The sequence below is a fragment of the Cannabis sativa genome, chromosome 3 (assembly GCF_029168945.1).
Source record: "Cannabis sativa cultivar Pink pepper isolate KNU-18-1 chromosome 3, ASM2916894v1, whole genome shotgun sequence".
Classification (NCBI taxonomy): Eukaryota; Viridiplantae; Streptophyta; class Magnoliopsida; order Rosales; family Cannabaceae; genus Cannabis; species Cannabis sativa.
In genome coordinates this window covers 5,689,823-5,799,966 of record NC_083603.1, presented here as the reverse complement: position 1 = coordinate 5,799,966, position 110,144 = coordinate 5,689,823, and the positions used below count along the sequence as shown (strand labels likewise).

Genomic DNA, 110,144 nt, shown 5'->3' with positions numbered 1-110,144 from the left:
ACAATTTCTAACACGAACAAATACAAAAAATATAATCAGTTTTGTCATGATATTTCTAGATCAGATTATTATTAAGTTTTATTTTGACAAAAAATCAATTCAGGTTCTATTTATACAATTTAAGAAAATTATAAGGTTCATTTCGTCATTTAACAAATTAAAGGGTCTAATTAGTAACTTTTGCAAAACACAGATTTTAAAATCGTATTTACCCTTAATATAAAGATACATGCATTGTTATTAGAGATTAGTAATTGTCTAACACTTTTTAGACATGTCGTCTTACGATCATTGGTTAGCGATATTACATTAAATTAGAGTATTACTATTAGGTATCAGTAATATTTAATATTTTTTAAAAATATCTTTTGTGATTGGCTAATAATACTCCTTAAACATTATTACATTAAATTATATAAATGTTAGAGTGTACCAAACACAACTATTAATATTTCTTTTAAGCAAATATATATAAAGAAAGAAAAGAATCCTACAAAATAAAGGATGTATACTTTTCTTTTCATTTCATTTTTGTTTTGTTTTAATTTATTCTTGAAAAAATAAAAAGTAGAGATTCTAATTCTAAAGCAAGTCATTAACACGTTAATTAAGGCTTTTTATTCTATGAGCATAGCAATCGGCGGCCATTATGCTTGTGCTCCATACTCACAAAGTGAGGATAATCACCCTATATTATGCGAAGAGCTTTGTTATTAGCTAACTAATGGTGCCCGATACTTTCTATGAATGATACTTTATAATTCATAATTATAATAATATTTTTTAAAAATTATTTTATTAAGTTATATAAGATTACCCGATACTTAATTACACTAATAACAATATGACATCGAGAAAAGTACTAAGCACATGTAATATTTTTTAGCAATTCTCTTATGTAAAATAAAACTTCCAATAAAAGTTAATTGTTTAGCCAAATATATACTAAGTCAAAATATGAGTCACTATATAAACAAAGCAATTTATATAAGACCAAATTATCTTAAAAATTTAGAATAATTATCTTTTTTACCCCTTGTACTTATGACACTATACTATTATGCCCCTTAATCTATTCAGCTTGTTACAAATAGTCCTTGTATAATTTTATATGCATACATTTAGTCATTCTGTTTATTTTGTTTAAAAATACTGTTTGTATTGATGATGTGGTATTATAACAAAGGATAGAGTAGTAATTTCATCTCTTTTTAGAGGGAAAATTGACTATGAGGTGGCATAATAATTGACAATGAAAGATGATTAAAAAATAATTTCATAACCTTTTAAAAAAATTTGATAAAAATAATTTTATTAAAATAATTCCAATCGTTTTTTAGCAGTTCAAATTAGAAAAAGGTGTAAAATTAGGATTCTACAGTATTTGAAGAGATGGATATCACTAGAAAGAACATGAGATTTTTGGAAAATTAAGGTAATGATATTCTATTTTTTGGGATGTTATTTTTCATTTTTTTTTTTCCTGTGATTGTAATTTTTATGACTTGTAATTTATTTTCCTAATGGTATATAATTTTCAACTACTATCTATGTATAATGTCACATTATTAATTTAACAGTCAACTTTAGTCAATTTTAACAGAATTAGATAAAAGGATTATACTATTCCAACTGATATATTTTAGGGGGTATTTTTAACTACGCTTATAAATTAAGGGGCATCATAGTATAGTGTCATAAGTACAGGGACTAAAAAAGCTAATTATTCAAAAATTTATACCAAATAACTTAAGACCACAACTTCAAGAGGCATTCGATGTAAGCAACCAATTAGATCAAAACTGCTACTTAAAAGTAAATAGATATAGAAAAGTAAATTAGCATACTAAACAATGATAATGTTGTGAATTTTAAAACTAAAAATAAAACACACTTATTATTATAATAAAAAACTTATTTTTTTTTTTCACTCAGTATATCACTATTGTATTGAAACTAATTTTTTATATTTTTATGACACTTTATTTAGAGAATTCATGTAAATTAGAGAAGCACATTTTTTTTTTAATTTTTAAATTTGACCATTTATTTATTTGAATTAATCATTGAAAATTATCTTGCAACATAAAAGCTATGATGCACTACTATATATAATAATATATTTATATGTATATTAATTTTCTAAAAATTATTTAAAATTATAACAAAAATAACTCTTGACATTAAAAAATTAATTATTATTTTCATCACATATACAATCTTAATTTATTTATGGAAGTCATAAAAATACCATAATCACTTAAACCATATTAAGAAAATCATGCATGCATGAACTCTTATATATATCAATAGTTGTAGTGGAATTAACTATTCTTTTAAAAATGAAAAAATTATAAATAAAAATTTGAAGTGCGATCGATTTTACTTGAAATTAATGAGCATTTTTTTACTACTTAATAAATGATTTTATTTAAATTTGCATCTCACCAACTATTTATGCATATGTATTTTTTTTTTTTTTTTTTTGGTTAAAGAACAAGCATTAATAATAATAATAATAATAATAATAATAATAAAATATAAGCCTATTGTGTCATATTTATCGGGCCAACTCACGTGTCAACAATGTGCAAATTGTCAGAAGGAGAGGACCCCTAGTCCCTAGACCTAACATTTTGGAAAAAAAACTCATATTTTTTCTTTATTATTATATTATTTTATTTTTATTTTTTAATATTTATTTATAAAATTATTAGTTAATTAGAATTTTATCTTCAATTTTTATATATATTAAATTATATTCTTAAATTTTTTTCGTTAAAAATTTTCTTAAATGATTAAGATTGTTAAATTTAAAATTTTTGTCTAATTTTATTCAATTTTATTAATTTAGTGATTGTTCATGTACCAAATTATACTATTCAGACTTTGATATCTGTTAAATCACGTTTTTTAAACTTTGACATGTATCAAATTATGCTCCCTAAATTTTAATTAATGTTAAACTTTCTTTACTAAAATTAGACAAAAGTCTTTAAATTTAAAAATATCAATAATTTATGAAAAAAAAATTAACAGTCTTAAAAATTCAAGAAAATTTAAGATACATATTAAAATTTAAGAGTTAAAAATTCTAATTAGTTTAATTTAACCAAGAGTTTGGATGAAGAGCTGTTATAAGCATTGACGACAACAAAAACCCAGGTTTCTATATAAACATATAGTCTAAGTAAGAGTAAGACATTATAATTAAAAAAGAAAAACAAAAGTTAATAGTGGATTGACATGATAATATTACATATTAATTATTTTGTTTTAGTAACGTTGTCACGTGCATGGTGATATAAAATTATTATTTGTTATAAGATCAAGAAAAAAGAGACAATTATGTATAGCTCAACTTGTAATTATTGTTATTATTATTATTATTATTATTATTATTATTATTATTTATTTATTTATTTATTTTATAAATTGAACTTGAAATATTGGTTAGGGTTCTCTGCGTACTGCATGTGAAGGTATGCAAATATGAGTGGGATTCCATTATATGAGTTTTCCACTTTAAAAAAAAAAAAAAAAAAACTAAAAAGCAATGACATTAATTATTAATCAACCTTAAACATAATTTTATTTTATTTTTTGAAATAGGAACATAAAATAAATTCAAATAATCGAGTCTTTATTTCAATATTTTTTTTAATGTATTTTCATACACACTTTGAATTTATTTTCATTATTGTTTTAAATTTAATTTTCTATATTATTATTTAATAAATCACTAAAATTTGTTTAGTATAACAAAAAATTATTTATTATTATAAATTGTATTTAATTAGTTACAACTTATTATATTTTTAGTCGTAAATTCTAATAATATTTTCTTAACCAGAATTTTTTTCGTGATGATGAGTAAAAAATTTTATGTTGAATGTCAAACAAATAAATTCTCAAGTTGATTGTTTTTTTATAAGATCAGCCGAAATTTGTAATTAATTAATAATTTGAATCATAAAAATTTGTGGTTGGGATTTATTTCAACATTTTTTGGGAGAGAGAATTACCAAAATTTATGCCAGAATTAATGCATGCTTTTCTATGATCAGAAGATCAGACAAGAAATTATCAAAAGTAGAACAGTAAATATATATATTATATATATATATAAGTGACCCTTCGAAAGGTACAAATTAAACACAAAGAAAGTCTTTTGTTTGGATGCTGAGAAAATATATATTTAAAAAGTTTATCTTTAATTTGTATTGGCTGGACCACTGGAAACAGAGTCACGTGAGAAAATTTTGATGGTGCTGTAATCGAAATTAGATAAGATCGATTATTCATCACTTTATTTATCATGTTTCAATTTTAGCACCAATCATTGACTTTAACTTTCAATATAACATAATACCTTAATTAAGTTGTGACTTATTATAATACGAGTGGTTTAATTTCTTTCTTTTTTTCTTTTTTTTTTAAAAAATAATTACAATAAATTTTACTTTAGTTATAATAAAACTTGTAATTAAAAATAAAAAAATTATAATTAATTATAAATTATTATTTTTATGTTGTAATTAAAAATAAATTAGTATCAACTGTATCTAAATACTATATTTTAATTACAAATAATTTTTTGTTGAAATTAAAAATTATATTTACTTAAAAAAAATTATATTGTAACTAAAAAATTATCCGTAAATATAATTATTTTTTATATTGTAGTAAGATTATATATCACAAAAACTACCGTATATAATCTCAACTATATTATAAAAATATATATAGTTGAGATTTATATTTATATAAATGTCAACATTTTCTTTTTATAGAAATAGCTTAGATTTAGATATATATGTATCTACTAGTAGAACGCTACGTGCGAGACACGTATACTAAATTTTATGCTAGGTGTATCTTGCTTTATTTAAAAATAATACAATAAATAATTGAAGAAAAAATATTATTAATTATTGTTTGAGATTATTAATATGTATATTCAATTAATGTAAATAATGTTGTTAATAATTAAAACTAAATACTGAATACAATATATGAATGTTAATAATCTAATTGCAGTTTGTTTTAAGTTAATCCAAAATTAAACCAAAAATCAATGTTCAAAAAATAAAGCATACAATTTAAATTTGAGTTAAATAAAAAAAGATATTAAAATTTAATCTCTAAATTGTTGATAGGTGAAGATAACACATGTGTAAAAGTTGTAAAAAAGAAAAATAAGGATACTCTTAATGGTTGGGTTTTAATTTTCTTTTGCGAGACAACAGTGTAATATTTGTATTTTGCACTTTTCATTCTAGCTAAATCTGCTCGACAAAGTTGAAATTCCGTATTTTAATATTCCCAGTTTGATTATTTAATTAAATGATTAATTAAATGCGGAATAATAAAACCGTATGCGAAAACAGTTTTACGTAGTTACAGAATGCAACTCTGTAACTCCAGAGAAACCCAGAAAAACAAACAGTGCATAAAAGTAAAAACACACAAGATTTTTGTACGTGGTTTCAACAATCCTTTCAGATTGTTACTAGTCCACGGGGCCACGCCCAGAGATAAGATTCATTAGATCGGTATCAAAAATACAAAGTAATTGACTTGCATAAATAGACTCCCTCTTATTGTATGCCGCAAGCTTGATGTATTCCACCTACTAACCGAATCTTGATAAAACTCCAAGTGCTCGAACTCCCTTCGATCACCTTGAAGAGTGCTTGAATCCTCCCGATTCAAGGCTTAAAGGCTATCTCCCGAAAGCCTATACAACCATCTCCTGAAGGTTGTGTGCTTGTATCCTCCTGATGCAAGACTTCAAAAGCAATCTCCCGAAAGCTTGTAAATACCTTCTCCCGAAGGTGCACTGATGTTCTTCTTCGTTGTAGACTTGAATACAGACTCAAGACAATACAAACAACAAATAAACAGAGTAAGAGTAGAACAAGTCTTCTCTACAAATCAAAGACACTCCTTCCTTATGATATGAAAGTGAATAAAAGAGTTAACATAACAAAGACACTCTTTCCTTAAGATATGAATATAATTCTGAGTGTATGAAAGAGATGCAAAACCTAGCTACTATAAGATGTATTTATAATGAATATACATCTCATAGACAGCTTACATTCGGTCTGAACAAGACCTCAACCCACTAGAAACTTCCCTAAAATAATTCTTCAATCAGTCCAGGAATTTCCGTTTCTGTACCTACAGAATCGTGGGCAGTAACTACAACTGTGACAGTCAGTAGTCCCGTGATCCGTAAGGGGAAATACCGGGTAAGCTGTGCAATCCCACACCGCCTGGGGAAGGTCAAGTGGGATGATTCTGAGACTGTGTAGGTATGGGACTACACAGTTGAAGAGAGCTTAAATGGATTGATTGGTACTACCTATGTCAACAAGGTGCATCTTGTTTTTCGGTAGCCCATCACGAAAGAACTCCACAGTTAAGCGTGCTTGACCTGGGAGCAATTTCAAGGATGGGTGACCTCCTGGGAAGTTTTCCCAGGATGCGTGTGAGTGAGGACAAAGCACGCTGAAAACACTCGTGTTGGTCTGTAGGGTCAGTCATCAGTCCATGAAGCAGCCAGAGTGCCGTACTCGTGTATAAGAGCCATTAGTCCGTGGGTGTAAGGGCCCAATGGAGGCTTGAAGCGGGGACGTTACAAATGGTATCAGAGCCTTGACCCGGCGGAAGTGTGGTCGACGAGGACGTCGGACCCGTAAGGGGGTGATTGTGACGATCGGTAGTCCCGTGATCCGTAAGGGGAAATACCGGGTAAGCTGTGCAATCCCACACCGCCTGGGGAAGGTCAAGTGGGATGATTCTGAGACTGTGTAGGTATGGGACTACACAGTTGAAGAGAGCTTAAATGGATTGATTGGTACTACCTATGTCAACAAGGTGCATCTTGTTTTTCGGTAGCCCATCACGAAAGAACTCCACAGTTAAGCGTGCTTGACCTGGGAGCAATTTCAAGGATGGGTGACCTCCTGGGAAGTTTTCCCAGGATGCGTGTGAGTGAGGACAAAGCACGCTGAAAACACTCGTGTTGGTCTGTAGGGTCAGTCATCAGTCCATGAAGCAGCCAGAGTGCCGTACTCGTGTATAAGAGCCATTAGTCCGTGGGTGTAAGGGCCCAATGGAGGCTTGAAGCGGGGACGTTACAACAACTTTCCTTTTATAGAAAAGGAAAGTTTAGCTCCGGTTTTCTCTTCAAGAAACCTGATCTTAGAAAATGGGAAACTCAACACAAGATCAGAATAACAGCTGGTTAGCAAAGAATCAATGTGTAATCAAAACTTACCATATTTACCTCAATTTCCATAAATAGGAAAGCTAGTCAACTTTCCTTCCAAGTTTAGATATACACAAATAGGGAAACCATATCATTATATGCCAGCCGAAATATACAAAGAATAATAAAATATTTTTGTCAATTAAATATGCCAAAAATGGAATTAACAAAAGTTATTATTTTTCATGTAAGATGATAAGATATAGTGTAAATAATTAATTTAATAAATAAAATCTACTTATGATACTATGATACTTAAGTACATTTATTTTATTTATTTAAAACTATATCTATGAAATTCATCAAGCCTGAATTGGTGGCAGGGAGTATTGATGAAATAGAGAAAGAGGAAGAAGAATCGTAACAGATGAATTGTTGTCATAGAAGAAAATAATCGCAATGTTCTATTTTTATATTAGTAAATAAAAAAAATACACAAAATAATACTTACAATTTAGAAAACAAATGATCTTTTCTAATGGGTAACTTTTGGTCACCTATAATAGATTAGAAGGAGAGTCTCATGTGTTTAGTAATTAGTTTATTTTTAAATTTTGTTTTAAATCAAGATATTTTTAATTAGTATATTTTTAAAAAGTGACATGAATTTCTCATAAATTATTTTATTTTTAATAATAAATCATTTTATTTTTAATATAAATAAAAAGTCACCCATAAATTTTTCATAAACCAAGAATTCTGTTATATAATTACACTTTATATAGAACAGATAGATATATTTACTATTTGACAGATGATTTTGGTCTTTAAATTATTTAAATTGAAAAAAAGTTAAATAAATTAAACAAAAAATTATATTATAATAAGTTCCGTTATAATAATAGTAAGGTTAATTAGTAATTTTCCCCTTTGAATTTTGACATTTAGTAAATCGTGTCCCCTAAACTTTTTTTGCCATTAAAAATTCTCCTGAACTATTGAGATTGTTAAATTTAAGGACTTTTGTCTAATTTCATTCAATTTTACTGTTTCAGTGATTGTTTATATATGTACTAAACTATGCTCCCCAGATTTTGATATCTACCAAATCATACCCCTCAAACTTTGATATATACTAAATCATGCCCCTTGAACTTTCATCCGTGTTAGAATTTTTTTACTAAAATTAGACAAAAGTCCTTAAATTTAACAATCTCAAGTTCGGGGTGAATTTTTAACGGCCAAAAAAGTTCAGGGGGCACGATTTAGTACATGTCAAAGTTTAAGGGGAAAAATTACTAATTAGCTTAATAGTAATAATAAAAGCTTTAATGGGTGTGCATAAATCATCCAATCCAATGACAACCGATCGATCTAATTACAACCGACCGCTAAACATCGGATATCCAATTGTGATCGGATCGGATTGAATGTTATTTTTGAATATCCAATTGGATCGGATCAGATGTTGGATGAGGTGTCCAAAAATCCAATACATCCAACATCCAATCGAACAAATTAGTATTTTTATTTAGTTTGTATGAGTAATTAGATTTTACATATATGTATATATAAAAATTAACATCAAAATTTTACTCTTTTTTTTTTTAGATTGGATGGATCCAATCCGATCTAAAAAATACTAGGTCTAAAATATTAAATAAATCTAAATTAAACTAATAAATATATATGAAATACATCCAACGGATAGCTAGAACCCATCCAATCCAACATCCATTAGATGTTGGATCGATTGGATGATTGAAATTAATTGGATCAGATCAGATGCTAAAATCTAACATCTAATATATAATTGAATCTGGATAGCCCTAAAAATATTGGATGTGATCTAATGAACACCCCTAAGCTTTATACACTTATTAATTAACTGTAATTTTTTTTAAAAAATACTTATTAATTATGTATATTTTTTAAAACAAAACTTATTAATTATGTATATTTTTTAAAACTAAACTTATTAATTATATTTTATTAAACAAATTAAACACTTTTTAGTGACTGAAAATTTGAAATAAGAAAAAAATTAGTAATCTATATCCAAATTCATATTTATATATACATATACATGTATGTATATAATCTATATATATATGCAAATAATTAATAGATCAATTTATTATATTTTATTACAATTCCAGCCAAATTTAGTACTCTCATCTCATATCAAACTAAGTAATAATTCACAAGTTCGATTTTTGTGTAATGTTTTATCCCAAACAATTTTTTTTTTAATTGCAATATCTTTATATATTAAAAGTGCCTATCTAACGGCATTTCTTGGTTTAACATTCTTGGTTTAACAGAATATACTTAAAAATAAAAGAATATTCTGTTAAATTTAACGATTAGGTTTGATCTCCCGTTAAAAAATAAACCCAATAATTAAACCAAAAAATTAAACAATCTTTTAAATAAACAATCTTTTAAATATTAATAATCCCTTTTTAAATTAAAAAAATCATCTTAACCACATATCTCTCTAACAAACCTGTCTTGGGAAAATATTAAAGATAATATAAAAGATAATATAATTTTTGGGCTTGGGCTTAAAAAAATAATAATAAAAAAAGATGAAATGGGCTGTAATTAGTATTTACCTTATATGTTTGTGCTTATTTTTAGTTTTATTTTTAATTTTACCACCAAGAGGAGAAGGTTGAAAAATATTAGAATATGAAAATATTATTGGTACTTATTAGTAATTTGCAAAGAATGTGAAAGTCTATAAATATATAGTTGTGTAGCTATTATTAGATATGAAATGAGATAATAGAACTTTTTTCAATTAGAAGATTAATGTACATTTTACTATTAATAACATACATTATTATAACACAACTATGTTTTACTTACTAAATATACTGACACATATTTTATTTTTATAAAACAAATCGTTCAAATAATTATATTATTTTAATTATTAATTAAAATAAAAAACTAAAATATTAAATAAAACTAACACTACGTGGCTTGGCACGTAACAATCACCTAGTATTTATATATATATATATATATATAAACAGAAAGCTAGCTATAGCTCCTAATTAGTATTTAGAATATACTAATTAAAATAATTAATAAAAATTAGAATTATATCTGCAAAGATTCTCGTTATAAACAGTTTGCTCATAAAATAATAATAATAATAATAATAATAACACTGAATTAATCAAGGTTGGTGACTTAATTATTAATTTTGTTTTGTATTAAGCCAAAGAATTGAAATTAAAAATACCCAAAGAACATTGACCCTTCAACTAATTCTATAATCATTTATATTCTCTTATGTTTTGGATGACGCAATGAACTATGTCATCTTATACTTCTTATAATAATAATATGATTCCCTTAAATATATATATATATATATATACACATATTTATAATTACATTGTACGTATTTTAATGATTGAAATAAGAGGTGTGTAACAAATTTTACAAATAAGTGTTAATTACAATAATTTTTTTCAATTTTTTATTTGTAACAGTTACAATATTATTTCTGTAAACTTTAAAAAATTCTAAATAGTTTATAGTATCGAAATAAGGTTTTTGATATTCTAATTTACCAAATGTATTTAAAAAACTTTAAATTTATTTTCGACACGGTAAACTATTTAAAAAATTTTAAAAATTTACAAGAATGGTGTTATAACTATAACGAATACCTTTATAAAAAAAAATATTCTAACATGTACTTTTATAAAAAAATTTATTTTCGATACTGTAAACTATTTAAAAAAATTTAAAAATTTACAAGAATGGTATTATAACTATAACGAATACCTTTATAAAAAAAATATTCTAACATGTATTTTTGAACATAAAAATTGATTTAAAAATTATAATAGAAAATTAAAATAACACTCTTCAATTTTACAAATCGTTCAAACTAAATTGAAACAGTGAAAATACAAAAGATAAATCAAATAATTCAAGAAAATACAAACTATTTAATAATTATTTTGGGTGGCTATTGAATATCATTGATTTATAATTTTTTTTTTTAAAAAAATATATATAATATAATATATGTTTGATGGTTAAATTAATTTTTTATGTTTTCTAAAAAAAATTAATTGTGTGTTTTGAAATTTTGACTTTCTAGATATATATATTTTACTATATTGACGTTGAATTTTAATTTGTTTTTTTAAGCATGAATGATTGATCATTATTTTGATGTCTTTATATACTTATGTTGATGTTGAAAAATGGTAAATACCAACTCACCAGATTGATAAGATGAATAGTAAATTTAAGTAAAAAAATGAAAGACATACACCTAATTTGAAATAGTTCATTTTTCATGACGCGACGGTAAATAGAGTGCTACGTCTACTTTGAGTTTTCATTTTTCACGAGATGGTAATTACAAAAAAATACTAAGTGTTTAAGATCTAGTTTCTAGAGTGAGAAACTAAATAGATGCTTTGACTTTGTGGGTAATTTTCCAAATGTAAAAAATGAGTAAGGAAGCTCTCCTTTTATAGGTGAAGCAGGCCCACAAAAATAGAAGAAAAATAAAAATTAGATGTTTTTGACCATAGATGATGATATAACGATAAAAAATAACTTTTGATGGTGATAGTCACTTTTCAGAGCCCGACGGGACCCGTTAGGTAATTCGAAACTTATTTTTGTAATTCCCTTGGAGTGAAATTTGAGGTCGATAGCTTCAAAATTGCGATTGAAGTGTGAAACATGACTTAATAGAGCATTGAATTAGCTTTGAATTGCGTCAATCAAGTCAATATTGAGTGAGTTATGATTATTTTACTGAAGGCAGTTCAAGAACCAACACTAGGTTGACATCCAGGGCCCATGTTGACATCCTAGTGCCCAAGTTGACATATGTTGTGAAAAATTCAACACGCAAGTATATGTATCATTTACGAGTAATAAGCTCACAAGAGTGAGGTCGATCCCACCAAGACTGTAGTTAGTTACCAAATAATTAAATTTCTAATTCTATTTGGTAATAATAAAAATACGAAAAGATGATTAGTTTCTGCTAAAAAGAAAACAAAGAAAATAAATATTAAGGTGAAATTAACAATGATTAAAGTTTAGGGTAATTAATTTCATGTGATAACGGATTTACTAAAAAAAATTTATATTAGGGCATATAAATCTCAATCTATATGCAAATTTTCTACTCTCGTGATAAATTTAAACACATAGGAGACATTAAGCATAACAATTTTAATTGCTACACAAACTATATTAGGTACTCTCGTCCTATATCGAAATCTTGTTAGGCTAAAATTAGTCTAAGATTCGGGTCATATTTCGGTTAGTTTTCACTCTTTGTTTCTAGTTTTAGGGCTATCTTACGCTTGATTCTTTTGTTTCAGGTCCTCGGGCATTTAAAGAAAGTATGTACAAGAATTGAGGAAAAATGGTGAAAGAATCGAGAAGAAAAACCAAGATTGGCGTCGCTGCCTGTTCCCGTCGCGACGGGGAATTTGCCAGTCGCGACGGGAACTGGCAGAAAGTTTCAAGAAATTCGAAGTTGAACTCCCGTCGCGACGGGGGCTTTGCCAGTCGCGACGGGGACCCAGTGACGGGATTTTTGGGCAGTTTCGTAATTTCACGAATTTTAAAGATGAGAATTGGTTTAAATAGAGGGAGTTCGTGAAAATTAGGGGGGATTCAGAATTAGAACCCTAGAAACAAAGAAGGATGCTAGAAGAACGGCTTGTGGTGACCCGGATCAATTGCTTCAACTAGTTCTTTCTCTTCTCTTTAATTTTTCTATGCTATTTTCTGTTTCAATGTTAATTATGGATTTGATTATGGATGTTTTGAACTAAACTCCTATTTAGGGAGAATGATGAATGTTGTTTAAGTTTTTCCTAGTTAATGGATAATTGCCATTCCTCCATCTTGATTGTGAGTACTATTCATATTTGTGTTTAATTTCCATGTGCAAGATTGATCACCTTTTACATGTTTTATGATCTCAATTCGAAATCTGAAAAGTGAGAATTGAGAATGCTAAAATTGGATAGTTTAGGTTTTGATGTGAAACGAAAGTATTTACATAGCCTTTGTGACATTTAGATTATTGCTTAATGCTGATTTCATGTTAGTTTAATTAAGAGATTAATTAGAGAGCATGAGATTTAGAACCTAGAAGATCTGAAAAGAGCTAGGTTAATTCATAATCTGTCATTCACTTCAAGAGAAGGATAGCATTTAAACATTAACATTGGTAACTTAACAACAGGATTCGTCTCCCTATTTTCTTATCTTGATTAATCGTCCTTTGTTATTTTTAATTTTCTGAATTGTCTTAGTTAATTCATAAAAAGTATTCTTTTACCAGATAGAATCAATAGTATAATTTAGTAGTAATTAGTCCAATTCCCTGTGGTTCGACCTCACCTGTGTGAGTTTACTACTTGATTGCGTATACTTGCGTAGTGATCATAATGTTCGTAACAAGTTTTTGGCGCCGTTGCCGGGGAATTGTTTAAAGATTAATATTACATAAAATTATACTAACTTCTACTTTGGTTAATTCTTTTGCTTATTTCCAATTTGTTTCTTTTAGATTAAAGTTTGTAATATTATTAAAAAGTAATTTTTTTTTTTCTAATTTGGTTTTTCTTTTTAGTTTTAGTATTAATTTTGTTGTTTCAATTTTTTTTTTTAATCTTTTTAGTACTAATTTAGTTTTATTTTTTAATTTTACTAATGTTTTACTTATGAGTTTGAACTGCAAGATAAATCCAGATGCTATATCTTGATGATTTTGTCCAACAACACAATGAACCATTCTATTCTGCTTGGAGGAGATTTAAAGAGCTTGGAGAGAGATGTTATCCCACTTTCTCAAGTGGATGTTTTACATGGCTCTTGTATAATGGACTTAACGATGAAACAAGAAGCTGGGTTGATTATGGAGCAGAGGCAACGGGAGCGCCTTTATTAATGAGAGGCTATGACGTAATAAATCTGTTGAATGATATGGCAGATTTTGATTACGATTGGCATTGGAATCCATCACTTCAGGGTTGGAGTCACCAATACCCACCTTATTGCCCAAATTCATCCCAACAAACAGAAAAAGAGGAGCAACTACTATCACTTCTACAATCACTTCCAGGAGAGATTAATCGCTTAACTGACATGGTGAGATCTTTATGTGATAATTTAATGACTCATGATTCAGAATGTAATAACTCCAATGATGAAAGTTATGAGAGTTGTTGGTACAATGAAGAAGGGTCATTATTTGAATACAAGGAAGATAATGAGCCTATAGTTGAAGATCAAGATCCTTGTGAAAAGGAAATCATTGAATATGAAATCATAAGTGAGGGTATGGATAGCCAAGTGAAGAGTGAGCAACAAGAAGAAGGGTTGTTAGATGAAAGTGTTGAAACTGTGACATTGGAGGATGAGGAAGAACATGACATCATTGATTCAACTGCATCAATGATATTGACAAACAAACCACCAATGGATCCATATATTTCATCAACACCATATTATATCCTCTACGAGCTTCGAAAGGCTTCTCCCCAAGCTCATCATCGAAAGTCTTGTGTTGTTGGTGTGGTTTTTGGTTCAAACTCATTACATGCCAAGCTTGAGGGCATTTTTAAAAACAACTTTCAAGTTGTCCAACATGATGCTTATTACGGGCGTCAACCGCTTGTTGATGTGGATTCAGGTAAGTTTCCTTTTCTTTTCTTTTTTAATGTCACATTGGGGACAATGTCATATTTAGTTTGGGGGGAGAGACTTAAAATTTTTAAATTCTGCATTTTAATTATCTGTTTTAGTTTTTTTGTTTTAGTTAAGGAATGGCAATAAGCTAGAAGATAATTGGGTGCTGTTGATTAGTGTGATGTGATCTGAAATTGTAAAATAACTGTGTGCTTGATTCTGTTAACTCTTTGGATTAGTTTGGATGCTTAGAAACCTGTGTTTATCTGCAAATACTCAATCTGTGAAAATTGATATAATTGTTTTACGATGGTTTGTGGTAAGATTGACAGGATAGCTTAGAACTTGCATGTTTATTCTTTTGAGACGAAATCCTTGATAGTGTTCAATTGGAATATGACTTAGGCATTTGTTGGATAGTTTGAGCCTTTCAAGCCTACCGTAATAATGTGTATCCTTAGTTAACCTTTTGAGCTTAAACCCGTTATGTTTTTCACCCATCGATTTGAAAAATTGCAACCACGCTATTAATTTTTCTTCATCATGTTATCCATGATATCATAAGCTACATAATTAGTTTGGGGGAGGAGAAACATTTAGTGTGAGGAAATAGTGAGAGGGAGAAAAACTTGTAAGATTGAGAAGAGCAAAAAAAAAAAATTGTGTAATTCAATGTCACTGAAAACAAATGGAATATGATGAAAAAAAACACAATAAAAAGTAAAAATATGTGTGAAAAAAAAAAAGAAAAAATTTCAGTGATGTTGAAAAATAATAGAGATATCTTCTATCAATCTTGGTAAATTCAGGGAATATTATGAGATCTTAGAAAAAGAAAACTAAGAAGCTTGTGGGTTCTGTTTGTGTGCTTATGATATCTTGAGCCAAAATTGTCTTTTGCCTATCCCTGAATATCTGAGCCATACTACCTAAAGCCTTGAAAAGACCTAATGATTCCAAAGAATACCGTCAACATTAGTGGAGAAAGGTAAGCATGCAAGCTTATGAGTTATCGGGCTGTGGAACTGTTGGAAAGAGTAAAACTTTTATAACAATGTTTCACATATGGATAAATTTTGTGGTTATACATAGTGTTATGAATTGAGCATCTGAGTTAATTGTTAGAGTTATTAGGGTCGAAATTCTAGTTTATGCAAGGAAGAAAGCAGAGCATGAGTCAGCAGTGTAGTGATTTTCTGATAGCGTAGTTAGTTTTTTTTATCTTACTCGAGGGCGAGTAAGAATCTAGTTTGGGGGAATTTGTTAGGCTAAAATTAGTCTAAGATTCGGGTCATATTTCGGTTAGTTTTCACTCTTTGTTTCTAGTTTTAGGGCTATCTTACGCTTGATTCTTTTGTTTCAGGTCCTCGGGCATTTAAAGAAAGTATGTACAAGAATTGAGGAAAAATGGTGAAAGAATCGAGAAGAAAAACCAAGATTGGCGTCGCTGCCTGTTCCCGTCGCGATGGGGAATTTGCCAGTCGCGACGGGAACTGGCAGAAAGTTTCAAGAAATTCGAAGTTGAACTCCCGTCGCGACGGGGGCTTTGCCAGTCGCGACGGGGACCCAGTGACGGGATTTTTGGGCAGTTTCGTAATTTCACGAATTTTAAAGATGAGAATTGGTTTAAATAGAGGGAGTTCGTGAAAATTAGGGGGGATTCAGAATTAGAACCCTAGAAACAAAGAAGGATGCTAGAAGAACGGCTTGTGGTGACCCGGATCAATTGCTTCAACTAGTTCTTTCTCTTCTCTTTAATTTTTCTATGCTATTTTCTGTTTCAATGTTAATTATGGATTTGATTATGGATGTTTTGAACTAAACTCCTATTTAGGGAGAATGATGAATGTTGTTTAAGTTTTTCCTAGTTAATGGATAATTGCCATTCCTCCATCTTGATTGTGAATACTATTCATATTTGTGTTTAATTTCCATGTGCAAGATTGATCACCTTTTACATGTTTTATGATCTCAATTCGAAATCTGAAAAGTGAGAATTGAGAATGCTAAAATTGGATAGTCTAGGTTTTGATGTGAAACGAAAGTATTTACATAGCCTTTGTGACATTTAGATTATTGCTTAATGCTGATTTCATGTTAGTTTAATTAAGAGATTAATTAGAGAGCATGAGATTTAGAACCTAGAAGATCTGAAAAGAGCTAGGTTAATTCATAATCTGTCATTCACTTCAAGAGAAGGATAGCATTTAAACATTAACATTGGTAACTTAACAACAGGATTCGTCTCCCTATTTTCTTATCTTGATTAATCGTCCTTTGTTATTTTTAATTTTCTGAATTGTCTTAGTTAATTCATAAAAAGTATTCTTTTACCAGATAGAATCAATAGTATAATTTAGTAGTAATTAGTCCAATTTCCTGTGGTTCGACCTCACCTGTGTGAGTTTACTACTTGATTGCGTATACTTGCGTAGTGATCATAATGTTCGTAACAAATCTGTATCTATTTCACTATAGCAATAATCAATACTCACTTCTTAGATTTCGTATTAATATCATAAATAATTAATTGATGGTCAGGTAAGTAAAGAAATTAAGCATAAATTAAATAGATGCACATAAAAAATTGAAGAAAAATTAAATCACATTAAAATCAGAATAAAATGTCAAACAATCTCTATTAACACCCTAAATAAAAAAGTCTAGCTACTCATCATAATTGAAAACATCTGATAACAATTAACTAAGAACAAAGAAAAAGAGTATAAGAAAAGAACTCGTTGAAAAAATATCGATAATAGTCTCCAGAGCCTCTTTCTGCCTCCAATTTTTGTACTCCTTAATTGCCTGGTGAAAAGTGTTGAAAAGGGGTCCTTTATATAGCTAAACAAAGAAAAACCCTAATTTTCTCGTAGTTTAAAAGAGACAGACTGAGACACTACCTTGTAGTGTCGAGGCGCTTAAAACTCGATTTTTAGCAGCGAGCTTCCTGGTGCAATGACTAAATATTTTGGCCATAACTCTTTCAATATTGCTTGAAATTGGATGATTCAAGATCATTTGAAAAATTGAAAGAGATATTTAGAACTTTTATACACAATATTTTTCCTCAAAATGAACACATCATAGTTGAAAATTAGATTAAAGCTTCAGACTTGATTTTCAATCACAAATGGAGCGTGTTGAGCCTCCAAAACATAGAATATTTCATTATTTATATCCTAAAACTCCAAATTCTATGATAATTCATCATATTCATCTCATTTAACACGTTTCTTCTTATTTTCAATTCACATTATGAATTTTACTATTTAAACCTAAAACAAATAGAAAACAAGCGTAATTATGCACAAAATAAATATAATCAATTGAAACATACCTCTAAAACACTTTATAAATGTACCTAAAACTAACCTATCAACATATGACGTCATCATAGACACTGGGTAAGTGCAAAATTGTCTAAAGAATGTAATTTAAGATGCCTAAGTGATATTTTAACATCACTTAGACTACTTCTATGTTCTAGCAAAGCTTGTCACCAATTCTCGGAGATGTTGCTGTTCTGCGAAAATGAGAGACATGAATCTCTTTATTTTTGAGTGAGTTTCCCATGTTAGAAATGAGAAATGCAAAGATTTGAATTTGACTTCTCCGACTTCATAGATATTAGTTATTGTGAAAAACTAGATGGACAATGAAAACAGAATCAGAATTGGATAAGCAGGACCCAGCGCAGTAAGGCCATTTGTCAACTTGAGCGCTGGGCACCCCATTTTTGAGTTCGCGAGTTGTTGTTTTGATACTTCCAAAGTTCTTAAACTTGAGGACAAGGTCTCCTACCCTATTTTTGACCATTTCAAATTCAATGATCGAATTAGATTTGACATTTGAGAAATTGAAAGCAGCACACCAGGTTGATTGTCAACCTGGGCGCTAAGCCCAACACCTAGTCAACCTGGGTGCTCGTCCCTATTTCAAGGGGCTCAAGTTTATAGTTTTCTCCCCGCGTTTGCTTGAATCTTCATTATTTGTGATGACAGAAAATTCCCAGAATACTTTTTTGAGAACTTGATTGGAAATGGCTCAAGTTGACAATATGTCAACCTGGGCGTTGGGTCCCATTTCTGTCCCTTCGTAAGTTCCATTTAGTCCCCAAAAATAGTTGAATCTTAATCTTTCCTGAAAACAAAGAAGATATGTCAACCTGGGGGTTGGGCCTTACTTTTGGCACCCATGAAGTGTTGTTCTTCCCCGAAAGTGCCTATCTCCCCATTTTTGATGAAGACGAAGATAATGCAAAATTCGAATTGTCAATCTAATACTTGGAAGGCGCCTAGATTGGCAAATTATCAACTTGGGCGATGGGGTGCCGGAGCACCGGGTGCTCAAAAATAAACTTACTCTGAATATGATTTTGATGCCTCAAACATGTTAGTGGTATGTCTAGTTGTCCCAATGCAAATTTTGACCCATTTACACTAAGACGGTCCCAGAAACTGAAACCCTAGTTGGGAATGTCAACTTGGGCGCTGGGTGAAACCCTAGGTGCCGAGGTTGGCTTCTGGGGTGTAAGTTCATGTAATTTCAACTCTTGGGACCTGGATATGATTGCTCCATATCTTCATGGTTCAAAATACTAAAAGATAGTGAGTTGGATTTGAATTATTGAAATCTGAACTTCCATTCTGGAGTTCCCGAAGTCAACCTAGGCGTAGGGCTAGGGACCCCTCTCAGGCCGACTTGCTATGATTCGAGACTACTCAACTCTGAAATGTTATCTTTCTTGCCACATGTCAAACATTGATGTCCACGTTATTAAGGTTACTTTTGGTGTAAACAACTTATTTTTTTTCTTATTAAAAGCTTTCATGAGTTACTTTCTGGTAAAGTTGACAAATAAGGCAGTGTAAAATAGTGTTGTAAATATGGGTCAGATTTTTTGACACAACACAAAATCAGTATGAGAGGCATGAGCACGATTCGACACAAAAAAAAAACTATGTGCTTAGGCACAACACGATACGGTGTTGCAAATTGACACGACACGACTTGAAAAATATGAATTTAGGCATGATATGACACGATAAATCCGAATGCACGACACATTAAAAAGTATGATAATTTAATAATAATAATAATAATAATAATAATAATAATAATAATAATAATAATAATGATATATTTATTTATCAATTGCATTATTGAATAAATATTTAAGTTGGTAGTAGTATTCAAATTCTAATAATTATCAGTTATATGATTGTGTCTAAAAACATGTACAAGTAATTAAAACTACAAAATACACATATATTTTAGTAATTAACTTGTCAATTGTAAAAGAAATGCAAAATTATGGAACTTAAATTAGAGCTTATTTTAGAAAATAGTCTCGTCTATTTTTTTTTTTTAAAAAAAAAATAAGCCAACCCAAATAAAGTACAACATGAATCTGAACACGACACAAATTATTGAGCTTGTGGGCCATACCGAGCTTAACCTGTAAAATTATTGACACATCATAATATGACACGACATGACCTATATTTTTTGAAAAATACTAAAAGGCACCTATAAGATTGTTATTGGTGTAACTCAATACCGGGTTCCAATTATTTTACTTTAATAAATATTATAAAAAATTGATAACCAATTATAAAGCGATACTTCATCGTAATGTTAGACACTATAAGTATCTCATAGCAATGTTCATATTTTTTTTATGGCATTATCCATATTATTTTCTTATAAACTAACATGACACGACTCATTTTTGAAAACCAAAAAGTATAAATCGAGCTAACTTAGTAAACAAGTATTTAAACTAATTATGGTGTGAAACTAGTAGCTTATGAGGCATGAAGTAACACAATACTAAACTTAATTAATTAATGAAGTTAAACATCATTGTCAACTTTTTATAATAATAACATTATCAATGCCACACATTTCTTACTTTCAATGGATGCCATTTTCAAACCATTTCTCTTTGGCATTGTTGTAGTAATCTAATAGAACTATATATTTTTTTAAGTGATGTAAATATATTATAATTAAGAAAAATGAAAAGAAAAGAAAACCAACCATATGCTATGTTTGACTATTTTGTTTTGAGACCACTGACCAGCCAGCGAGTCTCCAACCCTTCCTTCAGTGAACAATAATTTATCACTTTATTAGAACATTTGATTTGTTTGGTGGAGAATTATTTTTTTATTTATTTTTTATTTGGAATAAGTCCCTTCTACATAAAAAAAAAATCGAGTTCTCTAAATTGCTAAATAAAATAATTAATAAATTGTGGTTAAAATACCTAAAATTTTCAAAATGTTATTTATTTATACACTTATTTTTTTTATGGTAAATATGATCAATGTCTTCAAAGTGTTGCCTTTTGCATTATTATATTGATTTTTTTTAGTACTTATGCCACATATTTTTAACTTGTTACATTTTTTTAAAACAATGAATAAATTATTAAATTAATAAACTGATGTCATACAACTTAATAGTACTAAATAATATTTCAAAGATAATATGAAAACAAATTTAACTAAATAAATTGTTCATTTATTCGAAGAGTGTGTCCAATAAATCAATGTGCAACCATATGATCATTCGATTCAACGAACATAAATTATGAATACTCTTAAAAATATGGATAATAAACTTGCTGCTGCAAAACAATTAACATTGATTCAATTGAAAAGTAATATCTCTTTAAAAGAGCAAACATAATTTGATAAATTATATATGTTTCATCAATCCAACGCTATCATAAGTGATATAAAATGCGCTTACATCACCATAAAGTAACCTATAAAAGAAAATATGAATGAAACATACCATCCATTATTTTAGAGGGCCCGTTTGGGACAATTTTTGAAAAAGTTAAAAGTTACTTTTTGAAAAAGCTGTGATAAAAATGCGTTTAGTAAGCAGTCAAAAAATAGTTTTTTGAAAAACTTTTGGAGAAACTACAGCTAAAAGCTAAAGCTGCTCCAACTCAACTTTTAAAAAAAACTATTTTGATTAAAAGACTATAATAATTTTTTTTTACTAAAATCACATTTACTTATTTATTATATATTAAAAAATTAAAATATTTAAAATAAATTAATTATAATAAAATAAATAATTATTAAATCTCTTATTTTTTTAAAAAAATAATAATTTATATTTTATTTAATATTAATAAACAATATCAACTTAAAATTTTTCTTATATACTTGAGTTTCTAATTTTTTTTAAGATTTAATAAAACATAACATAAAAATATTACAAATTATTTTTATCAAATGCATATAAATTTATATTTGAAAAAAAAAATGAAAAATGTAGAATATAAAATATTATATAAAATAAATTTTTACATATTTGAGATTATAATAAAATAGATTATAACATTATCATTATCATTATAATAGATCTTAACAAACTAACAGTACTTAATTTTTATAATTTACCAAACACTCAATTCAACTTTTTTCTACCGTTCTGCTACAGCTGCTCAGCACAGCTACAGTTGCTTTTTCCCACAACACAGCTGTGCCAAACTAACCATGTATAAAAGTATAATATTTTTCTGAAAAACCGACTATATTTTGCGAAAACAAAAGGCTATAAAAGTATAATACTTTAAAAATATAAAGTAGTGTCATATTTTTTAAATATTAAGTATTTTAGTCACAATTTACTCTAAAACAAAAGATAATAAATTTCATCTACAATATGAGTTCTTACTAAGATTACAACATAGAGGGGCCACATATTTTTTTTTAATAAAGATTATATGAATATATCTATAAAAAATTATATTTGTTAATTTTAGAAGGATCAATATATATTTTAACAGAAAATTAGAAGAACATGGCCACCCTCGCCACTATGGAGCAACTCCAATGATAGCATTCTCTTTTATTGCTTTGTTAATCCCGCTAATATTTTTAAATCGATCAACAAAATAAGCAACGATGCCCAAAATAAAAAATCTAAATTAACTACCTTACATATGGTGTAAGCAATATTTAGACAAGACAACCCTATTAGAGTTACTCTTAGCTCTGTCATTTGTTCTTAATAGTTAATTAATTTAAAAGTGCATTTTTCGTGTTTATCTTCCTTGCTATAACTGGCTTAAAACTTTAGGTGTGGCCTAACTCCTCCCAACTCTACATTAATTTTCATTGTAATAATCTATCAGAAAAATGGTTAAGCTATTATTATAATTAAGTAGGGGAAGGAGAAAAAGCATGGTTATCATTTCTATTGTTCGGTATATTATTTATTATAGTCTTAATTTAGAAAAAAAAAAAACACAATAACAATAAAAAATTACAAAAATACAGTTTGTATAGAAATTTTAATATTTTTACAATTTTTTAGATTTATTTACATAAAATATAGTTTTTTCTATGTATCTTTATGTTGTACTTTTGTTATTGATTTTTTGTTATTTATATGTTATTTTTTTTATGTTGTTTTCTTGTATTTATATAAAATACTGTAAAAATGTAAAAAAGAAAAACTTTAAACGTAAAAATATAAAAATTAGTATTTTATGTAATTATTTCTTTATTGTATTGCAAATAAGAGAAAATCATTTTTCTATACCTATGTTGTGTATTAGAAAAAAATAAAAACAAAATAATGAAAAAGAAATTAAACTACGAATAATATTGCTAATGTAAAGTTTTTGCTTTAATTTTTGTTGACAAGTTCTCGACCACACCTTTCTTTGGAACAAGCACTTCTAGAGAAGAAGAAAAAAACTCTCTTTTAAGAGATCTTACAAATAAGTGATGGTATTCCAAACTGTCTTGGATATCACTCACAAAGTTAAAAGTATGGTACCCTGAGTTGATTTGGATTTAAAAAAAAATTAATTTTTCGAACCCTTATTATAAGAATACATGATTCTTTTAAAATTCTTAGAAATATATTTATTTTTATTAAAAGATATTTTTTTTATTTGAATCCTTCAGATCAGTAGGCCCTAAGTATAAGCCTAACCCGCTTTAACCTAAAGCTAGCCTGACCCTGGTCATAAGTAGATACAAAAGTAAACAAAAATACAAAATAAAGGTGAAATAAAGAACATAGTGCTAAATAATGTTATTACACATGGCGTGGTTCTTTTTACCGAATTGTCATGAATTTTTTTAAGTAAGGATTAATATGTATATGGAAGCCTAAAAAATTGAGAATATGTGAAACAAAAGTACTTTTTTTTTTTATTTTTTTGAAAATAAAACAAAAAATACAATTTTTTTTCCTTAAAAATAAGGGGATCACGTGTTGTAGATTCTTTCCCTATTCCTTTGGTTGTTCCGACAATCTCAAAAATCACGTGTTACTTATAGAGGTCTTATATCTCAGTCTGCCTTAATTGGGTCATCGGTAGTCACCTCAAGGATTCTCATCACACAGATAATACCACCTACAGTAAGGACCAAACTTTTTTTTTAATCTCTTTCAAGAAGAGTTGTGGTGAGTTTCAAACTCTTGACCCAAACAAGATGCCCGTAAATGTAATCTCTACCACTACACCACACAACACTTGATAAAACAAAAATACAATTGATCACTCTATTTCTATTTTTTTTTAGTTTGTTTGTTTGTTTATTTTTTTTTTTTTTAAAAAAAAAGCGTTCATATATAAATCAATAATAATTAAACATTTCGGTCATTACAAAATATGTTTTTTTTTTTTTTAGAATAGACAAAAAAGGCAAACGACCAAACAGGTTTTGGTTTGTTTGTTGAACAATATCAATTTATCACATCTCTCTGTTTTTTTTTTTTTTTAAAAAAAAAAAAAAAAATCAAATCTCTCATATTTGTAGTGGACTAGATATATCAAGGGTTTATTTTATAAATATGGCTTTTTTGTAAGTGGTTTAGAAATATATGGAGAAATAAAGAAATTTTATAAAAACTGGAAAAATGAATAAAAAATTTAAAATATGGAAATAACTAATTAGTATATATAATCTCTCTCAACTAATGATTTGGAAAGTTGAGAACCCCATTTTTTAGAACCCCCATTTTTTCTAGTGTTTTGCTTAAGCCAAGATTTTTTTTTTTTAGCAACAATCAAATTATTTTTTATTGAGTAATAGTCTAATTTTTTGTTTGACACCCAATAACAAATTTCTAAAGTTTTTTTTATAACTTTTAATATTCTACACAAATATTTATGAAGTTTTGTCATTGATCTTAACTTTTTTTTTTTTTTTAAAATTTGGATTTTAAGTTTGCTAGTGCCACACATAATGAAATAACATATATATATATATTTAGCTATTTACCCTAATTAATATGAAGAAAAAAAAAAGAATGTTAATTTTCAATATATAAAGATTAAAAAAAAAAAAAAGTAACCTAATAGTCATATAAGTGATACTTTTTAACACCATATAATTAATTTGGAACCATAAAAAAAGCAATAACAAAAAAAAAAAACGTAGTAAAAAAAAGTAAAAAAAAAAAAATTATCCTGATACTTTTTCGACACTATAGAAGTAACTATAAAAGTAACCTAGAACAATTAATAAAGATAATGATAAAAGGAACCTACTTATTTTAACATTATTAAAGTAACCTAAATAATTACATGCATAACAAATAGTAACCTAGTACTTTTAAATGCCATAAAAATTAACATATGCTAGAGACAACATCACAAAGTAACCCGATATATTTTTAATACCACTACCATTACACATGTAGTCTATTGGCAATATCAAAAAGTAACATAATATTTTTTTAATTCCACTACCATTACACATGCAACTTATTGGCAACATCAAAAAGTAACTCGATGATTCTAAAGTAACCTGGTACCTAGAATATTGAATTTAGTTGTGTGCTACATTTTGACTGATTTTAATGCAAACATAACATTTTTTTTCCTTTTTATCTTTTATTATATTTTTGAAAGTAACTCGGTACTTGAAATATTAAATTTTCTTGTTATTCTATATATTTTTTACACATGCAACCTATTAATAACATCAAAAAGTAACCTGATATTTTCTAAAGTAACTTGGTACCTGGAATATTGAATTTTGTTAGTAACATAATTTTTTATATTTTGTCTTTTATTTTGCTTTATAGAGTAATTTGATACCTAAAATATGAAATTTTGTTGATGTGTTACATTTCTTACACATATGTAATCTATTCGCAACATCAAAAAGTAACCCAATATTTTTTAAAATAATTCGATACCTGAAATATTAAATTTGGTTGATGTGTTATATTTCTTACACATGTAACCTATTGACAAATCAAAAGTAACCTGATGTTTGCTAAAGTAACCTGGAACCTGAAATATTAAATTAGGTTTAGTTTGTTATATTTTGACTGGTTTTAATGCAAAAGTAACATGTTTTTTTGTTTTTGTCTTTTTGTCTTTTATCCTGCTTTCTAAAGTAACTTGGTACTTGAGAATTTAAATAAAATATCATTGCATTCCTTTATAAAATATAATATCAAAATGTTAATTTATATTCAAATAAATAAAAAAAAATACTTTGTAATAATTAAGTTAAAAATAAAATAAACCTTCTACATATATTAATAAATAGATTTTTTAAAGAAAAAATAAAATAGAAATTTAAGTTAAGAAAGAATGATTATGTAGAGTTAAAATAAATAAAATAATTATAATATAAAAATAATATAAATGTATATATATATTAATGATTTGCTTTAAAAAATATTAGAAATCTCTAAACATAAGTTAATAAAATAAAAATGTGGCTTTATTTAATAAAAACTTAAAAATATGGAAATATTTTTCCATACAACTAACTTAAATTGTAAAAAAGCCATAAGTTAAGTAAATCTCTAATTTTTCCATATCTATGAAATTTAAGGAAAAAATGCCATATTCTACATAATTTCCTCATATATCAAAGGCCGACGATTTGTTGAGTCCAACCCTTTTTTGGGCCTTGGACCGAATTTAGGGATTTAAAGCCCAATTGAAGAAAGGGCATCCATTGCATTTATTCATGTGAAAATTACATGTGGCATTTTTGCCATTTCTGTTTTAGATCCTATTTCTTAAAATTATTGATTATCATACTAGTTTTTATTTTCTTACTCCTTTTCAGAATATGATAAAGAAAGAGATAAATTGAAAGAATATCTCTTTTTTTATATTCATCAATCAAAAATAGTTTCATATTATATTTTAATAAAATATACCTATTTTTGTGAGTAGATTGTCCCATATATTCTCACCCTCCACTTAAGTCTAGCATATAATTTATATTAACTTAAGAGGTATAATGGAGACATCATCTATAAAAATAGGTATATCTTAAAGAATATAAAAATAAAGGTAAAAATTAAAATAAGTAAAATAAAGTGGATATACAATATAACTTCCTAAAATAGAAATTAATGTGCCGTGGTAACATGTTACCACTATTATTTTTCTTTTAGTAACCAATTACTACTGATAAATTAATCTTTATTTTTAACATGTGGTTCATAAATTGTTATCACCTTTTAAATATCCCAAATTAATATAAATAAAATGATCTATTGTAGTATCAATTTATGATTAGTGAAAATTAAATATGGTTTTTATACAATTTGTGAAAAAATATGGCTCTTTTCCAAAAATTTATTTTGTGAAAAAATTTAAAAAAGAAGTTATAGGAAAAACACCCTAATATAAGCGGTTACCCTAATTGGGTATACCCTAAACTTTTTTCCTATATATTTTTTTTTAACTTTTTTTGAATGTTTTCTAAAAAAAACATACATTTTTGTAAACTTTGCAAAAAAGAAATAAAATCATAAAATTTAAAATTCCCCTTATAATTATCAAATATCAATGAGGTGATTTTTGGTTAGCTCTTTAATTTGTAATAGCTACAACTATGTAACCCTTAATTTAACATGATAATTAATTATTTCTTACAAACTTTAATTCTTAAAATTGTTGAATGCATAGAGGCAATAATTTTATGTGGTTTTCATGTTTACATTAAAATTTTTATTTATCAATGCCTAACTATAGACTATATATATTCTTGAATAATTAGTATTTTTTTTTTCGGAATGTTTTACACTATTAAATTATGTTTTCTATAATATACTACTAGTTAATAATACCTCTCGAAATATAATTTTTACAATAATATAGTCATTCCATCATATTTTATTTAATTTTATCGTGAAACGAATAATAGTGTAAATGGTATTTAATAATTAGAAAACTAAAAATAAAAATTATTATATAAAAGAAAAAATCTTTTATTCTATTATTTATTAATATAAAAAGATGAAGGGTATTTAATTGAAATTTTTACATGAAAAATCTATTTTAGACACTTTATTACAAAATTACCCTCACACGCCTATTACTACATTTCTACTTACAAAGTTATTTTTATTACACATTTACCACTTACTCATCATACCATGCATACACGTGTGCTCTCCCCATGCATCATCAATCAAATCATACTCTCTTCCCTCTCTTTTTTCATTTTCTTTTCATTTCATTTTCGATTCTTCATTTCTGTTTTCTAAGTTCATTTGAATTCAAGTAACCTCCATTAACCACCCATAATTTATCACGTTTTTCCCTCTTCTTTTTGGTTCATCCACGAATTTTCAACTTCCTCTTAGCCCACGATTTAGCAACTGTTTTTCCCTCTCTGTTTCAGTTTTTTTCAATCTTATTTATAGGATGGCAATCACTCGTTCATCTTCATCCCCTTCTCCAGTTCTCAAACAGAAATCAAAAATGGGCAAGAAATCGTTGGCCAACAAATCCAAGGGTAAACGCCCAATCATTGATGATTTTGATTCTGATTTTGAAGCTCCAATGCCCAAGCGTGTGAGACCCCATTCTTCGAAGAAAACGAAGCTCAACTTGGAGGAGCACACGGTTCCAGAAATTTCTGGGAAAAAATTTCAAAAATCTATTACACATGCTGAAGATCGGACTCAGGTTGGTTTTTAGTTTTATTTTCGTTTTCCCCTTTCCTTCATTTATACTTTACCCAGATTTTGGCGTTTTCATGTTCATTATGCTTTGTGTAATTATAGGGTTTCATTTGCGCATTTTGTTTCATGTTTTTAAATTTTTTAGTTATTTATTGTTGGTTTTGATCATTTCATTTGATTCTGGTCTGGGTGTTGTTCTTTAATTTGGTTTTGTTTTCTTTATTTTCAGTGTTTTTTTGTGCTTACAGGTTATGTGTTTTGTTTTCGTTTTTAGTGTTTTCAATCAGTCGTCTGTAGTTTCTTTGCAGTTTTTTAATAGTTTGTTAATGGTATGTTTTGATGTGTTTTCGATTTTCATTAGGTTTAGTTGTTTGCTGTTATATTTTAGATTTCAAAACGATTTTCAAATCTTTGCTCTATATTTTTCTATAGTTGTATATGTTTTGTAGTTTGTTTGTTGTTTTAATATAGTTTTATTGTTCTTTTTATACTGCATTTTTCGATTTCCTTTAGGGTTAGTTGTTTACTGTTTTTTTTATGTTTCCAAACGATTTCAGGTCTTTACTGTTTTCTTCTGTGTAGTTGTTTGTCATTGATAGTTTGTTTTTAGTTTGTTTGTAGTTGTATTACAGTTTTCATACTGTTTTAGTCAGGATTTATAATTTAATTTGGCCTTTTCCGTTATGTTGCAGGTTTGGGACTGTAAATTTAGTCCTTCTGATTTTTACAGATCTAAGTGTGTATGCACCAGTGTTTATTCCGTGATAGATAATATTAAGAACACTTTATCTGTTAATTTGCTTTCTTTGTTTCGTCAAACTCAGTTTGGGCATTTTCTGGATATGCCTGAGTTTGTTTTTCATCCGCAAGTCGTACATAGTTTATTACTAAGGGAAGTTTTACAGCCCAATCCTAAAGAATTTTGGGCTAAGGTTGCTGGCCGTTGCATACGGTTTAGTGCCGAAGAATTTTACCTGATTTCTGGTTTAGATTGTTTCGGTGATTGCAACAAGTTGTTGTTTTCACAGGAAACAAATCAATTGGTAGAAACATGTTTCCGTGGTGTAAAAACTATTGACCACAAAGCCATCGAGGATGCTTTTTTGGGTAGTCGGTGGGGTTTGGATGAGTCTATTGGTTTGAAAATGGCTGTTTTGTATTTCATTCAGTGTTTTCTTCTTAGCAATACTCCTGACAAAGAAGTGGTTAGGTTTGTTCTAGATGTAGTTGATAGCGGTCGGTGGGATGAGTATTGTTGGGGTAGGGAATCATTTGAATTGACAATTGACTCATTCAAAGGTAGGATCGAGCATGGGATCATTATGAAAAATAGAAAGGCAGAGAAGGGAGGCCAATATGATGGCTGGTATAGGGCATTGGGATGTCCTTGGGTTTTCACGGTTTGGTTTTATGAATGCTGTCCTGCAATGGTGAACTCTTTCTGTAAGAGAGTTTCATCTTCTATTCCCAGGATTCTGAACTGGAGCAACACCATCGTCACCAAAAATCCAACCCTTCGAGACTTGAAGGGCAAGATTTTTGATTTACCTTTGGAGAAGGTAATTTACAGTTTCTTTACTGTTTTTTTACTGTTTCTTTTCAGTTTTATTTATGTTGTTATTTTTTGGTTTTTCCAATTGTTTTAATTTTTTTTCATATTATGTTTGATTATGCTGTTCAGTTGAAGATAAAAAACATGCGGCCTACTGATGAAGAGAGGCAGCAACTTCAACTTGACGGTTTATTTCTCGATGAATCTATTGATGAACGTGGTGTAGCGAAGCAATCCTTCGAGGGTGGGTCATCTTCAAAGAAGTCTGATTCAGCAGATATTGATTGGATGAAATCTAAGCTGGAGATGCTCATTTCGAATCAATCATCATTGGCCGAGGACTTCATTTTATTGAGGTGTTTTGTTGATTTTAATTTCAAATCCGTAATGACTGTAATTAAGGATATCCAAGAGAAGGTTAATGCCATTCATCGTCGTCCTTCTGATGAGGTATTTATTCTTATTTTATTGTTTAGGTTTTTTTATATTTTTTTTTGTATAGTTTCTTTACTGTTTTATTTAAGTTTCATTTATGTTGGTTGATACAGGGAAAGTCATCGGATGAATTAGTAACTCAAGATTCTGATGATGATGATGATGATGATGATGATGATGATGATGATGATGATGATGATGATGATGCCGAGGATGATGAGAAGCAATTGCCTGATCCAGAAAATATCGATTCCGACTCCGACGATGGTGGTGAGTTGGTTAAAGTTGGTGGGGATGCTGATGATGCTGACAAGGTCATTACTTCGTTCCTTCTGCTGATGTGAATCCATCTGAGGATGTTGGAGTGAGTGATAAAAATGTTAAGGATGTTGAGAAGCCGAAGGGCGATGAGTCTCGATTGAAGGGGGACGATTTCTTTGATGGTTTGAGCCAGCTTGAAATAGATGATGATCAAGTTGTGTTGGCTGGCTTGGAGGCTGTTGCTAAAATCCATGTAAGTTTACTTTTAATTGTTTTCAAAAAAACTAGGTTTCTTTTTGGTTGCTCATTAGTTTCTAGTATGTTTTGCAACTGTTTTAATGCATTCTTTATTTTTTAGGTCCCCGCACCCAATCCAGATGTTGTTGGTGAAAAGTCAGATGCCCTTCATACTGATGAAGAAACTGAGGATACTGTCTCTGATACACCTCTGTTGGATAAGAGGAAGCGTGCTCCGGCCTTGAAATGTCCATTTGTTGATTTCGGGTCTGCTGATGTCGGGAGCACTCCAATGGAGCTTATGTCCTCAGGTTCTCAATCAGCTAGGGATGATAGGGATTTCAAAATGGTGACTTATGTGAAGGGCCTTTATGCTCTTAATGATGCTTTTGCTGATCCCGTATCTACCGAGATTGAGGCAAAATTTGACGCTTGGATTGGTGAAGGATTGCTTAAACATCCTAGGTGACTGTTTTTATTAAATCTGTTTTTGTATTATTTTTTTTTTCAGTTTTATTCCTGTTTTAATGCTATTTTTTTGCTGTTTTTTGTTGTTGTAGGCATTATAATTGTTATGAAGACGGCGCAAAGAAATTTACCCCGGGTTTTAGGCTAGGTGTTGATTATGTTGAGGATAAAACTTGGTTTTACCATTTGGCCACATGCGACATGTTTATGAACGACTCGGTAAAGTTTCCAATATATATTGTACTTATGGTAGTTTGTTTTCAGTTGCTTTATAAATGTTTTTTAGTTTTGATACTGCATTTCAGTTTTATTACAGTTGTTCAACCTTTTCATTTGTGTTTCTGTGTTGTTTTTTTTCTCAGCATATGAACCCCATATTCTATTACCTTCGAAAAAAAGGTAAGTATTCTTCCGCTGTGACGTTGAATTTCGCAACTACTGATTGTCTTTTTGATGATTCCATCCAAGCATTGTACCTCAAATTTAACAAGGCCAAGTCAATGAAGACTAAGATGTCACACATTCACGCTGCCCACCCAATTGCGCATTACATCCGAGGTATGCGCATTCCCTGTTCCAAGCCTTGGTATGAAGCCGATCATGTGCTTTTCATCATCAATTTAAGAAGGGAAAGTCATTGGGTTTTTGGGCGTCTTGACTTGAACGAAGGGACATTGTTTCTGTACAATTCTTTGAGGACCGCGAAGATGAATGCCGCAGCTAGGAATGCAATGAAGGCTTATTCCGTGATGCTGCCTTTGTTTTTCGATTTACTTGGGTTCTGGAAGAATAGAGCACAAGCTCCTGCCTCAGTTTCTGACCCTACAGCTCCATTCAGAATCGTGGAGCTTAGTGGTCTTGCGTCTCAGCAGAAGAAGTGAGTGTTTCTTTTAAGTTTATTTTATGTTGTTTTTTAGTTTCTAAACTGTTTACTTTTTCTCTATGGTTTTTAATAGTGATTGCGGGGCATATGTTGCTGCCTTTGCTGAATTCTTTATCCACGGAAAGGATGTCCCTGCATACTTTGACATCGAAGTTTATCGTACCCGACTTGCTTCACTTTTCTTCTCGTACGGACAAAGGAAAATTGACGAAAGTATTGACAGCGAGGATGAGAAGCAAACCAAGTCTTCTAAGGCATCTAAATTGAAGAAATAGGATCTTTTAATTTGGTGGCTCTTTTCTGTTATTTGTTGAATCTATTTCCAGACAATTTTTAGTGTTGTTGTTTTAATGTAGGTATTATATTTGATTTTATACTATGTACCTGGTTTAAAACTTTTAGGATATTTGACATTTACTCCTTATAATATCTTTATTGTATAGGTTTGTATTTCCCAAAGTTGTTTGTTTTTTTTAATTGTTCAAGTTCTTATATACGGTCGCACAACTATGGAGAAACTATTAACCAACTGAATACAAACTATGTTTTCATTTTTCCTAAATTGTGCTATGAATGTATTTTTATTCTTCGTATTCCATTAATCCTTTTCCCTTTATTCAAGTTATGTTTTATCAATTATTGACTGTTCGCCTTTAAAACTCGTAAAGAAGAAGTCATTCCGTACTAAATATTTTACAAAGGGTCGCAATCGTAACAAAACGGTTTTGAAACTATTAAAAAATCGTTTCAAATTTCATAAAAATGAAATCCCATGTATTTAGAACATCACGAGATCAACTGTTTGAATTTGCACACAAAATTAAACAATTCAAATATTTCATATGTATCTATTTTATTGCTTGATTGTTGCATGTCTTTCGATTGTGTCCGTGTTGTCCACATTTGCCGCACCTGTTATGTTTTTTTGTATCCCATTCGGATAAAAACCTTCGTTTCCTTGGTCTTCCGCATCTTATTTTTCGGTTTGGTGGCGTAACAATGATATCTTTTATGTTTTGTGGCACATCCCAAGTTGTGTGATTGTGTACCGGATATGTTGAGCCGCTGTATGTTTCAAGCCATGTTCGCGTGGTGTAATAACCCGAACGTAGTTGTAAACATTCAAGTTCATCTCTTTTATAACGCAAGCGCATGAGCACACGGTAACTCATCAAGTTGGAATCGTTGCAACCGCATGTTTTCTCCTTCGGGTTGATGACCCATGATCCGGTTAGTTCAATGACTTCGAACATGGTCTCGTTTATTGGTTTTACTGCGGATTAAGTGTAAAGCTCGTTAATATGTATAACAACGAAAAACAAACTATAAAGAAACTATAATGCAACTAAAATATTAAACATGTCATTACATTTTCTCGTCAATGATTCCACAAAGTTGTCGACTAATTTCTTTTCGCCGTAGGTGTTAAAAATGTTGTTGTTTTCTGTGCTTTTTTCCTGTTTGTGTATGTCCATTGTTGAATCAATGCTCTCAATGACTCCATCAGTGTTGTGATTGGTAGCTCTCTAGCTGCCAAGTTTGTCGCATTTAGAGATTCAAAGAATGTTTGAAGTCATAGTTGAATACCCGTTGTTTTTGCGGTGGTATCTTGACCATTTGTGGTATCCAACTTGTTGTAAATATGGTCTTACACGGATGTCCAAGCTGTCCAACTCGCTCATATGGTATTCAAATTTCCTCTCTGTGTATGCTTCGTTGCGGCGAAGAATGGTTTATCCAGGCTTGCTTGCATTCTTCTTGAAGGTTGCTTTTAGGTTGCTTAACGGTGGTATACACAATAGCAATGTGTGATTTCGGAAATACTTGACAAGTCGCCTTACTTATGCTCTCATGTCTATCCGAGATCAAGCAATCGTTCCTCTCTAATCCCATATGTTTCTCTCACTTTTGTGAAAAACCATTGCCATGAGTTGTTGTTTTACGAATCCACAACGAGAAAAAGCTAGTGGAAAAATGTGCCCATTTGCATCCCGTGTACAAGCGAGAGAGCGGTGTACCTCCATATGTTGATTTAAGGAAAGTTCCGTCAACAACTATTATAGGTTTGCATTTCTTCCATCCTTTTATTGATGCATCCAGTGCGACAAACAAGTACTTGAAGCTGTTGTCATCCTCTGTTTCCATGTGCACTATTGTTCCGGGATTAGTTTTTTGCAACATGCAAAAAACCGGGCAGCAACCTGTATGATTCGTTGGCTTTTCCTCGTAATTCTTCTTGCGCGTGCTCTTTGCTTCTCAATGCTTTCATGTAGTTCATTCTGACCCCATACTTGTGTTTCATTTCTCCTCTGATGTCTTGTGGCGTTTGAGTTGTTTTTATGTTGGTGAACTGTGGCTTGATGTAGTTTCCAATCAATTTCGTTGTAGCTTGTCTCTTGTCGGCAAATCTGATGTTTAGATCACAAGTGTGTATCATCTTTCTGTCGTACTTTCGAATGATGAATGACTTTGTTGGCCGTTTCGGATGCCGTTAGTGCCCACTTGCATTTTGGATCCAAACAACAAATCTTGTATGTTCTTGCACATGATTTTTTAACTCTGAATTGGAAGTTGTTCCTAATTGCATAGAAACCAAGCACACTCTGCAGTGTTTCTTTGTCTTTGTATATTTGTGCTTCTTATATTTCTGGATGATGCGGATCTGTGATTAGCAGTTCGTCATAATCTGTGATTTCTGGTTCCTTTTTTCTGTTGTTTTCCAGTTGCTCAACCATTTCCTCTGCCACAAGTTTTGCATAGTCCATGAAGTCAAAACTTTCTTCCCCAAATTCCGCATCGTTGCTTCAATTATATGTTGTTGATTTGTTGAGTCTTCTGTTGTTGCTGCATTGTATTCGATTGGTTGGAAGGCGCTTCTATGTGTAATTAATGAATTGTCATTTCCAAAGAATGATACATCGATGGTTGTTGTTGGGTTGTTGATGACATTCACACACATTGGGTATGTTGTGAAGTCGGGGTCTTTCAGTTTGAGTTGTATGTAGAAATGCAGGCTTTGATCATCCTTTATCCTCAATGGTTGGTATCCTTCCTTCACTTGATATTTCAGTTGCAAAACAGTGTTTTCTTGGTTGCACTCTAGGGCATCTTTGAGTTTCTGTTGCAAATCTTCATAGTTACAATTGGCAGAAATGTAGTGTCCACTGGCTTCATAATTTTCATAATTCATTCGATCATCGAATTGTCCATTGTAGAAGACTAGGAATGGAATGTCTTTCCTTTCCTGTGTTTTTGCAATGGTTATTAGTCCGAGCCAACGAATTTTAAAACTTGTTTGATTATGTTATGAAATAGAGTACAAACTTAATTCTATCTCTGTTCCTTTGTTCAAGCATTGTATTTCCTGTCCTGATTCCTGATTTTGCCATTTTTTGGTTGTTAATAAACTACAAAGAAACGAGAATAAAACTATTAAGAAACTTCATTTAAATTTTGGGAAACTAACCATTTCTCAAACTGTTCTGTCCTCTATCTTTTCCACAATAAATTCCTGCAAAAAACGTAATGAAACTATTATTAAATGATTATGCAACTGTAAACCAACTGAAAAACCACAATTATATCCCCAAAATTACATAGTTCTTACTCATTGTCATTTTTCATCATGTTTATTCGAATCAGATCGATTTACAACTATTATAAAACTAATTTGCTACCATTAACATAAATCTTACCTTGTATATATGCTAGCTCTTGGTACTTGTCATATAACACTTCTTCATGATTTCTAAACCATTTTCAAACGATAATGCAACTGTAACCCAACGCAAAAAAAATTAAAAAAAGTTATTAGTATCCCTTGGTTCCTTAATCAGAATCAGTTCTTGTTTATTGGTTTTACCATATGAATTTCCTGTTGCACACCATTGAATCAACCAGAATGCAACTAAAAATGCCATGTATCATTGTTGAAAAAAAATTTCAGTTCATACCTTTTTTTTTTGGATTTGAGGGGGAGCTCCAGATCTGTTCAATACAGATTTACATTGCTTCAATCTGAATTTTCGACGCTCGTTTGAGTGATATTGCACTATAAAAACCGAAATCAAATGTTGAATTTCAGTTTCTCCACGGTTGTCCTGCTCTTTTTTTTTTAAAAAAATTTATGTTTAGATCGTTGGATTTGATCGTTTCCTATTGAAATTCGACGGGATTTACAGTTGTTTTACGTTCGATCTGGTTTCATTCTGGTTGCGTGGCCGACTGCATCGATGGAGCTTCATTCTTCCTCTCCGTTTGTGACGTGCGGCTGAAGGTAAGGGCAAGTGGTATTTTTGTAATATTTTCCTTTTGGGCTGTACAAATGTTCATTGGGCCGGCCCACAGTATTGTTGTAATATTTTTCCCTTTTTAGAATATTCCTGTTTTTTTCCCTATCAATTATTATTCACCATTTTACTTATTTTATAATAAAATTGAATAAAATGTGATGAAAAGACTATGTTATTATAAAAGTTATATTTTAAGTAGTATTATTAATAAATCGTATAATTTAAAGGTAACAACTTAATAGTATAAAAGATTTAGGGTAAAAATATTAATTGTTCTATATTTTTCTTAAAGATAACTATAGACTATATAAAGTCAAAACAATATACTAAAATTTCCTTTGCATTGTTTAAAGCACCAATAATACCTTTTTTCCATCAATGGGTGATAACTTTTAAGCTTATATATGTAGAAAAAGTATACTTATAGGGATGCCATTTATTGTAATTATTTTAGTTAATTTCTATGTTTATACAATGTTAGTTTTGTTTGTGTAGTTTTTAAGAGCTGATGGTCATGAAGATGATGATTTTATTGATAGAATTGTAGAAAGAGTGTATGTTGTTGATGTTGATGTTGAAATTTCAAATAAAAAATTCATCAGCCATAGTTTCATTTTTTAAGGTTAGGATATTATATTGTATATAATAGAAATAAGTTGAGAACTATTATTTTTTATTATAATTTAACTAAATATAATTACAAAATAATTTTAATTGATAAATATTTTCTTTAATTTATAATCAAAGTATTAAATATAATCTCACATAATTTATTAAAATTAAAATTCCTAATACACATAATATAAATATAACTTATCAAATTAAGTATAAATTAAAGAGTAGTAATTAAAAAATTAAAATAAAAAATAAAAAAAATAAATATACAATGTAATTTCTTGAAATATGTGAAACAAAAATAAAAACACGTGGTGCATGTTTGGCATCATAACTAAAAAATAGTTTTTTGTTTTTAAAAATAGAAAATTGTTTTTTGAAAACAAATTGGCTTGTTTGGCCTTGTTTTTTAAAAACAGTTTTCAGAAAATAAAGTTACAAAAAACAAGAATTTTGAAAACAACAAAATGTTGTTTTCTGTTTTAAAAACCAATTCACTTTTAGTCAATATTGCTTTTAAAAAACACTAACCAAACATGACTTGTTTTTAAAAACTTCAAAAACTATTTTTTGTTCTCATTTCTAAAAACAATTTTTTGAAAACAAAAAATAGAAAATAATACCAAACATGCTCTTGATCTCTCGTCTTTGAGAAATATCAAAGGCATTTTATAACGAAATTTCTTGAGAAAATTACATTGTATATCCACTTTATTTTACTTGTTTTAATTTTTACCTTCATTTTCATATTTTTTTAGATATAGCCACTTTTATGGATGATGTTCCCATAAACCTCTTAGGTTATATAAATTATATGCTACACTTAAGTAGAGAGTGAGGGTATATTAGGCAATCCACTTAAAAAAGTGGGTATATTTTAATAAAAAAAAATATGAAGGTATTTTTGATTAATAGATACAAAAAAGAGTTATTTTTCAACTTATCCCAAATTTCTTTCCCCTTTTATTGGGCTTTGTAGCAAGTAAGGGCTTCAAAGCCCAATTCAAAAAAGAAAACACAATTGCATTGATTTCAAAGAAAAAAAAAGAAGGAAATTACATAAAGTAATTAATGCGATTTTTTTTCTTCTAAATATTCTTCTTTTCGTTTGTTGTTTTACACTTTTATAGAAATATGTTGTCGGAGAAATTTTGACAACACTAAAAGAAACTCAATCTCTAGGCTACGAAATAGACAAAGGTTAATAGAAAATAAAAGAGACAATAGAATTATAGTGATTCACTTAGAGCTGAGTCTGCTTAGTCAATATTTGGTAATATTTTTTTAGTTTAATTTATTAGATTTGGATCACTTCTTTATATAAAAAGTAATTGCCCATTGGGATTACACACCGGTCAATTAGGACCATTATTATAATAATTACATAATTTAATGAATAAAAAATGTTTAAAGTATAACAGTACAATTTTGTCTGTTCTTACTTTAATAACAGCAATGTGTGCGACTTATTAAGTCGCATTTTGTCCATTCATATTCCAACATGCAGGCCTACAGGCTCTGTGGTATTGTACTCGCATAATAGTCCTTCAGGCTTGATTTAGTTAGATGTCTGTGGTCGTCTTTGATTGCATATTTGGACATCACTTGTGTTGACAACTTAGAACATGTGAGTTCTTAGCGAGTTATCAAACACATTAATCTTTTGGACCAAACCTAAGTAAACAAGCTAACTTCTCTCGATCTTGTTTCTTTTAACCATGCTGGGCATAGTATTAGACCACTATCTCGGTCGCATATTCTTGCAAGGTAAATTATGCGAGGTTGATTCTATGAGAACTATACTATTGACACGTCATCATTTTTTTTTTTTTTTGGAAAAATAGGTACAGGTCATCATTTTCACGTGTTGCCAACTTACGCTAGGGAGGAAAGCCTCAATCGCATATCTCAAAATGCTTCTTTAAGTGTCCTAGCATTGCGTTTTTAGCATATCTCAAAATATATTTTTTACAGTATCGTAGTCCTTCCATCAAATTTTATTGTGAAATAAATGAAGTGGTGGATTATAGTTGATAAATGAATGCAAATTATTTACCATTCATCTTTCTTATATGTTAATGAATAATGGAATAAAATATTTTTTATATAATAATATATATTTATATTTTTAGTTTTTTAATCATAAAAATAAAAAGGATGAAAGCTATTTAATTTGTATTAATTTTATCAATTATTATGCATTATTACGTCACTCATTTTACAATAAAATTAAATAAAATATGATAAAAAAATTACACTATTATAAACTTTATATTTCAAAGAATATTATTAACCAATTATTATTATATATGAGACAAAACTTAGTTGTATAAAAATTTCAGAGATAAAAATACTAATTATTCTCAGAAATAAATACAAGCTACTTTACCATGTTTATGGTTTCCACACTATTCTTCTAACTTATTATGATTTGTATTTAATTATAATATTCACTACTTTATAAAAAGAAGTGAAAAAAAATATTATTTCAGAATCAATAACATTTATGAGTTTCCATGTTCTATTTTGAATTATTATATAGGTCTAATAAAAAGCCAACTTCAATCACACATATGGAACAACTTTATTTGATTTTTTGATGTGAAGAGCAATAGATTTAGATTAGATTGATTACCATGAAGAATATGTTCTCTTTCTGACAAATTTTATACCAAGGCTTGTGGTGTATATTGAGATGAGATACCAACCTTCAAACCATTTTGCATCTTAAAATGTGATAACCTAATGGACCTTTTCATTAGTTTTGTTGATTATAATTGATAAAATTATATTATTTACTATTGAAAAAATTAAAAAATATATATAAATATTTTTATACACTAAAATATTAGTTTTATCTCTATTAAGTGACGATGAGAATACCATGCAATAATGGTTGTTTGTTAACTAATCATGTAGTGGCCAAAAATGTTAACCTCAATCTATATATCTCCTTTTCTTTCTAGTCTCTTTTTATCTTTATGAGTTTTTCTCTACAAACTTTCCATGGAGAAAATATTGTGGAGAAAGATGAAATCAAATACAAAATTGAGTTCTTTTTATTTTGAGGGGATTTATATTATTAACTAATTGATCTAGTTCTAACTTACTTTAAAAATCTTTCTTAAAATTTTGGGTTTTTGAAATAAAATTGTTGACTTCCTAATCATGCAAATTTTGTTATTTATTAAAACTCATATTGTCAAAATGTGAAAGTCTATAAATTGTTAAAATAGAATAATTAGTATAGATATAGAGACTTAATAATATGCTGAAAAACAAAAGTTGGGATTTCAGACTTAAATTTGGGTTTTTATTTTTTATTTATCAAATCTAAATATGATAATGACCTTAGTTGAGTGACAATTATTTATTACTTAAAATGAATGATTACCTAACATGATAATTATTTATGATGGAAAAAATTCAATAAAAAAATTATAAATAATTATAATTATTTAGTTGGGATTTTCTTATAAATTATTTCCATTCAAAGTGCCAAAAAAAATAGATTTTTTTATTTTTAAATTTTGTATGGGGTAATCTTAGATTCTTTAATGGTAAATTTGTTATGCTATCCTTTAAATTTTGGATTTTGGTTTAAAAATTTTAGATAATTAAGGGAAGGATAAAGTATAACACTAATGGCTCTATTATGAAACTTTTATTTGGATTTTTCTAAAATTATCATCTATCATAAGCAAATACAAGGTAACTTGCTTAAAAAGAAAGAAAAAAAAAGATTAATAAGAAAACACAAATAAAAGTTAATTATTTATTCCTATTATATATTTTGCTTATTCTATTATATGCACCATAAATGCTAATCATAAATCATATCTATGTTTGATTTTTTTTGTTTCCTTATTGGAAAATATAACTGAAAATATAGAAATGAGTTAGTTACTATAACAATTCTTCCACGTGTAATTTCCTATTTTTTTACTATTTTTTTTTTGTATGAAGTGTAATGGGGAAGGGAATTACTACTTAAAAGATTAAAATGGAGAATAGTTTGCTGCAATTCACAACCTTGGATCCCAGGCCTCTCGAATTTTAAACCCCTGGTGTTTTTTGGGAATGATCCTAATATCAAAGTTGCTGAATTTATCACTGATATGAGACAATGGGATGTTCAAAAACTCCAAGTTCACTTTGTCAACCTGATGTGGATAGAGTTCTTTCAATACCATTGAGTTTGTTTCCTTGTGATGATATTCTTTCATGGCATTACACTACATCAAGGTTTTATACGGTTAAGAGTGGTTATAAATTGGCCTCGGAAGAACTAGATTCCTCTCTACCAAGCAGCTCTCATACATATGAAACATGGTGGCAGTCCTTCTGGGCTTTAAAATTACCATCTAAAATTTAAATTTTTGCTTGGCGTGCTTTCCATGAAGCTTTACCTGTTGCTGCAACTTTGCATCATCGACACATTTCAACATCTCCCCAATGTCCTCTATGTCAGCTGAGTTTGGAGACCATTAACCATGCACTTTTCTGGTGTACTCGTGCTAAACAAGTCTGGAAAAATTGGGATCCAGTGATCAATTGGCAATTGTCTAAGTCCTGCTCTTTCTCTAATTTTTTAATCTATGTCTCCTCTCAACTTCAGACTGATAAGGTTGAACTCTTCATTACGGAAAGGAATGCAAAAACACATGCTAAAACTCCAAAGACTACTTCGCGTATCCTGCAATTTGCTAGCAACTACTTATCAGATTACAAACAACCTCAGACCAGCAATTTTAAAACCCACCAACGTGTCTCTGAATGTTCAAACTCTCAGGATACTGCTGCTGCAAGCTGTTCACACTCTCAGACTTTTGCTGCAGCAAATAATTCAAATGCATAGGTTTCAGCAACTTTGCAGCATCGTTTGGTGCCTCCAAGTAAACCTAAATGGCTAGCTCCACCATCGGGTAGACTCAAATTGAATACAGATGCTGCTGTCAATGTTTTTTCTAGTGTGTTTGGCCTTGGTGCTCTCCTTCGTAACTCCAGTAGTGATGTTATTGCTGCAATGGCTAAACCAATGAAAGGGTGTGTTAAACCATAAGAAATGGAAGCAATAGTTGTGGCTTGGAGTCTCAAATTGCTGGTGTCTCTCAGACTTATTGTTGATTTAATTGAGATTGATTCATTAATGGTTGTTAATGGATTAAAGTCTCAAACTAAAGGTCTATCAGCATTTTATACTGTACTTAACGATGTTACTTTTCTGTTATCCAATTTCCCACGAGCACAGATCTCTCATGTTTATAGATCTGCTAATAACGAAGCCCACTTGTTGGCTAAGTTTGCTCTTACGATGGATTTTAGATTGTACAGTATTTGGTTAGAGAGATTTTCGCCTCTTTTTTTGACTGTTATGTAATTTAGTTTTCCGATTAATATAATAGTCTTTTCTCAAAAAAATAAAAATAAAACATACATAATAATATGGAGAATTTTCAAAAATATATAAAAATTAAAAAATACAGAATATTATAAAAATATATACAAACAAACAAATTTTATTTTTTTGTAAAAAAACTCTTATAAATTTGTAACAAATTTTTATAATTTTATAAATATATAAAATAATATTTACAAAAATTAAATATAATATATTTATAATAATTTTTTTCTGCTGTAAAAACCAATTTGTTTTCCTCATAAATTGTACAAAATATAATTTTCCCACCCATATCTATTTTCACCAAATTTTTTTTATCTTTATCCCATGGCTTTGAGATTATTTTTTTTTTTTTTTGAAGATAATGGCTTTGAGATGTTAATTATTAATTACACAATAATCAATTGTAATAAATTGTCATTAATAATAGGAAAAGAGAAATGCTAAGAAGCATTTTTAGTTTCTAAGGCCTATTGTATTGAGAAATTTAAAAGGGAATCAGTGGTGTCTAGCACATTCTTATGTGTCAACATTGCTATTGCTCCAACTAAGTATTGGGTCCCATATAATTTATTATAATAACTTTTAGGGAGTATCGTCAGCTAATCGTAACGCAACATGTCGAAAAAGTGCTAGGCACCACTAATACCTAATAACAATGCTCCTATTGTATTATTAGTCCATGTATATGAGATTTGTTATTTAAATTGTATTGATGACAATATATGATCCTTTATAGTAATGCTTATAAAAATATTTATATGACTATGATTATTCTAAGCGTAATTATTCTAAATTGTTTTGATATATTCCTTATTTGTTTCAACATCAATAATTTTTTAGTTAGATTTGTTTTCATAATTGTGTATGTTATATTCCATTTATAAATTTTTAGAAATTTCTTGATCCTTTATAGTTTATAGTATTGAAAATAGTATTTAAATAGTTACTTACTATTAAGAAAAAATAATCATATAAGCAATATATTTTAAACTTATTTTCGGTATTGTAAAACTATTTAATTTTTTAAAAAAAATTACTAGTAGTCTTTTTTATTTTTGAATGGTACGAGTAGTCTTAAATATGCATGATCTAATTAAATTTTTAGACCAGATTAGTCTATATATATACTAAAACGATCCTTTAGGGAGTGGAGTGTAAAAACAATTACTCAAAAAGTTATGGAAAGACACCTATTATTTGAAAAAAAAAAATGGGTTAATTTCACAAATGCACAAAAACAACAAAATACAGTTTCATGGAATTTTGAACATTTTTATAATTTTATTTACATAAAATACGGTATTTTTATGTTGAAATTTTGTTCATTTGTTGTTAATTTTTTGTTATATGTATGTTATTTTTTGTTGTTATTTTGATGTTATTTTGATGTTACTTTTATGTTGTTTTCTTGTTGATTTTATGTTGTTTTCATGGTATTTTTTGGAAAACTGTAAAAATATAAAAAAACATTCTTTGAACGTAAAAATGTAAATATTTTACAAAAAATGGTGGCTTATGTAATTATTCCAAAAAAAATTATGTTAAATTATTATTTTTTAATATATATATATTTTATACTTTTCAATAATATTGGATCATGTTTCCATAATAATTATTTTATTTAAAATTAATCTATATATTTTTCTATTTTTTTTATTTTTTTTTGAATTATTTTTTTAATTTTTTTAATAATATTGTAATTTTGATATCATGCCCTATAGCTTAGTCTTTGAGATTGTTAATATGACCTAAGAGGTGAGGAATAGATTTGTACCACGTGATTCTCTTTTTTAGTTATAAAAAAAAAATAAATAAGAATATTGTAATTTTTTGTAGAAAAAAATATAGGAGGAGAATTTTTTTTTTTTTTTGAAAATTAGTGTTCATTCAACAAAAGAAGATTAGACCTCATGATCATTACAAATAGGGGTGGGCATCATCCAATCCAATCCAATTGAACCGAACCGATCCAATCCAATCCAATTACAAAAAGTTGGATATCCAATTACAATTGGATTGGATTGGATGCTAAAAGTTGGATTCTAATTGGATTGGATCGGTTATTGGATGCCAATCTCAAAATCCAATTAAAAATCGATCCAATCCAATTACATTTATATATATTAAAAAATTATTTATATAATAAAAAATATTGAAAAATATAATAAATATTTATTAGATTTTTATTAGATTTTTTTTGTATGTTGAATTTGTAACACTTGATTGTTTAGTGTATTTATTTTCATGATGTTTTGTTCTATTTTATTATTTAAAAATATTATTATTTTAATTATTTAAAACTTTTAGCTACAATACACTTGTAAGAATAGTATATTTATGAAGTATTAAACTTAAATAAAAAGTGATACTTAGTTTTTTACGTATTTTTCTTTATATTTTAAGCTAATATTGAAATTTAGGTGTGTAATTGGATATCCAATTAAAAAACCGATCCAATCCAATTAGTAATTGGATTGGATTGGATTGGATTCTGAGGTCTAATTGGATTGGATCGGATGATGATTTTCCAAATCTAATTACTAATTGGATTGGATCAGATGAGGAAAAAAAGGTTGGATTGGATCGGATGCCCACCCCTAATTACAAATAATAATATATAGAATAGTTAACACATCTACTATACCAGTTAAATTTTGAGCATAAATTCACTTAGCTGAACTGCATTATTGCAAAAACTAAGAATAAAAATAAAATTACAACTCAAAAAATACTTAGGGAGACTATTACAATTCAATACATAATTATCAATACTCCAATTCCGTAAGAGGAGAAAATTAATACAATACAAATTAAACCTAAGGTGATAGAAATTTTTATCCGTACCAAATTATGCACTTTAAAGTTTTTAAGTTATTAAAAATTTATCTCAGAACTTTTGTAAAAAAAAAAAGAAGAAAATTGTCTCAGAACTATTGAGATAGTTAGAATAAATGACTTTTGTCTAATTTTACTAACTAAAGTTTAACATAAATGAAAGTTCAGGTGACACAATTTAGTAAATATCAACATTTGAGGACACAACTTAATACTTAGACAATCACCCCCACACTAGTAAAATTGAACATAATTGGAAAAAAAAAACTCTCAAATCTAACAATATCAATAAGAATTTTTTTTTTTCACAACCTAAAAGTTTCAAGGGATATCATTTTGAGTAAGGGTGTTCATAAAATACCCAATACAATTCAATCGGCACAATCTAATTCTAGCCGCAAAGTGCGATTGAATTAGATCGGTTACTTTTACATATTAATCAATATTCAATTTGCACAAGTACAGATTTTAAATTTTTCAATCAACATCCCATCCGCAGATATTCATATATATATATTTAAAAAAAATTTTATATATACATTAATATTTTAATATAAAAAATAATAATTTAAAAATACAATAAATTTGATATAAATATATTTTTAAAATTTAAATATTTATTCTATTTTTATTTATAAGAAAAATATAATCTAAAATAAAATTAATTATTTCTTTATATACATACACTTATTTTTTCTTTCTTTCAATTTATTAATTCTGTTATATTTATTTTAATTTGTTGTTGAAGACATAAAATAACAATATAAAATAAATTCATTATTAAAAAATAAACCAATCTAAACGAATTACATTGAATCCAAAATTTAAAATAAATAATGCTGATTAGATTAAATGGAAATTATTTTATATATTATTTTTTTTATTTTTTTTTTTTTTTTTACAGTTTGAGTTACTCGATTAGTTTCTATGTGAGTTACTATGCGAATTTGGATTACGATTTAAGAATATGTGAACTTTTATAAAAATAAAAAAAAAATTACTTTAAAGTGTAAAAATAAAAAAACATGAACACACCTAATAATGCGACAGAAATATTTAGGGTAAATACTATTTTAGATCCTGTATTTTGCAAAAGTTACTAATTGGACCTTTTGTTTTTAAAATGACAAAGTGGACTTGTTAAATGGTAAAAATAGGACCCTGAACTCAATTTTCAATAATTTAATTTTTAATATAATCAACTTTAAGACAATTTCTAACTCAAATAAATACAGAAAATATAACTAGTTTTGTCATAACATCTTTCGATCAGATTATTATTAAGTTTTATTGTGATAAAAAATTAATTTAGGGTCTTATTTATACAATTTTAAAAAATACAAGATCTATTTTGTAATTTAATAAAGGAGAGAGTCTAATTGATAATTTTTATAAAACACAAAGTCCAAAATAATATTTACCGAAATATTTATGGGAGGTGGGAGTAGAAGAAAGCCTATATCCAAACAAACACAAGTAAAGCACAAAACCTCCGTGACTTTCCTACCGAGTCAGAAAAAGAGAGAGAGAGTTTGTCTATAAATACCCCTTTCCTTCTCATACTCTGTTATTACATTTACTTTCATTCTTCTCTCTCTTCTCAAAACCCCAAACCAAAATCCCCAAAAGAAGAAGAAGAAGAAGAAAGATTATTCTTCCCAATACAATTTTCTCGACAAAATTTGTTATATTATTGTTTTCTTTTCTGCCAAACACTCTTGAAAGTTTACTTTTTTGGGGGAAAAGAAAAAAAAATGTCTGATGCGTTTTGCTCCGATTGCAAGCGCCAGACAGAGGTGGTTTTCGACCACTCGGCTGGGGACACCGTTTGTTCAGAGTGTGGACTTGTTCTTGAATCTCACTCCATTGATGAAACCTCTGAGTGGCGTACTTTCGCTAATGAGTCGGGAGATAACGACCCTGTACGTGTTGGTGGACCCACGAACCCTCTTCTTGCTGATGGTGGGTTGTCTACTGTGATCGCTAAGCCTAACGGCGCTAGCGGTGAGTTCTTGTCTTCTTCTCTTGGTCGGTGGCAGAATCGTGGGTCTAATCCGGATCGGGGTTTGATCCTTGCGTTTAAGACCATTGCTACCATGTCTGATAGGTAAGAGGGCGGCGGCGGAGGTGTGTGTGTGGTTTTTGAACAGAAAATATTACAAAAGTTAAAAATTTGAAATTGGAATGGTTTGGTTTGGTGTTAAAAGTTAGGTTTTGAATTGTGTTTGTGCGAAGGGTGAAAGGCGGTGGAAATCTTGGAATTGGATTTTGGGTTTTCTTTTTTATGATTTGAGTTTGGATCGGATATGTGGGGTTTCATTGTTTAGCAGGTTTATTAGAACAGAAGATTGTCTAGTCCAATGCGTATTGACATATCGATAGCTGAGAATTTGAATGATTTTCTAATATGCTTAAATTGAATGAATAAGGTCATTTGAGGTATAATCATAAAGTATCCAACACTTCTTAGTTAGCCCTGGCAGAGACATCTGAGTGTTGCAAATTGGAAGAACAATAGGGAATGAATTCTGTCATTTTGTTATTTTGTTTTGCTGTTTAGCCCGTGTAATGGATTTTGAAATTCTAGTGCAGTGTAGTGCTGTAGCAAATGTGAGTCATGTGGTGGTTTGGATTTTGGTAAGTTTCTTATGCTATTTTTGCACTTGTGTTTGTTATGTATGGCAGTGGTGAGAAATTTTGGGACAGTTAGTTAATATTTTAGAAGTTGAGACTTGGGAGCTAGTTGTAGTGATGTTTGTCTTAGGCTTTAACACATTGCATTTATTTTTCTTTTACATACAATGAACATTAGAAGTGTACCATTTAGTCTACTGAGGTTCTTCAAACTAGTTGAGTGAATTCTTAGTGCCAGTTTGAATTAGTTATGAACTCTAGAATTGGATTTTGTTAAGTTTCTTATGCTACAATTTGCATTTGTGCTCGTTAGGTGTGAAGATGCTGGGGGAAATTTTCTAGATTTTTAATTTCTTTTTTGTTGAATGGTCGGACTTTGGAGCTAGTTGCAGCATCATTTTTCTTGGGTTTTAAACCATCAAATTTATTTTTCCTTTCCACTCTTTATTACCTTATGGTGATTCCATTTGACTTGGGTTCTTCAAATAATTTGAGTAAATTTTCGGCGGTAGTTTGAATTGGTTTAGAAGTTTAGAATTGGGTTGTTCGAGTATGAATTTCAGCAATACCAAACCAATTTACTGGAGTTGATGCCATGCTGTTCTTTTTCTTTAATTCAGCTAAGAAAGAAACGGGTCTAGTGTGCTTGAAAATAATAAGGACAATATATTTGAAAACACCATTTTATTATCCTTATTATTATTATTTTTGGGTAGCATTACATAGTTGCTTATGAAATGTATTATTCACATGTTTATATACATGGCATATGTCGTATAGGTTTCTGTTTCATCGATGTTTTATAGCATGCACAACACAAAGAAACTGATGTATTAACACTTCTTGCAGGTTGGGCCTTGTAGCAACCATCAAGGTATGCTATTTGCTTTGGTCTTTGTTACATATGCAACTATATGGAGGATTACATTGTTCGTGCATCTACATACATGCTTTCAGATAATATGTAGTACATCTAAATTCTAATTTTGTGCTGTTCTGCTTGTATCAGAAGCATTGTAATCTTTTATGTGTATGGTATTCATGATTTAAACAACATTCTATAGTCATGTGTTTGATAGGAAGGTAAGGCCATAGCCAAACCTTGTTTTGCATTTGTAGACCATTCATTGGTATTTTTTATACTTGGATATAAAACAATGTTGAAGGATTTTGTAGTAGTAACTAATATATGCTGTATTAATATGAAAATGTGACAAATTGTCATTTATTAACTGTCTGCACAGTTTGCATATATTGATCAATAATAGTTGAGTTGAATTGTACTTTTTTGTTGCTGTTGTTGTTGTTGAATCTCTTAATCCTCCATATGATTTTATTGTTCTGTTCCTTTATTTAATTTTGTAGGATCGAGCTAATGAGATTTATAAGAGAGTCGAGGATCAAAAATCCAGCAGGGGAAGAAATCAGGATGCATTGTTGGCGGCTTGCCTATACATCGCCTGTCGACAAGAAGACAAACCACGAACTGTAAAGGGTACAGCTTATGATTCTTTTAACATCTGGATGCTTCCTTAAAAAAATCTATGCTTTGTCTATGAGCTTCGCTGAACGTGTGGATTTCGAATAGAAATTTGCTCTGTTGCCAATGGAGCAACAAAGAAGGAAATTGGCCGAGCAAAAGAATACATTGTGAAACAGCTGGGATTGGAGAAGGGTCAGACAGTGGAGATGGGTACAATACATGCTGGGGACTTCATGGTAAGAATTTTATTTAAATTTCTTTCCAAAGTTTAGAATAGGTAAGCAATCTTTTTGTGCCTTCAAAAAAAAAAAAAAAGAAGAAAAAAGTGGGGTTTGTACTCTGTGTATAGTAAACATATCTTATATACTATTTCAGTTTTCATTTCCAATTCTTGCACTGACACAATAAATTGTAACGATAATGTTCAGAGGCGATTCTGCTCCAATCTTGGTATGAACAATCAAGCTGTTAAAGCTGCCCAAGAAGCTGTCCAGAAGTCAGAAGAATTTGATATAAGGTGAAAGAAATGTAGACTCGTGCATTTGAAATATTGTGCATGACATGTAGATTGTTAAATTCTCTTGCTTAGCAGGTTACTATGAATGAAGCTTGCACTTTTTGTTGCTCCCAAGAGTTAATGAACTATGCGAAGTATTTGATATTCTGAGTTTTTGTACTATATCATGAGTGTGACCTTTTTTTCTCATCCCCAATTTGCAGGAGGAGCCCTATATCTATTGCAGCAGCTGTTATCTACATCATAACTCAGCTCTCAGATGATAAGAAGCCTCTTAAAGGTTCAAATATCCTCTCACTCTTGTTAATCAAAATTAAAAATGGATCGAATTCTCTTGTACTGATTTAAATCTTTGAAAGATGGGTTGTCATGAATCATTTGATAGTTTCTGTTTCAAGTGATTACATGGTTAAAATGTGATATAAACTATCTTGGGTAGTTCTTAGTTTTCTCAATATATTGTTCTTGCAACTAAAGGGAACTCGGGTGCCATAACAAACATATTGTTGCAAGCAACTGCCTAGCAAATTTATGCATTTGATTTGAGAAATGTGCATGCAGATATCTCTGTTGCTACCGGGGTGGCCGAAGGAACAATCAGAAATTCGTACAAAGATCTGTACCCTCATGTATCGAAGATTATACCGAACTGGTATGCCAAGGAAGAGGATCTCAAGAACCTCTGCAGCCCTTGAATGATGTAATAAATAGCTCAAAGAAGACGCGGGAAATATACAGATGACTCTGAATAGTTTTTGAGAGTTGAACTGTTTTTGATTGTAGTGAAACGTTCAACATACAGTGGCGAAATATTTTTATCTTACTGTTTTTTTTTCATAGTAATTTTACAGCTGAAAATTTTATTATCTGCTTAAAACTAGCAACAATAATTCAATATATTTCTATTTTTTTATTTGATGCACCAAATTTTATATGACTGCATATGCTTTTCACTTCTCTAAAAACCATCTTCTGTACACTTTTGATAGATTAGATTGCTTGTATGAAGAGCACTTAAAGTCATCACTTTCACTTGTGATATTTACATGTAGCCTGTTTATGTTGAAACTTTCAACTCTCCAACTGTCTTGATAGACATTCTAATTTTAGTAAAAGTTAGATATTCTATATCATATTTTGCTAATTAAATTAGATCCAATAATAATCAAATATGGCTCCAAATTTTAGGAAGACAAAACTCAAGTGTCATAATTTTGGAGCCAAAAAGTTTTTTTTTTTTTTTTGAGTTATATCGTGTTATTTGTTCTTATAGAATTGGTTTTATTTTAATTATAACTAGTTTGAGTTATTTTGTATTATTTATTTTATTTATTATGTTACAGAACCAGTTATATTTTAATTATAATTGGTTTGAGTTATTTTGTATTATTTTCGTTATGTTATAGAACTGATTCTATTTTTATTTATATATGAGACATATACTTCTGGTAATTTTTTCAGTGATTTTTTTCGGTGATGGTAATTTTTTCAGCGACTTCCGTCGACAGTGACTTTTTCAATAACTTTTTCGACGACACTAACTTATTTATTATTTATTTATGCCATAAAAAAAATAAACTCTAATAATTTTTCCAATATATTATGTAATTTCTACTTTTAAAAATGATATGAAAGACTGTTGTATTTTCAATTTGTTTTTCTATTTTATGTTTAATGTAAAGTGTGGTTCATACAAAATAAAAATGGGCTTTACATAAGTTCAAGCTTTTTCCAAATTAAAAAAAAAAAGCCCAACAACACAATTTCCCACATGAACAATAGGATAAGTTGAAAAATACCATTTTTATTAATCAATTAATCAAATTTACCTCTAATTTTATATTTAATTAAAACATACCTCTTTTTATATGCATTATACTCAAAATACCCTGACATAAGAGAGTCACATAGAAAGTATCTTGAAGTGACAGGGGCAAAATTAGTACAATATTTAAAAAAAGAGGTAAAAATGATAAGACTTTAAAAAAAAAAAGGTAAAAATAAAAAAAGACAATATAAAAAAGGTATAGAGTGTAATTTCCTCTCAACAATAAAATGGTCATAGAGTGTTAAATTAGGATCACAAGGCACCTGTCACCCTACATTTTTTTTTTTTTTTAATTGTGTAGAGTAGGGAACATTTCATTGAAATAATAATTGGAGAGCACAAGCCCGACGTTATTTTACGATTGTCTTTGGGCAAGCTACTTTGAGTAAAGAAATTCGTTCCACTAAATTTGGCACTATTATATTAGGGAAATTTACATAGTATATTAATTTTTGCCATTTTTTTACAAAAATACTGCCAGGCGGTATTTTTTATTTTTTTACTCTGTTTTTTTATAAGTTTCATACTGCTGTATACTGTGTTAAGTTTTCACTGGTATTCTACCGGTGGTTTTTAGTTGTTCTACTGTTGTTTTGAGTTATTCTGTTTGTGTTCTACTCGTGTTAAAAACACAGTATTTTTGAAAAATTTTCTGTGTGACAGTATTTTTGTAAAATTAATCTAAATTCCAGTATTTTTGTAAATTTTCCTTATATTAAGAATATTAGAAATGTTTTGTCCTCTCAGGACCGACCTTGAGTTGAAATGGGCCTGAGGAAAAAACTAATTTTGGGCCCTTATAATAAAAATAAATGATATTTTTAAAAATTATTATAAAAATATATATATTTTAAAAATTACTTTTTTATTTAGGTCCCTGAAATGGGTAGGCCCTAGAAACGTGCCTAACCCACCTTAGCCTAGACCTGTGTCCTCTTTCTCTAATATTTCCCTTTTTCATTATAAGAAATCCTTCAATGGATTAGCCCATTCTTTTACTCTATACATTGTTCTTTTTTTAGATAATGCTAAAATTTCGTGACCGAGTCTCCTCTTGGTCTTTAGTTTTGAATTTTGTATTGATCTTTTGATCTGCTGACTTTGTGCCTTTTAATAGAAATTAATATTCCTTTATTTCAAAAAAATAATAATAATTAGATAATGCAAAAATAATGAAACTATGATAATGATAATATTAAATGTACGCACAACTAATATTAAAAGATTATGGAATAATGATAATTCGGGGAAATTAGAAGATAAACTATGATTTTTATTTTTTTAATTGTGTAGAGTAAGGTTAGTGAAACTTATTGGACAACTAGTTAATTTTTTGAGATGTTCAAACAACTCCTATAAAGAAAGGCTTTCTATGAAGATTTGAAGAAAGATAAGATTTCTCTAATCATTCTTTTAAGGAATAATTACATAAAGCACTATTTTTGTAAAATAATTATATTTTTACGTTCAAAGAATGTTTTTTTTTTTTTTTTACATTTTTACTGTTTTTCAAAAAATAACACGAAAACAACATAAAATCAACAAGAAAATAATATAAAAATAATATCAAAATAACAACAAAAAATAACATATAGATAACAAAAAATGAACAACAAATTAACAAGATTACAACATAAAAAACCGTATCTTCTGTAAATAAAATCAAAAAAATCGTAAAAATGTTTAAAATTCTGTGAAACTGTATTTTTGTTGTTTTTTTTTTATTGTTTTTGTGCATTTGTGAAATTATCCCTTCTTTTAATCGTTTGTCACGTTGCCTTTTTTTTTTTTCTCCAAATCATTTTTTTAATTATTATTTTTCATTATTCTAATTGATGAAAATGTTTGAAGATATAATATAGGAATGAATAAGTAGATAATGTTATATTATTTTATATATCATATAATATTCAAATTAAATAATTTAGTTTGACAAATAATATTTATCAAATTATGTGAATGATGATCTAAAATGATTTATAAATTTTTAATATTAATGATCACAAAGTTTATAACTTGTATTCATTATCGTTTCTTTAAAAATTAGTAAATTAAGTTACTAAATGTAATTAAATGTGATTAAATGGTAGTTATGAAAATATAGTTGTTGATGATTTATTTTTAGGGTTAATTTCACAAAGCACAAAAACAACAAAAAAACAACAAAAATACGGTTTCACAGAATTTTAAATATTTTTACGATTTTTTTGATTTTATTTATATAAAATACGGTCTTTTTATGTTGAAATTTTGTTCATTTGTTGTTAATTTTTTGTTATATGTATGTTATTTTTTGTTGTTATTTTGATGATATTTCATGTTACTTTTATGTTGTTTTCTTGTTGATTTTATGTTGTTTTCGTGTTATTTTTTGAAAAACCGTAAAAATATAAAAAAACATTCTTTGAACGTAAAAATGTAATTATTTTATAAAAAATGGTGCCTTATGTAATTATTCCCTATTTTTACCAATTTATAATAAGCTGTATAAATGATATAAAGTCAATGTGAAATTTTTTGAATTGTTTTGAGTTATTTTGCAAAATGCTGAAAAATAGAAGAACTGGTTGCTAGTTACTAATTTTAAGTATTTTTTTACTACAGGCGACATGTCATTTGACTAACTTTCAACATACACTTTTGAATATTTTGTGAACGTTTTGCTCGGCTCTAACAACTCTCATCACTTCTAAATCAACCATTAAGTTCATAAACGCTCAATTTAATATTAGTAACAGTAAAAAATTTTATTGTGGTCATTCATGTTCAAAAATAAGAGTAAAAACTCTATAAATAGAGGGCATGATTATCTATTTGTGTGTGACTAATTAATTTGAAACACACTAGTTACAACATTGAAACATAGAAACCTTGCGGTTTGCGAGGTTATGGTCATCCTTAGACATTTAGCTAAGCTTATGAGATTTGAAAAATTCTTAGAAGTATTTTTAAAGTTTTTCTAAGATCGCGTTCGGAATGCCAAGAGGGAAGTAGAATTAAGTGTAATTGAAGGTAATTATACAATTTTGAGTATTTGTCAGAGCACATAATTACACTTGTAGGAAATTTACTCTTTTAACCTACACACAATAGAAACAAATCAAGTTTTCTCCAAGGTCAAAATCGACCTTTCACCACTGAGTCAAAGCTCAGTTGACTCCTTTGATTTATGAGTTAAACGACAGAAGCAAACCAAAACGCCAAGTCGTTTGAACTCCACCCCAAATTAACCCTTCGAATCCTCTAGAACCAAACACATGCTCAGAACTCACAAACAAAACTCGAAGACTGCTTCTCAACCCAGAAATCCAATAAATCCCTTCCCAGATCAAAAATAACCCCTAGATCTATACACAAACAGAGATAAAATTGTAAGAGCAAAGAAAAATAGAGAGATTGCACTAGGATTTTATAAAGGTTCCAAATATTGCTGGGTACATCCTCTTCGAGCTCGCCTTAAAAAATAGCCCATTCCACTATAAGATCTTCAAGATCAAAGATTTACAAAGCAAGATTCCAAATCACAGGTACGATTGGTAATCTATTTTTATTTCAGTATTTATTTCTCTCTCTCTCTGAATATTTACTAACTCCTTCTTCTTCCTTTCTCTGTGTATATCTCCTTCTTGGGTTGGATCTCCGAGCCCTAAGCCTAGAGTCCAAGACTTAACCACTGTAAGTCTCTTCCTCTCCAATTTCTTTCTGATCTGTGTTTGAAGTTAAGTATATATGTTTATATAGCCTTAGGGTAGATTGAGATAGCTGAGAGTTAGTTGCAACAGTTTTAACAAACTTTGCAACTTACTACTGGTTCTGACACAGTAGGTTGTTAGAGGCCAAAGGCCACTTGTAGGTATTATACTTTGTAATTCTTGTTGTTGCTTATCTGGACAATATAAGAATATTTTAATTATGGAAATAAATTTTTTATTTAAGGAAATAAATAAATAATTGATTTTCTGATAAATGAATATTTTATATTCATTGAATCTGGACAAAATAAATTATGTAATATTCTATATATGGTTAGATTTCTATATTCATTACCTGATTTGATTTCCTGAATTAATTGTCAAAATATTCTGACAATTAATGTGGCGCAGATACTGATAGAGTATCTCACCTATAAATATAAGGTCTCGGTCCCTGAGCTTCTCACTCATTCTGAATTCATTCAGTAAATTCCATCTAAAGAGAGTTGAGAGAGCGAGGAAGCCCGAACTCCAATACCGAAGCTATCGCAGGGATTAAAGCTCAAAGATCAATGACTGGAGGTATATCGATCTTTCATTGTATATATAATATCGATATGTTTATAGTTTTTCTGCATTACATATCGTTTATATATATGCTATATTTCATATACTATATTATAGTCTAACAGGCAGTGCATGGAGAAATTTATTTTAATAACACTGTATGTAACGTTTGTGTAATTGGAGGAAATTGAGGTCTCAATTACACTGTCAAATTCTCATACTCCCATGAGAATTGGGTGTAATTGTACTTTGTAATTACTAAAAACTTTCAATTTTAAATACATATTAATTAACTATTAAAAAATATTATTTCTTGTGTAATTATTAACTATTTTGCTAAACAAAGCATTAAGAATTCATAAATAATTACCATCTTATATTTTAAAATAGAGTGTAATTACTAGAGTCAATCCTCTAATAATTACACTCCCTAGCTATTAGGGTTTAAGTGTCCATGTATATATATCTAAAAGCAAAAATGTCCTATGATTTCGATTATTTGCAAATAACCGAAGCCATAATTTTTTTTTTTTTTATGTATATATTTATTTTAGTCTGATGGACGACATGGATATAGAGATCGATAGTGTGATTTGGCTGAGAGCACAAATATGAAAATAACAATCCAAAATGATATTAACTCAAAGAAAATGGAACTTAACCAAACAACATTTTTTGATATTAACACAAATCACCACAGTTCTGAAAAATGATACATATATACTGTAGAGAGAGTGTGTAATCGATTCAGCCAAGAGAACCACCTGCAAACAAGAAAAAAATTAGTAAGGACGAAAAAAATAAACTTTGGACCTAGAAATGGCTCACCGACGGTGACGGTGGTTTGGGGCCGTCGGTGGTGGCCTTCGATGTTGGGGTTGGAGCTAAAAATGATGAGAGAGAGAGAGAATCATTTTGTTAAGTGAAAAAGAGAGGTAGAGAGTTGAGAATAATATATATTAGGGCTAGGGTTTCATTAGGGTTATAAGCCAAAGCCCATTTAATAATGCGCGTACCCTACGATTTCAGTTATTTGGGCACGCGCAAATGCAATACCCTATAACTTTAAATAACCGAAGTCATAGGATACACATTGTACCCTATGATATCGATTTTTTCCAAGTTATAGAGTATTTTTTTTTTTATTATAAGAGACGCCTATGCCTTGACTTATTTTTTTATTGCTGAAAAATTTCGAAGCTAAAGTCTAATGTGTGCTAGTTCTCTTAGATTTATTTTTATTTGTATTCCTCCGTATTTCCTCAAGTCATGATGTATACATATATTTTTGCAACTGTTCACGAACTTAATTATGATATACGTATACTTTCATTTCATATCTTTTGCTTTGATTCGTTACAATTATATATTGACAATTTTATATGAATATATATATATATATATATATATATAACGATCCAAGCACTACTATTAATTTATATGTGAAAAAGTGGGTGAAAATTACGTCCCCAAAATGACCAAGAATTTAGAATTTTATTACAAAGAAAGAACAAAAAAAAGGAATTTTAGATTATTTTATTCTTTCGGTTCTCACTGTTCAATTGTATCATACTATTATCTTTCATGTAACAATCACACTTAAATTTTACTAAGCTATGAATATTTGTTACTTATAATACACTTAAATTTTACCCTAATAATTTTTTTTATTTTTTTTTTATTTTGGCCCCCAAGTGTAGGCCCTAAGCACGAGCCTAGTCCGCCTATGCCTAGAGCCGGCCCTGCACATATATATATATAAATATATTTATATATATGTATGTATAAAGGTAAAGAAAGAGGAGAAAGAAGATGTATAGGAGTGGGGCGGTTGACGTACAAATTATGAGTACTATATATATATGCATGGTTATGGGAGGTGACGAACGATGGCCATGACTTTTTTTAGGCTTATAAGTAATTTGTTTTCTAAATTTATGTTCCAATCATACAGTAATTGAATTTAATAATATGATCCAAAATAATGTAAAATATATATAATAAATCAATACATGATCCCATTCTCATTCCCATATATATATAATTATATAATTAGGTGATCCACCTTATCTTTAGTCAAGTATTGGACTATATGTATCTGTATATGTACTTTAATTAGGATCAAAATGTCCATGTTTATATATATATTATAAATTATATACTTGTATACGTCTCTCTCTCTCTATATATATATTTATATATATATTTATATATGTATGTGTCTGCCGCACCTAGACATTTTTGATAATTTATATCATTTATATATATTATAGAATATTTTGTTGACATTCCCTTATTTTTTTTCTTTCTCTGTTATCTATATTCATCTTTCTTTCTATATATGAATATTTCTTTGAATTTTTTTGAGCTTCATGTGATCATGTGCCTTAACATAAAAGAAATATATATATATATATATATTTATATATTTATTGGTACAAAATAAGGTCAACAATAATCACATGGGGTTATTACAAACAAATATTGCTCGAAACAGGGAAAACCTGAGGCTTAGACAACAGCAAAACATAACCCTGAATATATATGTATATATATATATAATATATAAATTGATTATTTGAGAATTAATTATCAATATAATATAAATTGTACATTATTATTTGTAGATTCAGACCCTTTTATGTTTTAATAGAAACACCAGGAAACACTGATATTAATTATTTGCAGCCTTATCTTATAAATGTTCATCTCTTTTGTTATTATAGTTGACAAAAAACCATATTTACTTGGCCATTTAATCGACAACATGCAGGAAATTATGCTTGTATATTTATATATATATATACATGTATACTATATATGTTGTTTGTCATGTGATTATTTTCCAGAAGTAACAATGCTATTATTGTCTTATTGAATCTCAACAGAATACTTAATAAATTAAACAACTTATTATAATAACTAATATTTAATAATATATTTTTATTTTGACTTGATATATACGAAAATTTAATAAATTGATTTTTGATGTAAATATGAAAAAAGGATGTACTTTAATTTGGTACATAATATATATACGAATCATATATTGTCATTCTTTTAGGGTGGTATATATATTGTTATTGATACAATATAAAAGATAATTAATAATAATTTTCATATATTTACCATTTAAAAAAGTTTCATATATTCTAAATTACATTAATTAAATATATATAATACTCAATATTTATATTTTCTTGAGCATTTCAGAGAAAGTTAGTTCTAAACTTAATTAGAAGTTACTGAGTCTAGAGCCGAAAGAAAAATATTCTTTTTAAAAATATATAAAAATATATTTTTAATAATTCTGAAAAAAACTATAGATCCTTACAACAAGGCTTAATAATTTATTTTTTTCATAAGGTCTGATAACTCATAAGTTTATATATACTAGTATATAATAGTAGGTTACCCTCATAAGTTTAATTATTTTTTTTTTTTCAAAAATTATAATTTAGATATATTTAAAACTATCAAAATTAGAATTCAATTAACATCACTACAAAATTTTTTACTTTTAATCACAACAAAACTTGTGACTAAAAGTGATGAAAAAGTTGTGACTAATTATTAATCATCATTTCTATGTTGTGACTAAAAGATTCGTAACTAAATGTATTAGTCACAAAAATTATAATTTGTTGTGACTAAATGTATTTTTAGTCACCATACTTGTTGTGATTAAAACTAAATTAGTGACAACTTTTATCTAAATACTATGTTTTAGTGATCACAAGTAATATTTTATTGTGACTAAAAGTCACAATATAATTTAGTCACAAAATTATTATGTTGTGACTAAAAAGTTATCAGTAAAAGTATCAATTTTTTGTAGTGCATGTACTTTTTAAGATATTTGAGTTTTTTATTCAAAAAAGATATTTGAGTTTTCATTTTGCTAATATATATATTTAAACTTATTATAAATTAATAGGAGAACCTCCTCCAAGAAAGTGTTAAAAAGATAGTGTATTGCTATATATTATAAGCACATTTAAGAAAAAAATACTATTCTAATGGTATTTTAAAAAATATAAAATTTGACATGTGCTAAATAAGTCTGGGTCGGTCAAAAATGTTGTGGCTTTAGCAAGAACTAATCTTGAACAGTGGCTATTTGCTCAAGAGAAAAACTTTTCACCCTTGTCTTTCTCGGTTGGGAATGATGAAGGGGATGAGCAATGGTGTGCCCCTCATGTTGATTATTATAAGATTAATGTTGATGCTGCAACCTTTAGTGACAAACACAGATTCGGCTTTGGTTGGGTTCTTCGTGATGCTAAAGGCTTTGTCATTCAAGCTAGATCGGGTTCAAGGTATGGGGATGTGGAGCCGGGTTTCGCCGAGGCTCTTGGATTGAAGGAGGTTCTTAGTTGGATAAAGATCTCAAACTTCTCTAATGTTACGGTGGAAACGGACAGTCTTGTCACGGTCCAAGCTCTTCGGAGTTCAGTGATTATGGCCTCTCCGTTTGGTAATTGCATTGAGGAGTGCAAAGGTCTTCTTTCTAGTTTGAACAATGTTAATTTTCGTTTTGTTAAACGATCTGCTAACCGTGTTGCTCATGCTCTCGCTCGAGAATCATGGTTATACGCTGATCGTAGTTATTCGGGTAATTCTATCCCGAGTAACATTCTTGATGTAATCGTGCTTGAAATGATTTAATAAAATTCATCTTTTATTCAAAAAAAAAAAAAAAAATTGTACTAAATTTAGTATAAGATTTTACCCAATTAATGTTATTTTTTATTTACTATACAATATCACCAATTATTATGATTTATTAACTTTTAGAAAATTTTAAATTCTTTATTTACCATATTGTTATTATTTAAGCAACAATTTGTGTATCCTCAATATAATTGTATTAAATGACCATATAACAATTTTTTTCTTTACCATTTTTTGTATTGAAGCACAATTATCACTACAAAAACATGACAACTTTTAGTGATAATTTTTAGTTACAATAAATTTTTTGTAACTAAATGTGACTTTTAGTCACAACAAAAAGTTACTCGTGACTAAAACATAATATTCAAATACAAGTTGTCACTAATTTAGTTTTAATCACAATAAATTTTGTGACTAAAAAATACATCTAGTTACAACAAACTGTAATTTTTATGACTAATATATTTAGCCACGAATCTTTCAATAACAACATAAGAATGATGATTCATAATAAATCTAACTTTTTTATTTTTAATCACAAATAATTTTATCGTAATTAAAAATAATTTTTTTTTTTATAGTATATAAATAATGGGCTAAATATAACACTTAATACAAATTTTAAATCTTTCATGGTAGTTATGTAAAAATACAATATGTGACATAAAGATATAGTAGGGTTATAATTAACTTTTATCTTATATGTGCTAAAAGTAAAAAAACTTCCCATAGCAGTTTTAATTAACTTTAATTTGAATTAATCCTAGCTAGCTACCGTTACTACTGAAGTTAATTATTAATTTTGGTAGCAAAGTCATGTCGATCGACCCAGCCTATAATATAATGTCTTTATGTTAATTATGTCATGGAATAGAATAGTAGTGTTCATGGGCATGGCACACACCACACACCACGTGCATGGTGTTGGATCTTCTCCAATTAATACTATACATTTCTATTATATATATACACGAGTATTGTTATTGAGTATTAGCGGTATTTAGTACTTTTTAGATGTATTGTTTTGCGATTATAGTTAGCGATATTCCTTAAAATTATTATATACATTAAATTATATGGAATCCGATACTTACTTACACTACAATAATATTAACAAGGAAGAGGGGTATATATTAGACACCAATAATATTCTTTAACATTCTCAATATATATATTTGCAAAATATTATATACTTAATTATAACAATGTTTAATTTTTAAACAGTATAAGTCATATTATATTCAAATTAATATATATCTATATAACTAGTTAAAAAATAGTGTCATCTAATATTTTAGTGCATATTGTATAATTTATGTGCACATGTAGTATGTTATTGATTAATTTATTATATATTATGTTAAGTATTGAAAATCTTCAACTCATGATTCTACATATATAATATATAAAATAAGTTGAGAATTAATCTTCTTGTTCTCCAGTTCAATTTCCAAAACAAATTGTTCGGTATTTGTATAATTATTTATTGAATTCATTTTAATTTAATAATTACTAACAAGTGATTCTACAATGCACCCCTTAAAAAGAATGTACGGATGCACTCTTGACTTGTTTCGGCATCCAAAATAATTTTTTAATCTAATTTTTTTTCATATTCATGTACGTTATAGTTATTTAAGATAACTTACACAATTTTGAGAAATTTAGAATTATTTACAATATATAGAAAACAATGTTCAAACAGTCTATTTACACGCGTATAAAATAAAATAGTCACGCGTGCAACACACTATTTGAACGTATTTTTTGGCGTGTTAAACTTTTCTAAATTTTTTAAAATTTTGCCGGATGTCTTAAATAACTATAACGTACATGACCATGAGAAAAAATTTAACTAAAAATTATTTCGGGTGCTAAAATAGATAAGGATACTTCAATATATATCCATTTTAAAAGAATGCATTGTAAAATTTCCAATTGCTTTAAATATATTATTAACCATATTCATAAGACAATAACTTCTAAATTAAGAAAATAGTAGAAACAGAATTATATGGTGTGTTTATTACTTATGGAATTAGTGAAATATGTGGGTCCCACGTTAATTTGGGATTGAGGAATGGGATTATTGGCTAAGTTGGTGGGATTGCTACTCACATTCTTTTAAAATTATGAAATGTAATTTTTACTATTTTTTAATTAAAAAATATTCAAATAAAATTTTAATAAAAGATATTTTTTAAACTTAAAATAATCTACTCCGATTCTAAAGTAATATCAATAAGAGAATACCGCTTATTCTGATTCTAATTCCTACAAGTCAAGTAAATAACTTATTCTGATTTCAATTAATCGATTAAGGGTCAGGCTTGGCCTTGGACATAAGCGGGCTAAGCTTGTGCTTAAGGCCCACCTAGCTCAGGAGCCACCGATTTTGGATTGCCGCTTTATTAATCACGTGTGATTTTATCACCGCATAAAAAAAAAAAATACTATATTTTTTCTCTAAATAAGGATTCAAATATATATATTTTTTTTGGTATGATACACTAAATTTCAAAACCTGTTCTATGAAGAGTGAATCTATTCAGTTTCAGTTAATGTTTTACTAAGTCGAATTAAAGATAACAAATAAAAAATCGTTTCGATGATATTGATAAACTCTATTGGATTTAGAGATATTGACGGCTAAACCACCTGAAGTTTACAGTTTGTAACACTTAACCACAAAAACTAAATTTTTGGCGGCTAAACTACCTAAACCCTGGTTCCGTTTTTCTCTGCACACCTCCGTCCAAAAATCGCAGTTAAGTACCACGGTGGACTGTCCACGTGTACACACTTGTACACGTGGCAAATTTTTAGTGGTCCACGTAATTATACTAAAAATAATTAAAAAAAAAACAATTTATAAAAATTTTAAAAAAATCTTTTTTTTTCTTTTTTGTTTTTCTCTTTTTCTTTTTTTTTTTCTTTCTATTTCTCTTTCTCTTTCTTCTCGATCCCCTAACCCTTCTTCTTCTTCTTCTTCTTCTTCTTCTTCTTCTTCTTCTAGCCATGGCCGGCCTTCTAGCAATACAAACACCTGGAAGACCAGAAGAGTGAGCGTAACCCTCAGCCGCAAAGATACCACCCTGCTCGTGTCGAGAGAGGACATTTTGAATGCTGCTGGACCTGGTCAGAGCTTGGTGGATCTCCATGGAAGCACCACCTGGGTAAGCGAAGACGTCTGTAACACCTTCGCGCTCGAAGGCTTCGACGAGGACATCTGCGCCTTTTCGTGTCTCGTCAGGACCAAATCGGGAGACGAAGGTGTCGGTGTCGGAGGAAATGGTGGTGGGGGTTGGGGTTGTTACGGCAGAGGAGGAGGCTAGCAGAGGAAGAGGAGGGCTAGGGTTTCGGTTGGGGGATTTGGTCTTGCACGCAGCAAAAGAAGAAGAAGAAGAAGAAAAGAAAAAAAAAAAAGAAAAGAAAATATTTTATTTTTTTTTATAATTTATAGTAATTTTAATTTTTTTTTTGATTTTTTAATTTTTTTAAATATTTATAATTATTTTTTAAAACTAATATTACGTGGACCACTAAAAATTTGCCACGTTTACAAGTGTGTACACGTGGACAGTCCACCGTGGCACTTAAATGTGATTTTTGGACGGAGGTGTGCAGAGCAAAACGGAACCAGGGTTTAGGTAGTTTAGCCGCCAAAAATTTAGTTTTTGTGGTTAAGTGTTACAAACTGTAAAGTTCAAGTGATTTAGCCGCCAATATCCCATTAAATTTATAAAGATATATATATATATTATTTTAATAATATTTATAACAGAATAAAAAAAAAAGCATATATATACACATGCATGTATATAATATGCGTGTTTGTACACCAATCAAAGTTTAGATAGATAGATACAAGCGTTTCTATGCATATATCTCATTTAATTAACTCATCACATATCATCCTCTTAGTTCAAAAATATTTGACTCTATTAAAGACCTAAATTATTTATTTATTAGGATTTCAGTCGTTTTCTTCAACCATAAACATACGTTATATGTATATATTACAGAAAATCTTGGTAATTAAATTATACATATATATGAAATTAACAGGTAGTGACATTCTTGTTTCTATAGTCACTAATATTATATGTATTTTTTTAGTATATTTTTACTTTTTCAGTACATATATGAACTGTATTTTGTTTTTCTTACGACACATAATTATTTTGATTTTTATATATACAGACGTATAAGATATGTTGTTTAATTAATCTTATGGGTATTCTAAATTATATATAATTTTTGGAAAATTTGTGCCAACTTCGTATAACTATATATGAATCAAAATTATCAGACATAATTAATTATTGAGCATTGCTATTAGCTACTAGTGGTGTCTAGCACCTTTGCGACATGTCGCGTTGCGATTGGCTAGCGATATTCCCTAAAATCTATTATATTAAATTATATGGGACCCGATACTTATTTAGACCAATAGCGATATTGACACATATGAAGGTGCTAGACACCACTAGTACCCTTTAACATTTCTCTTAATGATTAGTAAAGTTATTAGATCTACAGGCGATTGGGAGAAAATTATTATGAATAAATTAATTTTGGGGAGAAGCAAGTTATAAATAAATGAACACCACTGGTTAGCGATATTTTTTACAATTTATTTTTTTAATTTATATGACACCCGCTATTTAATTAGGAAAATTTGATTTTCTATACTTAAAATACCTTAATATTTTATTCTTAAACCAATACATTTCAAACTAATAAAAATATGACACTTTTATCTAAAACCCAAAAATACCCCTCTCATAACTCAACCCCATCTCTCTCTCTCTCTGCTCGTCAACAACCCAAACTGAACCACAACCCAAACCCCCCCTCACCACCGTCCACAACCCAAACCCCACCTCACCACCGCCCACAATGCCGGCCCCTCACCACCGTCCACAATGCTGGCCCCCTCCCAAACCAAAACCGATCTCCCACCGCCGGCCCCCTTTTTTTTTGTCATTTTTTTGTGTGATATATGTTTTGGAGTATTGATAGGTATTGACTTTAGGGTTATAATGTACAATGTATGTGTTTATGTGTGCACTGTGAGTTTTGTTAGATTTAGGTTCGATTTTAGGTTCAGATGTGGGATTTGGGAAAATTGCAGTTTGGGGAGACGATGGCCCGATGGGGGGGGGGGGGGTCCGATGCTTGCGAGTTGGGAAAAAAATTGGGTTGGGGTCCGATGGGGAGGTCCGATGGGGTCCGACGGGTCTGATGGGGGGTCTGATTGGGCCCGATGGGGGGGGGGGGTCCGATGCATATGCGGGTTGGGAAAAAATTGGGTTGAGTTATGAGAGGGGTATTTTTGGGTTTGAGATAAAAGTGTCATATATTTTTTAATTTGAAATGTATTGGTTTAAGAATAAAATATTAAGTTTTTTTAAGTATAGAAAATCAATTTTTCCTTTAATTATACTAATAGTAGTATGATAAAAAAGATACTTAACACTAATAATACTCTTCAGCAATTGTCTAAATAAATATATATAATTTTTTTTTTTTAAAAAAAATATTTAATATATATAAAAATTTGTACATTTTTTGGGGAGAGCTGTAGCCTGTAGCCTCATATTCTACAAGTGCCTTTGTTATTAGAGCTAACTTAACCTAACAAAATTGACTTATTAAGTGAGATTTACCATTGAAAATTGCTATTGGGTACTAGTGATATTTATCACTTTCTAGACATATCACTTTACAATTAATAAGCGATACTTCTTAAAAATTATTATATTAAATTATATAAGACCTGATACTTAATTGCGCTAATAGTAATATTGACAAGTAAGGGGGTGCTAGACACCACTCACTATAAAAAAAAGATATTTTTTAGTCACAACGTAAAAATAACAATTTATAATTAGTCACAAATTTTTTATTACTAATAGTAAATTTTTTTATAGTAATTGATGTATTTTAACATTTTTCTTTGCCATTATTTTATTAAGTGATTAGGTATATATCACCAATGGAGGACTCTAATAATAATGTTAAAAATAACCAATATTATATTGGCCTATATATAGTGAAAATATAATTAGATTTAGAGAGAATTTTGTATGTGAAAAAAATTGTATTAAAGTTTTTTGTTAAAGAGGTTGTGTGGTTGAAGCAAGTTGAAGGCGTAACATGTTTGTCTTGCATGCTTCATTTCATTGGATGTTTTCCTTATTTAGCTATGTCACATTTATAACCGTCGCAGCTTTCTTAACAAATAATCAAACTACTCTTCCTCTCTTTCTATAGGGTGATTCTAGCACCTCTATAAAAGAGATGTACTGATACACCCTTAACTTGTTTTGGCATCCAGAAAAATTTTTTAGTCTTATTTTTTTTCATATTCATGTAAGTTATATCTATTTAAGATATCCTACAAAATTTTGAGAAATTCGGAATAATTTACAATATAGAAAATAATGTTCAAACAGTCTATTTTACACGCGTATAAAATAAAATAATCACGCGTGCAACGCACTGTTTGAACGCAATTTTCGGCGTGTTAAACTTTTTCGAATTTCTTAAAATTTTGCAGGATATCTTAAATAACTATAACGTACATGACTATGAGAAAAAATTTGACGAAAAAATTATTTCAGATGCTAAAACAGATAGGGATGTATCAATATACCCATTTTAAGGGGGTGCATTATAGAATTTTCCCTCTCTATATACCATAGAAAAATTCTACAATACATCTCCTTAAAATGGATGTACTGATGCAACCCCTAACTATTTCGGTATCTATAAGAATGTTTTAGTCTAAATTTTTTCATAGTCGTGTACGTTATAGTTATTTAAGAAATTCTGCAAAATTTTAAGAAATTCGGAAAAATTTAACATGTCAAAAACAGTGTTCAAAGAGTTTGTTGCACGGGTGACTTTTTTATTTTATACGCGTGTAAAATAGACGGTTTAAACATTTATTTTTATATTGTAAATTATTCCAAATTTCTCAAAATTTTGTAAGATATCTTAAATAATTATAACGCACACGACTATGAAAAAATTTAGACTAAAAAATTCTTATAGATACTGAAACATTTAGGGGTTGTATCAGTACACCTATTTTAATGGGGTGTATTGTAAAAGCACCCTATACCATATATATATATAAAAATGGGAAATTCTATAATGCACCCCCTTAAAAGGGGTATATCAATACATCTCTATCTGTTTTAGTATCCGAAATAATTTTTTAGTCAAATTTTTTTTCATGGTCATGTAAATTATGGTTATTTAAGACATCCTGCAAAATTTTAAGAAATTCGGAAAAGTTTAACACGCTGAAAATTGTATTCAAGCAGTGTGTTGTACGCATGACTATTTTATTTTAAACGCGTGTAAAATAGACTGTTTGAACATTGTTTTCTATACGGTAAATTATTCCGAATTTCTCAAAAATTTGTAGGATATCTTAAATAGCTATAACGTACATGGATATGAAAAAAATTAGACTAAATTTTTTTTTAGATGCCGAAACAAGTAGAGGGTGCATCAGTACATTTTTTTTAAGGGGCTTTTTAAGGGGGTACATTATTGTAGAATCACCCTATAAAAATAATTATAGTAGCATGCATGTGTCTTTTATTTGATACAAAATTCATTTTAAGCAACCTCTCTCAAGTGGAGAAAACCCAATTGCTTAGGCAAATTCACCAATTTTCCGATTAGTGCGTATGAATTATTGCCGTAATATATGTATTTAATTAAATAATTGTAAAGCCTATATTGCATGTCATTACATTTCAACTATATATATATATATACTTCTAAAGGATGACCACTATTACAACATGGTTTTATATGGATTTTTTGTATTTTCCAATCAAATAATTAATGTATATATACATATATATTTGACTCCGACCGTTACGTACTGATCACCCCAACCTAGCTACGGACAGTACTCCTCTACTTTTTCCTATTTCTACTATATATAATAATCCAATAAATATAAAATTAATATAGTAGCTAGAAATTAGAATAATCAAAGCTTAAATCAGCATATATATAGATAGAAATATATCTTAAATTCAAAAACCATAGTAATTTATACATGATTATTTTTAATAAATGAAAATTTTACTAAAATTACTCCTTGAATTGTATAATTTATTTTACCTGTAATCAAGATGCGAAATTTTAGTTTAATTAATTAACAAATAATTTCACTATTATATATTTATTTAGATTACGTGAGGTAAATAGAAACATGACAAATTAATTAAGAATAAAAATAATATATAGTTAATAATAAGGTATAGACCGTTGATTTAATTTCATTCTCACCTGAAAAATACTATATATATAAATAGATTTTGCAGTAGTACCTAATTTGAGGAATGTTCATAGCAATTTTAGGCGCAATTTCACGCATCAAATTAACATTCACGTTCTTATATATAGCTAAAAAAATAAAATAAAAATAACATATTATTCATTACCAAAAAGTACCTATTACTAATTAATATATGATAACAGAAAATATTAGCTCTTTATATATGGAATAAAAACAGACAAAAAAGATGTTTCTTTTTTTACAATAAAATTTTCCTTTGTATATATTTATAAGATTGTATGATTTATTTATTTTTGTCAAATTTCGTATTTTTAAATATGATGCTATTATTTTTTATAAAATAAAAAAGATTTCAAATAAGCTTCCAATAAAAAATAGGATAGAATTATTCAGGATAATTTAACTTTTCTTAGTACAAAGTATTTGTAAATTATAATGTTCAATGTCGTAATGCGTATCCAAAATATAACATCGAAATGAGAAAAAGTTGCAACTAACTAAAACCGCAAAGCTAAGTATATAATGTACGTATTCAAAAGCAAATCTACTCAATAGATTATTTTCGTAAAGGAAATAATAATAATAATAATAATAATAATAATAATAATAATAATAATATAATAATTAATATTAAAAATAAATAGGATTTGTCTCTTGAATTATGACTACTGAAGAGTTTTGCTTCAGATGTAAAAATTTAACTTAAATTATAAAAATAGTTCCAAATAACACTCCATTGATATTTTGCTCATTTTTTTAAATAATATATGTTGATGTTAATATGATTTAGTTTAAGAGTCTAGAAAAAAAAGTAAATGTATGAATAATAATCTAATAATAAATTATGATAATATATATATATATATATACAAGTTTATAGTTAATACTTGTATTTTTAATATAATAAACTGAATTTCAAATAGCTAGCTTAAAGTTGTTAATATAGAGATTATTGTAATTAAAATAAATTATATTAACTAATGATCACATAAACAAATTATTTTAAAAAATGAGCAGAATATAACTAACCAAAGGAGACACTTGCAAAGATTTCTATATTTCAGAATAAATTTTTAGAACAAAAAAAAATAGAAAGAGTAAAAGTACTCTACCTCATAGTTCAAAAAAATATATATATATTATTTATTCTAATATTAATATTAAAAGTATTATTAAATTAAAGAAAATGAAGTTCGGCGCGGGACGGGGGTTTTGCTTGTATTTTCTGCATTAGTTTTTCTTTTTTCTCAATCTTTTAATATTTAATTTCATTAAAATATTTCCCTATCCAAAAAAAATATAATTATTTTATTTTTATAAAAAAAATTACATTAAATAATTATTATATCTCTACGACTACTAAGAGAGCACCTTTCTAAATCTATAAATACAGCTTCAAAACCGTCCAACTTCCTCACCACCATTTCCACACCTCTATACCACTTTCTACTACTTCAAAATCTCTCTCCAACCTCAGAAAAAAAAAGCTAAATTATTTATCATAATATTATGGCTAAATCAATCTTTATAATCATGATTATAATGGTTTTATTGGGTTGTATCATTTCTAGTAGTGAAGGTGGTCCAACAACAACCACATACAATGTGGTGAGTTTTGGAGCCGTGGGAGATGGTAAAACCGATTCGACCAAAGCCTTTTTGGGCGCTTGGTCGAAAGCGTGCGGCTCGGGTAACCGAGCCGTCATTTACGTGCCTCAAGGGAGATTTTTTGTGAAGAGTGTGAATTTTAATGGGAATAATTGCAAGAACAATGCTATTTCTTTTCAAATTGTGGGAACACTTGTGGCTCCATCTGATTATAGAATTATTGGAAATTCTGGGAATTGGATTATATTTGAGGATGTTAATGGAGTCAGCTTTAATGGTGGTGTTCTTGATGGTCAAGGTACTGGGCTTTGGAATTGTAAAAACTCTGGCAACAATTGCCCTATCGGAGCCACCGTAAGTACTTTTTTTTTTCCTCTTTTGTTTTTGTTTTTGTGATATAACTGGCGGGGTATTTATGTCATTTTACAATATATGGCTTACACTATAATATTAAAAAAAATCAACTAATTAAAATGAAGTTTTTTGAAATTTACTCTTAATATTTGTTTTGTTAATTTCTTAATTTTTTGACAACTTTTTTCTAATTTGAATAATTTTTTTCTTCATAATATTTTAAATTTATGTATTGTTTTAGAATGTAAAAATAAAGGAGCAAGATCAGAAAATAAGAATAAATTAAAAAAAATATATATATATATTTTTCTTTGCTATATTTAATTCGAGGAAGAACAATAGATGATGGGTCACATGTGGTAACATGCATGCATGTAATTAGGACTAGTAATAGTATCATGTATATAAATATAGGTGCTCTTTTTATCGTATAAGAGGAGAAATAAAATAATAAAATTGGTTTTTTTTTATGGGAAAATGTTATTTGGTATTATATTAATAATAATAAAATTAATGAGAAAAATAATAATGTAACTGATGATATTGGGGTTCTGAGCTGAATGGATCAGGAATCATTTCTTCTGTTGAATTATACGTTTTATTTTTCAATTGTGTCAGCTAAAGAAACCGTGAATTTAAGGAAAAGAGAAAATATATATTTATTTGCTATGTTAAAAATATATATAGGATTTGAAGAGTTTAGAGACTACTGTGCATTATATCATAAAATAAATTAAATAATAATAACATATAATATGTATTAAAGTCAAATAGAAAGTGATTTTCAGATTATTATAAATGATTAATCCCTACTTGATCGATCGAAACTCCTTATCATAGAAGTCAATGCTGAATATATAAAATAATATGAATTAAGAGGTGCACATGATATATATATAATCATGGTTAATTATAGAGAATTAATTTGTTTTTAAGGACATTAGTGATATCTAATGCTATTTATTTGTTCATCTCTTACAAAATTTAATTGTGAAATTCGATTATTAATTATGGGTTAATTTCACAAATGCACAAAAACAACAAAAATACGGTTTTAAATATTTTTACGATTTTTTTTTATTTTATTTATATAAAATATGTTTTTTTATGCTTAAATTTTGTTCATTTATTGTTATTTTTTTGTTATATGTAAGTTATATTTTGTTGTTTTTTTGATGTTACTTTTATGTTGTTTTCTTGTTGATTGTATGTTTTTTTCATGTTATTTTTTAGAAAGTCGTAAAAATATATAAAAAAAAAAAACAAATATTTTACAAAAAAAAAGTGACTTATGAGCCGCTAATAAAAAAAACAATACTTGAATTTTTTTCATATATATTTTAGTTTTAATTTAATAAAATATCTACTAATTTTTTTAAGTTTTCAGCGTTACATATTTTCTAATAAGTTTTTTTTTTTTTTTTTTTTGTATGTACAGACATTGCAATTTTCAAACTCGAAGAATATAAAAATAGCAGGAGTAACATCTTTAAACAGCCAAATGTTCCACATAGTAATACACAGTTGCAACAACGTTAAAATCCAAGGCGTAAAAGTAACAGCCTCAGCAACAAGTCCCAACACAGACGGAATCCACGTCCAACAATCCTCCGCCGTTACAATCCTAAACTCCAAAATCGGAACCGGAGACGATTGCATCTCAATCGGCCCAGGAACCACAAATCTCTGGATCGAAAACATCTCCTGCGGACCAGGCCACGGTATTAGCATAGGCAGCTTAGGAAAAGAGCTAAAAGAGCCAGGTGTACAAAACGTTACTGTCAAAACGGTGTCGTTTAAACAAACCCAAAATGGGCTTAGAATCAAATCTTGGGGAAGGCCCAGTAACGGTTTTGCTAAAGATATTTTGTTCCAACATGCTGTTATGGTTAATGTTGAGAATCCAATTTTGATTGACCAAAATTACTGCCCGGATCAGAAGGGCTGCCCCGGTCAGGTCTCTGGGGTTGAGATTAGTAATGTGAGTTATCAAGATGTGCATGGGAGTTCTGCTACTGAAGTTGCTGTTAATTTTGATTGTAGCTCTAAAAATCCTTGTAGTGGAATTAAGCTTCAAGATGTTAAACTTACTTATAATAATAATAAAGCTGCTGTGGCGTCGTGTGCACACGCGGATGGGAGCGCGTATGGATTGGTTCAGCCTTCTAGTTGTTTGTTGTAGGTTCAAGTTATGTATTACTAGTTACTAGTTAGTAACTAGTTACTAGTTACTACTAGCTAAGCTAGTTTTGTTTGTTATAGGACTTTTTCTTTGTGTGTGTAATTGGAAAAAATAGAAGAAGAAAAAGGGTGATTAAGAATTATTACATTACTTGTAATCCTAGCTAGTTAGTACTTAACTAGTAATCTGGCTAAAATTTTTAATATATTATATAAAATAATTTTATTAAATAATATTAATTAACTAATAATTAGTATATATATAACTGTAATTTCTTACTTTTGCTTGGTGTGCTTTGCAGGGATTAATTTCAATTGTGTTATGAAATATATTATATTTGAATTTGAATAATTAAGAAATGACTTATAAGGACAGGTTACTTGTTTTACAAAAGGTTACTTGAACTATACTATTTTTTATTTAACCCCATAAACTGATTTTGTAACGGAAAAAAAAAGTACTTTCATTTCTGTTATATTATTTACCTTTTTTGCTCAAAAACCTCAATTAAAACTTAGAACCTAGAACCTTAATGTATACATGGCCTTGCAATTGTTAGAACTTAGAACCTTTATGTTGGGAGTTGTTTTGTAATGATTAATTTCAATTTTTTTTTTTTAAATATTATTTGAATTTGAAAAATTAAGCATTTTTTTTTTTGGAAATGACTTGTATGAAGTTAGAAAATAGGATAAATACTATTTTGGATATTGTGTTTTGTAAAAGATATTAATTGGATTTTTATTTTGTTAAATGATAAAATGAACTCTGTATTTTCCAAAATGGTACAAATAGGATTTTGAATTGATTTTTTGTCAAAATAAAACTTAATAATAATCTGATCTAAATGTGTTATGACAAATCCGTTTACATTTTTTGCATCTCTTCGTGTTAGAAATTGTCTTCAAGTTGATTATATTAAAAAAAAATAATAATAAAAAATTAAGCTCAGGGTCATATTTTTACTATTTTGAAAAATACAAAGCCCATTTTATTATTTAAAACAGAGAGTCTAATCGGTAACTTTTATAAAATACATGATCCAAAATAGTATTTACCCTAAAAAATATATTTATGAGGACAGGTTACTTGTTTTACAAAATATGTTACTATGATTTTGTGAAAAACCTGTTTTATATATTTCTTACACATTTCAGTTTACTGCATATTTTTATGATGGAAATAAATAAGTTGATATTACAGAAAATTTAAGATTCTCTAATTTCGTATAGTAAGGTAATGCTATATTGGTCCTGGCACTTAAAAAATTCATGACAAAGTCATAATTTTCATCATCGAAAATATGAGAAAATCTCAATAAATTTGAAACCCTGGTGATTTTATTTTTTATTCTTTTTTTTTTTTAAAGAAATGTAATTAAATAGATGTAAACAAATTAGGTCTCTTCGCTGTTATAAACAATTGTTATTGAATTGAAAAAGTTTTGACAAAACACAAAAAATATCTTTGTTTATTTTTTAATTTTATTTATTTAATGAATTAATTTTTTTTATAATTTATCTTTAAGAAAAACAATAATTATTAAACTAAGAACAACAAAACCAACCAAAACTTAATAAAAATAATATTTTCAACGTAAACAAGAATACACTACTTTATTAATACACTACCAAAATAATAACAATCAAAAAAGAATACCCTACTTTATTAATTTTTAACTTTATTTTTTTATATAAATTAATTAATTATAAACTATCAATTTTAAGTAAAATAACTATCAACAAACTAAATTAACTCAACATTAAAATCAAAATAAAAAAGGGTAAAGAACTTATAAATAAGTTAAAATAAAAAAAAAAAAAAACAAGAGAGGGATAGAATGCAATGAATGTACATATTAAATGAAATTAAATAGATAAAAGAAAATGTCTAGACAGGCGTGAAAAAATGTGATCAGTAGAGATGCCCAGGCTATTGCTCAATGCTTGGGCATGAAAAGAATGTCCTACTTGGGCCTCCCTCTGTTTAGATCGCTGAAGCGCACGAACAATACCCAACATTTGGTTGACCGAGTTCTAAAAAGGGTGCAAGGATGAAAATCCAAACTTCTGTCTAGTGTCGGGAGAGCTTGCCTTATCAAGTCAGTTGGTTCCTCAATTTCAAACTATGTTGCATCCTCCGACGTGATTCCCACCGCGACTGCCAATAAAATTGATAGACTCTTGAGAGACTTGGTGGGGTGATACCGATCAAAGAAGAAGGATAAACACGATTGCTTGGGAGATTCTTTGCAAACCAAAAGTATCAGGAGGTTTAGGCTTTAGAACTTCTGACGCTACTAACAAAGCCTTCCTTATAAAGTGGGCATGGAAGATTCTGACTAATAGTGACTGTCTCTGGCGCAACATCATGGAGTCTAAGTATATCTCTAATCAACAATTCTTGGATGTTGAGGCTAAATCCTTGGACTCTCTTTTATGGAAGGCAATTCTTAAGGCCCGAGTTCATCTCTCCAGGGGTCTTTGCCAAGGATTGGAGATGGGAGTGCTACCTCCATTTGGTTTGACCCTTGGGTTCTGGGAGTGAACCCCCTACCTACTTCTCGGGTGGAGGATGCGGGTGGTGTTAGTTTGGTTAGCAACTTTATCAACAATAACCAATGGGATGAGGACCTCATCAATCATTGGTTTCATGCAGTAGATGCTAGGAGAATCATCAATATTACCCTACCGGATAGGCCTGTCATTGACTCTTGGCTTTGGATGCCAGAATCCAATGGTTGTTTCTCTATCAAGTCGGCCTACAGGGTGATAAAGAACTTGAACTCATCTAATGACGGAGATAGTAAATGGAGAACTATTTGGGGTGCTAAGATACATGATAGGCTTAAAATGCTCTGGTGGAAAATTCTCTCAGATGACCTATTAACTAAAGGAAAACTGAGGCCTATTCTTTCACTAATTGATACAAGTTGTCATTTGTGTTGTTCTGCGATTGAATACTCCTTTTACCTTTTTTGGGATTGTCCTTTTGCTAGTCTGGTTTGGCTTCAACTGGCATGTTAGAATCGAAGAGCTCAACATTCACAGCTGGGAAAATTGGATGACTTGGTTTGCTACTAAGTCACATAGGCCTCCAAATATCAATTATCATCTCTTTCTTGGAGGGGCGACAGTCATTTTTCAGAACATCTGGAGAGTTTGAAATGCACTCAACTCTAGACTGTTGGAGCTCTTGGAGATTCACTCTATAGCAATTGGAACGATTAGTGATTGGCTACCCCCCCCCCCCCCCGCCCCCGCCCCACAGCTGGGTGGATTACTTGCAACACTGATATTGCAATTGGAAATAACCAGTCGGCAGGAGCGACTATTTTTAGAGATCACAATAGCCAGTGCGAAGGTATCTATACTTTCAGGATCAAACATTGTGATCCGCTGGCAGGGGAAGTTGCGACTCTGTGTGTGTGAGGGGACAATTGAGGCTGTTAGACAAGGCTACAAAAATGTCATATTCCAAAGTGACTCCTCTAACGCTATTGAAGTTCTGCTCAAGAGACCACAAGATATCAAGTTGCAACATTTTAACATTCAGGAGCTTGTTTGCAAGTTCCATCACTCCATGGCTTCTCTTAACATTTGGGAAGCTTGTTGGATTCCTAGATCCTGCAATCGTGTAGCCCATTCTGTGGCCCAAGGGGGGAACTGCTGTAAGGCTTTTGGCCATTTCGATTCTCCCTCTGCTTTTGGTTCCTCGCATTCGCTGATTGCAGATGACCATAACCTCTCATCACTTAGTTAGTGGTCCCCGGGTGCTTTATTTTTTTTTTTGTCTCTAATTTTAGGCTTTGTTTACTTTAGTTGGCGTTTTTGTTCTGTTGTTTGGTTTGGTCTTTGTTTTCTCCCTGGTGTGGAGTTTGTTTGCCCTGCTGGGTTTCTTTGTTTGCTCTTCCGAAGCCTTTAATCAAAAAAAAAAAAAAAAAATAGATAAAAAAATAATAATATATAATTGAATAATACTAATAAAGAAACAAAATTTGATTATTTCTAAAAATATTTATATATAAATTGTTTATTAAAATGTAATTATGTTTTATATATATATATATATAATGTAATATTTATCATTTATAAAAATTAAAGCATATGTAATTATACCGATATTAAATTTTCACACATATTATAATTTATAAGAAATAAAATATATAGTTCTCTAAATAATTTCTAATATTACAAAAATATGTATTTTTTTTTTTTGAAAGTAATCTAGTTGTAAGGATATTTTTTTTGGTTGAATATATAAATATATAATTTTTATATTGTTTGATTAAATTTTCACACATATTATAAAATATAAACTACAAAAAAAAATATTTTTAATCACAATAAAATTTGTGACTAAAAATTAAAAAAAATTGTAATTAATTATAAATTATTATTCTATATCGTGACTAAAATATCCGTCACAAAAATCATAATTTATTATGGATAAGCATATTTTTAGTAAGAATATTTATTATGACTAAAATTAAATTAGTAACAAGTTGTATTTAAAATACTATATATAATTTAGTCACAATTATATTAGGGAAAAAAACAGAAACATAAAAAAAAAAAAACGAAAAAAAAATTACAAAAATACTATGGGCCGGCCCATTAAACATTTATACAGTCCACATACAAATATTTACAAAAATACCACATGTACTAAGCCTTCAGCAGTACAGAGCGAACGTTGAAGATGAAAATACCGCGATCGTTTCAAAACCGCAAAACAACCAAAATGAAACCAAAACGAGAAAAATACAACCATTAATTCTGGCGAAATCAACTGGAAAAGAAGACCTGCAATGATCTAAACAGAAAATGACAAAAAAAATCAGAAAAACTGTGAAGAAACTGAAATTACACATTTGTTTTCTGTTTTATTCGATCAGAACAACTCCTCCTAATATCGAAATCCAAATTCATGAAATGTAGATCTGTAACAAACAGATCTGGAGCTCCCATGCACTGAATCCAAAACAATATGCTGTGAATTTTTTTTTTTAAAAAAATCTAATGAATAATAGATCTACGTTATATACAGTTGTATTTTGATTGATTACTGGTTTCCAATATCGAATATATTTTTTTTAAAACACAATAAGAAGAGCAAATTTGAATTAAGGTACAACCAGTTACGTATAAGTCTGTTTATTTTTGTTTTGGTTGCCTTATAGTTGCATTATCGTTTTATGATAGTTTATATATTATGCAGGAATTTAATTTGACGGGGACTCAGAAATAGTAGTTATACATAGTAAGTTTTGTGCAAATAGTCGCGTATTAGTTTTATAATGAAATAACATATGCAAGTAGCAAAACTATAATAAAACTACAAAACAACTGTATACAAACTAAAATACAGGAAAAACTCTTTGAACATCAACATCCATGATAAATCTCATTGTTACCCATTGATGATATAAAAATGGACAGGAAACAACTAGACAAAACACATATTAAAAAAAAAAATACATACAGAAGGTGTTTACACTATTAAAAAACTATGAAAAAACTATTACAAAATGAGAAATAATCAAATGAAGAAACTTAAATGAAAAACAATAAAACATCTCGAAAACAAAAACAGAAAAAAAAAAAACAACAAAATAAAACAGAAATTAAGACTAAACAAACAAAAATGAAAAACTCATAAAAAGAACAAATAAATTAAACTAAAAAAATAGAAGCCCTAAAAAACCAAACAAAACTAAAAGAAATGTTAAAATGAAAAACCTAAAATAGTAAAATCGATAAACACAAAACACACTAATGTCAAATACGAAAAAAATTTCAAAAAGGGGGGAAACGGAAAAGAAACCGAAAACAAACCTGAGATCGAAGACCAGCTCCATCTTAATCATTTTTTGAGCATTATCTTGATGAATTTTTTCCTGGGCAGCAACCTTTGAATTTTTTTAGGAGGAGCTCGCTCACGTTTCGACAGTTGAGAAGCAAAATCGGAGTCATCGTCTTATTCATATTAGCTACAGATTTCAACCCCATTTTAGAACTTTTTTTTGGCAAAGGGGGAGAAGAAGAGGTCAGCTATGGAGATTTTATTTAAAAAAAAAAATTGAAAAGAAATTGAAAATAATAAAAAAAAAAAGGAAGAAGAGAAAAAGATAAGTGAATGATGTAAGGTGTGATTGATATAAGTCATTAATCAATGGCGTGGCTGCATGCATGGAATTGATGTGTAAGTGGTATAATTGTAATAAAAGAAAGAGGAAAGGTAAAAATAATGATGTAAATCTATATGGGTTTTTTTGTAATAAATTGAGTAAATTGAATTTTTGATGTAAAAATAAAATTATAATTAAACATTAAAGCAATATATATATATTTTGAAAATGAATCTAGTTGTAAGGATATTTTTGTTTGCTGAATATATTTTTTTGTTTTTTTATTAATATTTTTGGTGAATATTTGAGTTGTGTATTATAGATAGGGAAATTTCAATTTTTGACCCTAATAATACAACCTATATCAAAATTTATACCCCTTTATAATTTGTACAAATTTAGTCCATTAATTACATGAACTTCCCATTTTACCCTTTTTTTTTTTTTAAAAAAAAAAAAAAAGCTAAAATCTGAAAGTGGTATTTCTCTCTCTCTCTCTCTTCCCTCTTCCCTCTCTCTCGTGCACCACTCTCTCTCTCTAGGAAAAAATTGAAAAATTTATGAAAAAATTTCCCTCTATCCGTCCCACTCTCTTTATTTGCTGTTGCATGGTTGTTTTCTCGGTGGGTGTTGGTGGAAAACCGAAGCACAATACAACATCACTCAAGAATCTTACACCATTATAATGGGTAAGTTGTATTTTAAGCATTTTGTTTGACTTTATGTAGTTTAAAATTGTTATACGTGTGTTTATTGTTGGAACTGCTGTTTTTTGGTCTGAAATTGTTGAGATCCGCATCTGGTTTTCAGTCGATTTCTGGGTTTTCCAGTGTTATCGATGATATGTCGATGATATGTCGATGGTTTGTTGATGATTACAAAGGAAAGGTCAGTGACGACCATTATCGACGTTATGTCGACATGATGTCGACATGTTGTCGACATCATGCAACCAACTTGGGATTAACTATTTGTCGACATTTTGTCGACATGTTTGTCGACAGAATGTCGACAACAAGCATTTTTGTTTTTTTTAAGAAGTTGTCGATATTTTGTCGACATGATGTCGACAAAATATCGATGCAATGGAAAAATACCGTGGATAAAACATAAACATAAACATAACATTAACAGAAAATAAAGTTCATTAAAAATAACATAAAAAAACATAAAAAAAAAAAAAACAGAAAATAAAAGTTCATAAAAAAAAAAAACAAACATTAAATAAAACTCACCACAAACCATAACATAAGAAATTATTTTTTTTTTAAATTCTTTGGCTTGTGGGTGAGCCTTGCAATACTTGCATAATGTTCCAGGCTTCACCGGTTTACCGTTGAAGATGCCCAGTTTGCAACGACGGCATCCTTCGGGAACCTGTGGTGGAGCCGGCCATACACCAGTTTTGCAAAATTCTCTTTCAAGTTGCATGAACCTGAACTCGTTACCATTTCGTTCTCTTTCGAAAGCTCGAGCGGCGTCCAAAACTTTCTGCATTGCAGGAGTAACTATGCCAACATCAGGCTCCTGCTTCAGCTCTTCAGGAGTTAGGATGGGGAATTTGCCGTTCTTTCTTGGGGCCATATTTCAAACTTAAGAGAATAAGAGAAATTTTTAAGAGTAAGAGATAGGTAGAATACAAGAGCACTTATGAATAAGATTTCCCTTTGCTTTTATAGAGCAGTAAAAATGTTGGGAATGTATGAAAATTTAATGGTCATTAAATGCGTAACTGTACAGGGAAAACGCATGAAATGGCGTATTTGTCGACAGAATGTCGATACTATGTCGACATCTTATCGACAACATGCCAATTTAGTGTCACTGCTAACACATTTGTCGACGACATGTCGACTTCATGTCGATATGTTGTCGATAGGACACGTGTCTGACATGCAACGTTTCAGTTGGGAAGGGTTGTTGGGAACGTATGTAAAATTTATTAACATTAAATGTGCAACCGTTTTTAATTGTCGATTGAATGTCGATGGTATGTCGATAGTATGTCGATGACGAGCATGGTTGTTGTTGTTGTCGATTGTATGTCGATAATATGTCGACACAATGTCGACAATCAGTGCCCTAATTTCTGATGTTGTGCTTCTCGACATTATGTCTATTGATATCGATGGGATGTCGATTTTTATTTTTTTTTGGTGTTTTTTCCTTTACTCACCTTGTTTTTTTGGTTTGCAATTGCAGGAGACAAAGTGTTCCTTGTTGTATCGTACGATGGTGTTTGGTTATGTGAGAATTATAATTGGATCTACAAAGCAAATAGCAGCTTGACGTTGACAGTTACAACCGAGACAACCCTGCAAGAACTGCGACAAATTTTATATGAAGAGTTGGAAGTTGATCCGGTAGCGTATGATTTAAAGTTGGAGATTTGTTCCTTGTACATGAAGGGAAAAATGGTTGCGCCAGAGGTTATTAAGAGAGAACGCCAACTGAGAACGTTTTTAGAGATGAGGGCAACAATGTCAAATACAGAGTTTATGCCATTATTCGTGACCAAGGTGAGAAAAGTTGGGAATTCGGAGCCTACGCCGCCTACTAATCCTCTCCCTCGGAGTGTGGTAGGGTCTTGCGTTCCCGAAACAGATGTTGGGATTGGTGTGAATGAGGAGGTTCCGGCCAATTTAGAGGTTCCGACCAATTTTGATGTTCCGACCAATGTAGGGCAAGAACAAGAAGCGACAGGATTTCATCAGTTTGAAGAGTTCGATACACCCTTCTACAATAATGATCCTATTGTAGATTTGAATATGGACGATGAGCATGATTTAGCAGTCGATGAACCCGTAGCGGGACCATTGTTGAGGTTAGAGTGTGTACCGAGTAACCAAGGTACACAGCGAGAACGACAACCTCGTAGTGAAAATCGCACTACACCTGGAACTAGCAGTAGTCGACTAGGCAGAACTGAAGAACATGCTCGTCATGCAACGTTCTCAACGTTCTCCTCTTTCGAAGTTTGTACCAAGTTCAAAGCTCCCATGTGGACAAAGGAAGATATAATGGAAAATCATGAGCTAACTACTTGTTTACAAAGTAAGGAAGCAGGGGTGATAGAGCTTGGTAATTTTTATGAAAACAAGGAAGAACTGAGACAAGTTGTGGGTAGGTTTGCCCTTAATAACAATTTCGAGTGGATGGTGAAGAAGTCATCCCCTGATGTGTTGTACGTTACATGCAAGGCTCCAAATTGTAAATGGAGATTGAGGGGGAGGAAGAAGATGCATTCTGACAACTTTGAGGTCACTGTATTTCACAATGAACACACATGTAACTTGAATGCGAGACGTTCAGATCACCGTCAAGCGACCATGGGTAGTTGGCCACCTTATTAAGGGGAAGTACACCCAAGACGGAACTAAGTACAAGGCTAAAGACATACGAGAGGGACATGTTTGACAACTACGGTATCGCATGAGTTATGTGAAGGCGTGGAGGTGCAGGGAGATGAGACTTACGTATGCTAGGGGTACGCCTGAGTTTTCATACATGAAGCTTCCTGGGTACTTGTACATGCTGGAACAGAAGAATCCAGGTACCATTACTGACTTGTACTTAGAGGATGAGCGGTTCAAGTACTGTTTTATATCACTCGGTGCATGTAGAAGGGGCTTTTCTTTTTGTCGTCCTGTTTTGAGTATCGATGGCACCTTCTTGAAGACGAAGTACGGCGGTATAATGTTAGTTGCTGTGGCATACGATGCGAACAACCAATTGTTGCCGGTTGCTTATGGTATCGTTGACAAGTGAGAATAACGACTCCGGACGTATTTCTTACGAAGTTGAGGGTAGCAATTGGCGTGGTTGAGAACTTAGTGTTTGTGTCGTATAGGCATCAAAGCATTGATCATGCCGTTGAACTCGTTTTTCCCGAAGTTCCACCGTGCATGCTATCACCACATTGTTATGAACGTGAACGCCAAATTCAAGACTCGATGCTTTTCACAACCAAATATATAATGTTGCTTACGCATGGTCGAAGATCGAATGCGATAGAGAGTTCGAGAAGCTTAGAAAGATGAATCCGGCCATTGCCGCATATGTGGAGAGTATAGGGTTTGAGAAGTGGGCTCACCCTTATTGTTTGGGCGATAGATTCAACATCATGACGAGCAACGCCGCCGAAAGCTTCAACGGTGTCACGAAGAGTTCGGGAAATATCCAATAACTACTTTGGTTGAATTTATCGAGTTCACACTCCAATCGTGGTTCGCCGATCGCCTCGAAAATGCCGACAAATGTGCCACCCCTTTGGCCACGCTCTTCGAAAAAAACTTGGCAAAAATTCATGAAAATGCAAGGTACAGGCGCGTCCAACGAAATGGAGCCAATTTGTATAACGTTGGTAGGGGACCTAACGGTGAAAGAGGTGGTGATGTGAATCTAGTTGAAAAAACATGCACCGCGGCGTGTTCACGTTATTGAAACTCCCTTGCCTTCATGCATGTGCCGCGGCATTGAAAACGAACACAAGTGTGTACACGCTTTGCTCACCTTATTATTCAAAAGAAACGTGGAGGAAGATTTACGATGATACCATCAATCTCGCTGGTGACGAGGATGATTGGGTTCTCCGAACACATCAAGAATATGAAAGTTGGGGTACCCGTGGAAAAGAAGCCTGTAGGTCGTCCAAGAAAAAGCAATGCTGGAAGAAGACGGGAGAACCGTTTCCCGTCTGGTGATAAAAAAGGTTCTGTACCACGAAACTGCAGCCGCTGTGGTGCTTCAGGCCACAACAGAGCAACATGCAAAGCCCGCATCTGAGGCGTCTTGTACGTATTCGTTGGGAAATTTGATATATTGTAATGATGCATATTTTGTCATAGTTATTTTTGTTGAGGTTGAATATTTTTCAAATATTTTAATTATTTTTAGGTTTAATAGTTATTTTTGTTGAATAATGTTGATATTTTATATTTGAAACCACGTATAATTATCAAAATTTGAACGAAAAGAAAATCTATATATACATAACTGTAATGTTAATTACACAAAATATACAATGTCCCAATAATTACACATATAATCGCTCGACATTTTGGTAAAATAAATCGACACACCACCGTTGACGAAACATGGCTATCCTGGCCCGGCGTCACATCGGTCAATCCACGCTGCATCATGAGATGCTCCACATACTCAATGCAATACACGCCACAATCACCACTAAATGCAAAATAAAATGTAAAGTCAGTCTAACGTAAAACATATTTTAATACTATAGTACTTTTTTATCGCTATGTACCTGGTTGCTGACTTCGGAACTAAGTCGTGAGTGGCTCGAGTCGCGTGCATTTTTGGAAGCACCGTGATGTCACCGTTAGCTAACGCCATGATCTGGTTGTTATGTGGAAATTCCCGGTTGCAAGGATTAACGAGGGCAGCAGCTTCGCCCAAACCTTCATGATGGGTTCCATGGCGGTCCAATGACGTACGCCGGAATCACGCCGTAGACATTAATTTTCCACGGCTCTATGTCGACTTCAATCGTGACCCGGTGTCTTGCCGTGGGAAGGTGCGTAACGAAGTAAATAAACTCGTTACCCCTCCATCTCTCAAAGACTTGGGACTGTAATTACAGAGAACAACGAAACAATTAACAAACCATAATAATCTTCCCAAACAATTAACATTTAAAATCTTACTAAAACAATACCTTATGAAACCCTGTGCAGTAGTCCAGGATATATTCCTCCCATTTAAAGTTTTTCCTCGGACCCTTGTGGCTCGTCCATGCACTGCTGATCATGGCGGTCACGAATGTGGAGAGAATGATACCCTTCTGAGGAAATGTCAGTGGATAGTCGGTGCGTCGCCTCCTCGGCATATGCATTGCCGCATCTATATGCCGCATATAAACGGAAATGTCGATTACACAAAAAAATATATTAATTGCACATAAAGTTGTAAAGTGAAGTAATATTATAAAATACTTTACTTACGTCATCTGTAAGCCATTCCTTTGGTGTGAGCATTATCCAAAAGAATCCTGGACCGTAATCACCACTTCTCAAATCCCGAAGTCGGTGGTTCGGAATGAGTCCAACACACCACTTTCGGAAAGTGGTTAACAATTTCTCATCCGTGGCTCCGGGGATCAAAAGTCGAAGATGGCCTATGTCTCCTCTTCATCTCCGTATAGTCACCGAACCATACAGGAGGCTTTCTCTTCCTCTTCCGACTCTTAACCACTGCAGGTTGTGCCTCTATGGACAGAATCTCACCCTGCGACTCGGTGTCATGTACATGGATAAGAGGTTGTGCCTCGATCGGAGTCGCTGGAGCTCCCTCATAAGGATCGTAATCGTCGGGGAAGACCTCATCCTCTTCTACCGGGGGTGAAGCGGTGGTGGTGGGGTAGATGGATCCGCTGGGGCCTCCGTGCCGAAGCCGTCGTTGGCGGACGATTCAACATGACCAATATGTGTCCGAGCCGCTCCATAATTACGTTCGACCACCCTTCACTCTACATGGCCGGTCTCGTATGCCTTCTTCACTCGACATGAGCAAAGCATACGTACCCCGAGTGTCACCCTCGATCCTATCCAACCGAGCCACTAAATCGGTGTACTCGGCACCCCGAACGCCCGATGCGGATGGTGCACCGGGCCGAGGTTCGAACCGGTGTCCGAAAAAATATATATCAAAAAAATACGGTAAGCATACGATATACCCTCCACTATATAAAAAAAATAATAAAAAATAAAGACATAAAAAAAAGTTCCAGAAATTGGTACCTGAGTGTCTCTTTACTGAGTGTCTGGGATCTGAGTCTCTGGTACCTGACTACCTGCCTCACCTCTCGTGTCATCCACAACATCATCAACCAGTGTTCTCCACACCATCGTAAGATATTGTCCTCACAAATGCCTCCTCCTCTCGTCCGTGGAAGTAGCCCCTTCACCACTTCCAGTATTCGTTTATGGTTTAACAAATATCAAAATAAAACCATTTAGCATTTATTACAAGCATTTATGTTAAATAATTATTCGTAACATAAGTGAAAATCATACCCGTCTAGAAAATAATGCGCCGACGTCTTTCTTCCCAATATCGCCTTTGCTCGTCCCGCCTAAGCATCCCGGGGAACTCGAATCCCGTGGTTCGTGCCATACCTCTTGCCAACCTCCAAAATGGCCTCGTACGCCCAATATTGGACCTGCAGTGCGAAGCCATATGCTGTGTATTTGCACTCGTGCTGAACATCCGAACTCAGCTTCTTCTCGTAGTTGGCCTTCTGTTTCAACATGTCTTTCTGAAGCGAGTGCATGAGTCTGGCGAATGAGTGCTTCCCCCAAGGAATCCGGAAGAAGAACTCGAGGTCTTCCACATATCTAAGTATGTGAGGCGTGATCAGCGCGTTGGCCTCGCGGCCCAGAAGCACTGACTCCACAAACAAGCACAAGCCGAGCTTGTACAAGTCTTCCGGTTCTCGGCGGTTGTGAACCGAAGTTGGAGTGCTTCTGTCTTCACACTATCAGACCGGTTGAAATATTTGTTGATCAATCGGTCTGACCCCGAGCGCGCGACCTGCGCAGCCTTCTCCTCTTCTGTTGGCCCCGAGGAGAAGTCCAAACCCGTAATGAGTGCAAACTCCAAAGACCCCGAATCGGACCTCCTTCCGACCAACATAAAACCTCATCCTCAACTCCTCCTGAGCATCCACTTTCATTTTGTGGAGCATCAGCTGGTGAAATAACACCGAGGAGAATGTCAGTGGTACGGCATTCCAGAAGCTCCCGAAACGGCTTTCCTTCGCCGTGTTATTAAGGTTGAACTCCTCAAACCGAGCTTTAATTTTTGCAAAAATTCCAGTGCCCCTATATGTGACGCGGCCAGTGAAATGCTCGGGTGCTGGAATAATGAGTCTGGGAGCCATCTGAAAAAACAAAAAAACAAATAAATAAAGCTGCTAAAAAAATTTAAAATGGTCGACATAACATCGACATCATGTCGATATTCAGTCGACATTATCTAACAGTAAGCACACAAAAATTTCAAAACAAACATGTCGACATTATGTCGACATACCCTCGACATTATGTCGACATTATCAAAAGCAGACAAAATACTTTCATGTCGACAAAATGTCGACATCCTGTCGACATTCAGTCGACAATTCAAACAAATAACAATTACACAATATATCGACATACTGTCGACATACAGTCGACATTCAGTCGACAATACAACCTAACAATCAACATGTTCATTTAATCGACATACCATCGACATACTGTCGACAAGTCGTCGACAATATAGGGCAGAAATACTCTTAAAATACCAGTCGACATCCTATCGACATACAAGCGATATCCTATCGACATACAAATTACAGTAACATTCAAACAGACACTCAATCTATCGACATCCTATCGACAACCTATCGACATGTCATCGACAACCCTGTAATTTACACAGATTTCATTAAAACACTACAATCTACAACCTAAAGATCACAAATGCTACACAAAATCCACTAATCTCAACAACATGCAATAATTGGCATCCAAATCTATGAAAAATGTATTTTTTTTCTCAAAACATAAACATTACCTTTTAATGATCACGGGTGGTGGTGGCGACGGGTACTGCTCGTGGTGGCGAAGGCCTCTGTTCGGTGTCGACGATCACGGGTGGTGGTGGTGGCGACGTTTTGTGGTCCGTGGTGGTTCGTGTTGGTTCGTGGTGGTCACCGGGTCGTGGTGGTGGTCCGTGGTGGTTCGTGGTTGGGTCGGGGTCGTGGGTGGATGGCCGGAGTGGGTCGGGGACGTGGGTGGATGGCCGGAGTGGGTCGTGATGTTGGGTCGATGTCGAAGAGGGATAGGGAACGACAGAGAGAGAGATGGAACGACAGAGAGAGAGAGAGAGAGAGAGAGAGAGAGAGAGAGAGAGAGAGAGAGTGAAAGAGAGGGAAAGACGGAAAGAGAGTGTGAATAGGAAAATTAAATTTGAGGGGTATTTTGGGTACAAATGAGTAATAGTGGAATTAATTTGTATAAATTAGTGGAGGGTATATATTTTGAAATGGGGTATTTTATTAGGGTCAAAAATTGAAATTTCCCTATAGATATGGACAATAAGGGCATATGTAGTAGAGGGGTTTGACACGTGTGAACTATGATAATTGTTCTATCTAACCACAAAAACAATTCATAACCTAACCACAAAAGTACAAAGAAAACATTAGGGGCTTTACTTTAACAGGTTTCATTTCACAACACAATGTACACACGTGACCTCTATACACGTGGACCAATCACAACAATTAGTGGCTTGACTACACGATGTACACACGTGATGTCAAAACGCACTTACCAATTTAAAACAATTATTTGTTAGTAGGCGTAAAACAACACCAACATCATCATGTGTAAAGGTCACCAAATAATAATATTATAAATTTATAATAATATGAAAAGTGAAGAAAAAATCATATCACAATCCCAACTCCAACCCACACAATTGTTATATTGTTATTTGTGTAATTAAATATTAATTGTTATAACTTAAGAAAATAATTTTTAATAAATATCATTAATTACATATAGAGTACCATTTATAAAAAATATTAAACACAATACCAATAGCAATGCTCCACATTAATATATGTTATAATTATAAAAAAAATTATTATTTTCAGTTAGTTACAACATAAATTTTTTGTAATAATTGTGACTTTTAGTTACAATAAAATTTATTAGTAACTAAAATATAGTATTTAAATATAAATTGTTATAATAAATTGTAATTTTTGTGACTAATATATTTAGTTAAAGATCTTTTAGTCAAAATATAAAATGATAATTTATAATTAATCACAACTGTTTTATTATATTTTATTGTGACTAAATTTAAAATTTTTTATAATGTATTTTTTCTTCTCTTCCAATTACAGCAACATTTTCCAAATAGTCAAAGTAGTCAACAATATGTTTATATTAGTGTTAATAAATGCTATTCAAACTTCTGTTATATATATGTGTCTTATGGTTTATATATGAGTAGCTTTCATATATGTACACACGATAAAGCTAATTAATAATGTAGGGCGATTATATATTTCGTTTTATAAAAAGAATCCAATATATTATAATTATTTAATACTACTTATAAAATTTTAATAAAATTTAGATTATTTTTAATATTTTATAGTATTAAAAATAAAATTTAAATAATTATGTATATATATATAAAAAAAATTATTCGAATAACACAATATTTGAACTCTATTTTCGATATTTGTAAATTATTATTCAAAATTTTTCTAAAAAATTTATCAATAATTTTAAATAACTATACACAATCATATAAATAAATTAAATTAAGAAGCTAAATCTCCAAACATATAAAAAGTATATCAGAACAATTTTTTTAAAAGAGTAGATTAATTTCTCTAATAATATACATTAAATTATGGATAACGATTTGTAATATTTAAATATTTGTTTACAAATTTGAAAACATTAATTCTAATTTTCTAAACTTGTTGTAAAAAAAAATGTATTTTTACGGATAGAATATAAGAAATCTATCAATTATTCCTGTATTCTATCAACAAATCTATATACTTTAATAAATTTTGTAGTTTTTAATTTTTTTTCAACATCTAATCTAATTTAATTTAATTATAATGATCTAAATATATAATATTTAATTATATAATTGGATTGAATTTGCTTAATGTTTATAAGTTAATATTAAAAAATCGATCCATAATCTAATTACTAATTGGATTTGAGTTATTAAAATTTAAGTGTATTAAATTGGATGATCATTTTCAAAATCGAAAACCTTTAGAATTGGATTGGATCATTAGATGGTAAGAGAAATTAATTAAAGGGGCAATTCCATAAATATAGAAATAAAACTAGTTTAGATAAATATGATAAGAAAATTTAATAAAAAAAAAATGATACTTAAAATAAAAACTTAATATATATGTGATTAAATTACCATAAAAATATTAAAATTCTCTTCATATATATATTTTTTTAAAAAAATAAAACAATTGAAACTACAATGATCGCCGGAGTTGTTACTAGTGCCGGAAAAGGCACCGCAGTTTGCTGTCGGCATTGGAAAAATTGCCAGAGTTGCTGCCGGTGCTGGAAAAGTCGCTGAAGTTACTGCAGGCACCGGAAAAGTCATTGAAATTGGCATTATCACCAGAAAAATCACCGAAAAAATACCAAGAAACTGAAGAAACCAGTTTCATAGTAATTTTTCTAGTTTGTTGATGAATAAACCAATTTCTTCGTGATTTTTCCAGTGACAATGTCAATTTCGACGAATTTTTGGAGTTTGCTGTCGGTACCGGAAAAGTTACCGAAATAGCTGCAAGTGTCGAAAAAGTCGTCGAAGTTGCTGCCTACGCCTAAAAATCGCCAGAATTGGTATTGTCGTCGGAAAAATTACTGGAAAAATTTCTTGATGAAGAAACTAATTTCTTGGTATTTTTCCGGCGACTATGCTAATTCTGATGAATTTTCTAAAATTTGTTGTCGGCGCCGGAAAAATTACCGAAGTAGTTGCCAGTATTAGAAAGGTCGTCAGAATTGGCATTGTCACTAGAAAAATTACCAAGAAAGTGGTTTCTTCATCAAGAAACCAGTTTCTTGGTAATTTTTTTAGTAATTTTTCTAGTAACAATGCCAATTTTGACGAATTTTTCGGCGTCGGCAGCAACTCCGACAACTTTTTTAGCACCGACAACTACTCCGGTGATTTTTCGGCACCGGCAGCAAACTCTAGTGACTTTTCCAGTACCAGTGACAAATAAAACTACCTAAATAAATAAAAACATTAAATAAGGGATTTGAAAACCTAATTTACGTATATATGGTATATCAAATACCATAAAAAAACTTAAAAATAAAATAATACCATATAAATTGGTAAAACTTAAAAGTGACATATTTTACATAAGAACTTTTAAAATCTCATAGTAAGTGTAATTTCCTCTTAATTAAAACTATAAGATTTGTAGTTATAATTATTTGGAGATATTTAATATCAAATTGTATAAGATTATACCGTAGAAAAAAATTGGCCAATAGCCACACAATTGAGCTTATTGGTTGGCACAGTTTTTTCTAAAGAATTTTATTTGCACCTAAAAATTTATAAACACACCATATTATAATAATTTTTATTTTATATAAAATATATATTTTTAATTATATTTTTTTTCTTCCAATTTATATTTTTAAAAAATATACCTATAAAAAAAATTGTATTTTAAATATTATAACAAAAAAATTAAAAATAAAAATTATATTTCACTCGCTTTATTCAATGTGAACATTCAAGATGTGGGATTCCGCTATTTTTTAGAAAAGAAACCATTTAATTACTAATATAGTAATTAGTTACTATTTTATCTAAATCTTAATTAGTTAACATTCATTGAAGAAATTTGTTAAGTGAATTATATTATATTAGGTATACGCTATTATATTTATAGGATAATTAATTAGCTTTCAAAATAATAAAATATATATATATATATAATAATTCCTATAGTAAAGTTGTAGCTTGTTATATTTTATGGAAACTCATTATTAGGTTAGAAAATAATTTTTAAGGTTACTTAAATGTACGTACTTTAAATCATAAGCTACTATAATATAACTTAAAAATAACTAATTAATTACTAAAATGTATACAAATAAATTTTGAAGGTAATCAAAATGTATCTTAAATTATATAATATAAAAATAAAGTTTTTTTTTATATAAGTGTAACTAATTGATTTTTTATCAACACGAAAATTTACTTTTGAAAATGAAAGATTTTTTTAAAAAAAATGTCAGGTTTAGTTAACGTGGTACGTCAATGATAGTAGTATCGTAATTATTCTAAATTAGATAAAAAAAAAATATATATTATTGTAAACTAAGAAAAACATAACCAAATTATGCCAACTTATTTAGGTATTCTTGGTGGTGTGAATGAGTTAGGTGCTTTTCTTCTAGTAATCTAATTTGGTTTTTAAATTTTAAAATAAAAAATTATACCATTCATGCTAGTAAATACCTACCAATATTTATAAATTTAAAATATCTTATTGGTGGTATTCAATGTTTGTAAAACTATATTTTCTTTAATTTTATCAGTACACACTCTGTTTTAAATTTTTTAAAGTAATATTTAAAAGTAACTGATACTACATGTTTTCTAATAATTTATAATTTGAGTCTTATATATGTTCTGTTTAAGACAATAATAACATGTAGTAACAAAATTAAAATAAAATTACAGTTTTATAAATATTGAGTATTTAATTATGCGCTAAAAATTAAATATTAAATATATATTAATATAAATAAAATTTAAAAGATTAATATAATATATTTTATATTATATAATGATATCAAAAGAAAATATCAACTCATCATTTAAATATATAATTCCCTACTCTAAGGTGATAAATAATTTTGGTCTTATCATGATCCCATGCTAGAACTAAAAAAGGTAGATACATACATATCATATCCATTCATTCTGTTTGGAAGACGGCAAGAGAGGAAGAAGATAATACCTATTTCCAATTATAGACACAATACAACTCATCTCTTCTATACTCTTATTGGATTTGATTTGATTTCGATGTGCCTTTTATTTCAAATTGATAGTTATATAGATATATAATTAATAAATAATAATTTTAGAATATAATATACACTAAAGAATGTTTTGGTAGATTAATAACGATGGTATTTGTTATAGTTATTTAAGATTATTTTTAAAATTTTATAAAATTTCAAATAGTTTAATATACTAAAATAACGTTCAAATATTTTGTTATATGCGTTACTTTTTTTTTTATACACATGATAAATAATTATTTAAATTTTATTTTCGGCATTTCACTGTAAAAAATCTTACTTTTAGTCACAACAAAATTTGTGAGAAAAAATTGTTACTAATTATAAATGATCATTCCCATGTTGTTACTAGGTCCGTGGCTAAATGTATTAGTCACAAAAATTACAATTTGTTGTAACTAAATGTATTTTTAGTCACAATACTTGTTGTGCCTAAAATTAAATTAGTGACAACTTGTATCTAATTACTATGTTTTAGTCACAAGTAACATTTTGTTGTGACTAAAAGTCACATTTCGTCATAAAAAAATTATATTGTGACTAAGAAGTTGTCACCAAGAGTAGCATTTTTTTGTAGTGTTTTTATCCCAATTTAAGTAGAATGACGTAGCGTTATTTTGAGTGACACGTGGAGAGCATTCTGAGGTTTGGATGGAACATACTTTTCTTGATATTACATCCAAGAGGTTTCAAGCTTAAAAACTGATTGTCTGAAAGGTAGTAAGAAGCTTTTGGGCAGAACCAAAGCGTGACTGTCCGAGCATGTTCTCACCATTCAGCAATGTAAAATGTTTCAAGCAGGACAACACGATTGAAACGTATCTTCAAGGATATTTTTTTTTTATAAATACGTGTCCTCATTTATAGTTCAATCAAATTCATAATTTAGTGAGATTGACACGCATCAGAAGAGAGATTGTAATGTTTGTATTTAAAAACTTGCTACAACAAAATTAATCTTATCATATTATAATTATATAACTATATAGTTCGGGATCTCGAGTTTAAAACAAAATTGAAAATTACCCTCCAGATTGCACTGTCGCGATATGTACAACCCTTGTCAAGCTCAAACTCACTGCTCCTCCAACGTAGCCTTCCCCTTACCTACACATGGTAGCAAACTGATGAGTCAACAGACTCAGTAAGATATGCATGAGATATATAACATTAATGATGTACCGACTTTATGCTTAAGTCGTCCTGAGCTCATTAATCAAGCCCACCAAATGGTTAAGAACGTTCTTATGCACTAAAGCACCGATTCTGTGCTCGTGTTGGTAGGACCGACCACTGTACCATATACACTAGAGTACCAACTTCGTACTCGTGTTGGTAGGGCCAATTGTACTCTCGTGAGTTACCGAGTGTTGTACCACATGCACTAGAGTACCAATTCTGTACTCATGTCGGTAACACCGTAACTACTCTAAAATCCTACACTGTACTAACACCCTTAAACTACATCATTACTAGTGTTAGTAGTCCAAACAAATAATAACATACATTCATTCACATATATATGCTTTATGCTATCTTACCTCGTTTCCGTGCTCAGGTGTGTCGGTCAGCCTGAGTGGAATTGCAGCTCGACGTTTCACAGGGCCCTAAATCACATCATTGTAATTTTGGTGAGAGACACGCTAAAACACTTCTCGGGGACTTTAAGATCAACTAGAAATAACCTTATCAATAAAAGACATGACCATACCCTAAAATCAACAATTTGGGGGAAAACTAGGGTTCCTAGAAAAACCCCGACCGGAAAACTGGTTTTCCAATCGGTTAACTGGTTTACTGGTGTAACACCCTAACTACCTTAGGCGTATTACGTGATTTTTAAACGTACTGTGCAGCTCGTTGCTAATCAACGAGGTTTATGGAAAAACGTGATTAATTAAAATTTTGCTTTTTAATTAAACTTATAAAACCATATTACAAAAGACTCGGGATCCCGATTATAAAAATATTTACAAAAAGTTTAACTGTTTAACTGTTACATAAAAATAAGGGTCGTCTAACGACCAGTTACAAAATCAGCCTTGCTGTCCCGAGGATTGTACGCTCCAGGCCTAACCGCCCCGACATGTACAATCTCATAAGCTCGCTCATGGTCCATCAGCTATAGCCTTGCCTTTACCTACACATGAATGTAAACTGTGAGTCGACAGACTCAGTAAGAAAAGCATAATAATATCATACATAATTCTAACTGCCGTGTCCAACACGATACTGAGTCCCGCTACTGCCATGTCCAACATGGTACTGAGCCACTACTGCCATGTCCAACATGGTACTGAGTTTTGAACGTTCATAGGGACGGTACTATTGACAAGTATTCTCCTGATCGGTCGAACCGGTCATACTCATTCTTGGTCATACTCCGGCTACTGTACCGACGGGATAGGTCAATAGCACGGAACCACCAACCAAATGTCGGCTGATCGGTCGAGCCGGTCATACTCATTCTTGGTCATACTCCGGCTGTACCGACGTGACAGGGTTGGATGGTTCGAAGCCTATATACATAACTAATGTAATCTAGCAGGCTTCCTACATGCACGCTAAACATGTAATCTACATATGCATCTTGTTATACTAATCTTACCCGGATTCCGATTTCGTGTGGTCCAACCCGACCGGAACTGAAGCTGAGCGGCGGATTACTGGCTCCTAAACCATAAAAATCACAACGCTATAAGTGACACGCTAAATCACTTCCCGGGGACTAAAACTAGGAACTAAAAGTTTCCCTATCGATAAAAAGCATGGCAATACCCCCTAAAACATAAAAACGAGGAAAACTAGGGTTTCTGAAAATTCCCCAACCGGTAGACCGGTTGCCCAACCGGAATTCCGGTTCTGGGAATTACTGGACACCCATCCGGAATTCGGTTACTGGCCGGAATTCCGGTTCCTCGCAGGAATTTTTCAAAAATTCCTTACTCAACCAAATCAAACCCAATTGGTTCCAAACCTTCCAGACCTGCTTTAAATACCCCAAAGAACAAATCTAAGGCATCAAACAAACCCAGAATTCACAGATACACAACTTGCCATTAAAGCTCAAGCTTTGAGTTCTAAACTCAAACTTGAGCAATTCCCACAATCATGCATTCGAACAAGCTAGAACCTACTAAATCATGCATAAATAAGCCTCTGAAATCAAGTAAAATCATACACAACAACCCAGCTACAGATTCACAATATTTTCACCAAAATCACATATTTAAGCTTAAAAAATCTCAAAGCTTTGAACAACACAACTAGCATGCATTCCAACCTAACTAAACATAAATAATCCAACATTTTGAACATAAAAACAACAATCACAAGCAGTAGCAACAACATCCAAATTAACATGCATTTACTCATATTTTTCATCAAAAACTCAAGAAATTAAGGAAAGGAGAGGATGAGCTAACCTAGCTTGCAAAGGATCTTAGGATGAGATGAATCAACAAGTAAAAATCAAAGGAGAAAAACCCACTCCTTGCTGCTCAATGCTTGGCCGAAAATGGAAGGGAGAGAAAGAGAGAGTTTCTTTTTTCAAAGTTTCTATTTTCAACACTTAGTCTAATTTTTGTAAAAATGGGGAATAAATCAAAGCCATTTATCTCATTTATTTCAGCCAAATAACAATTAAAATAAACATTTAATTTCCAAATAAAAAGTCACTAAAAGACAAAAGTCATTGGGGCAAAAAGACCATTTTGCCCCTCCACCATAAAATCACATAAATCATACTAAAGGGGTATTTTTTGGGAAATTCTAAATTCCCGGCCATTCCCGACATTCCCAATGTCTAAAACCCGTCCCCAAACTACTCACATACTAAGTTGTGATTTCTACTGAGCCAAACGCCGAGTTCCAAATACCGGGCACCGGAAATGCAAAATATGAAAAACTACTGATGACATAATCATGCATTTCTGAATTCCATAAATAACAGTAATAAATTATTTAAATAGCTATAAATAATTTCATAATTAAACATAAACAAATGCTAATTTCCAAATTAACTAAGCGGGCTTTACAACTGGGTTTCCAGAGGGAAAATCGGTTTACCGGTTTCTCAAGTCCCACAAAAAACCGATTTTGTGCAGAAAAACCCAAAAATCGACCCCTTAACACAAATCAACCTCAAACTCAACCATACTATCCAGAATACCTTTATATACTATAATAAACCTATCTCCAACAAAAGAAATCAATAAACGGCTCAAGAATTAAAAACACCATTAGAGCTCAAAGCTTAAGCTCTCAAACTCTAACTTCACCCACAAATCACCAAACCAAGTCAAATTAGTTTAGAATAACCTAAACAATCACAACCTAACCTTAGAATTCGAAATCAAACCACCCCAAATCATACAACAACTTAAATCCCCAAATCAACCTCAAACTCCAATTTAAACTATTAGGCATTTAAAAGGGTTAAAGACAAGAATGCAATACCTTGAACCAAAGCTCTCAATTCCTTCAAGAATCCACAAAAATAAGCAAAGGAACAATCAAACCCTAGTTTCCTTCTAGCACAATCGAGAGAGAGAAAGAGAATTGAAGAAAGAGAAATGTTTCTCCCCAACTAAACCATATATTCTCTTTTCTTTATTTCTTAATTTAATTAAAATAAAATTCTTTTTTTAAAAAAATAAATACCTATATAAAAACAACTTAAATTAACTTAAAAAATAATAATTAAAATTAATAATTAATAATTTTTTTAATTATTAATATCATTTTTTTAAAATAAATATATTATTAAGTATTATTATAATATGTATAAAATTTTAATTTCATACAAGCAGTCTTATAGTAAGAGTATACACCTACATTATAATAACTACAAGATCTAAAATTAATGGTAAAAAAAGTTTTCTACCAGTAGAGAACTTTTGCTAGGTCCTATATAGGGAAATTTACATAGTATACTGACTTTTTACATTTTTTTTACAAAAATACTGTTAGGCGGTATTTTTTTTTTTTTACATTTTTACTGTGTATTTTTATAAGTTTCATACTTCAGTATACTGTGTTTATTTTTTTAGTTTGTTTTAGTGTTGTTTTACAGTTTTTTTTTCCATAATTTTTTTTTAAACGTCGATTTCACTGTTCTTGCTCCATCTTGCTGGAATTAATGATTAAGTTTTGGGTGTTCTCGTGGTGCTGTAGTGGTTCTATCCGTGAGGGTGGGAGATGGAGGCTATAAAATACATTTTTTCTTCCTTCTCTATGGTTATTTTTTTATTTTAGTTCTCCTAAACATACATTTGACAAGCTCACTAGAAAAAAAAAGTTTTGAGGTGTGTGGTTCCTTTATGTTTTTCTAAGTGGTTATACCAGCTTATTATTTTACATTTATTTTTGTGTTGTTTTAATAATTTTTTTGTTTTGATTTTTTAAGATTGGGCTTGCAAATATAACTGTTATTGCATTGAGTATTGAGACTGTGAAGAATATTTCTTAGTTTTTTTTAATCATGTTTTCATTTCTTTTGTTTGACTTGTTTTAGTATTGTTTTACAGTTATTTTACGGTTGTTTTGCCATGATTATTTATTTGACACCACAAAAAAATAGGCCTATCTCGGTGGGCCCGGCCCTCTATTTTTGTTCTATCTTGACGGGCGCAGCCCACTGTGAATAATGCCGACATTGAGAAAGGGTCATTCTCGACCGGTTAGGCCCGTCAAGATAGATAGGCAATCTCGGCGGGCCTAACCCCCCAAAATAGGTGAGCGATCTCGGCAGGCTAAGCCCCTTGTGATAGGTCATTTTTTTATTAAAAAAAATTATAGAAATTAAAATTTACTTATTGCTGCCAATGTTATACATCTATGCTTTCACCCAAATTTTAGACCATAATAATCACTGATATAAAGCAAAAATAATTTTTTACACAAGTATCAATAAATAATTATAACAAAATAATTTCACCAAAGGTTTTCCCTTGAGTTGAATGATTATTCCAATCAAGAAAATTTCAACAATTATACTGACATAGAAACAAAGCTAAATATCTATATATATACATCAATAAATTTTTATTAATCATAAATAAAAAAAATTAATCTAAACAACTCAATTTAAAAAATGAAATCAATAAAAATATCCTTATAATGACATTGAAAGTTCTTGCCTTTGATATGAAAAGTCACCATCCTAGAAGAAAAAAAAAATACCAAATAAGAAAACTAAAAAGAAAAAGAACTTTTATACCATTTAGATGAAGAGAAGAAAGACTATCCTATAATTTATATGAGCACAATATTTTTTAATTTATGATGTTCAAGGCTCAGCAACGTCCCTAACTTCGGTGTCATCTCAAGAGAAGCTTCTTCCCCAACAACGCCGTATGTTGTTCGCCTGAAAAGAATACAAAAGAAGAAGAAAAATAAGAAAACGATATTCACACACAGAGAGAGAGAGAGATGGACTAATCCCCTACCGTTCACGATGTCGAGCTCTTAGGCTTCCATTAGCACCGCCACTGCACGTGAAAAAAAGAAGAAGAACAAGATGGAGGGCTCCATCACTCATGAGACCTCTATTGCCTGCTGGTGCGAGAGAGAAGATGAGAGAAAGAGAAATAAGGTGCGGCTGAGAAGTTAAAGTTGATTAGGGTTTTCATTTTTTATTTGTCAGTCTTTGGGCCAATCTTGACGGGCCCAGCTTGGACCAGTGAGATTGGGTACACGGTTGTACCCAATCTCGGTGGTCCAAGTTGGGCTCGTCGAGATAGGGTCCAAAATTTATGATTTTTTTCAAAAAAACATATATTATTGTGATAAATTATGGCAATTTTTAAGAGCCCACCGAGATAGAGACCGATCTCGACGTACACACGTGGGCCTGCCGAGATTGGTTTGTCGAAATTGTTCATTTTTCTTGTAGTGTGAGGTCGAATTCACTTTTTTTTTTTTTTCTCAATCTCACCGAAATTAATATTTGTTTTTTCGATTGTTCTAGTGTTCCTGTGGTGGTTCTGTCCATATGTGTGAAAGATGGAGACCTCTTTTTTTTTTTTTTGTTTACAGTATAAAAGAAAAAAAATTGGTCAAGACAGTATAAAAGTAATTTCTGCCGTGTGACATTATTTTTATAAAAATTAGACCAAAAATTAGTATTTGTATAAGTTTCCTTATATATATGTAGGGATATGATTTTGTCCTGTGATGTACTTTCACGGAATGTATTATGTGGTACATTAGATGGGTCTCAGGGTACATTAAATGAGTATCAGGATACGTTTCTACTTTTTAACCCTAATTATTCCTAGATCAATCTCAGCCGTCAGATCAAATAACTCCCTCATTTGACAGCTGTCGTACATCACGAATTACAATCTATGAAAGTACAATGACAGAACAAAATCAATCCTGTATGAGAAAATTCTTTGTCCCTTAGTTTGCATAGCTTAGTCACATAATCACACATTCATACCTAATCTTCGTTTGGTGTGGTGGCTGAGTTTGGAGCACTACACACATTCATATCATCTCATCTTTATCCTATTCCTCCTTAATTGGCTAACTTATTAGGCTGTGTTTGGCTCATATATAGAAACAATCATAAAATTATAGATCACTATTGTACTTTCGGCTTATACTATATATGTATTACTATACTTTCATTTCCAATGTATTATTTTTTTTAATATATTTGTTTTCATTCTTTTGTATCTTTTGATAATACTAGCAATCAAATTTATAATTGCACCATATATTTAAAGATACATGGAATGGAATAAAAATCTATACATTTCTAGTTAAGTTACACGTCTTTTCCTTTCTAATCACTCAAAATTAATTTCACTAATTCACTATCTCATATATGTCTTTTTTTTTGGTAAGATCTCATATAAGTTTATTCAATATTGACACATGAGATGTAAATATTATACTATAATATTTCCACAAAATTCAAATTGTGATATATTTACACAATTTTTAGCACTATATGTAGTATGTACCAATGTAAAATTATAAAAGTTGATGCAACACTTAACTTTTATTAATATTTTATTAAAAGTATGTAAAAACTAATAATTTCTCTTTATATTTATTCCTGATAGCAAAAGATAATGATAAATTAAGTAAAAAAAAATTTCATTTAATGATGATAGCTAATTAAAGATAACATAAAAGTAAATGAAAAATTATAGTATTTAGAATGAAACAAAATATGTATGATGTTATATTGTTTGATACAATTTTTAGGGGTACCTATATATATATATATATATATATATATATATATATATTAGAGTGTCATAAATATAGTGTATTGTCATTTTTGACACTTTTGCTACAATGGTTTTCTAATGATAATTAAAATGTGTATTAAATTTAACACAAAATATAACTTCAACTAAATTTTTTACATAATATATATTTTACAAAATTTGCTACTAAATACTGCATTTTACAATTTTTAACTTTTATTTATTTATTTAATAATTTATATATATTTTTAATAAAAATTAGTACCTTTAATCACCTTCAATTGGCACAAAATACATTGGAAGATATGTGCAATTTATAAAGAATAAATTACACTCACATGTTAGTCCTAGTTTAAATGGAATGTGATTTGTTTAAAAGGTTATATCATGTTATTGTGTTTAATGCTTAGGTATATTTTTTTGTCAAAAATTTTACATAGCAATTTAAGTACAACAAAATAACTACATAAAAAATTTTGCCACTAATTTTTTTACATAAAGAACATAGTTAAATATTGTTAACACAGTTTTTTATCAACAGATTTAAGAAGATTGTATAAAATAAAAAAATTACGGTGAACTGATTTGGCTAAATAAAATTGTAATAAATAAAAAAAGACACTAGGAATTTTTAGTAGTCCATCACCCATGTCGCGATGATAATGAGGCTATATCTACTTTATTGTTATTATTCGATTCCAGCACGCCGGAATTATGTTCTCAATAGTACTGTGTGGATAATAGTACAAAAAGAAATTTTTAGGCAAAATCTATATTGAAGCTTATGAATAAAAGGCTCTTGGGAGACCAATACTATAAACTTGATAATAATAGTGGTGGTAATGTTCTTGAGAATAATACATCAATGAGAGCAAGAATTGAGAATGATCTCTTATTCTTGCTAACTATGTATGTCAATGATGATTGGTGTCGTACTAATAGGAATAACTCAAGGAAAAGATGAAGAGAGAAGGTGAAGAGAGAAGGTACCAAGGATGATGTGTTCTAAGTAGTCGTATTGTCCCCCTCAAATCCTAGTTTATCATTGTCTTTATATAGACTTAGAGTTTGTTAGTGATCCCCAACAAGTCGGGGTATTTCACTTTAAATCCCATATTTTTCTCTAAAATAATGAATAAAAAGATGAATAAAGATCTGTAAAATATCTCTTATTCTTAAGCAAATATCCTACTGTCATTGGGATTGTCATCAAAATTGGTTATTTTCTTTGTCTTGAACTTGCTTATGTGGTATTGTGCTTTGGGAATGGCAAGATTAGAGAGAGATGACCATGGGATGGCATACTAGGATAAGGCATATAGAGAGTCACAAGTGTTGTGTCACAACTCTCCTAACATCCCATTGTGGCTCACACTTAGTAAAACAAATTAAATCTTAAAGTAAAGTGTGCAAGCCTATCTTACAATTTGATTTTAAGCCCAATAACTTCAGAATTGTACTATGACCATGAGACACACTTAAATTTGTCTTGAAAATATCTTTCTCTTGATGGTAAGAACTCATCAATGAAATAACAAAAGACTTAAAAATGATATATAAAGATCTTGATAGAAAAATACTTGAAATAAAAATCTCACTACTTGATCTCTAGAAATATTATTGTATTATTTACCCAATAAAGAGTCCCCTTTACAATGAGTTTAATGACCCTATTTATAGTGAGCCCTTGACACTTTACAACTTCACCAGATCTCAAAACCATAGAATGTTAAGTCATTTTCACCACTTATCTCAGGTGGCGTGATGTGTCTGACATCCTAAGTTACACTAAAATTGCCTCTTTTATTCGTACTTCGGATGAAATGAACTTTATCTCCATTATCCATACTCATTGTACTATTGCTATCTCACCTGCAATTTCCTTGCTTAGATGACCCTAATTTCGATCTCTTCTACTCACTTTTATATTTGTGAGGTTATGTTCACGCTGAAGGTGGTAATATCGAGTTTAAGCGCTCATACCATGTGTGTGAGGAGGGAAAAGGAGGTCAAAGGTAGTGTAAGATACCGGGCGCGCGGGGAGCAGGCAAGCGCGTAGAGCTCCCCTTAGTCTGTGCAGCTCCTCTTGGTAAACTTTTGAGCATAACATTAATGACTCTAAATATTACACTTAGTAATTTTGGGGGGTCAACATTTGCCCCTAGCCTATAAGAATTTTTTCAAGTATTCTTGTAGACTAAGTTTGGTGAGCTTCATCTTTACGAGTTAATTTTTCTTCTCTTCTCCTGTTCGCTACCCTTCACAATGAGAGTAGGCTTTATGATTTATCTCTGCCCCTTTTGAGGTTTGTGTTCATTGCAATTAAGGGAGTGTTAGCTCGCTGAGCTTCCTTAACCTCTTATGGATTACTAGCTGGGTATAAGGGAGCTTATGGCTCCTTAGGCCGCGCTCGACCTTTTGATAAATTTAAGACCATATCGGGAGAACTTGTGGCCTTATAAGAAGCTCTCAACTCCTTACATTGTATCTGTGGTACTTCGAGTGCATTTTAGAGAGGCGTCCCTCTCAGATTCGTATTCGATTCCTCTTTTCCTTTTAATATTTTAAGGGAGATGATGCATCTGTGAACTGATTTGACCTTTTGCTTTCGATATTTTTAAGGGAGATGATGGTTTCGTTAACTGACTCGACATTTTGTTTTTGATCTTTTAAGGGAGATGATGATTTCGTAAACCGACCAGACCTTTTGTTTTTGATATTTTAACCCTGTACATGCTTTATGGCTAACTTCAAAGAGCATCCTCCTCATCATTGTGTGTGCTCTTTCTTGTAGAACTACCTTCAGGCTTTCACTCTCTTCGTGGACCGTTAGGGGTAGTCGATCCCTATAGTCAGAAGAGTTTTTTTTTTTTTTTTTTTTTTTTTTTTTGCTTAGGCAATTTCAATTGACAAGTATAACAAGCAAGTTAGGAAAATATGTGGAGAGTGATGAATGCCATATGTAAAGTGAAAATATTCCATTGATAAGGCAAATATACGATCACCTGAATACACATGTTATGTTCAGAGATCAACTTAAGTGCCTCCTATAATTTAGTGAAGTGTATCATAGGTATACTTGCCACTGCTATGAGCGCTTTCTCACATAGTGGAACTTCACTTTGAGGAGTATCTTAGATGTTTGATTTTTATTGGTGGTAGATAGGAGGTTTTACTTGAATGTGCCAGCTTGCAAGTGTTGGGAATATCATCTAATAGACCCTATAGGGATCAGATGAGCTCCCCGATGAACATTCACTAGTACCTCCTATTAAGACTATATTTCCTTCCTCCATACAGATGTATTTCTTCACTCATTCATAGAAGTCGTCTAAGCCATCCAATTCTCTTTTAAGCATATTTCTCCACAACCCGCCCCAAGGTGTACCCCTGCAGCTATGGAAAATTTGAGGTCATCCTTGGATATTTTCCCTACTTTGGTAACCTCTGTGTTGAAGCGCTGGATGTAGCTTCGCAAACTTTCTTCTCTTCCTTGCTTCACATTGGTGATACTTGTGACATGCATACTATTATCACATGCGGTCTGATGTTGCTGGAGGAATTTGTTTGAAAGTTATTTCCAAGACATGATCGTCCCCTAGATCTAACTGTTTGAACTATTTATACACGACTCCTTTCAATGTGATCACAAAATATTGACACCTTTCCTTACATGACATCTTCTTCATTTTTATTAGCTCATTAAATGCGCCAAGAGGGTACTTTGGGTCAGTGGTACCGTCATATGGTGTCGTATGTGGCTCCTTGAAGTTCAGTGGCAATGGATCCATTTGAACCTCCCTCGAGAGAGGGGATTCTTCATCAAAATCCTCATTATCATTCAAGTCTCTACGCGTGGCTATGGCCATCTTCTGGCGCAGGTCTTACATTTCTGTCTCCAGCTCCTTCATCCTTTCACTCATCCTCTCTCGAGGGTTATTGAGAGGAACTTGGGTCTTGTGTATGGTTTGCATTGGGCCTTGCTCTTTGGGGGGAGTCACATGCGAGGTGTCTCTGTTGGATATATTTTACCAGGATGTAGATTTACTAACAAGTATGTTTCATTAACATCCTAATATGAATTCTAAAACAATGAAATAAACACATAAGAGTTTAAGAAAACCTTACATTGGGTGCAGCGGAATATAATGACTCATTCCGTTCAGATCTCTAGCCCTTGATTCCTTTTTGTAGCAGAGCATCACCAAGATCTGAACCTGGATCTCTTTCTCTCCTTCCTTTGATGCTGATTCTCCTTCTTGTTGATTGGAAACTCCTACAGTCTTACACACTATGATTGAGATACCACTTGATGTGTGTGGGCACTCACTCATTCACTCAAGGTTCGAAAAATTGAAGAGGAAAAGAGAAGAAGAAGTGTCGGCTAGGGTAAATAGAAAGAGGCTCAGTTTTCATCTGACAAAGTTGACAAAAGTTAAGTGTGAATGAGAGCCATCACTATCTATTTATAGGTAACCACCTAGGTTTAAGTTAGAATTATTTGGCATTAAAATAATGAAAAAAATAAATGATAAAAGCCTACAATAGTGGCCGGTCTGAGCTTTGGATAATGGGCCTCACTTATGCAATTTTGTTGTTTTATTATTTCTGCATCTCATTTTCTCAAAAACGCCAATTTTCAAATTCAACCATTTAAATGCCAATTCTAATTATTTCATAGCTAAATAATATTGTCATTTAATATATTTATTAATTAGGCTTATAAAGTCTCTTAATTAATAAATAAACCTAGAATCTCTTTTCTTTACAATTTTGCCCTTGCTTAGTGAAAATTCATAAACTAGACATAGTCTAACTTTAGAATTATAATTGATTAATCAAAATCAATTAACTGAGTCTTACAAGCAGTATAGTCTCAACTAGTATGGGGACCATGGGTCTATATATCCGAGCTTCTAATAAGCAGATCAAGAATTTATATCTTAAATTCACTGACTTATTAATTCTTCGTTGAATCAACGCATAGAACTTAGAATTGCACTCTCAGTATAAAGAACGCTCTATATGTTCCACGATATAGATACGTCATTAGTTATCCATTGTTATAATCCTAATTTGATCAATGATCCTCTATATAGATGATCTACACTGTAAAAGGATTAGATTACCGTAACACACTACAATGTATTATATCTTTAAAACACTTAACCCTGTATAAATGATATTTCAGCTAAGTGAAATGAGTACTCCATCATTTATTTTCGTTTGGTCAAGCTCGAAGGACGTCATCCTTTACTTTCTATTTGTCAGATAGAAGCTATAGATTCCATATTTATGTTAGCGCTCCCACTCAATTGCACTATCATGTTCCCAAAATGTACGTATCACCCTGACCCAAAAGTAGGCTTAACTAACAAATCAAAGAACATGTATAATACTCTTGAGATAGAACCTAAACATATTAGGATTAAGATCATTTGATCTAGGATCAACGGGTGATATTGAATTGAATAGATATTACGGTAAATTTAATATATCTAATCAAAGTTCAATATCGGTCCCTTTCGATGTATACTCCATACATCCGATGCTGGTAAACTTTGCCAATGCCCTAGAAAGGACATAACACTTATCCAAGGTGTAAGAATACCTATCGCTGATTATACCATGTCAGTCTAAATCCAGTGAACTGACAAATCAGAGAATAAACTTTCGAACATATAATTAAGATTATATTCCACTGTTTTGACAACACTATAATCATTAACAAATTCATATGTTCTGGACTTAAATAGAATTCATACATTATATACATATAATCATGAAATAAATCATGTGAACCATGCAACATAAAATGTTATTTTTGATCTTTATTAATAAGTAAATCTGATTATATTGAAATGAGTTTTATTTAGGGCATAAAACCCAACAGTCCCCTAGTATGAGACGTCTTGGGTGAAGTCTTTTTGTTAGGCTATGGGGTTTTTCCCTTAATGTAATCTCCTTATAGTGGGTAGGCTCGAGTTGTCTCAACCGACCCATTGGGCTCTTGTCTTGTGACAGGTTCCTTCCGTGCTCATCTCTTAGGGTGCTATTAGTGATAGGGTATCACCTTTGTTAGCTCATGCAGTTGAGATCTCTGGTGGCTTTTGTGACGGAAATGTGAGGCTTGAGTTTTGCCTTTGAGTATGCCATTCAACACTTTTTGTATACCAGTCATAGTAGTTTCTAGCATTTTGTTCTTTTGGTGGGGGTCACTTATTTTAGCTTCATAGTAGTGAGCCTGGATCTTGAGCCCAACAAGTACACTTGCCTTTCCTTTCTATGTCCATGCCTTGATGAGTAGGGGTTTGATGATGTAGATGACAGAAGGCTCCGCACCAGAGATGGCTTTCTCAGTAGTTGAATGCTTCTATTGATGAGGTTAGCAATCAGTGTCGTTATCGAGTCATGTAATGTTGGGGGCTCTCTTCAAGTGTTTTCTTGGAAGTCCACACTTTACTTATTCTTCCGTCGGCCTTGTCCAAAGACGGGAGGTTGGTGTCCTCTAAATATGGTGACCGGCTAGTTTTCATCTGAGTGACCCCCATTTTTTCGGAGATGATGAGAATGTCTTGACATCTTGAAAGTGATTGTGAATGATTTAGGAACTAACGTAGCTAGAGCTTGTCGTTCCTACAGACGATGCCAAATTGTTGGTGGTAAGAACTCGTCAACAAAATAACAAGGACTTAAAATAGTATTTAAAGATCTTGATAGAAAAATACTTGGAATAAAAATCGCACAACCTTTGATCTCTAGAAATATTATATTATTATTCAACCAAAAAAGAGTCCCCTTTACAGTGAGTTCAAGGGCTTTATTTATAGTGAGCCCTTGATACTTTACAACTTCACTAGATCTCAAAACCATAGAATGTTAAGTCATTTTCACACCTAATAACATTGTATCTCAGGTGGCCTGATGTGCCTGACATCCTAAGTTACACTAAAATTCCTCTTTTATTTATACCTCAGATTATATGAACTTTATCTTCATTATCCATACTCATTGTACTATTGCTATCTCGACTACAATTTTCTTGCTTAGATGACCCTAATCTCGATCTCTTCTATTCACTTCTATATTTGTGAGGTTATATGCCCGTTGAAGGTGGCAATATCGAGTTAAGCGCTCAAACCATGTGTGTGAGGAGGGAAAAAGAGGTCAAAAGGAGTGTAGGAGACTAGGCGAGTGGGGAGCTAGCGGGTGGAGGGAGAAGGTGGGCACGTGGGTGGACGCTGGGAGCTCCCCTTGGTGTGTGGAGCTCCCCTTGGAAAACTTTCAAGCATAAGAGTAATGACTCCAAATATTACACTTAGTAATTTTTAGGGGTCAACACTTTCTAATACAAGTTGAACCAAGTCATTTCGATAAAAATTTAGAGAGTTATGTGTGTTTTACTATAGAGAAGTAAGTACATTTTAACTCCAAATCTTACCTGTGCCATGTCGTCATGATTCGTAACACCTCATTATGGCGCAGGTCGACCGTACATGTTCTTGGATATCTCTGGGGTATGATTTGACTTGTGTTTTTGATGGTGAACCATATTTTACAGGTTTTGGGACCCTAAAACCTCATCTCGACGTCTGAAACCCTAACATGACACCTGTACTATCATTTGGCGCCAAAAAGATAGCACAGGTCGGCTAGGGGTTCCAATAAGCATGTGCCATCTCCTTGTGCACAAAGATGGCACAAGTCAACTAAGTGGTTTCCGCACCACTTAGTGAGTTTCCTCACTTGCTTTTGATATATGTTGACGATGAAAAAGTACTTTGGGCAAAAAATATCTCCTTGCCATTTTGTGTGGTCGACCTATGCCACTTATTTGTGCACAAAGATGGCACAAGTCGTCTAGCATGATTCTTGGGTGAAAGATAGTTTCTTTTACCTTTTTTTGTACTCCTTGGTGTTGAGGGACCACTTTTGGACAAATTTTCTCTGGTATTTTGAGAGTGGAGACCTGTGCCATCTTTTTATGCCAAAAGATTGCTCAGATCGACCATGCATTATGGAATGGCCTCCTTGTGCATTCTTGACTTTATGTTCAAGTTCTAGTCATTTTATGCCTAAATAAGTCAAGTCCTTGTTAATTTCATTGTCGAATTGAGGTCTCTAGAACGAAAACTCTTGTGCGAGCTCATAAACTCTAAGTTGGGCACACTTGGATGTTGGTCCTGACACCAAATGGCTGGTTATATGTGTTTTCATGACTTTTCTAAAAGTGTTATAGGACTCTCAAATAAGATGCTTTAACTTATTTGATATTTGTAAGACTTTGTTAAAGTTGTGGGACTGACTTTTTTAACTTTTCGAAAAATCAAGTATAACAAGTGTAATTATAACATACGTAAAAAAAAAGTGCAATTATAACAAAGTGAATTAAATCAGATCTTATGCCTATTTCTTATTATTATTAGTAGTATTAATATTATTAAAAA

The 110,144-nt window shown here is 30.5% G+C and overlaps 5 protein-coding genes and 1 long non-coding RNA gene across 6 annotated transcripts; 5 read left to right on the top strand and 1 right to left on the bottom strand.

Moving 5' to 3' along the window:
* The first annotated feature begins 28,220 nt into the window (after window positions 1-28,220).
* Window positions 28,221-31,125, top strand: LOC133035588 (uncharacterized). Its single transcript, XM_061111561.1, has 3 exons — window positions 28,221-28,859; window positions 29,548-30,414; window positions 30,537-31,125. The coding sequence occupies exons 1-3, from the start codon at window positions 28,596-28,598 to the stop codon at window positions 30,948-30,950; spliced, it is 1,545 nt and encodes a 514-aa protein (XP_060967544.1). The 5' UTR covers window positions 28,221-28,595; the 3' UTR covers window positions 30,951-31,125.
* A 52-nt stretch (window positions 31,126-31,177) lies between these two features.
* LOC133035406 (uncharacterized) lies at window positions 31,178-33,150 on the top strand. The gene is made up of 3 exons (XM_061111278.1): window positions 31,178-31,805; window positions 31,901-32,685; window positions 32,765-33,150. Exons 2-3 carry the CDS (start codon window positions 32,084-32,086, stop codon window positions 32,964-32,966), a joined length of 804 nt encoding a protein of 267 aa, XP_060967261.1. The 5' UTR covers window positions 31,178-31,805; window positions 31,901-32,083; the 3' UTR covers window positions 32,967-33,150.
* Window positions 33,151-47,336: 14,186 nt separating this feature from the next.
* Window positions 47,337-51,384, top strand: LOC115709742 (transcription initiation factor IIB). Its single transcript, XM_030637926.2, has 7 exons — window positions 47,337-47,944; window positions 49,321-49,345; window positions 49,837-49,966; window positions 50,060-50,190; window positions 50,383-50,471; window positions 50,675-50,751; window positions 51,033-51,384. Exons 1-7 carry the CDS (start codon window positions 47,592-47,594, stop codon window positions 51,164-51,166), a joined length of 939 nt encoding a protein of 312 aa, XP_030493786.1. The 5' UTR covers window positions 47,337-47,591; the 3' UTR covers window positions 51,167-51,384.
* Window positions 51,385-58,447: 7,063 nt separating this feature from the next.
* On the top strand, window positions 58,448-61,226 carry LOC115711088 (uncharacterized). Its single transcript, XM_061112305.1, has 2 exons — window positions 58,448-58,475; window positions 60,652-61,226. Exons 1-2 carry the CDS (start codon window positions 58,448-58,450, stop codon window positions 61,224-61,226), a joined length of 603 nt encoding a protein of 200 aa, XP_060968288.1.
* A 9,736-nt stretch (window positions 61,227-70,962) lies between these two features.
* LOC115710265 (polygalacturonase) lies at window positions 70,963-73,856 on the top strand. Its single transcript, XM_030638624.2, has 2 exons — window positions 70,963-71,529; window positions 72,968-73,856. The coding sequence occupies exons 1-2, from the start codon at window positions 71,077-71,079 to the stop codon at window positions 73,709-73,711; spliced, it is 1,197 nt and encodes a 398-aa protein (XP_030494484.2). The 5' UTR covers window positions 70,963-71,076; the 3' UTR covers window positions 73,712-73,856.
* A 13,701-nt stretch (window positions 73,857-87,557) lies between these two features.
* Window positions 87,558-88,932, bottom strand: LOC133035405 (uncharacterized). The gene is made up of 2 exons (XR_009686632.1): window positions 88,419-88,932; window positions 87,558-87,741 (listed from the first exon to the last, which is right to left on the bottom strand). It is a non-coding gene; the product is annotated as an uncharacterized LOC133035405 (long non-coding RNA).
* Window positions 88,933-110,144: the final 21,212 nt, after the last annotated feature.

What these genes read in the sequence shown, in the direction of transcription:
- LOC115711088 (XM_061112305.1), top strand. Translation starts at nt 58,448, where the DNA reads ATGGCCATGACTTTTTTTAGGCTTATAA. An exon ending in GACTTTTTTTAGGCTTATAA is followed by an intron (nt 58,476 to 60,651) that starts GTAATTTGTTTT and finishes TTGTGGCTTTAG; the next exon opens with CAAGAACTAATCTTGAACAG.
- LOC133035406 (XM_061111278.1), top strand. Translation starts at nt 32,084, where the DNA reads ATGTTTTTTAGTTTTGATACTGCATTTCAGTTTTATTACAGTTGTTCA. An exon ending in CTTGCGTCTCAGCAGAAGAA is followed by an intron (nt 32,686 to 32,764) that starts GTGAGTGTTTCT and finishes GGTTTTTAATAG; the next exon opens with TGATTGCGGGGCATATGTTG.
- LOC115709742 (XM_030637926.2), top strand. Translation starts at nt 47,592, where the DNA reads ATGTCTGATGCGTTTTGCTCCGATTGCAAGCGCCAGACAGAGGTGGTT. An exon ending in CAAACCACGAACTGTAAAGG is followed by an intron (nt 49,967 to 50,059) that starts GTACAGCTTATG and finishes GATTTCGAATAG; the next exon opens with AAATTTGCTCTGTTGCCAAT. An exon ending in TCAGAAGAATTTGATATAAG is followed by an intron (nt 50,472 to 50,674) that starts GTGAAAGAAATG and finishes CCCAATTTGCAG; the next exon opens with GAGGAGCCCTATATCTATTG.
- LOC133035588 (XM_061111561.1), top strand. Translation starts at nt 28,596, where the DNA reads ATGGCAATCACTCGTTCATCTTCATCCCCTTCTCCAGTTCTCAAACAG. An exon ending in ATGCTGAAGATCGGACTCAG is followed by an intron (nt 28,860 to 29,547) that starts GTTGGTTTTTAG and finishes GTTATGTTGCAG; the next exon opens with GTTTGGGACTGTAAATTTAG. An exon ending in TTGATTTACCTTTGGAGAAG is followed by an intron (nt 30,415 to 30,536) that starts GTAATTTACAGT and finishes TATGCTGTTCAG; the next exon opens with TTGAAGATAAAAAACATGCG.
- LOC115710265 (XM_030638624.2), top strand. Translation starts at nt 71,077, where the DNA reads ATGGCTAAATCAATCTTTATAATCATGATTATAATGGTTTTATTGGGT. An exon ending in ATTGCCCTATCGGAGCCACC is followed by an intron (nt 71,530 to 72,967) that starts GTAAGTACTTTT and finishes TTGTATGTACAG; the next exon opens with ACATTGCAATTTTCAAACTC.